This window comes from Tamandua tetradactyla, chromosome 1 (assembly GCF_023851605.1).
Source record: "Tamandua tetradactyla isolate mTamTet1 chromosome 1, mTamTet1.pri, whole genome shotgun sequence".
Taxonomy (NCBI): domain Eukaryota; kingdom Metazoa; phylum Chordata; class Mammalia; order Pilosa; family Myrmecophagidae; genus Tamandua; species Tamandua tetradactyla.
Genome location: NC_135327.1, coordinates 120,481,951 through 120,626,129, shown reverse-complemented (window position 1 = coordinate 120,626,129; position 144,179 = coordinate 120,481,951). Strand labels below are relative to the sequence as shown.

General features: G+C 39.4%; 3 protein-coding genes and 2 non-coding genes across 16 annotated transcripts in view; 1 reads left to right on the top strand and 4 right to left on the bottom strand.

The window, feature by feature from the left end:
- Positions 1-13,242, top strand: part of PPP1R9A (protein phosphatase 1 regulatory subunit 9A) — a 434,558-nt gene extending 421,316 nt beyond the window's left edge. For 4 of the 12 annotated variants that reach the window (XM_077123485.1, XM_077123518.1, XM_077123509.1 and 1 more), the window contains 6 exons: positions 176-283; positions 3,896-4,094; positions 6,083-6,202; positions 7,544-7,567; positions 8,903-9,085; positions 10,372-13,242. In XM_077123485.1, coding sequence (XP_076979600.1) covers positions 176-283; positions 3,896-4,094; positions 6,083-6,202; positions 7,544-7,567; positions 8,903-9,085; positions 10,372-10,584 — 847 coding nt within the window. In that variant the 3' untranslated portion in view covers positions 10,585-13,242. The remainder of the gene's footprint in view (positions 1-175; positions 284-3,895; positions 4,095-6,082; positions 6,203-7,543; positions 7,568-8,902; positions 9,086-10,371) is intronic. The other 8 variants (XM_077123522.1, XM_077123533.1, XM_077123572.1 and 5 more) reach the window with 5 other exon arrangements.
- Positions 13,243-18,622: 5,380 nt separating this feature from the next.
- Positions 18,623-40,991, bottom strand: PON1 (paraoxonase 1). The gene is made up of 9 exons (XM_077123472.1): positions 40,856-40,991; positions 34,650-34,720; positions 33,102-33,157; positions 31,912-32,080; positions 30,092-30,218; positions 25,984-26,184; positions 24,548-24,629; positions 21,629-21,757; positions 18,623-19,027 (listed from the first exon to the last, which is right to left on the bottom strand). The coding sequence occupies exons 1-9, from the start codon at positions 40,927-40,929 to the stop codon at positions 18,869-18,871; spliced, it is 1,068 nt and encodes a 355-aa protein (XP_076979587.1). The 5' UTR covers positions 40,930-40,991; the 3' UTR covers positions 18,623-18,868.
- A 24,460-nt stretch (positions 40,992-65,451) lies between these two features.
- On the bottom strand, positions 65,452-113,854 carry PON3 (paraoxonase 3). Its single transcript, XM_077123466.1, has 9 exons — positions 113,722-113,854; positions 111,388-111,458; positions 84,914-84,969; positions 80,950-81,115; positions 75,538-75,664; positions 72,559-72,759; positions 71,464-71,545; positions 71,084-71,212; positions 65,452-65,729 (listed from the first exon to the last, which is right to left on the bottom strand). The coding sequence occupies exons 1-9, from the start codon at positions 113,793-113,795 to the stop codon at positions 65,571-65,573; spliced, it is 1,065 nt and encodes a 354-aa protein (XP_076979581.1). The 5' UTR covers positions 113,796-113,854; the 3' UTR covers positions 65,452-65,570.
- A 2,402-nt stretch (positions 113,855-116,256) lies between these two features.
- Positions 116,257-116,324, bottom strand: LOC143653799 (small nucleolar RNA SNORA11). Its single transcript, XR_013161536.1, has one exon. It is a non-coding gene; the product is annotated as a small nucleolar RNA SNORA11 (small nucleolar RNA).
- Positions 116,325-116,340: 16 nt separating this feature from the next.
- LOC143653794 (small nucleolar RNA SNORA11) lies at positions 116,341-116,414 on the bottom strand. The gene has a single exon (XR_013161533.1). It is a non-coding gene; the product is annotated as a small nucleolar RNA SNORA11 (small nucleolar RNA).
- Between the last annotated feature and the right edge of the window lie 27,765 nt (positions 116,415-144,179).

Sequence of the window (144,179 nt, the reverse complement as noted above, 5' to 3'; positions counted from 1 at the left end):
TATAGTTATTTCATAATTGAAATAGGATTTTGGCAAGACTGAACGAATTCATGACATTGAAATAGTAGTAGAACAAGGGAAAAATAGGAACATTTTTCTAAAATCATTTTTTGAGTTATCAGAGTAATTGGTTAACACTAATCAAATCTAATGATAACTTCTTTTCTCCTATTAGACTGATAATGGGGCCAGCACATTGTAAAGCATATTCCAGTAAGAACAGATTACTGCCCAGTAGGGGCTTAATGCAGTTGAGCTGGTTTCACAGAGTCCCTGAAGGCAGGTAGGTCATAAGTACCCCATCTCCAAGGTCATGCTGCAATTGTGGAGAAGAACACAAAATAATTCCTTACCCCAGGAAGATTTCCTGGAAATAGGAAGGTTATGATTCATGTTTGAGTTCGTTATCTTACCTCTTAGGCTTTTCATCCAATTCTTACTAGGTTGTTAAAATCTGATGAGGTCATTCAGTCATTTATTGCCTGAGGCTATTCAACTTTAAAGAGCCAAGACATTTGTTAAGTTTGGTCTTGGTTTCAGTTTGTTCTTCAAAGAGTAAAGAGTTTACATTCCAATTTAGACAGGCAGGGTAGCAGTGACAAATGCAGTAAACATTTAATTTCCAAAGCTTGTTCATCCCTTAAATTACACACCAAATAATAAAATAAAAGACTATCCTAATTTCTAGAATAAGCAAGTAGCCACCTATGTCAGTAGAGCATGTATTTTGGAGCTATGTAGGAAGAGCTCCTGGTTTAGTCACCGAATGGAAAGCCCTGTAGGTAGATATGTGCTTCGAGGACACTGATGGGTGGTGTAAAGCAAAATGCTGTGAGGCGAGATGTCTCTCCTTTGTGGAAGTGAATTTTCACTTCATTATTTTCCATAAAAGTATGAGTAGTAGAAAGAATGCTGAGCTGGAATACAAGGTATTAGTCATGGCTTTGGCATAGTTTAGTCTAAGAATTCCTTGGACTTTGGTTTCCTAAAATAAGAAGGTTAGACTAAGACTGCATGGTCTCTATCTTCTCACTCGTCTGTATGTGCATAGTACAGTACCAAGGCCCCTAGTCAGATGTGGCTATTGAGCTCTTGAAGTGTTGCTTGTCTATATTGAGATGTGCTATAGGAGAAAATGAATGCTAAATTTCGAAGACTTAGAATGAAAAAGAAAAGAATCTCAATATAATTGTGTGATATTGATTACACGTTGAAATGATAATATTTCAGATATTTGGGGTTGAATAAAATATATTTTTAAAGTTATTTCACTTCTTTTTTGTAGCCTTTACTGTAACTACTAAAAAATTTAAATTTGCACATGTGGTTCACGGTATATTTCTATTGGACTGTGTTTATCTGTGTGATTATGAAAACAAAAACCCTCTTTGGATTTCTGATTTATTATTCAGTTAGTCCTTAAGTCAATGTACATTCATTTGTTCTTTTATTTATCTCCATTCCTCTTTTTTCCAAAAATAATTTGTTTATATATGAAAGTTCCTATAGTACAACTTATAATTTTTTTTTGAAAAAGTAAATTGGACAGGGAGAAAATAAATCGAAAAGTAAATAATGTTGGTACTTAAAATACACCTTCAAAAATATCTTCATAGTAAGTGTAACAGTGGCCCCCAGTGAGAGCCAGTCTGTAGAGTGGAACTGCTTGGTTCAAATCCTAGCACTGCCACTTGTTGTCTGGGACAAATTACTTAATATCTCTATGCCTCAGTTTCATCATCTGTAAAATGGAGGCATATACATACCTCATGGGGTTTTGGGAAGGATTACAAGAGTCACATTTAAGCATGTTGTAAGTTCTAAGAATATAAAATGTTATTATTATCATTATTAATATTTCAAAACAATTCTCACAGGAGGTGTTCTAGTTTGCTAGCTGCCAGAATGCAATATACCAGAAACGGAATGGCTTTTAAAAAGGGGAATTTAATGAGTTGCTAGTTTACAGTTCTAAGGCTGAGAAAATGTCCCAATTAAAACAAGTCTAAAGAAATATCCAATCAAAGGCATCTAGGGAAAGATACCTTGGTTCAAGAAGGCCGATGAAGTTCAGGGTTTCTCTCTCAAGTGAGAAGGCACATGGCGAACACAGTCAGGGCTTCTCTCTCAGCTGGAAGGGCACATGGTGAACACGGCATCATCTGCTAGCTTTCTCTCCTGGCTTCCTATTTCATGAAGTTCCCCAGGAGGTGTCTTCCTTCTTCATCTCCAAAGGTCGCTGGCTGGTGGACTCTCTGCTTTGTAGTGTTGCTCTCTCTGAATCTCTCTGAATCTCTCATTCTCCAAAATGTTTCCTCTTTTATAGGACTTCAGAAACTAATCAAAACCCACTCAAATGGGTGGAGATATGTCATCCCATAATCCAGTTTAACAACCATTCTTAACTAAATCACATCAACCAGGGAGATGATCTCATTACAGTTTCAAATATACAGTATTGAATAGGGATTATTCTACCTTTAAGAAATGGGATTTATATTAAAACATGGCTTTTCTTAGGGGGCATACTTCCTTTCAAACCAGCACAGGAGGGATGTAAAACAAAATTTTCTCCATACATATTTTGCTAACAGTCTTTTCCAAGGATGACTTTTTGTAACATCATGAAGAATGAATGAACTGTATGGATTTACAGTTCAGGCAATCCTTCATTGATGTATTATCCCATGTGAGTCTCACAATAATCTTTGGGAATGAGCAAGAATTTACTATGAGCAAGGTGTTACACCGTTATATAAATTTGAAATATATAATATTTCAAAATGCTGTATTATATTTGAAATGAGATGTGAGAAGGCTGAAATTCATTGTACATATGGGACAGAAATTGCTTAGCAATGGAGTTCTGTTCAGGCAGTTTTAGTTGAAAAGAAATCTTTGTTGTTATGACAGCAATAGCTATCAAATAATGCGCATTCCATCAAATATCATTTGGACTTTGTTCCAAAATGCACATAAAACAGTGCCCATTCCTAACTGGCTCCTGATAATTACTTTTTTCTTAACTACAAGATAAATACAAATATGAAAGTACCTGCCTTAAAGAAAAAAATCTGTTCTCAGACTGTGTTCCTCAAATGCCTCTGAATAAATACTAAACAATAAACATAAACCTTTATATTTTCACAGTTTTCAAAGTACTTCACATATATTATATTTAATTCTTAATAACAGCATATGAGATATGTGAAATCATCCGCAGTTTGCACATGAGAAAATTAATGCTGAGAGAAAGGCGAGAGCCATATACTCAGGAGGTGATAGACCCTGCACCTCCAACTAGGATATTAGGACTTGAGGTATGCATATGTAAATGCACTAAGATTAAAATGAAACCCAATAGAATAGGTATTCTATCTAAAGAATTATGAGTCCTGAAATATCCACATCATTTAAATATATCTTTCTCTAAAGTCTCAGACCCTTGGGAACATGAGTTCAAAGGCGAATGGAAAAGAAAGCTGGTTATGAGCTAATGTCACTAGATATTTGAGGCCCTGAGAAGTCACCCGGATCAATTGAATGCTGTACTGACTAACCTAATATCAATTCTTAAAATACCGAGCCCCTTCCTGATTTTAACACAGCCACATGACATTGATTAATGTTATTTACTAAATTTTTTATTTTTACTAAAAATTTGCTATATCAAATAGCACTTTGAAAATGTTGGTCATTATTTTAGAATCCACATAGATGCAAAAAAGATAGGTATTTAGGATTGATATTCTAGTTAAAATGCATACTTTTTACTCTGTTGTGTAGAACAATTTCTCAAACTGTTACTTCAGGCTATTCAGAGTCCTTTCAGAATTCATTCAGTCTTAATAGCTGCCTTTCATTGTCTAACACACCCGTTCTTTTCATAAAACAGGGTCTTCAGAGGCAAGCTGGAAAACCGGAAACCCAAACCATCCTCCACAGCTCAGACTTCCCTTCTCTTGCCTTGCATGCCTTTCTCATGGTTTAATGAAAACAGAAAAGGATCCTATTCCTTCAGGAACCTGCCTGCACCTACAAGTCCCCTTCAGCCTTCTCCTGAGACTCTAATTTCAGATAAAAAGGGGTCCAAGGTAGAAAACACATGGATTAAAAAAGCAAACAAGAAAAACCCAAACCTCTCCTCCTCTTCAGTCTTTGGAAGGCATTCTCAACCTATGTGTATACTCTGGATCTGAGAAACGTTTCAATGTGATAACACTGCAATAAACAATGCATGGTATTTGTTGTGTGAGAGAAAAGAAACCCTCATTTAATCATCACCTTCTTTAATACTGCTCCATTCTAGATTACACGTTACTCTTTGATTTGCCTGTCTTTTCACATAATGCTATTTAATCTCAGTTTGACAGTTAAGTCATGCTGGGAAAGATACATTTGAATCATGGAACAATATGATAGATTTGTTTACCACATATTCCACTTTAAAATACATTACAAAACTATTTCACTGTGCTCTTCAAGATTCACTGGAAAGCAAATAAATTTGGGACTGAATATGTGTTCAGTAGCTCTAAATGAAACTCTTTAAAACAAACCTGTGCTTGACGTAGCACCTTACTTATTTCTTCTTTTAATATCACCCAGTTAGCTGAATAACTGTTGTAGTTCTATCACCAGAGTTCTTTATCTCTAGCAGAATTAGGAATTATATGCATGGATGTTACTTGTTTTCAAACGCATGAAGATTATTTCCAGCATGACACTGCAAATCTTATCTAACCTTTTATTGAAACACGTAAGATAGCTAACTCTCACATGTTTTTCGATTTCTTTATCTGTGTTTACCTTTCTTTCTCAAACAGAAATGTGTGATAAATATCGCTTGACTTGCTTTTCTTGAGGTCAACAGTTTAAATGGTTCTGACTTGGTTTTGGGGTTGTGTCTCTGTGGACAATGTCAAATGGTAATGCTCTGTGTTAAATGCCCTTCTGCTTAAATGTACTACCTGCCCAGCTCTGTGTGCTCTGATTCAGGCTCCCTTTCTGAGGTTTAGCAAACCTTGGAGTTTGTTTGTTTGATATAGTATTCTTGACAACCAAATAAACTCAATACAAGGGAACCTAATTGAAAACTGAAGGTCCAGTTCCTAAGGAAGGAAATGGAATACGAAACAAGATGGTGTTAGTCAAGTGCTTGGAGTTCCTGGGAAGCCAACCATTCTAGAATTATTAGCAAAATTAATTTTGACAACAACAGTAGACCACTTTGCTTTGAAATATTTTCAGTATCGGATCTGAGACATCTAAATGCTATTTGAATAATTCTACCATTATCTTGCATATTGGATTTGGTTTTAAATGATTTCCCAGGTGTAGCTAACTATTCAATTGTTCATGTATTTAGTTTCAGTAGTCACTGAACATTTTTAATGACATTCTGAGGAAGTTTTATTTAGTACCCTTCCTGCTCCCTGTGATTGTTTGGAAGCATGTATCTGTTCTGCAGCCTTTTTGGTACTTGGCAGAAACTGTAGGAAAGTTATATTTTAGCATGTAACAACTGGTGTATTATCATACTGTGACCTCCCCCCCCCCCACCCCAGAATTCGTCATTTTGAAGGATACATCCAGGAGAGGATCTGCCATTTCTCACAGTATTTATCACAGCCAACAACCAGCGATCTTTCCCAGGGGGTACTATAGCTACCTTTCTAATACGGATTGCCATCTGTTCCTAATAACTCAGCCTCTCCACACCATCTTGTATTTTTACTTATACTGTTACTCATCATAATTAGGGCCAAAGGAGATAGGTGTGTTAATATTAGTCCTCTGAACAGTTGCAGAGGACAATGAATTCTGTACCCTTGGAGAGAGATTGAAGAATCATTTATCTCAAACATCTCTCCTTTTATCAGCTGGAAAGTGCCCAGAATTCCCTTTTGGCCATGAAAGAGGCATTATTCTCAACCACTGTTTGATTGAAGGTCACCACCAAACCAAACATGAATTCCTTATAATATTGCTTAAAAAGAACCTTTTTCAGAATTTGCAAGCACACTTTTGTCTGGTTTACTCATTATGCTTGCTTAACACCAAGCTTTATTTATTTTCACAGAATTTTACCTTCAATGATGACTTCAGTCCCAGCAGTACCAGTTCAGCAGACCTGAGTGGCCTAGGAGCAGAACCCAAAATACCAGGGCTTTCTCAGTCCTTAGCACTATCATCAGATGAGGTATTTCATGCATCTCTGAGAGTGCTGCTTTCTTAAATCATACATTTTACGCATGAACTATCACTTGGAAAATATTTTTAGGATAGATTTTGCATATAAATCATCAGGAACATGATTTTATATTTAGTATGAAATCATCATGATTTCCCTTCCTTTCTCTCAACATGAAAGCAAGGTGTTGTTTCCAAGTCTCTTTAAGCTCTCCAGGAAACTCCTTTACACACATACACACACAAACACACACACACACACCCCTCCTCCACAGCCTTTCTCTGATTTATATGGCATGAATCTACACCGAGATATGGCAGGGAGGAAACTGAGCACTAGAGAGCAAAGATGGGGAACAACCCAGAAACCACTTGGGTATTTAAAAATTATCCATTCCCTTTCTCTCTTCACCTACCCCACCATCACCACTACTCCAAGGTTCTAAGAGTCCCTCTTAACAGGGTGTTGCCCCCTAATTGAGAATCACTGCAGTATAAGGCACAGTTCCCATAGAAGAGGGTGTTGAACGAGTTGCTACACAGTACAGTGTGGAAATATAGGTGCAGGCAGAAACTTTCAGCAAATATCTGCTTTATTACTTATACAGCACAAAAGGTCCAAAAGAGCAGGGAAAGAGAGCCTATCTGGTTAGTCTCCCAGAGAGGCCAACTGCTCTGATCAAGGTTGGTAGATGGCAGCTCCACACACCCCACTTCCTGTTGGAGAGGAGAAACCCTCTGCTGTTTGAGTGTTGATTATTTATCCACCTCTGGGGGAGAGGGCCTTGAAACTGGGAGTTCCCACCCTGTTAAGGTCGGGCCTTCTGAATGAAAACAGATGGAAACATCTGCACTCAATAGAAAAAGGGGGGAGGGTCTATAAGGGCTGGGAGATGGCCAACTGAGTGGGTGTCTGTAACTTTCCTAACAGGGAAAACAGGTTGAGAACCACTTATTTAAAAATAGTTGGGCTCAAAAATAGCATTGCCAAGAATTATCAGCAGAAAAATGTGTACAGGAGAGGCAAAAATTTCATTTGTGGTTGACTTAGTGCCCCAAGAGATAAGTAGAAGAAAGAAACTGTATTTTTGGTGGGGCTGGGGGCGGGGGAGGGGGATGTAAAAATACTATAAACATTAAAGGTATATATTTCCACTCTAAATAATCTTATTTATTATTTATAACATGATTTTTGTTTGGGAAAACTGTTTTTTTTCCTCTTAAACATTTCTGCCCGTATTCTTCAGGCTTGGTGCAAGTTTAGTTTTATTAAAAATTTGTACTGGATATGCTATGCCTTCTATTTCTGTAACACTTTTCTTTTTGATTCTTTTGTTGCTCCCTCACTCAGAGCCTGGATATGATAGATGACGAGGTGAGCTATCAGTGGGCTGTGTGTGGTGGCTTATGGGATGCTGTTTCTCTCCATTTCTTTCTTTGTAGAGAATATAAAAAACAAACAATACAAGGAAACTTTCCTCTGTGGTAGAGAATTTTCTTGTGTTAAATAGCTTCACTCCCTGCCCTTGTCTATATCTTAGTTTAAAACACTTTATTGAGTCAAGGGGTTCTGCAGATTCCATCTCCAGAGTTCTCAACTTGGCTCCCATCACCATTACCTTGACACAGTCCATTCTGTTTCATCTCCGTTGCCTTCATCTTGGTCTACCTCATCTCCTTTTCTATATCCACTTCGTAGGTCAAGGAGATGACTCCTGTCTCTCCTCCAAGACTTGCCATTGCCTTTATCTCCTCTCAGCTTAGCAGTAGGAACCAAACTGCCCCTTTACACTATGAAAAGCAGTATTCTGCTGTGCACAGAGCCTGCGCTTTGGAATATAAATACTAAATGTCGAGCCCTACCACTTTGCATAATCTTGGACAGATCTTGTACACTTTCTGAACCTTAGTTTCCTCATCTATCAAAAGTAGTTATGAATATTTCCTGCCCTACCTTTCTCATAGGTTTGCTTTGCTGCTCAAATGAAATAATGGATGTGAAATTCCCCCTAAGAATGCTTGGGGGTGTAATGCTCTCCTTTCCAAGTGGAAGACACCTCAATATTTTATAAATGTATAAATAGCCCTAATGTCTTATTGGAGGACAAATTCAGAGTGTTGCATTGCATACAGAGAAGATTTAATAAATATTTGTTTTCTATATCTGATAATCTTTCCAAAGTATTTTAATGTGAAAGCTTGCAACATCAGAGCATATCCTCAATGTTACATTTCCTACATTAATGATGCTTTATTTGGGGGAATTTCTTACTTTCAAATACCTAAAAACAAATTTACTTATTTTAGCTATGAGTTTGTATGTATATACGTGTATACACACACACACATAAAGAACTTTTAGCTTATTATTTTGTGATTTAAAAATAAAGGTGGCTCTGGTGGTGCAACTGTGGCTCAGTGGCAGAATCCTCACCTGCCATGCTGGAGATCTGGGTTCGATTCCCAGAGCCTGCCCATGCAAAAAAAAATATATATATATTCTATGTAATTATGGGTGGTGCAGTGGTAGCTTAGTGGCAGAATTCTTGCCTGTCATGCCAGAGACCCAGGTTTGATTTCCAGTGCCTGCCCATGCCAAAAAAAGAAAGGTGGCTCTAGTAGGCAAGGAATTCCTTTTTTAGCCTAACATGCCATGCTGAGCCATAGCATTTTGGTCCTTTAACATCACTGCGTAACATTCCTATCTCAGATCCTTGATGATGGACAGTCTCCCAAACACAGTCAGTGTCAGAATCGGGCCGTTCATGAATGGAGTGTGCAGCAGGTTTCTCACTGGTTAATGAGCCTAAGTCTGGAGAAGTATGTGTCTGAATTCAGTGCCCAAAACATCACTGGAGAGCAACTCCTGCAGTTGGATGGCAATAAACTTAAGGTAAAGAACTATATGTCTGTGTGAGCACCTAAAATGTTTTCATTAAATAAGAGCATTCTGCATATCTGAGAGAGAATTCTCACCAGCAGTCAACAGAAAGTTGAATTGTTTTTGAGTAATAAATGAAGTTTTGGAAATCCCATCAGAGGTTCTAAATCAGATAGGAGGCTGCTGATTGGGTAAGCCAGGGACCCATTGCTTCCACCTAGCAACACAAGGTCCAGGATTAAGTCCACTTATTTTACATGTAGTATTAGTTTTAATAATGGCCAGTGTGAACCTTTACATCACATCAGAGTTAAGACCCAGGTCCATGAATTCTCCTTTCTTTATTCATTTCTCTTCTACCCCTATACTTCCCTGCTCACCACCCCAGAAGTCTCCCCAGAACTTTCTTCCCATCCCTTCCTTCACACTCTCATCTCCACTCATCAAGTCCATCTCTCTTGAAAGGCTGAGGTGGCACCCACCCATGTAGAAAAAGGGCAAAAGTTACTTAGAGCCAACCTCCTCCTTCCTCAACCCCTGCTGGGCTGACAGGCAAGTGAGTATCTCCTGAGAGTCGTGAAAAGGTTAGAGATCAATCAATAGCCTGAGAATATGAAGGTCCCCATTGACAAGGCTGTCCCTGTTGGGAAGATGGATGCATCCGACTTGATTCTTAAGGTCATGAAACATTTAAAGTATGTAACCAGCCTCCCTTATTTTACATTCCAAGCTCATCTAGCAACCTCCTCATTGTAATAAAGCTTCCTTTATAGGTCTGACTGCAGGGAGAGAATGGCTAGTCTTGCTGACATAAACATTCTGGCCTCAAGGACATTTTAGGTACTCCCTGTAAATGAATACATTGGCAGAAAAGAAGCCATTTCAGTTCTTCTGGCCATCTTAGTCTTCTGTGGCAGCAGGTACCCACTCATACCCCTTGGAAATATTGACAAGTGTAGCAAATCTTTTGTCTGTAAATGTCTACAGCCCAAATGTTGGAGAAGCAGTATTGTGCCCTTTTTCCATTCATTTGCTCATTAATTGCCTAATTGAAAAGAATTTATTAAATGAGGTTTAGGGTATACTATGCTAAGGATTTCAAAGAACAAAAAGACAAATAAAGCACCCACTTCCCATGTAGACTTTTAGCAAGTGTAATCAGCTCTTCCTCAGTTCTTACCCCTTCTACCTATGTTTAAATTAGTTTCTGAGTTTGAACACAGTGTGATGTCAACCTTCTTATAAGCAAAAGGGACATTGGTTTTTCACGTTCAGTTTGTATATATGTGTCTCTTTAGGCTCTTGGAATCACATCCTCCCAGGACCGAGCAGTTGTCAAAAAAAAACTCAAGGAAATGAAGCTGTCTTTAGAGAAAGCTCGGAAGGCTCAAGAGAAAATGGAGAAACAAAGAGAAAAGCTTAGGAAGAAGGAACAAGAGCAAATGCAAAGGAAATCCAAAAAGACAGAAAAGATGACCTCAGATGTTACAGAGGGTCCTGGTGAGCAGTAACACAAACACACACACACACACACACACACACACACATACACACACACATCATCCTTGCAGGGGGGGAAGGGGGGAGGTTCCGAGAGAAGTTCCCACTTTTTCCTGCCCTGCTCTGCTCCAGAGAATGAAAAAGAAACTTAGGACAAGGGCAGTGCTGCTCTAGGCCTATTGAGGAACTGTGTACCAAACAACTGCATTTTCTGCAATAATAGAGTACACCCTTAATTTTAATCTTCAGAAATAATCCCAAGCCACCTTTGGTTAATTAACAACCAGGGATCTCATTTGTGAGAGGTGCAAAGTAGCTGTGTTTCTCTCTTCTCTCATTTACCAACATTCTGTGTTGTGATGGGTGTGTTGTATCACTTGGAGAACAAATATGACCCTGCCAGACAAGACCATGATCCCCTAGGGCTGTTAAGGGAGCACCGTGAATATTCCATATGAGATTCTGAAACCTGGTAATTACACAGTTCTGTATGGTGGAAAGTATCACTCTGCCCTGAGATCTATCATCAGTACTTACTTCTAGAGCTGAAGAATCTGCTTGAATGAGTGAGAAAGGTTTCCCCTCATATCCGTGTCTGGACAGTGAGACAACCCCACCCTGGAAATGTGGTGTTTTGCCACACGAACTGTTCTGCTTTGCTGGACATCAGAAAGAGAGAAAAGAATTGTCGTTGTTTATCAATCCCAGAAGGAAGTAAAAGCCTTAAAAATATGGATGTGGGTATTACCTTGGGGTTCCAAGGGTAAAATGTATCCTCCAGTTAAAGCTGAACAAAGAGAAAATCAGACATTAATGCAGCCATTGGGTATTGAGATCTGTTGGGTATCGTGTTCCTGCTGCATGTTCAGTATGTCAGTGGTACTGACACCACGACTAGCCCCCATGCCCCACTCCCAACAAATTCTATAAAGGAAATTGGTTTTTAAAGAAATCAACATTTTTAGGTTTCCTCTCCTGGGAAACATTCTGGCTGGTCTTCAGCCTGGCAATGACAAATCAGGAGCTCATTACATGTATCCTGATCAGGATTTCCTTAATGGGCTCAGTTAGTGTTTTAGCAAATGTACCTTCAAGAAACATAAAAAAAAAAAAAAAGAAAACAGAGAAAATTTAGATTTGAGTAACATTCAACCAGAGAACCAATTTTTTGAGCACGCAGAATGTTCCTTTAAAGGAGAGCTGTCAGTTACAATTTTGTTTCGAATGGTTTTTCTAAACCATTATCTTCTGTACTTTAGAATTTCTACTTCTCAGTTCAAGTTTGTTTAAGGTAGTACATAAGATACAGTGTGGCAGTGGAGGAAGTTATATTTATTTTAAAGCCAGTATTAAGGATTTCAGTATTTTACAAAACTTAGTCAAATGCAGGAGACTGGGATAGAAGGAGGAAAAAATAAACTTGTCTTGAGAAATTTTAAAAGATGGGTTTTTGTTTTTTATTCTCATATACCTGGTTCTCTTTGATACATTGGCTCTAAAAATGAAGTCATCCATTAACCTTTCCAAGGGACAAGTTTCAAAATAAGACTTGAGGCTGTACGAATTCTTGGACACGTAACTTCTTTTTTGACTAAATAGGGGTTTCTGCTCTGTTCCCAGCACTGCAGATACCTTCCACTGCATGTAACATATTCACAGAGCTTGAAGATTTCAGATGACAGATAATTTTAGGGAGCTTTTACCTATATAGCCTCTTTACACATTTTAAAAATTGTAATTTTTTTTTTTGGCTTGCTGAATATCTGAGTTCTTGAATTGTCTCAACTAGAAATTTATAATCCTATCCTTTCTCCAAGGCCTGTTTTCTTTTCAGTGCCAGAGTAACAAAGTTAAGTTTCAATCCTTTTGTCACAAGGTACAGATTATGCATTCAGTGCTCAGAAACACTGAGGTAAAGTATTATTGAGTTTTACAATTCTCAAAGTCCCAAAGTATGTTTTCCTCTATATCTTTATTTGGGGTATACAATGAAACTGCCATCTGGATACTCTGTTAATATCTTGAGATGCCTGGTGCTTTGCTATTTATTAATACCAGAAGAAACAAGGAACCACTATTAATGAACCACAAGATGTGGCAAGGCTTTTCTAATACTTAAAGACTAACTTAGTCAGAAATCTGGTAATATTAGTGCTTGCTATTGTAAATTTTTATCATTTTTTGCTTATCTTTGGAAAAAGTGACCTGGATCACACTGGAAATTTCATTGTGCTCATTTCAAGAGTGGAAATAGAAATTGGGATTATCTTAAGTTATGTTTACTCTTTGCTAATATTTGAAAATGGATGTATATGCTAGAAATCTCTATAGGTCTCTGTCTCTGCACATAATTTATAATCTATTATATTGCATTTTCTTAAATGTTTAGAAGGGTTGTTCTGCATTATAATGTTATTTTTACATTTCTAATGTTTAAATCAGTGTCCAACTGACATTGTTGTAAATCAGTTCTTTTTTCTCAAATCACTTAGTTTATAACTATTTTTATTTTTAACATTAAATTATAGTAATTTTAGATCTTAATGAGTTATTTTAACATTGTTGCATAAAATTGCTGAATTTGTAAAGGGCATTTGATTTGATTGTCCAGCAAAGGCTAAGTTGTAAACTGCTTGATAGAAGGATATGAAAAAAAGTGAAGGACCTCAGATCTCGTGAACATTTTCTTTGCCTGTTATTGCTTTTATTGAATTTAATGCATGAGGTTCCTTTGTCTTGCACATCACCGCCTTTAATGCTAGAAGTTTTTATCCTCCATCAGTTCAACACTGAATTCATGAATCTTTTTAGTTTTTTTTTTAATTGTCAGAAAATGAATAAAAAGGGTGTATCTGGTTATCATGAACTATATTCCCTAAAGGGCAGCTCGGTATGACATTAAAAACAGCCAAAAGTCTTTCTGAGTTAGGTAATGCTTTGGTTTGGGGAGTAGGGGAGGAGATGTGTGGGGATCAAAACAGAGAACATTGTAGGAGCTAAATATCTGAGTCAGGATTTGCCATTAAGAGACTTTAGTTTAACAACAGGTTATTTGGCTTAAGACCCCTCTCCCTTAAAGTAACTTACAGTTTATGTAGTACTTTTCTTATTGCTTTTTGCCACCTGAAGTTCACTTCAGATGATAGGTTAAGTCAGAAACCTAATTTTGCCCTTTTTTTTATCGCACTGATGAAGTCCACTTTTTGTTTTATAACAATAAAGTGTTATTTAGCTGAACTTGACACTGATTCCCCATTGCCAATATTGCATAAACATTTTTAACTTACAACAGTTCCTGATAGCAGTATGATAGGTGCTAGTGCCAAATCAATTTTCATCAGAAGTGAAATGGGATCATCTGTAGTGTTACTCCCTTATTATTGTTGTTGGAAACAAAGGGGCAAAAAGACAAGTGAGGAATCAAATTAACCCTTGCCACTTCCTGTGATCCTATACTCATCTCTAGCCTGAAATCTAAGATTAGCCCAGGCCCAGGCTAGAACCTGGTCATAGGTTGTTTGATCTAGTACCTCAGCTTTTATGGTTTGTAGCTGACAACAAAGTATTCTCACCTAGGGTTCTTTGTACAATGGCATTTCACCTAAGGTTTTAAGAATGTAAAAAAGACTGTAATGAAGTTTTTCATTTATATGGAAATTCTAACTCATTTATAAGTGTTAAAGGTTCTATAGACTAAGCTTCAAGAAAGGAAACCCAATTTTTAACAATAGTGTTCAAGAAATGCCAATTTTCCCAACAATTCTAAAATGATTTTCTACTTTTGATATGTTGTAGCACTCTCCCCCCACCCCACCCTCTTTTCACTGAGATATTCAAGAAATACTAAATTCCATTTGAATATCTAAGGATATATTTCAATAGAGTTCCAGATCAGGGGCATTTCTCTTCAGTGAAAAGTGGCCTCCAAGGTTCCTATCACCTAGTTAATGCTAAGACCTTAATGCTTTTGAAAAGAAAAGGTAAAATGGAAAAGAAAGTCCAGTCTTTTTATATCTTTTCAAATATACCTTTAATCAAAGATCTAACTGTACAGTATTCTAAAGCTAAGCATTTAAGTGTGAGGGTCAGAAATAAAATGTCCATATATTCTACTAGGTTTTCATTATGATGCGAGGGGGAAAGTTAACTCTCAAAAGAAATCAGTGATGTGAGAAATCTGAATGTGCTTCAGTGCTTCACTCCTGAAAATCAGCCTGGGTATGTAGGCAGGTTTTGTTTGCATCTGTCTTGGATGTTTAAAGTCTCTGGAAATTTGTTCTTGGTCCAGAACACTGGGGACAAAATACCACCAGATAAAACACATTTGAATAACTTGAAGTAACAACTTGGAAGAGGCCCAACAGAGAAGTTAGGGGACCAAAAAAAAGCCTAAAGAATCCATTTCCCCCTGGAAAATGAAACCATCAAGTTTCGTTTACAGTAGACCTTGGGTCCCTGCATGCCTACGTGTGGGTATCTGCGTGGGTATGCTTAGGGGCTGGTTGTTACTTGAAGGCTCCATATATGTGAGCATGTGGAACAAGCTCAGCACAAGACCTGCTTCCAGATCCTCAGTGGAAAAGGAAGATAGCATGATGGCTTCCACACCTTGGCCCTACCCCAATCCCAGAGTTGCTAGAAATTCAAGGAAGAATAAGAGGTAAGGAATAAGAGAGCAACAGACAACTTCTTAATAATGTGCATGCCACTTATTAGGTGTATGGAACTGTGTGTGTGTGACTATATCTCCCACCTTGCTTACACATGCAACACCAACACACACAGCAGTCACATGGCATAAAAAAAGGAGGACTGTCTAAGGAGCTTGAAAAACAGAAATACTGTATATGGAACTTGGTAATGTCAGTTATGACCCAGAGCTGTAATCATAGCCTTATTGCCACTTTCTGTGTTGTGTGTATATTGAACGGCTCATGAGATTTTAAGAGATTTTTTAATGCAAGTATTTCTACTAAATGCACTTATCCTCCCACATGTTTATATATTTTGGTAAAATTGGTTTACTAGATACTTGGTATTTTAGAAAAATAATATTTCCTCAAATATTTGATTTAATGCTTTGATGTCAAGATTGCACATTGCTGAGTTGGAGCTCAGAAGATATTTATGCAGCTTCGGATATTTTCAACTGCAGACTGCAGTTTTCTTGGCTAGAAATTGCACTTCTTGTTATTGTGCATTTGCTCACACTTCTGAAATGCATATTTGTTAGCTGTGATGCCTAAATCACAATTACTGGCTTTTTGATGGCAGCGTTGCCATCACCTGACCATTTATTTACTTCTTATGTCCAGTGATGGCATGGTTAGATTATCAATAAAAATAATGCAAAATGGATGTGAGCATGAGTATGTTGTTGGAAGGTGTATACTCCTCTTTCTTTTAGTGATTTTATTCATATACTCAGGTTTTCTGTTAAGGATTTAATCATTAATTCATGAAAGAACAATTGGCCAAAAATAAATTGCCTTGAAATGTAAGAATTAAGAGGCACTCCAGCTAGATAACACCTCCCAACAACATCAAATTTAGTTAGTGCTTAGAGAAATACTTAAATTATATATGTCTATACTTTCCTTAATGTTATTTAATGTCATAACTACTGCTTTTGAATTTTTTATTGGTGTTGCAATTAAACCACTAGTTTACCTGCTACATATTACTAACAAAATTGGGCAGCTGGGTAAAGAAAAAAGAGGTTGAATTCCATTCCACTGTTAGAAGCTGATTTATTTTCATCTTTCTTTATGTATCACTGAAGGAAAAAGAGTTGTTTGAAAATAATTTTAAGTCCAATGAGTATGAATAGCATGTTATCTGAAACTTTTAATTTGTACATTTTGGTGTCTCATCATTTGCATGGAAGAGATAATAGTGCCATGTCCAAATTGTTTTCTTGTGCTTGGTTAATATGTACTTCTCTGGATTGTTCCATTTCAAATGACATTCCTTACTCTTTGGTTTTCAGAGGCATTCAAAGCAAAATATCACAAAGGTCTTTTGTTTTCTGATCAATTTAAAAATACCCGTGATCAAATTTAATTTGTCAGTGTAAATAAATTTTTTGCCAGTGAGTATTATTGTTGTTAGACAACGAATGCAATAATAAAAAAAGAAATACTGAGATCTATCAATGTAATTTCTTTTTCTTCTTCCATTTTCACCTTCAACTAAAACAAGCCTTCACTGGGTAAACCTGTATTAACTGTCAAAATACATCTATCAATCAAGAGCAAAGTGCACATTTTCCATGGAAATGAAACCAAAAATGAGTTTTAACTCTGATAAAGTGTAAATTGGCAGCTAGAATTACATTTGAAAGCACAATTATGGAACTGGGCATAAAGTTAAAAGAGCAAACCCTCCACCAGAAACTCCCTCAGCCATCTTTATGTCCTCTGTCACTTCATCATCAAAGTTTCCAATACCTTTCAGCCAGAAAAAGGTCTGTGACAAATCCATTAAGCAGTTGGCCTCACACAGTGTAAGGCAGTCTATGAAAGAGAGTCAGGGCCATGCAAAAGCATGGGGCTATTTTTTTAAATTTTATTTCTAAAACCTTAAAACTTTGGATATATCCAATGAGGGGTATTAGTCTCCCACATGCAGGCTATCCTTTATGCAGCTAAAACCTTTAGTAATGCAAAAATTTCTATCTGGGTATCAGTGAGTAAATTAGGCATTTTTCCTTTTCCTTAGAGTGTTTTATGAAATTCCTAACCAAGGGGAAGCATGTATCCTTTGTTGAATGCTCGAGTGTAAAGCTGTGTCAAATTGGATCACTTTCGCTTTTTGGCCAAATGTGCTTATTCTACAAAGAATGAGAGCACAGAGAGTGGTTGTTTTATTGATTATATTATAGAGACCAACTACTGAAATACGTCTTTTGAAAGAAAATATACTGTTTTTTTTTTCCTAAGCACACCACCTTCATTGAGAGTCTTAGAAAATATATATTTCAGAGAAACTAACTCCCTAGGTTATGAACAATACCTGTGAAATAATTGAGCAGTCATAGAGTACATGATTTTATGCTCCACTGAAATAGCAACTGAAAAAATAACTCTAATCCGGATATGAGGAAAGGAATTTTTGATCCAAACAAAATGTTTTCATTTCTTACTTAAAGTAAGTGGTCTCAAACTGCCAGTGGTTTTCAATTTATCACCAAAACATTTTTTCCCCAAATGCCAGATCATCATGGTAAGTGCATGAGAAAAACCTTGCTTCCAAAGTGACTACCTTAACATCCCAAAGAAGGCATGCAGCACTTAGACCACCTTCAAAACAAGCAAACAACCAAATTAATGAAGCTTTGTAACCTATATAACCAGCTTTTGCAAGAAAATGACATCATGTTTTCTTCCTACTCTCGCTCCTCAGATGATAGCCAAAGGTGCTTGACCCTTACTGTTTTCGTGTGTACCTTTCAGTTTGTTATCTCTCAGTGTCCACAAGTTAGACTGGGGAAAAAAAACACCACCATCACTTTTAGCTTTATCTGAGTCGATTATTGACTCCAATGCCTATCCAATCACTGATGTGAACAAACTTCCTCCTTAACTGGGTTGAAGAAATCAATGTGTATAATTTGTGTTCAGGAAATACTGTAATCCCCACCCTGAGGTAAAGGTTACTCCTAATTTTCAGGTTGGAAATTCTTTACAAGAATTGTAAAATTTTACTACACACCATTGCTAGAGGAGAATTGAGTAAGCAAGAGTATGAGGAGAGCTGGGGTAATTAGGTTAATATTTACAGAGAACGCCACATCTAGAAGAGGAAAAGTCTGATGCCTTAGCCAAAGAGGTAAGTATGAAGTTATTAATGATACCTAGTGAGCTGGAGTCACTGAGTGAGTGCTGGAGTTCTGAAGTCACATGAAAGCTTCCTGCTTTTCTCTATTTTCTGAACAAGACACAGTGAGGCAAAAGTTTCAAACATAAGTTCATGTGCTTTGAGGAAACTACTCTTTAGGTCACACTTAAATTATTTAAGAAACAATAATCAACATGACAGGTGTAGCCATTTTATTGAAAAGGATTTTTATTGGGAAATGGGATTTGCAGGTATTCCAAGACTGATTTGAAACTGTCCTTTCAAAGCAGCCTTACATCATATCTACTTTCTATTAAGTAACACTTCCCTCCCTCATGAGGTCTAAATTTAAGATCCACGTTACTGCTCACATGAGATTAATGCAGCCCCTTAGAAAGTGGCCAGGAGTTGAAAGCAATGGGCTCAGTGTCCATGGCACAGATGCCTGTGGAACCGTTAGAGCTCACAGTAAAGAGCTTTTTGGAACACGGTCCCAATCAGCAGTTTCCCTTTGTATACAGAGGCAACTGTACTTCCTTGCAGCATAGTGCCATTTTCTGCATAAACCACTGTTACTTTCGGTTCTTCTGTTAATATGTTCTGGATTCGGAGAACCTGTCAAAGAAATAGCATTAGGTTAATATTTTAAAAAAACAGTTAAGCCATTTCTCCATTAAAAAACAAGACCATTTTTGAGGTAAATCACACTTAGTTCCATAATTACTACAAAGTTAAGACATCTGTTTCCTCCCTTATAAAATGACAGGTTTTGATCAGATGAGCTTTAACAGGTAGCTAGCCGAAAGGCCTGCAATGGGGTAGGCAGGAAATATAATAAGTGGCATATTCCAAATGTAAGATGTCAGGGAGTAGTGGGTACTGTGGTAAACCGGGATGGGCAAGGGGTGGGGGCACCTAATACTCAGTATCAGCCAATCTTTGCATGTTGCAAAGACTGCAGTTTTCTCCCCCTCCCATCAACCCCCTCCCCCAAGAAGCTAGGAATTTGGATTTTGGCTTAAGACTCTGGTTCTTAAATGCTGGCAATCAGAGGAGAATTAAAAAGTATGGCCCCCAAAAAAGAACACATCTCTGCATTGCACCCATCCATTCCTCTAAACTTAAGTCTTAGCCCTAAATATAAGGTCAGTTTCCTTCATTAGCTTGAATCATTTGCCTGTATCATTAGTAATCTGTTAGGTTGACCATTTTGACCTATAAACCTCATAATTACAAATGATTCAAACAAATATAAAGAGCCCTATACTGTGAGGTAGAAGATTTAGATCATATTTTGGATCTTCCATCTACCATTTGTGTTCATCTTTAAAAAAAAAAAAAAAAAGAGAGTGGGACTAGATTATTTCTAAGTTCCCCCAAACTCAAATTTTTTTATTTCAGTCATAGTATAGCCATTAGTATAAATGACAGTGAAAAAAGGATATCTCTATAAGGAGAACACCAAGCATTGAGGACTGTGAAGCCCAGGATCTGGATATTAAAGGGTCAATGGGAGCATTTAAAAAGTGACTTCTTTAAAACAGCTGGGACCAAAGATAGCTGTATTAGGAAAATGCCATAGCATTACCACATAGTCATTACTGGGAAATAGTTGATGGTGCACCTTGGCTTAAGTAAGCCTCTTCTAATAAAACCAAATCACTCTTTAATGGAGCAGTACACTAGATAATGAATTGTTACATTTTCTATCCAGATCAGATCCATCATTAGAAAGGAAATATTTTTTCCAGACAGCAAACCAAGTCTGTGCTACAGCAAATGACCCCAGTTCACCGAATGAGTTAATGAGCAAAAACAAATTAGAATCTCACATCTTGCTCAGTTCTAAACAGTGAACTCTCCACAGCATACATTTCTTCAGTTCTATAAACATAGCATACAGCAACGATAATAGCTAAAACCTACCACTAGGCACAAAGGATTTCCATTCAACATTGTCATAATTAGCATGTAAACATAGAGATAAAATATATCACGGTCCATAATATAATGTGGAAATACACATTCGTTGTTTTATTTTGTTTACCCAAGAAATAGGCTTTAAAAAGAAATACATCTGTTTGGGGGTAAAACTAACCCTTAAAGCAAAGCTTTAAAAATACATAGTAGAAATCAAATACATCAATAATGATATTGTGTACTTGATATAAATAAGTACGATTTGTATATACTGAAAACTCAAAATAGAAAACAAATCATAGTAAAGATTTAAATGCCTATGGCAAAGTGGGTTTCAAATTCTTGTTTGTACTGCTTAAACAGGCTGCTAAATAAAGATTGTGGACACAAACAGAGTTTTTGGATACTATAAGGTAGAATAAAAAGGTCTTTTAAGCCAAACATTTCCAGCACATGATTTATCTTCCCACTCTGCAGGGAAGGTCTAGAGAGAATGGGTAGTTATGTCTTAGGACTGGTCCTTCGCATTAACTTGAGAGATGAGGAAGGACACACAGGAAGGGGGAGTTGAAAAGTAAGGCAAGTAAATTATTAGACCACAGTATTGTGACCCCATTATGTTTTGTAAACTATTATGAATTCCCAAATTGGAGAAACTTAATATTCAAATAAAAATGTGTAGCCCCATGCTATCTAGTGTTGGATACCTCCAGGCCCATTCTCCACTCTGCTCTGATGTCTATGGCAGCTTACTTTGGAGGGCTTCCCTGCCCTTTGGCTTCAAGTTAGTCTCCTCCAGTGAGGAACAGCATCAGTGAAGGGGAGGACTGTGAGGGAGGTGGGGTATTTACTCTCCAGGTTGCTTCCCTTTGGGTGGCCACTGGCTGGCTACATTCCTCATCCAAAGGCCGCACACCTGTCAGGCCACCCTCTCCAAATGGCGCTTTTCCTGTTCCAGCTTCTGGTGCCCATCCCCTCACCCCCTGGCCATTTTTATACTTCCTTAGCCCCTGCCGATTTCCCTCCTTTCTGCCCACACCTTTATATATATAGGCCCTTTATTAAACTCCTTCAAATTAGTAATTTGAGTGTTTATCATCTGTTTCCTGTCTGGACTCTGAAACACTTCCCAAAGTCAAGTTCCTTCTAATTTTTGATTATGTGGATTATCTATTCACTTTCCCTTTTTTTTTTTTTTGCAGAAGTAAGTGAGAGATATGTTTTTCAACTGAAAGACACTAGCTGGGAGTAAGGTGATTCATTTATTGTGATTCATTCATTCATTTTCAAACTAACCTCTGATCCAGGGGGATTCTCTGGGTCGTAGAAGAAGATTTTCATGCCATTGGGATGGCATCCAACCCAAAGGTCCCCTGTCACAGGATCCACAGATATGTTATCCACGAGTGTGTTCAAGTCGAGGGACTTCAAGATTAAAAATGAGGAGAGAACAAAATAAAGTAAAGAAAAATTGAGATGTGATGCAGCAATATGTCAGAGAAACTACCCTGTTATCCTTGGCCACTAACACTGCAGGTAACAGGGATACCAGAATCCCACCCCATTTCCACAGAGCTGAAGGAACCTCTGCCCTTTCATCTACGCTGGTGCTTTGTCAGCTTCCTCGGCAGTTGGGGTAGGGGAAGATAAGGAAAGCTGAGAGAGACTGTTAAAAGTTAGATGAGATCATTTTGGCTTTAACATCTGTGCAGAAAGAAACCTAAAACTAAAAAAAAAAAAAAAAAGTTTTAAGTGCAGCATAAAAAGTTACTTCTAAGATGGCATGTGCAAATGATATTTTTGTAAGCATTCAGAAACAGCCTAGAAAATGTAGCTTCATTTCTGATGAGAACATCAATGGAATGTAGGTTCTTCTTTAATAGCTAATCATCAGCTGTGCAGCCAGAGAAGAAATGATCACCCAGGGTCTAATTTTCACCATACAGTAGAAGGAAAGTTCAGTTTCCTGTTAGTCAACCCCCTGTTCCTCTGCTGTTTATTTTCTAAATGTAAGTTGCAAGCATGTGATGGCTGCACAGATTGCTGTCAAGGCTTTGTACCGGGATCATAAATAATGCCAACGATTCTTAATTCCACCATTCGTCATCTCAGCTGCCTTTTACCAAGAAGAAATTCCATCTATTTGTTTACCCCTAACTCCCAGTTGGAGAAACAATTTCTACCCTGTATTTTATACAGAATCCAGGATACAGCATCTAGAGACCCTGTAATAATCGGTAATGAGTCATCACAAAGACCAGAGCATGTACATGCAGCCACGGCGAGCCACACTGCCCGCCACTTCCCACATGCCCAGGGAAGGAACTAGAGGCTTCCAGCATCCTGGCAGAGCTTCATTCTCAGCTTCCTGCAGAGCCCTCTCTCCTTTTCACCCTGGTAACAGGCCTCCTCCTTTAGGGCTAAGGAGGAGGCCGAGCAGAATCTTGTCAAAATCACCCCCAGGTCCCACAACCCTCAACCCATCACCGTATGAGACACTCCACTCTGATACATTAATTTCTTTCAGTGAGCAACATATTTGTCTCAGAACTCTGCTGTTATCCTTGAAGGGGGTAATTGCACCTATTGGTGATTTCCATGGCAAATGAAAATCTGCCAACATGAGAGTTGGGGGGTGGGGACAGGAGAAGCACAAAATGACCCGGCTCCCACTCATTGAACACCCAACTAGCCTCAACTGAGCGCCCACCAGAAGAGACCCACGTGGGCTTTTGCCTAAAGTGGGAGCCAGACCTGAAATAAGCCTTGGCTTCAATCTTGCCTTATCAGGAGCAGCACTCTCAGCATTATGTGTTAAATATATATTAGATTGGGTATACTCTTATAAGATTCTTTAACTTTCAATTTACAGAAGTACCTATTGTTATAGTCACAGTTTGTTTTTTATTCCCTTCAACCAATACATGTGTGAAATTCCATTTTACTCTGGCTAAAACTCAGCTAGCCCTGCCAATGACTTTTAATGTCAAACATGATGTTACACTTGGCGTTGCTTCGAGGTAATTTTCTCTAAGTGAGGCACATCATGACAGGACCTCAGATATGCTGAGTTGGGAACAGTCATGCAATTTAGAGAAATAGCACTGGAGCCGTGGGCGTTAACAACGGGAGAGAAATGGCTGGTTGGTCTTCAGGGGGAACGGACTGCTTTCAAAAAGCTCCACTTGGCTCTGTGTCTCTTTCCTCTCCTTTGCCCCTTCCCACTCAAAGCTTCAGAGTGATCAGAATCGGTGTGTGGGGGGGGGGGGTAAGGAGGGTGGAGACAGTGAACCCCTGAAGTGTGCCCAGCCCCACCCTGTTCATTGACAAGTGTTTCTGTGTGCTTACTGGGTGTTGGGAACTATTCCAGGAACAAACAGGAAAAAAAAAACAAATAGGAAAAAAAATCTGTCCTCGGGGGTTTACGCCCTAGCAGGGAGTCAGATAATAAAGAGGAAAAATAAATATAGATTATGTTAGTAATAAATGCTAAAGAGAAAAATAACAGGGTAAAAGAGATAGGAAATGCATGTGGTGTGGTGGCGGGGCGGAGTCACAAGCTTACATAAAGTGACCAGAGAAGACCTCATTGAGGTGACATTTTAGTAAATACCAGAGATGAATGAGGTAGCCATGGGGATCTGGGGAGAAGGTCACTGGGAACAGAGTGCTGCCGCCATTGTCCTGAGGCAGAGCCCCCACTGGGCGGGCTCCAGGAGGCAGGAGAGACAGAGGATGGGAGCTCTTGGAGATGGCAGTGGTGGCAGGGAGGTGAGGGGTGGCTGGGGTGGGCCCCTGGGCTTTATAAATATTGTCGTGAGCACTCTGGTATTAAATATGAGTTGAGGCTATTTCTTGGCTTTTCTATCAACATGGAGAAAGAATGGAAAGGAAGGAGGAAGGGAGGGAGGAAAAGAGAAAGGGAGGGAAGGAGGGAAGGAAAGCCTGGAAACACAATGACCAACTTACAACTAACTAGAGCAGAAAGAATCGAAGTTCCACAGAGTAGACTTCCGATGCGCTGCTTCCCACTCTGCAGCGGAGCAAAGCCGAACAACAAATAAACGCGCAATGATGCTGCTGACTCAGCAAAGGAGTGAAAAATTGCTTCTCACCCACTCCAATTAAACAACCCTTTTTTCTTTGCTTTTAATTTCTCAAATCAATTAGAATCTAATTATCACTCTACAAACTTATAATGTTAATACATCTTACCTTCAACAGAGTTAAAGTCCAATTAGCATGCTTTTCATACACATGAATCTTATGAGCCAGGAATTCAGCTATGTAGACATACCTTCAAAGAAGAAAGAGCTACATCAAAGTGCTTGAAGTAATGCAATTCAAAAGGTTACAGCGAAGTGGTAATATCTCTTCCTAGGGAAGAACTTTGCTTAGGGATTGGAAAATGGAACCCATTTCAAAGCACACCAAATTCTGAAAGAACTCAATGAGTTTACAGCTGAGTTCAGCTTCTGAAAAGTTATTTCTAAAGGTGAGAACCTGGTTGTCCCTGATCAGTAGGAAAGCAACTTAGTCCTAACACCAGCTCTCAATATCTGGGAGCAAAATAACATTGTAGGGCTTGTCCTCATTTTTTTTTTTTTTTTTTTCAATATAGTGGCAAGCTGAGTTCTTACCTACCAGCTATAAGAAAACTTTGACAATAAGCCCCTGGTTTCAGGCCCGGGAAACAGTGAGAGAGGATTAGGTCTTTGGCTTGGATCTGAGAGAATCTCCCTACCCTGAGTCTATCCTGGCCCTGTGGATTGTGTATTATGTACAAAGTGCAACAGCACACCCATCACAAACACCTGTAGTTAGTCTAAGCACACAGTGCAGCCCGAGACAAAAAGAGAAACAACTGCTTGGTCATCTGCTGCTTTTCGAAGAACAGAAGATGATATAAATAACTGAAAGCTGTCCATATTATTTTTTCTAAGTATATGTGCCTAACCCTTAAAAGGTGTGGAAGGGTGTAGATTGACGGATATGCAGATTTTATACATATACTAATGCTACTCAGACTGTGGTCTGTGAGGGGTGCACAGGTGGTTCAGTGGTAGAATGCTCACCTTCCTTGTGGGAGATGTGGATTCGATGCCCAGACCATGCATCACCCCACAGAAAAAAATAAATTGGTCTGTGAATTGTTTGTTGCAAAACTACCGTGGGATAATAATGTGAATCAACTACATCACCAAGCAGGTTGCTTAGTTAAGCTGACTTTCTTTTCATAGTAGGACCTGAAGAAGAAAGCAATACCTTAATTTGCATTTTGGTGCAAGCTCCTTATCTTGTCACAGACCAGTACTACTGATACAAATACATACTTGCTATTAATTATACACCAAAAATCTTCCCTCAAGGCAAATCTATTTAGGAATGTAAAGTGTCTATCCCAGTTTCCCCTCATGAAACGTACCTTTTATTCAATAAGAAAATAAAGATAACTTGCCTCTACAAAATAGAAAATTATGATTTGATAAATTTTACCCCTGTTGAAGATATATGATACTTTACATTTTTACTAATTTCATCTTAACAGGACAACATGCTAAAATACATCACATTATTGAGAAAAGTAGTATGTTGCAAAGATATCTAGTGAGAATCAGGGAAATGCATTTCATTTTAAAGTGTTCACATACTTGCCATCAGGTGAAAGATTGATTCCATTAGCAAGATCAAAGCCGTCTGCCACCACTCGAACTTCATTTGGACTGTAGTAAACAACATATGACCATGCTAAACCCAAATATGTCTCCCAAGATCGTAAGTAGGGGTCAGTAACATAGTGGTCATTTGTAGCATAAAAGTGCTCAGGCCCCATAGCGACGATGTCATTCAAACTGCAATTAAAACACAGACAACACATGGCAAACAGGTAAAGTACAGAACATTGCAGGATTATGAATTGGCATCCATTAATGTCTATAACTAAAATCAAGATATGGCACAGAATTAATAGGGGATCATTTCCACCTATACACACCTCAGAGACAATAATTGCTCTAAGAAATCCCAAACAGGTTATTATAGCAATGTAACATAAGTCTCCTTAGTTGTATCCTTAAAACAGTGTTAGAGTTTGTGTGTGTGTGTGTGTGTGTGTGTGTGTGTATAGATGTACTAAATTATGTAGACATTAAATTAGGACAGGAAAATTAATTTGTGCTCATATAGAATCTACTCCAGTCATTCCAAGGCATCATAAGGCAGAGGAAAAAACAATACTGGCATCTGCAGACTTGAATTTTAGTTAAAGCTCTGCTACTATTAGCTGTGTGACTGAGGGAAAATCATATCACATGCTTGGACTCAGTTTTCTTATCTATAGTAGGGAGATGATGGACTGGTCCATCCTTCAGCCTTAAGAGATCACTTTCAGCCATGAAGTTTCAAGATTCTAAACTGAGTAAAATGTCCATGAACAAGAGTACTCAGAAATAGGATGCTATGATGCTTTTTTTTTTCTTATTTTGGTTCTCTGTTACTGAAAATACAAGATACATGAGTCTATTTTTCTGATTTAATAGGTACAGCACCAAATACATAAGTAAGTCATTCTTTGCTGATTGAGGTGATGGAAGTTCCTAGGGGGCATTATCTAGGAGAGAATTTTCTTGGCTCTATTGTGGATAGGGTAATAGCCAAAAAACATCAGCTCTTATACAGGTCTGGGCTCTTGGACAAATTACATAAACTTACAGAGCCTCCGTTTTCTCATCTGTAAAAAGAGGTCAAATGATTTTCTCAAAGTCATAAAGCTCGTTATTAGAAAATTAAGGGTTAGAATCTTTAGTTTGTGGAGTTGCAGTGGGAATTGCAATGAGACAACGCCTGTTGTGTGTTTTTCAGGGAGCCTGGCACCCACTAAATCCTTAATCAGTGGTAACCACTATTCTCCATGAACAAAAAGGTCTAGGAATTTAGGATTAGTTGCTACAAGCTCTAGACATAAACATGGAAGCTGTTTTTTCTGTCTTTTCTGAAAGTAAATTTCAGAAACTAGCATGCTTTGCTGTTATCTGCTGTTTTTCATAAAAAGAAGGCATGTGGAATGGTTTAGATGAATAGTTTTGAAATCTGATGGACTCTAATTTGAATCCTGATGCTGCTTGCTAAATTCTACAAGGCCTCAGCACATCCCTAAGTTCTGAACCACTTCTCTGCACCTCCGTGTCCTCTCTGTTCCTTGCAAAGTTGGGACAAGAATAAAATAAAATACTGAGTGTATAAGACCTTGGCATCATGCCTGGCCTATAGTAACTGATCAGTAATGACCACTGTTTTATTCTTAATAATAAAATGCTTAAATTATAATATATTTAATTAAATGAATAGGAATGATATAAACAACAATCACATTGGAGACAGAAAATTCACCTGGCTAATCCCTGGTTGAGAGAGTTGAATTCTGGTTAGTTGTGGTGCAGTCATGGTTATTTTCATTCTGGTTTTATACTGCCATAGATCAGTATTTTTGCAACTGGGCCAGAAAAAATATACACTAACCCTGGGAAACTGAACAAACCTGAGATTTACAGGGTTAAGTGATGAAATAAAAAAAAAGGGTTTTCACCATATCGTAGTGACTCCGAGCAAGCTCCAGATTTCAAGCTACCAGGGCTAAAATCCCAGCTGTCACATGATAGTCAAATGATGTGATGGCACTCTGTGTGAATGAATGTTTTGCCATTGACCAAATAAAGGGCAGTGGTGGGAAGAATTAAATCATCAGAAGGAACTTGCTAATGTAGGGACAGAGCATGCAAAAGAACACACATCAGTACGGCTCTATGTATTCAGGTATCACAGTGGCAACTGATTTTCATCAAAACAATATCAACTGTCATATAACATTATTTGAATTATATTGATTTTAGAATTTCCCTTGAAAATAATGTATTGTTTTGTAGCAATATAAGAGAACTAAGAAATTAGCTTGGTTTTGTATTTGTACATGTTTAAATAACACATTGAAAAGGGCTAAGTTCTAAAGGCAATGTGGTACCCTGGATGGAAACATGAAACAGAATAAGGACAGCAGTGAAAAAACTGGTAGAATCTGAATAAACTCTGTAGTTTAGTTAATAGTTAACTGATGTTAATTTCTTAGTTTTGATAAACATTTATAAACATAGTTACATAAAATGGCAACAAAAGGGGCAGCTGGGTGACATGTATAGGGGAACTGTCTTTTATACTATATTCACAACTTTTCTGTACATTTAAATTATTTCCAAATAAGTTAAAAATAAAAGAGAGAGAGAGAGAGAGAGAGAAAGGCAATGAATACATTATCAATTGACTGTGAATACAGAGATACAAAGTTGGGCTTCAAGTAAATGCTTTTTAAAATGCAGATGGCTAGTTCTGACATAATTTTAAATACTACAATTTTTTTACTCTAATTAAATTTATGCTTCTATCAGAAAAAGAAAAATCCCAGCTCTACCTTTTACTAGTTGTGTCACCTGGGACAAATTAGCACATTCTCTAAACCTTAATTTTTTTCTAAACCTAAAATGAGCAATAAAACCTAATTCAGAAGACGTTTATAAAATGTCAGTGAAATAATGTTTTAATTTCTTGGTGCAATACCTTACTTACCGTTAAATCTCATTCACTTATTATTATTAGTCATTATTATTATTAGCCGAGCTTCTTCATGTAACATATGTCATTGTATGCTGTAACATACTGTGCACATTTTTCAGATATCTTGTGGCCTCATTCTCTCTCCAAACCATATTTTTTGCATAAATGTTTGAAGAAACTCTCCCACCAAAATGTGTTCTCTGAACTTTTACTCAGTGTAGGGGGACAGACTAAGACCTGGGCTGTAGTTCTTACTCAACCACTAATTAGGTGATTGACCTTCATCCAGTAACTCACTTTCTCTCCATTTCAGTTTCTTCCTCACCAAAATCACCAGAAAAGGAGAGAAAAGAACATGGTAGCACTGAGCACATAGTATATGCCAGGCACTTGGCTAGGTACCTGCATGTTAATAAAAACTGTTTAAAAAAATCTGGGTTTACTAAGTTGGTCTAAAACTGTGCATCAATTCTTCAAAGAGAGGTTGGAATTCTAGAAAAACTCATAATGAGAAGGAGGCAAAATTGTTTGGAAGACGAGGTTCAGATAGTTGTCCTAAATCCATCACTCATAAACCAAGTCCTCATAGGCAAGCAAGGAAGATGACTTGGGGTGGATTGGCTGGGATTGGGGACCCTTGGGTATTTCTCATTATCAAGCTAAGTGTTACTGCAGATTTAGTATTACACAGATGATGTGCAGAGGCAGGACATGCAAATTTTGGGTGTACCAGATTTCACATCTCCTCTTGGATATGTGTTTCTAATAAACAGAAATACTTCAGACAATTATTTTCCAAAAATAAAAATAAATTAATAAATCAAAATGCTCAAGATGTGGAATTCATCTATGAAGTTGGCTTAGTCTGAAAATACTAAATCTGGTTTGGGAGAAGAGCAGAGGTAAAAGCTCATAGAAATCTTGAGGTCAGCAGCCAGCAGCCAGCCTTGCCTGGGAAATAAGCGAGGAAATAAGCGAGGACTTTGTGCTGAGTCCTCAAAGTGTTCTGCAGAAGAACATTTGGAGGTGTTTGTGATCATCAGAAAGTAGAGTTGAACAGCCATAACCCTTCTGACCAAAAAGAAAAGTTAAAGTGGATTAGCCAACCCTTGGTGTTAAAGAAAAATAGAAATATGACGCATCTCAGGACTGTACTTGTTCAGAAGTTTGTGTCTGATGGTTTTCAGGTGCAAAAGTGATTTTTCTTCTTCTTGAAATTTAAACAACTCCACCGTGGACTTAAAATCTGGATGGTTCACCACCAGCAGGTATACAGTATTATCTGAGAGGAAATTAAAAACAAAAACCGAAACATTAACTGAGCTCTCAGCTGTCAGCCCTGTCTCCAAAAAGCAATTTCAACCCACCTCCAGCTAGTACTTAAGATGTCAGGCAGATGGAATATTTTCATCTCTTTGTAGAGAGACGCATTTGTGATCACTCCAAGAAAAGTGGCTAAAGGAAGAACCAGTGACAGTCTCTGAAAACTCAAAACTCCATGGGAGGGGGTGGGGTGGTAAAGGTGGGGGGAGGGCAGGGTAAATATTCAACTTAAAAATGAGCAGCACCAAAACTAAAACTCCAAAGTTCTTATTAAGCTTTCTATTTCAAGATGGTACAGTGAGATGCAGAGTTGAAATGAAAGGGATAAAAGACGAGGGAACTTTCAGTATGAGAAGGCCTGGTCAGGCAGAACACATTTACTGCAAGAAGGAAGGCTTTAGAAGATGATCAATGCCACAGAGGAACACATGAGAGATAAAGGGAAGTGGTTTCCATGAGTCCTTCAGTCTCTGGGAATTAAGGAGAAGTCAAGGTGTGGTCGGAATTGGCCCAGGAAGTTAGATTATATAGTCTTTGCCTTAAGAAGCACTAAATCCTTGGAAACCTTTGACAGGATTGAATTGGTGTTTGTGGGAACAGGGTTGAACAGATAAGCCAACTAGGAGGTTCTTCATTAATCCATTCAGCAGACAAGTGTATTACATATTTTAATTGAAGTTAAGTGTTACAAAGAAAAAATGAAGCAGGATAAAGAGATGGAGAATAATGGAGTGATTTCTTCAGGGAAGTCCTCTCTGATGATGTAGCATTTGAGCAGAGACCTGAATGAAAAAAGAGAGCATTCCTTCCAGACTGAGTGCAGAGAGAGTGCAAAGGCCCTAAGCCAGGACCTTCCTTAGCACATTCACTTAATAATGAGAAGGCAAGGGTGACTGGAGTGGAGTGAACAAAAAGAGTGGGAGGAGATAAAGCCACAGAGTCAACCCAGGTTTCAGGGTTAGGACGTAGGGCTTACTCACTGTGGGACTTTCAGCCAAAGCATGACATGACCTGAGGCTACAGCACTAATCCAGGCATGTGGAGAGAAGGGACTCCACAAGAAAGGACAGAAAAGAAATGGGAAAAAAATGGAAAGAATCAAAAGACTGCTAACCACTGAGAGATGAGGAAGTCAGAAATCAAACATAAATGAGGATTAAAACCTGCATGAATATTTTGTGCAGCAGATTGTACCACTAGGAATTTATCCTAAGAAAATACTCACAGAAGATATACATACATACATATATATACACACAAATGTTTATTTTGACATTGTGTGCAATAAGCCAGAAGTTGGAAACAACCCAAACCAGCAGATGAACTGCATTATGGTTACTCCCAACAGCTGAATCCTGAACAGCTATTGCAAAGTAGTTCTAAATGCACTGTCATCGAAAGAGGTCCATGACGTAGTATTTAATGTTTTCACTTTAAAAATTGGGTGCCTTACAAATCTTTAATATTTTAGCACTCTCAAGCACTTAAGTGGTTATAACAATACATTTAATTAACACAGGAGGTAAGTTTAAAACCCAGAATAAGAACATTATTCATGATATGCTTTGATTGGGTAAACCGAAATAGTCATTCATTGCAATGTGATTTTTTTCAGTGTGGTTTTATTTTAAATGAACATTAAATATTGTTACCTGCATCTGTGAAAGTGCTAATTCCATGAGGGTTAAATGAAGATAAATCTAATGTACTTCCAGTCATCTTCAATTCCAACACTGTTTGGTCTTTTTTATTCAGGTCCATCAGAAGTATTTTTCCAGGCTTATCGGGTTCAAAGCTCTTTATTCCAGGATATTTTAATCCCTTATGAAAAATGGAAGAGAGTGAACAGGCACAGACAAACACTTCAAGTGCTAAGGAAGCTGCTGGACGGACTTAGGTTCATATTATTCGCTCCAAGTCTCAGAGCTGGCTGTGGCCCAAACAGGGAACTTCTTGGCTGCCTTACATGATAGGCCCACAGGGGGCTCAAGAGGCCACATGCCCCGCTGGCCGCTCCACTCTGCCCACAAGCACAGACCCCTGCATCATTTGGGGCACAGCCACGTGTATACCACTCTTCCGCTTCCCATCTGTGAGAAAGACCAAAAATGGAAGAGCAAATGGTGGCTCTGGGTATCTCGATGGGTGCTAGGTTGGAGTTCTCTGTATGGGCTGTACATTATTTTTGCAGCTGTCCTGAGTTTGAAGGTATTTCAGAGTAAAAACTTTAAGAAATAAAAGGAAGAACAGGCCAAAAGGACAATTGCTAATGGCTTTTAATAATATAAGCGAGGAATACAGAGACAATATTGAGCATGGGCTTGTTTTGTGGGTATTGGTTTTCTCTAGGATTTTTTTTTAAAAACTTTCATCTTAGTAACATATATACAAAGGTTTAAGGGAAGGTCACTGGGCCCGGGAAACTCCTTCTTGCTTAGCCTAAAACAACGAAGCTGTTATTTGCTTTTTTTGATTGAGATCCCACAGAAGACTCTGCTTGAAATATGCAAATATTTATTGAATACACCAGTTAAGTGCTTCCACAAATATAATGTTAAATGGGAAACCAGTCTTAAACTCTGTGAGCTCACAAACAACTTGCTATAATGGAACATAAAGTAATATATGAGTTCCATGCACACACAGAAATACTAATATACATGGAATTATATACACACAATCATAATGCTAATGGTAAATGCATATGGTTTGTCTGTTGAACGATGTGACTCTTCCTTTCATTTGAAAGAAGACACCTTTATATAGAAAGCCTAAATGAAAGTCTTAGGCTGCTAGACCTAGAAAATGTTCTAGAGCCCAATAAGGGAAAGTTACCACTCACAGAGCTAAAGAAAGCCAGTCCATTAGGTAGTATCTCCAAGTCTTCAGAACCAGTTTCTGCCAGAAAAGAGAATAGGTAGGACAGATTGTTTCAGACCATCTCAGAAAGCATCAGCAATCCCTTTTCCTTGTCATCACCCCTAACTCAAAAATGGAACTACATATTTAGCTCTTCTTTGGTACATTCATAATAATTCATTTTTCATTTATATATTCACACTGATAATGTGATTATATGAAAATTAAAAGCTTTGATATAATTAATAAGTGTAATTAAATTTTCACTTAATGAATTTTGTTTTAAATTGATAGATGGAACATTTTGTTCCAAATCTGAGGCCTCTCATAATCAATTAATAGAAACTCACAAAAGCTATAATTATTTTAAAAAAGCTCACTGTTTTTTAAAGGTACAGAGTAAACTACAAATATATGTTTTAACCTAATAATTTTGAATCAGTAAAACCCTTGGAAGGGTTGAAAACCATATTGGGAATATAAGCAAATTCCAAATGCTTGAGATCAAATAGGGACACATTTCACATGACCAAGAAATATGAACTTACTATTCATTAAAAATACCAGTTAACTATCAATATCTTCAAGTCAGCTATATTTTAAGTACATATTTTTAAAATTTCAATTACTCTAGAGACAAATGAAGCATTGGTTTTTTATTTATATTTTTAGGAATATTTGTTTGTCAAACACCCAATGATATCCAATATAAATATCATATCTGTTCTCTAGAAAAAAATGCACCATAAGATACCTGGCCATGTTTAACAGTGCTGAGAATCTCTTCTGGTCTAGCCTTTCCAAGTATTCTCTCAACCTTAGACAATCGAATGAACAATTATAGAAAAACAAAACAAAACAAAAAAGCCTAACAAAAACATGGAGGTCAGGCAGGTTGCCCTGAAATAACAAAACGGATTGGTTGACACTAGTTGGGGAGTTGAGCCCTGTGACAGGTGCTGTTTGTCTACCAGCTGCTGTCCCCCTGCCCTCTGTCCTTGATGACAGAGCCTACTTTCACACGGAGACAGAATAATTGTTTTCCCAGCTTCCTTTGCAGCTAGGGCACCAGCCTGTCACCCAGCTCAGACTAATGAGATCTGAGGGGAAATCTGCAGAGAGCTTCTGGGAAAAAGTTTCTCCCTGATATCGAAAGAGAGATGCATAGAAGCCTCTCATGGCAATTATACAGACTTTTAAAATTTTACCCTTTGCTCCTTGCTCTGTTTCTCTCTTCTTTCCTTCCTTTCATTCCTCTGGCATCTTCTCAGGTTATATCACCAAAAAATCAAGCATTGTTCTGACTATTGTTTTTGTTAACTTGACCAAACAAAAAGAAAACAAATGAAAGTAATAGGTTGTTGAAACCAATGTTAAATAATTTGGTATTTAGACTTAACTAATGAGTTAATAAAATGCTCATGGTTCAAAGCTTTATTTTTGAACAAAATTAGACAGATGTATTAATCAAATAAATGGTAAGATAATATGACAAGTACAAATGAGACACACCCTCCTCTCACGCACATACCTATTCCTTTAATTAAATTACAGTTAGGAAGTTCCACAGGTTCCACTTCTCGGAAAGCCATAAATCGCGCTCTGAGAGGAAAAAAAGGAGTGAGACACACATAAAACTATTCAAAAGTTGGGGTCGTTTCAGAGTGAACAGCTCATAAAGTTCTCCTTAACTCTTTTGCCTAGGTTTTAAGCCCAGGGTTCCTGGTTTCTGGCCCTTGGACAGTTTTACCAGGCAAGGCCAGAGAGAGATTTTGGAGGGCCTTCACTTAGTATTTACTTAGCAAGGATGGCTAGATATGCAGAAGAGACAGACACCATGCGTTCAAGGACTCTGAACCCTTTGGCAGGAGCAGGAATGGTTTCATCAGTTACGAAAGGCGGCCTGTGTGGAAATTTGGACTAAATAACAACATGGTTCCAAGTTAGTTCATGAAAGTCTCAGGGCTGCTGACAGATCGGCCTCCTGCCCTTCTGCTTTTGGGGGCTCCACAGCCTGACCTGGGTGGGTTGGGGTCTCCCCTCAGGTGTGGTATCTGAAAAATGGAAGTGTACTCAAAGGTTTTATAACTTCAGACAATCATACCCAAGGCCAACATATAAAAAGGTATTTCACACACACACATGTACAGTTTATTAAATATGAGCATATAAACATCATGAGGAACATGTGAGTGAAAGACGAAGGAAAAAAAGAAAAGATGTGAAAAGTAAGTACCCAGCAGGCCCCCTGATCACAGCAAAGATACTGATGAATCATTTAAAAGAGATGGATCATAAACCTAGCACAGCCAAGAGATTTAAGCAGTAGACATTTATTGAGAACTAATGATTCAATATAATCACAGTGAGTAGCAAAAATTACCCAAGAATCCCTGGAAACCTTGTTTGGCTAAAGATAAGACCGGATGATAAATTCTTAACTTGCCTTACTGATAATTTAAACTCACAGGAGGGAGATGGGTTAGAGGTGAACTGACATTCTGGATAAAATTCTTACCAACATGGTACAAAGTAATAGGAATTTGAAGGCAATTTGTTCTTCATTCATTCAGAAGAAACTTGTAGTGTGTTCCTACTGTATACCATGCCATTGACCACCAACTCCACCTTTAAGAGGGTCTGATCTGAGAGGCCCAGATTGGAGTCCAGTTATATGCTTTGTAAAAGCACACAGCTCAGCCTGACATACAACCAGGAAACATCTTATCGAGGGTTTTATTAGCTCCAGATGTTTCAGTTCTGAGTGATGAGACTCCAGGTCTGAGATATGTCCCTACCTCTAAACTCTGTCCAGAAAGCTTACAATGTCTACTGTGAACTGATCTTTCCAAATACATGCTAGCTCTTGAGAAAAAAAAGTGAAGGTCTTTGTCCATTCAGAGATCCATTCACGGGCAGGCCACAGTAACTCAGCAGGCAAGAATGCTTGCCTGCCATGCCAGAGGACCCGGGTTCGACTCCTGGTGCCTGCCCATGTAAAAGAAAAAAAAAAAGAAATCCATTCTGGAAGTTTCTTTGGGCCATCCTCACCTTCTTAAGACTATTTTCTGACAATATACACTCCTTACTCATTCAATATTCCCTTATCAGGGCTTACTCTGTGCTAAGCCCTGTGCAATGGCTGTCACATGTACTTTCTCATTTAATCTCCTTAGTAACCTCTGAAGCAAGGATTAATACTTTTCCTATTTAGGGAAACAGGGAAATAGATAAGAACGCTGAAGCACACAGAAGTTAAGTGCCAAGTGCCTATGGTCACTTAATTAAAACTTTTGAAATTAGGTGTCATGATTTCAACACATCAAGTTGGTGTTTGAAATTAGGTGTCATGATTTCAAGGACTCTTTTCTCTATACCCCGTCATGCCTCTTTTCATCTGCTCATGCTTCGCCCTCTACCTAGAATACCCTTTACCTCCTTATCCACAGGGAAAACTTCTACCTATGCTGTTCTGTGGCTCCTCCAGATCATCTGTGGGTAGGATTATAACTCCTTCATCTATGCTCATGGGCCTTCACATATCTATCTGCCAAGTCTCTTAACCATGTTGTTTTATAGTTACCAGTTCTTTTCTTGTGGAGAAGATAGTTTTGATTGCATTGATAGGAGAGATTGAAGGGTCAATAGTTATCAGCCTAGGGTTTCATTGAAGATTATCATAATACATATTCACATATCACTCCTTCAATTTCATAGGTGGATTTTTTTTCTTTTTTCTTTTTTTTTTTTTTGCATGGGCAGGCACCGGGAACCAAACCCAGGTCTCTGGCATGGGAGGTGAGAATTCTGCCTGCTGAGCCACTGTGGCCCACCCCATGGGTGGATTTCTGAGATTGCATGTAGCAAAAGAAAAATATATATATAGCTACCTGTCATGGTCAACTTCATGTGTCAACTTGGCCAAGTGGTGATACCTGTTTGTCTGGTTGGGCAAGTGCTGGCCTGTCTGTTGTGATGAGGACATTCCACAGAATTAAATCATGATCACGTCAGCTGCATCCACAGCTGATTCCATTTGTAATCAGCCAAGGGGAGTGTCTTCTGCAATGAGTGATGCTTAATCTAATCACTAGAAACCTTTTAAGGAGGATTCAGAAGAGACAGGCTCTTCTTCCTGCTTCAGCTGGTGAGCCTCTCCTGTGGAGTTTGTCCAGACCCTCCATTGGAATCGTCGGTTCACAGTCTGCCCTGTGGATTTGGACTCTGCATTTCCATGGTCACATGAGACACTTTTATAAGTTTTATATTTGCGAGTGTTTCCTGTTGATTCTGTTTCTCTAGAGAACCCTAATTAATATACTACCATTCACTGACCACTTATTAAATGCCAAATTACATACAGATTTAAAATGCAATTCAATATATCATAATATATATATAGAATACTGTGATTTGCATTATTATCCCATAATTTTTAGGTGGAGAAATGGGCTTAGATTGGTAAAGGGCCTTGAAAGTTGCAGCAGTGGACTCCAACCCAGATGTGCAAGGCTCCATAACCTGCCCTCTTCCCATTGCCCAGAATTAGCTTGGAGGTGGCAGAAATGCATTGAAAGGTCCTACACTGAATTTGCTTTATTCTCTCCTAATAAGAGAAACACAGTGGCTGGTTACATTACCATTGGCAAGGTAGGAATTTAGAAAGTTGCTACAGAAATGCTGAGCCACAATATCCCACTAATCCCAGGATGTTCTCTATCAGTAGTCCAAAAGCAGTCCGTGGACTTGTGCAGCGTCCACCCTGCAGAGGTACGCAGGCAAGCTGTTGGTCCAGGGTGCTACCTCAGGTTGCCTGCTCTGTGCTGCTACCCCCTAACCCATCAAAGGATCCTCGGAGGCACAAGTTCCCTCCAGCCTGGGCTACATAACTTCCAGTCAACCACTACCCTTGCATACCCCATCTCTGAAGGAAAAAAGATGTCTTTTCTGGGGGTTCGGAAGACCTCAGGACATTCTCTTCCCTTCTCTTCCTTGGGCACATCCCTGATCTTCCTGGAACTCAGGAGCCTTAGGTCTAAAATGTGGAGAAAGGTAACTTACTGATCTTCCAGGATCTCTTGGTCTTGATCCAGTTCTAATGTAAGTGATAGCAGGATTTGATTGTCCTTTAGAGAATTAGACAGAAATCCTTAGGGGATCTTATTAAGTAATGCAGATAATTTGGGGTGTGGCCTGAAACTCTGAATGCCCAGTTACTTTCCTCATGATGCGGATGAGCTAATCGCTAGATCTCTTTGCTTTAGGGCATTCCAGACAATGCATGCAACTTTCCTTCTTTCCCCTGTCTGGGCTGGTCTAGGAGGCTCTGCACCCATCCCTCAATTCAACCATCCTCTCACCCTGCATCACTCCTATTCCAGCTGCAGCTTTTCTAGCTGTTTTTTTCTATTCTGAAATTCCACTCCCACTTTTCTTTCCCTTTCCTGTCATGTGATTTTAGCCAGATGTTAGACGAATGAGGTTTCCACCCCCCAATCATTGGATCTAGGTGTTTCCAAGCACTGAAAGTGAAACAGGAAGTTCTTAATTACAAACCAGACCCCAGTCTTCCCACTGCAGCAGCACTGGTGTCAAAACATCTCCTGAGGACATCCTGCCTGTGACAGTGAGCTGCAGGATTTATGCAGCAAAGGGAGAAAGGTCACCACTTAGGGAACTCTGAGACCAGATTGGTCCTTTTGACCTTGCATTACAATATTGAGTTCAGCTATGGCCACAGTGTGCTTCAGTCTTCCCCAAGATAAAATGCATCAGAATCAATCCTGGGGGCCCAAGTGCCACTGACAACTTTCCTTGTTGCTGTATATGAGATGTCTACATTGACAGAGACCAGGACATAACCTCTTCATGTTGCTTTCTATCCTTGGTACAGGTCAATGATATAGAATGGCCTTTCTCAAATGGTGTCCTATAGAGCTCTGTATCAGGATGTTCATAGATTGTACCAAAATAGGGAGTGGAAATTGTGATGACTGAGACAATGCAAAACTGTTTCCTTTAATGAAGGGCTTTTCAAGGCCTTTGATATGCCACAATGCATTACCAATCACTAAGAGACGGCTATAACTGACAAGAGTTCGAAAGCAACATTTCCCAAGGAACTCCTTTTTCACAGAGCACCTCTTATGATTCAAATTCCAAGGAAAAAACTTGGGGTAATACTGATCTTGAATAAAATAAGCTCTTAAGACCTCATGTTGAGAGATAGGGGTTGTAAAGGTATATTTTTATACTAAACGTATGTAAGATGCCAACAGTCTCCATTCTTATAGAAAATTAAGGCATGGGAAGCTAGAAAGACCCTCACTCTTTCTCGGCAGATCTGTGTGGGGCAACTGAGAGAGAGTGAGAAGAACAAAACTTGGTGCAGATGGAGAATTGGAACACAGAAAGCCTTAGATCAGGTGTTGGATGATTATAATATCTCATTTCTTTTCATCCCAGGGTTATACCACAAACCACACATACATGGGATAAAAGAAGAAAAAAAATCCCTGGGCAGCCAATGGCTTCATGGTTAATGTAAATTCACAAAGTGTGTTGTTTAGATGATTTAAAGCCAAAATCACTACTTGTTTTCTGGTTCATATTTTTCTAACAACCTGTGATTTAAAAAATAACAATTTAAAGAAAGAGAAATAATAATTTATAAAAAGCTATTCTGAATGTAAGCTTTTAATCAGTCTACAGGATTACATATATATATATATATATATATATATATATATATATATTTAAGTGCATGGTCCGGGATTCAAGCCTGGGTCTCCCGCATGGAAGGTGAGCATTCTACCACTGAACCACCCATGCACTCATTTTTAAACCCATTTTTATTTAATTTTTTATTAATGTTTTACTTCAGCATAAATACCAAGATATATTGACTAAGCCAAGAAGGATGACCTCTAGACTTTGATCTCTGTAAAAAGTTACCACAAAAATTACAGATCCACTCTTAAAACTCTTTTTTAAAAAAATGTCTATAGCACGAAAAGGTTTATAAAGCACTTTCAGGGGAGCAAGCAGCTAACATTTATTCATTATTTACTATGTCCCAGGCACTGTATTAGTTGCTTCATACAGGACTGCACGGACACTTTCCAGTTTACTGAAGCTGTTAAGGTTTAGAGATGTAAAGTAATTTGCCCCAAATCCCATAAATGAAGAAACAGAGCCTGAACCCAGGACGTCAAATGCCAGGCCCAGGGCTCTTTCCACCCACCCGGCCCTCAGGGCATAGCGGCTGCTCTCCCCCTGCGCGGGTCCACACCCGGGTTTTCTGCTTCTCTCAGCGGGGCCTAAAATAGGGAATCTCCAGGCAGCCAAGGCTGAGGCTCCTTTCTTTAATTCACACAGTGTTAGGGGACCCCCCCCCCCAAGTCCGGTTATCATTTTTGAAGAATGTTTGCAAATTGAATCTGCAGCCAAGGCACGTCACTACGTGAAAAATTACTTTTAAATTGAGACAATTCAGCCTTTCACCCCACTGATTACAGCAATCTCCTTAGCTCCTCGCTCAGATGGTGGGCGAGGATATGCTACAAGTGACACACAAACGTTGGACAAACGTTTACGAAACCCCTGCAAGATAGACGGACATCACCTGGCCGCAGGTTTTCTGTTCAAAGCCTATGGGCCCTCCTTTGTGGGAGGCTCCCGGGACTGAACGGTGGGGAAGGCGGACGGGGCTGCGGCTCTCACTGAAACCCAACTTACTGGTAAGAAGCCTGGTGATCCTTGTAGACAGACAGCACCAGCCCCAGGAAGGTGAGCACCATCAGCTTCGCCATGGCTTTGGACAGAGGGACTGACTGATGGGTGGAAGCACAGCCCCGAGTCCGGGCACCGCGACTCGGCCACGCCCCGCACCCTCTCTCTGGGCCGGGTTCAAAGCTCGCAGAGCCCGCGGGCGCCCGGACAGTGCAGGATCGGGTTCGCGGCTGCAGCCCGGAGCTGCGCGCTCGGGACCGGGCGCCTCATTTGCTTCACTGAACTTTCAAGAGAGGAGCCCTAGAACAGCCGCCTTGACCAGGCAAGGAGGAGGGAGCAAGGATGTTGAGGGAAATGGAGAGCCGTGGGAAAGGGAAGCCAAGGTTTGGTGACCGCTTACTCTTTGCCAACAAAGTCCTAATCCTTGTGACTTAGAAGGCTGCAATAATTTAATCAGGATGACAGCCAGAAAAATCACAGAAGGGAAGACTATCGCTGGAGCCCCTAAAGCCAAATTCCATTCCTAGCAGGCTACCACCCTTGGTCACCTTCAAAAATCTGGATTTCAAGCATCTCATTCTCTCCTCACTACCTTTGCTCACTCAAGTACCTCACTTCCGTATTAATTCATCTCCTCACTTGGTGGACATTGCGGAGTACCTAATATGCATGTGCTGGGCACTTTTCTAGCTACTAAATTCATCAAATTTAGAGAGCCAACAAAAATTCATCATTGAGTTTACATTCCAGTGAGGGGACACAATATAGAAATAAGTAAAATACATTACTGTTGCATATCTAATGGAAAATGCTATGGGGAAAATAGAGCAGGGAGGGATGATAGGGAGTGCTAGGTTAGGAGAACTGAAGATAGATAGGAAGATTTAAGAAGGGGAGTCAGAGAAGGCCTTATTGATAAGGGGACTTTTGAGCAAAGACCCAAAGGAAGTGCCTCTGTACAGCCATTTTCCCATAACCATGAAGGAAGTGTTTCCTGCTTGGCCAAAGGTCAGTCCTCCCCACTTTGTTCTGGGTCCCTTTCCTTTTTTCCTTAACAAGGATGGTAGTCCTACACTTAGAACTCTCTCTCTTAAAACATCCATCTCTTCCTCTCTTCTGTAATATCACTCTCAGGAACCAATATGCTTTAGTATCACTAAAGTTTGGGGGAAAACACTCTTTGACCCTAGATCTAACTACTGCCCTCTTACTCTATTCCTTCTGTTTTAAAAAAAGTAAAACAAAAAACAACTCTTCAAAAGATTTGTCCACAGTTGCAACACTTTCTGCTTCAGTTTATCAACTTGTGTATCTCAACTATTGCTATCTTTAATCTCAACTTCCATTGAGATTAAAGACAGCTATAAATTCTATGACACTCTTTCCATTGAGAAGTGGCCCATGACCCCTTCTCTGGAATCTGTGCAGGTTCTGTGAATGCTTTAATTAATAGAATATAGTGATGCTATGCAAGTTTGCAGGTGCAACCCTACGAGATCAGCAGCTTCTACTTTCTGTTACTTAGAACACTTGCTCTTGAACCTTGAGCCTTTGTGTTACAGATATGCCTACCCCAACAAGAAAGTGCTTGTGAAAGGCCCTAAGACACTGGAGAGAAAGAGTGGTCAACTAAGGTGAGCTTTCCTGCCATCTCTACCAAGTAAGCAACTATTTGAGTAAAACCATTGATTTAGTTTCCTAAGCTGCTTAAGCAAATACCATGAAATGGGTTGGGTTAAAAATGAAAATTTATTCTTTTTACACTGGCTCTACTCACTTCTATATTAGTTATTTATTGTTGCATAATAATAAGTTATGCCAAAACTTAGCAGCTAAAAACAACAAGCATTCAGTTTTTGTGAGTCAGGAATCTGGGCACAGCTTAGCTGGGTAGCTCTGGCTGAAGTTCTCTCATGATTTCACAGCTCAGCTGTTGGTCAGAGCTGTGGTCTCATTTGAAGGTTCAACTTGGATGGATGTGGTATGGGAGATGAGATCAGCTTCCAAGCTCACTCACATGGTTGTTGGAGCTTCAAACCCTCCTTCACCACATGGCCCTCTCCACAGAGCTGTAGAATCACAAGGTAGCTTACTTCCTCCAGGGTGAGTAATCTGAGAGAACAAGAGTACACTTCCAAATGGAAGACACAGACTTTTAATAAACAAATATCAAAAATGACATACCATATAGGCATATGGGAATCCTGTATTTTATGAATAATTATTCTGTAAATACACAACTTTTCTGATAAAAATATATCCTCATAACTTCTGCCATATTCTGTTTGTTAGAAAAAAACTAAATCCAGCCCATACTCAAGAGGAAAGGAATTTAACTTGACCTCTTGAGGGAAGGAATAACAAAGAATGTGTGGTCATTTCCTTATAACCACCACAACTTCCAGAGAAATCTTGAGTCAGCCTACCTCTCTCCATTTTCACTGCCACCACTCTGACCCAAGCTACCACTCTCTCCAGGTTGTAAAAACTACTTCTGTTTCTCTTCCCCACCCCTCAATCCATTCTCCTCAACACAGCCAGAGTGATCTTTTTAGAATAGAAATCATATCATATCATTTCCATGCTTAAAAATCTGCCTTTCGTGGCTTCTCATTTTGCTTTCCAATCATGGTCTAAAAGGATTCACAAAATCTGGCCCAAGTCTACTACTTGACCTAGATTTTTATCATTCACTCAGCATAATGTTCCAGAAACATTAGCTTTCTTATCTTTCTGTAAACATCCAAGCTTATTCCATCTTACAGACTTGGCCTTTGCTGCTTTTGTTCAAGAATGCTCATCCCATCCCTTCACTTGCTCCTCTTAGCTGAAATGTCACTTCGGAGAGGCTTTCTCTGATACTCCGGTCTATGGTTGCCTCCCTTTGCACTCACTCCATCCACTAGTCACTGAGACCTCAGAGCTGATGGTTAAATGATTAGAACTTGCACAGAGTTACCGGTTGTTTAAAAGTGGCATACCTCTATACTGGTTGGTAAGTAGCCACTTCCTCAATCCCTCCAAGAGGTTTCCCACCACACTGGCCATCCTTTCTTCCGGAACTCTCCCCCTTCACCATGACACAGTGGGATCCTGCTCCTTCATGGTGCCCTGTTCACTTGTGACTGGGGCTATGCTATAATGGTTGTTAAAGACTCTATTATCCCTAACTTCACAGCACTCTTTACCATACGAAATCTTCTTGCTTCTCTACTAGTTCATTTGTATTCAGTCTGCCATCCCCCACTAGTATGTAAGTCTCAGGAAGGCACAGACCTTGACTAATTTGTTTATTATCTTTTTGCAACTTCCAGAAAAGTTTCTGGAGCATAGTAGATGCTCAAATATTGGTAGGAAGAATGTAAGACTAAATGAATGGCAGGGAACAGAGGATAAAATAGAGTGTGAAGAATGGGTCAGGGGAAAGACAAGAGACTGCAGTCATCCTACACACATCAAAGAGCCCACGTGGTTTTGCTCACAAAGGTTTAATAGTGCTTGTTTGAGACCATCAGACATTTGTTCTTTTTGTGCCCCTTTACCTTCTTTCTTAATAAGATTATTCTCCTTCCGTTCCCCAACCTACATGTCTTTCAAAGCAAAGAGCCAAGTTTTCCCAAGCTAATACACGGGAGAGCGCAATATGGAATGAGATACAAAGATAAATACCACATCTTGTATTGGCTCCTGTTGCAACTCAAATGCTTAATCTAACTAACTGTTCTCCCACGCCAACTCCCAACAATATTCAGAGGTTAAATTACTAGGTAAGGAGAAAAGAAAAGGATGAGGAGAGAGACAGATTACCCCTGCCTCCAAAACAAATGGAAGATGCTTTCTGGGTCATAAGCCCCGTCTCTTATAGGGGAGAACTGTACTTTTACTAAGTCAGAATCTAAATGACCTCAGGATTTGCTCCTCCCTGTTGAGACCTTGGCCATAACTATTCCCCAATCATTCAGAGAGATTAACTATAGGGAGGGCCATGGAGGGCCTTATTTTCCATCCTGTCTTACTACCAACATGTTACCTTTTTCTCACTAAGGTTCCCAAGCTACCAAAAGCCACAGAATGAGAGGTAACATCCACTTAGTTCCAGAGTCTTCAGAGGGCATGACAAGTGCCATTTTGAAGGAGCTGAAGTTTCAAAAATCAAGGACAGAAGATGTGGGAGTGGAGATAGGATTTGGGGAGCTAGTTAAAGTGATTTTTAAATATCAGCTGCAGGGTGCATGGTGGTTTAGTGGTAGAATGCTCACCTTTCATGTGGGAGACCCGGGTTTGATTCCTGGACCATACACCCCCCCCCCCCACAAAAAAATATCAGCTGCAACATCTGAGGGTGTATGGGGTACAGGAGACAGAGGGTGGCCAGGTCATTTCAGACTGTGACACATTTTCTGAAGAAGAGTCATGCTTGGTTCTTGTTGTAATAAAGGAGAAATGTAATTTCTAGTATTTCCAATAATAAAATCTATAAAGCATATTTTCATCATTTAGAGACCAATGTTAAGAGTCTATCTCTTCACAAAGAAACCTGAATGGACTTAGGTTCTGCTCATATACATCTTATCATTTTATGCACAAGTGTGTAGTACAAGTTATCCATAAATTCTACAATATGAATTGTCCGCGACTTCTCGCTCAGCGTCAAGCCCCCGGCCGGCGGGTGAGACAATGAGGAGAGACAGAGAGACGCAGACAAATCCGCGCTGGTGAGAAACACAGATCCAAGACACGTAGCAGTTGTAAGCACAGACCTTTACTGGAGTTAAGCTTGCATTCTCTGTTACAGGTTCCACGCGGGACAAGATGCCCCGCGGGGGAACAACCTCTATGCGGCCGTCAGGCACGGCTCCCTGTGGGTCGTCTCCGCCCACCCCGTCCGGGTAACCTCTTATATACTGTGCCCAAACCCAATAGGTTAGTGCCACGTATACAGAGGTGATTGGAAGATAGGGTTGGTGGGCGTGTGCGTCATTTGCGGAAGCAGGATGTGAGCGCCATCTTAGCTCACTCGATGGGCGGGGGGAACTCTAGAGCAGGCTGCAGCGTGTCCACTAGGCCAAACCCGGAAAGCGGCTCTCTACATCTCCCCCTTTTTGTTTTTATAAGAGGCATGGTCCGTAGACCGTATTCTTGTACCCAGTGTCTCTATTGATGATGGTGCTCCCGTGGGCCTGAGTGGCTCACAACATAGTTTGGTGCTTTGGGGAGTCTGGACTAGGCTCGCGTCATCACACGACGGAGCCTCTGGCACCGACCAGAATGCTCACCTCATATAGAGACCGGAGAGTCCGTGAACTGGATACCACGTGACTCCTCCCTGCAGTGCTTCGCCTCGCAACTGGGTCAAGCGGGGATTATGAGAGCGACAGCCAGGGCATAGGAAACGCTGCGGAGGCCTCGGTGCAATGGCTAGAGCCAAGCCCAGTCTGGCCAGGACTGCGGCCGCAGCTCCACCGTCGAGGCGGCTAGGCGCGCAAAATTAACAGCCTCTGGTGCCTAGCTAAACACGGGTAGTGGCCAGGGAGCCTGCAACAAACCTTGCTGACAAGAGCTTTGCCCCAGGTGATTCAGACGGGCTATCTATCGAGGAGGGACGCACACCCACATTTGACTGGGAAGACATAGCTAACATGGTAGAAACACGTAGTTGCTGCTGTGTCTGGAACAAGCGTTCTAACAAACATTTAACAGTGACTAAGCCCACTAATAGTCCCACTGCCACGAGAATCCAAGTAGTCAAATTGGGCCAAGAGAACCATGAGGTGACTCGGTTCCACAGACTTTGTACAGTCTCGCCCAGTTTGGAAAGGTCGAAGGCAACGGGGGTTATTAAAACTGGTCCCCCTTCTAAACAATCGAAGGGTGACCGGCGCTTTCGTTGCTATCTCGTCAGTCGCCGCCGTCATCAGCAGAGTTGGAGGCCTGATCTGATGGTTCAGGTTGAAGGCTTGTTGGTTTTTTAGGCAACAGCTCCGTGGCCTCCTCGGGCGATGTCACGGTTCTCACCAGTCTTTCCGGAACCCACACTGGTTGACGTCCTGGTTCCTAGGGAAAAACACAAACAGAGCCTCTGGCCCAGCTGAGCACTGGGTCAGGGCCTTGCCATTGTCCTGACAGGACATCCTTCCAACGGACTAGACCTCTATGTGGAGGACTCGGAGTAGTGTGCTGAAGAGCAGGTGTCATTCCTAGTGAATTTTCATTTAAAAAATTGTACGTAAACAAGGCTATAGACAGTTGAGCCTTTGGGGACAGGCCGTGACCTATTCCCCCTTTCTGTTTCTTTAGTAAGTCTTTGATGTCTAAGATGAAAATAGACCAATGCTCTGGCAGAGCTGAGAGAAGGGGCAACCCCATCTGAACAGGTCCTAAGGACTCCATGCAATTATTAACGGCTCTTAAATCATGTAACAATCTCCATCTGCCTGATTTTTTCTTTATGACGAATACGGGTGTGTTCCAAGGTGATGTAGAGGGAATGATGTGGCCCTTTTTTAACTGATCTGACACTAGAGTGTGTAATGCTGAGAGTTTTTCCTGTGCTAATGGCCACTGAGGCACCCACACCGGGGTACTGGTCTTCCATTTTAGTTTTATTGGTGTGGGTGGGAATCTCCCCTCAGTGGCCCCTAGGAAAAACCCAGGCCTCGTTTATCAGAATTGGAGACAGCCTGTATAGGTGTTGTGCGCCCCTGCAATGAGGCTCCTAAGCCTTTGCCAGGGACATATCCCATTCTTTTTAACAAGCGCTTAGAAGTTGGAGAACAGCCACTGTAATTACCTGATTCGGCCACCAGAGGGAGCCCGTGGTGAGGGTTTTTGGCGAGATCACCAAAACCATTCACCGGAAGCCGCCGCGTCCCTGCAGCAGGCGCTGGCAGGGCGGAAGGCTGCGTGGGTGAGACAGGGGGCCTCCCCCAATCGATCAGCGGAGGCGCGTCTGCACCCTTGGTCTCATTACTATCTGACTCCGAGTCAGAGTCGTCCGAACTAACGTCTGACTCTGGCGGCTTGCAAGTTGGCGGCTCACTCTTACAGGAGCCGTCCGCAGACGAAACTGACTGAGTTTCTTGGAGCGCGTGCCGTGCCTGCAGCAGGGCGGAAGACGGACTTAGGCCTGCAGCATTCTCCGCCTCAGGGCAAGCACGGACGGTTTCCCAGATAGGGACCAGGATCGGGTCCATACAAAGGCCCGTCCGGCGCGCCCGTTCTATGTCATTACCAAGTTTTAACCAAGAAGGCAGACTGAGGCTACCGGAATGGGCGAACCAAAGGGCAAAGGTAACAACATCGTCAAGGAACCGCAGGAGGGAACTCTTCTTAACTGAGATGCCCCGCTGCTTCAAAAGGGTTTTTAAAGGGGGTAATAAAGGTGAACTTCCTGACTGCCCCATGTTTGCAGTCGGCACTGTACTTTAATCAATCGGGGAGCTCTCCCGATTCACTGGGGCTACCTGAACGCCCACAGCCCTTAACTCTCACGTAATAAGAAGCACTCACCTTCTCGCGGTGATCAAGCGCGGGAAGTCCGCTGCGAGCTCAGGATGCGCGTCCTCACCAGCTCGGGGAAAGGCAGCAGAAGAAGGTTCCCCGTACGGGCCACCACTTGTCCGCGACTTCTCGCTCAGCGTCAAGCCCCCGGCCGGCGGGTGAGACAATGAGGAGAGACAGAGAGACGCAGACAAATCCGCGCTGGTGAGAAACACAGATCCAAGACACGTAGCAGTTGTAAGCACAGACCTTTACTGGAGTTAAGCTTGCATTCTCTGTTACAGGTTCCACGCGGGACAAGATGCCCCGCGGGGGAACAACCTCTATGCGGCCGTCAGGCACGGCTCCCTGTGGGTCGTCTCCGCCCACCCCGTCCGGGTAACCTCTTATATACTGTGCCCAAACCCAATAGGTTAGTGCCACGTATACAGAGGTGATTGGAAGATAGGGTTGGTGGGCGTGTGCGTCATTTGCGGAAGCAGGATGTGAGCGCCATCTTAGCTCACTCGATGGGCGGGGGGAACTCTAGAGCAGGCTGCAGCGTGTCCACTAGGCCAAACCCGGAAAGCGGCTCTCTACAATGAATCTCCTTTCCAAGTAATTTGTTCTGCTCTGTGAAAACTTAGAGCAGTGATTCTTAACTTTTTTGAAAGAGACTGAACCTCCTTTGAGACTCTGATGAATGCTATAAACTCTCCTTGGATTCATACATACAAGTAACAGTCACATTTGATTTTAGGGGTTTCACACATTGCCCCTGAGACCCACCATGAACTGAGCCAGACATTAGGGATCCCTTTCTTGAAAGAAAAATAAAGAATCTTGAATAATTAATGATATCCAATGGATGAACAACTATTTTAAAATGGTCTACCCTTTGCACGCATCTTGGGCCTTTGCATCTGCTTGTATGTGTGTGTGAATGTGTGTGTGTGTGTGTGTGTGTGTGTGTGTGTGTGCCTGAAACACTTTTCTCCATAACTTCTCGATTCTCCATTTTTTGCATGACCATATCCTACTTGTTCTTTCAGGAATCAATTTGAATTTCACTTCTCACACGTTTGATTGCACCATGTCTCTTTTTATTATCTTTAACTTTCTGTATTTTAAATACCTTATGACTTTTCTGGTTTTCTCACTAGATTATAAGTCTATCTAACAATGCCTTGTTTATTGTCTTGGCCCTGGTACCTTGTACAACACCTAACACAGATGAGGTGCTGAGTAACTACTATTGAATGAATGAATGGTTGAAAAATAAGAACAGCTTAGGAACCTCTGGAATACTTAACATTCCATATTTTATTGCCTTTTAGGTGCCACTGATGTTAAGATGAATAATTATTTTATGTCCCTGTAGGAAAGAAAAAACTATCAATTAATCTAAGATGCAATGCTAAGGAACCATCAAATACACAATAGTTTCAGATTACAGCAGTGTTAAAATGTGCAAAAAAGTGAAATATGAAATTTTTTACTTATGGATTTCTGAAGGTTTTTTTAACCTAGAATTTATTTTTGTCACCCACTGATTCTTTTTTTTTCATTTGTTTATTCATTAATTTTTAAAATTTTTTTAGAGAAATTATGGGTTTACAGAAAAATCATGCCTAAAATACAGGATTCTCAACACTGTACATTGGTGTGGTACATTTGTTATAGCTGGTAAAAGCACATTTTTATAATTGTACTATTAACTATAGTCCATGGTTTAAATTAGGATTCACTGTTGTATAATGTAGGTTCATGGATTTTTAGAAAAGTTTTATCCTACTACCATATATGCAATATGACATTTCCCCTTTTAACCACATTCAGATATACATTTCAGTGTTGTTAATTATGTTCACAATGTCATGCTAGCATCACCACCATCCATTACAGAAACATTTCCATTGTTCTAAATAGAGTTCTATACATTTTTTTAAAAAAAGAAAATAAAAGCAAAAGTAAAAAGAGCAGCCAAAATATCCCATTCCCTTCATCCCCCTATTATTTATTTATTTTTTCTTTTTTTTTCCCTTACTCATCTCTCCTTATGCTGGATAAAGGGAGTGTCAGTCACAACGTTTTCACAGTCACACAGACAGACCTTAAAACTCTATAGTTATACTCAATCACCTTCAAGAATCAAAGCTATTGGATTGGCATTCAATTTCATGTGTTCCCCTCTAGCTACTCCAATACATCAAAAACTGAAAAGAGATATCCATATACTGCATAAGAACAATCTCCAGAATGACCTTACAATTTTATTTGAAATCTTTCAGCCACTGAAACTTTATTTTGTTTTATTCCTCTTCTTCCTTATGGTGAAGAAAGTTTTCTCACTTCCATGTTGCCAGGGCCAGGCGCATCTCAGGAGTCATGTCCCATGTTTACACACCTGGGAGTCACGTCCCATATAGTGGGGGAGGGCAGTGGATTCATCTGCAGGGTTGGCTTAGAGAAAGTGGCCACATCTGAGCAACAAAAGAGGTTCTCTATGGGTGACTCTTCTGCATAATCATAAGTAGACTTAGCTTCTCCTCTGCAGAGATATGTTTCATAAGGGTAAGTCCCAAGATTGTTGGGCCTTGCCCATCAAACCGTCAAATCCCAATGCTTGCACAAATATTAGGTCTCCCTCAGGTGGGGAGCTTTGATATTTTCACCTTTTCCCCCAGTCCCTCAAGGTGATTTTGTAAATACTTTTTAATCTTCGGCCCAGATTACTCTGGGATGTATCAGGGCATCACACCATCCTGTATAAACTAACAAACGCTCACTCCTTATTCAAGGTTCCATGTAATTATGGTGTTCAAAAAAGCTGACCATACAAGTTAAATTGTATAGTGTGCTACCAAAAATATAAATTTAGTACCAAATAAAGATCTCTTCCTTTGGTCTCACATAGAAGTTGAAGTTTTAAAATACAGTCAGTATCATCCTTTATCCTTTAGTCTGATTTACCTTAGTCCTACTCAGATTAGCTTAATTCATATCTCTAATTGAAGTATGATCACTTTTTCAGTGTTGGTAACAGTTGCTTCCTTTCATAGCTGCAAAACTCTAGTTCTGAGTCTCAGGTGTCACACAAATACCTGAAATTCCAGCGAATGATCAGTTTAAACACAAAGAGCTCAGCATCTCAGAATTCAGTAATCACAGTTACAACTCTGCAATAGATGTGACTGCTGTAAGAACTTACAATCTAGGAACCTTTACAATAGGGCTTCACCTGATAATCTATGCACTCGAACACAATTCTCACAGTTTGTATATTATATTTAGTCCATATTAGTGAGGTATTATAATATTTGTCTTTTCATTTCTGGCTTGTGTCACTCGACATATTGTCCTTAAGCTTCATTCACCTAGTTGCATGGCTCATACCTTGATTTCTTTTTGTAGCGGCTCAATATTCCATTATATGTATACATCACAGTTCTCCCTTCTACTCTTCAGTTGATATACACCACCTCTATCAATATAGGCCACCCCTATCCATCGCGAACAGTGCAGCCATAAACACCAGTGTGCAACTGTCCATTCATGTCCCCAGCTCTCAGTTCCACCAAGTATACACCTAACTGCGGGGTGGAGATCATACAGCAGCCCCACATCTAGCCTCCTGTAGAGTGACCACACTGTCCTCCAGAGGGGCTGTGCCCCTCTACTACCCTACCAACAGTAACTTGAAACATCTCTCCCACCATATTTTCTCCAGCACTTGTATCTCTCTGTTCATTTTTAAACAGTTTTATTCACACATCATAAATCCAAATGAAGCAAAAAATCAATGGTTCCTGGTATAATGATACAGTCAGACCTGCACCACCACAATGGTGACCATTATATTTCTTTCACAAAAGATTCCTATACCCCTCTCCCATATCCCCCACTCACTGACATTTAGCTTTGGCATACTGACTTTGTTACATTCAGTGGAAGCATATTACATTGTTAATGTTAACTACAGACACTAGTTTGCATTGATTGTATTCCCCCCATCACCACCCCTGGGTATATACCATCCCATTTTCAACACTTGCAATATTGACATTCATTTGTTCTCCCTTATGCAAAAAAAATTCTTAAATTTCTACATTTAATCACTATTATTGTTCATTCTAGGCATTGCTAAGATACACAGTCCCAGTCTTTCTCCTCTATCTTTCCTTCTGGTGTCATACATGTCCCCCAGTCTCCCTTCCTCATCCATATTCACAATCAGCTTCATTCATTGTACTTAGAATATTGTGCTACCATCTGATAGTATTGTGCTATCCATTTCCAGATCTTTACAATTAGTCCTGTTGAACATTCTGTACTCCTTCAGCACCAAATGCCCAATCACTATCCTCTTTCTATCTCCTGTTAACCTGTGTTCTCAACTTAAACTCTCAAAGTTTACTCATTAATGTTAGTTCGTATTAGTGAGACCATACAGTATTTGTCCTTTTGTTTCTGGCTAATGTCACTTAGCATAATGTCTTCAAGGTTCATCCACGTCATAACATGCTACATGACTTTATTTTCTGGTACAGCTGTGTAAAATTCCACCATAGGTATATATCACAGGTTGTTTAGCCACTCATCCATTGATGGACATTTGGGCTGTTTCCATCTCTTGGCAATCATGAATAATGCTGCTATAAACATCGGTGTGCAAATGTCCATTTGTGTCCTTGCCTTCAATTCCTCTGAATATGTATCTAATAATGGGATTGTGAATCATATGGCAATTCTATATTTAGTTTCTGAGGAACTGCCAAACTGCCTTTCAGAACAGTTGCACCGTCCTACATTCACACCAGCTGGGCATCTAGTCTCTAGCTCCACATCCTCTCCAGCACTTTTGTTTCATATGTTCTTCACACCCTTAGGTCACAAAGATATTTTCCCACATTTTCTTCTATTAACTTTAGAGTTTATCTTTCATTCTAGCTGTTCATTCCATCCAGAGTCAACCCTTGTTAGGTAGTTATCTAGAAGTGTTAGGTAGGGTATAGATTTATATGGCATCGCCTAAAATGAATCCTTTCCTTTGATTTGTGCTGCTAATTTTATGTTATATCAAGTTCCCAAACATAAATAAACCTGCTTCTGTGATCTCTAATCTGTTCTATTGGTCTTTATGTCTTTTCTTGTCCCAGTAAACTTACCCCTGTTCTTTATTCTTATTTTTTGAAGTTGATTTATTCTTCCATGAGATATAAAAAAATTGTGTATAAAATAATATGTATAGTTATAATTATAAGGGAAACATCAATCCAAGCCACATTCAAGATGAGGAAATATAATATTGCCACAAAAACCTCAATGCACCTTTCCCTGACCACAATTCCCACCCTCGCTAGAGGCAAATACTATCCTAATTTTTGTGGTAGTCATGACCTCCCAGTCTCTCTACTTTAACCACCTACATGCACATTCTCAAACAGTATTATTTAATTTGGTCTCTTTCGGAATCCCCTCCACCACCACTTCCCAATTAAATCATGCTGCATATATCCTATTGTGTTTTATGTAGCTTAATATTATTTTTGAAATCCATCCATTTTGTTGCACATAGTTCTAGTTGTGGTATACATTGCTTTATACTATTTCATTGTATGAAGATAGTACAATTTATAAATTTCACATTTGTGCACCTTTGTTTCTAGTTTTTAGTTCATTTCAACGTGAACATATTTTAAATACTAATTAAATTTCCTTAGTGGTTATAGTATTATTATTTCTAAACTCCTCTTGAGTCAGTTTATGGAACTAATACAGGGTATTAACTTTTCATCAAAATCCATTCCCCTTACTAGTTTATAGAAATACTACTGATTTTTGTGTGTTGATTTTGTATCCTGCCACATTCCTGAACTTGTTTATTAGCTTTGTTACCTTTGTCATAGTTTTGAGAGGGCTTTCTAAATATATGATCATGTCATCTGCAAATAGTGAAAGTTTTCTTTCTTCCTTTCCAGTTTAGATGCCTTTTATTTCTTTTTCTTGCCTAACTGCTCTAGCTAGAACTTTTAGCACAATATTGACTAATAGTGTGACAATGGATCCGCCCGCCTTGTCTTGTTCCTGGTCTTAGAGGAAAAGCTTTCAGTTGTTCATGATTGAGAACAATGTTAGTTGTGGGTTTTTCATATATGCCTTTTATTGTGTTGATGAAGTTTCCTAAAATTTTTACCTTTTGAAGTGTTTTAGTCAAGAAAGGATCCTGGATTTTATCAAATACATTTTCTGTATCAATTGATTTGGATTTGATTATGTGATAGTGCATTAATTGATTTTCTTTTGTTGAACCACCTGTGCATACCTGTAATAAAACCCACTTGGTCTTGCTGTATAATTCATTTAATGTGCTGGTGGATTCAATTTGCAAATATTTTGTTGAAGACTTCTGCCTCTATGTACATTGAGAGATTGGTCTGTAATTTTCTTTTCTTGTAGTATCTTTATTAGGCTTTGGTATTAGGGTGATAACTTATAGAATGAGTTGGGTAGTGTTTCCTTTTCATTTTTTTTTTGAAAGAGTTTGAGAAGAATTGGTAATAATTCTCGGAATTCTTCATAAAATTCACCAGTGAAGATGACTGGTCCTGGGTTTTTCTTTGTTGGGAAGTTTTTCGAGATATTTTTAGCTATTCAGAGTACCCTCCCCTTCCAAATAAATTTGGTTATTTGTTTTTCTATTTCTGCAAAGAAAGTTGTTGGGATTTTAATTGGTCTTCCTTTGAATCTATAAATCAATTTTGGTAGAATTGACATCTTACCTATATTTAGTCTTCCAATCCTTGAACACAGTATGTCCTTCCATTTATTTAGGTCTTCCATGATTTCTTTTAGCAATTTCTTATAATTTTCTGTGTATAGGTCTATTTTTATCCTTAGTTAAATTTATTCCTAAATATTTGCTTCTTTTGGTTGTTATTGCAAATGGAATGTTATTCTTGATTTCCTCCTCAGATGCTCGTTACTAGTATACAGAAACACTACCGGTTTTGGGTGTTGATGTTGTATCCTGCCACTTTGTTGTACTCATTTATTAGTTCTAGTAGCTTTGCTGTAGATTTTTCAGGATTTTCAATATATAGTATCATGTCATATGCAAACAGTGAGAGTTTTAATTCTTCCTTTACAATTTGGATGCCTTTTATTTCTTTTTCTTGTTTAATTGCTCTGGCTAGAACTTCTAGTACAATGTTGAATAACAGTGATGTTAATGGGCATCTTTGTCTTGTTCCTAATCTTAGAGGGAAAGCTTTCTGTATTTCCCCATTGAGGAAGATGTTAGCTGTGGGGTTTTCATATATTCCCTTTATCATATTTAGGAAGTTCCCTTCTGTTCCTATGTTTCTAATTGTTTCCATCAAGAAAGGATGGGTCAAATGCCTTTTCAGCATCAATCAAGATGATCATGTGGTTTTTCCACTTTGAATTATTGATATGGTGTCTTATATCAATTGATTTTCATGTGTTGAACCAGCCTTGCATACCTGGAATAAATCCCACTTGGTCATGGTGTATAATTCTTTTAATGTGCTGATGGATTTGATTTGCAAGTATTTTGTTGAGGATTTCTGCATCCATGTTCATTAAAGAGATTTGGTCTGTAATTTTCTTTTCTTGTAGTATCTCTGTCTGGATTTGGTATTAGGATCAGGGCTTCATAGAATGAGTTAGGTAGCTTTCCTTTCTCTTCAATTATTTTGAAGAGTTTACCAGGATTGGTACTAGTTCTTGAACGTTTGGTAGAATTCACATGTGAAGCCATGTGGTCCTGAACTTTTCTTTTTTGGGAGCTTCTTGATGACTGATTCAATTTCTTTACTTGTGATTGCTCTGTTGAAATTCTCCATTTCTTCTCAAGTCAATGTTGGTTGTTCATGCCCTTCTAGAAAGTTGCCCATTTCATCTATGTTATCTATTTATTAGCAAATAATTGCTCGTAGTATCCACTCATTACCTCCTTTGTTTCTGCAGGTCAGCAGTCATGTCACTCTTCCATTTCTGATTTTGTTTATTTTTATCCTGTTTTTTTTGTTGTTTTTTTTTCTTGTCAGCCTAGCTAAGGGTCCATTGATTTTGCTGATTTTCTCAAAGAATTCTTCTGGTTTTGTTGATTTTCTCTTTATTTTCACATTCTCAATATCATTTATTTCTGCTCTAATCTTCTTTATCTCTTTACTTTTTTTTCCCCACTTTGGGCTTAGTTTGCTGTGCTTTCTCTAGTTCTTCCAAAGGAACAGTTAATTCCTGAATTTTGTCTTTCTTCTTTTGGATATGCATTTAAGGCAATAAATTTCCCTCTCAGCCCTGCCTTTGCTGCAGCCCATGGATTTTGATATGTTGTGTTTTCATTTTCATTAGCTTCAAGGTATTTACTGACTTCTTTTGTAATTTCTTCCTTGACCTACTGGTTGTTTAAGAGTGTATTCTTTAGCCTCCATGTATTTGTGAACTTTCCAGCCCTCTGCCTGATATTGACTTCCAACTTCATTCCACTATGATCTGTGAAAGTGTTTTGTATAATTTCAATCTTTTAAAATTTATTGAGACTTGCTTTGTGTCCCAGCATATGGTCTATCATTGAAAATGATCCATAAGCACTTGAGAAAAATACGCATCTCCTATTGTGGAGTGTAATGTCCGTAAATGTTTGTTAAGTCTAGTTCATTTATTGTGTTACTCAAAATCTCTGTTTCTTTATTGCTCTCCTGTCTATCAATGAGAGTGGGGAATTGAAGTCTCCAACTATTATGGTAGAGATGTCTACTTCTCCTTTCAGTGTTCTCCGTATTTGCTTCATGTATTTTGGAGGACTCTGGCACAGGGCACAAATGTTTATGATTGTTATGTCTTCATGTTAGATCATTCCTTTTATTAATATAGTGTCCTTCCTTGTCTCTTTTAATTGTTTTACATTTGAAGTCTAATTTGTCAGATATTAATATACCTACCCCTGCTGTTGTTGTTTGCATGAAATATCTTTTCCTTACCTTCCACTTTCAACCTATTTTTGTCCTTGGGTCTAAAGTGAATCTCCTGTAGACAGCATATGAATGGGACCTGTTTTTTAATCCATTATGTCAGTCTGTGTCTTTTGATTGAGGAGTTTAATCCATTAACATTTAATGTTATTACTGTAAAGACAGTACTTTCTTCTACCATTTTGTCTTTTGGATTTTATATGTTACATCTAACTTTTTTCTCTTTTTACTTTTACTGATAATTTTCATTTCTACACTTCTCCAGACCTCTCTCTCTCTCTCTCTCCTGCCTTTTCCTATCTGCCTGTAGTGTACCTTTTAGTATTTCTTGTAAAGGGAGTCTTATGCACAAGTTCTCTCAGTGACTGTATGAAAATATTTTAATCGCCCCCCCCCAACTTTTTTTTTGTATGCTGTATGGTGGGGGCATATTTCATTATTTTTCCATGTTGAGTATCCCATTACTGCAGCACCATTTTGTTGAATTTTTGTTTGTTTGTTTTTTTGGGGGGGAAGTGGATGGACTGGGATTTGAACCCACATCTCCTTCATGGCAGGTGAGAATTCTACCACTGAATTACCCTTGTGCCCCATCCCCCACATGTTGGAAGGACAGTTTTGCTGGGTATAGAATTCTTGGTTAGCAATTTCCCTCTTTCAGAATCTTAAATATACCACCGCCTTCTCACCTGCATGGTTTCTGCTGAAAAATCCACACATAGTCTTGTTGAGTGTCCCTTGAATGTGATAGATTGCTTTTCTCTTGCTCTTTCAAAATTATCTTTTTGTCTTTGACATTTGACAATCTGATTAGTAAGTGTGTTGGAGTATATTTGTTTGGATCTATTCTTTTTGGGGTATGCTGCACTTCTTGGATCTATAATTTATGTTTTTCATTAAAGATGGGAAAGTGTCAGTGATTATTTCCTCCATTAGTATTTCTCCTCCCTTTTCCTTTTCTTCTCCTTCTGGGACACCCACAACATGTATATTCATGAGCTTCAATTTGTCATTCAATTCCCTGAATGAATGACATATTTTTTCCATTCTTTTCCTTATATTTTCTCTTGTGTGTTATATTTCATATGTATAGACCTGCAGTTCACTAATCCTGTATGCTGCTTCTTCAAGTCTATCATCATAGGTTTCCATTGTTTTTTTCATTTTCTATTGTGCCTTTCATTCTCATAAGGTCTGAAATTTGTTTTTTTCAAATTTTTTAGTTCTTCTTTATATTTATCCAATGTCTTCATGTCCTCCCTCAACTCATTGATTTGATTTGTATATTTTTTTAATGTGGGCATGCACAGGGAAACAAATCTGGGTCTCCAGCATGGCATACAAGAACTCTGCCACTGAGCCACTGTTGCCCTGATTTGATTTTTGATGAGAATTTGCATGTCTGTTTGAACATCCTGAATTAGTTGTTTCAACTCCTGTATCTCATTTGAAGTGTTGGTTTGTTCCTTTAACTGGGCTAATCTTCAGTTTTCCTAGTATGACTCATTATTTTCTGCTGGCATGTAGGCATTTGATTTTCTTAATTAGTTTATTCTGGAGGCTGTTTTTATTCTTTTACCTAGGGTTTTCTTGTTGGACGGTTTTTTCTCTATCTATTCTTTGACATTTAATTCAACTTATTCTAGACGTCTAGCTTAGGTTCTGTCTAACTGATCAGAATTTTTCAGTTCTTGTTTTCCTATTTCTTGCCCTGCCTAAATGGAGCCTTTTTTTCTTTTCTTTTGAGGAGGAGCCCCTCCTCCTCAATAACTCCTCAGTTATTATAGACCCCAGTCAGATTTTCCCAGACCAGACAGGTCCATATCTCAGCAAGTCAGAGTATCCAACATCACTTTTCCCTCATGGTGAGACCCAGCAGGTTGTCAGACTTTTCCATGAAGACTCTAGACTCTGTGTCTTTCCTATCCTGCCCAGCATGTGGAGCTTGTCTACCCATGGCTTCTCACCAGCATAAAGTGATGCAGTGCCTTTAATTTTTACAGACTCTCCCTGCAAGGGGTGTGGTTGAGACAGAGGTTGAAGTAGTAGGTGGGCTTAGATTGTGTTTGTTTTTCAGCCCCTGCAGCCTGAATTCCCTGAAGGAGGGCCCCCCCTTGAGCTGGGCCCCACCCCCCTTTTCTTGAGGGAAGATAAGGCTTTTATGGAATTGAGTCCTTTCACCTGACTATTTACTTTGTGCCTTAGACATGCCTTAGTTCTGCCCTTGCCTAGGGTAGTGCTGGAGCCTGAGAGTGCTTGCAGTTCTAGCTAATGAGTTGTTAAAAGGTAAAAAAAGAAAAAAGCTTTTTCAGAGCTGGACTCCCACTCTCCAGTTTTGCCAATCAAAAGCTTGGGTTAGTATGTGACTCTGTGTATCCCTGAGCTCTTTGTGCCCCCTCTTCCTGGGGTCCAGCCCATTTCCAGTATTTTGTGCTGTCCAACTCAAAAAGCCTCTGGTTTTGTTTTGTTTGTTTGTTTGTTTTTCCTATCAGTCCCACCCCCTCTCTGCCAGGGCAAAAACTCCTGGTTCCTTTAGTGCTTATTCCAGGTTTATCGGTGCTTGGGGCCTGCCTTCAGTAGTCCAATTTTGTTAATTAATTCTGCAATTGGAGTTTGGTTGCACTAACACCATGCTACTAGTAAAGACTTTCCTTCCCCCTCAGGGAACCAGCCTGCCATGCCCATGGGGGAGGGGCGTTGGCCCCCTGGCTTGGGAAACTTACAGTTCTGTGTGGGATCTCAGCCATCCTGCCCACTCCATACTGGTGTACACTGTATGTCCAGTTACCGATATTCCCCCAACAGTTGCTCTGTACAGTTCCTGGCTATTTACTAACTTCTCTGGAGGAAAAACTAAATTCCACACCTCACTATGCCACCATCTTGCCACACCTCTCTTGTTGGGAAGGTTTTGATGACAGGTTCAATCACTGTATTGTGATTTGTTTCTTGAGGACTTCTGTTTCTTCTAGTGTCAGTGTAGGTTGTTCATATGTTTCTAAGGAACTGCCTGTTTCATCTAAGTTGTCTCATTTGTTGGTGTACAGTTGTTTAAAGTACCCTTTTATTATCTATATTTGTTTGGGTCCCTTAGTAATGACCTCCATCTCATTTATGATTTTATTTATTTACATCTTCTCTCTTTTTATATTTTTCAGTATAGCTAAGGGTTGTTCAATTGTATTGATCTTAAAGAACCAACTTTTGGTTTTATTTATTCTATTGTTTTATTTTTGTTGTTCTCTGTTTCATTTATTCCTGTTTAATGTTTGTATTTCTTTCCTTCTGCTTGTTTTGGGATTATTTTGATGCTCTTTCTCTATTCTCTCCAGTTAAGTCTTTGATTTTTATCTCATTCATCCTTTTTGATGTAGGTATGTAGAGCTATAAATTTCCCTCTCAACACTACCTTTTGCATCCCATAAGTTTTGATATGTTGTGTTCTTGTTTTTATTCATGACCTGATATTAACTGATTTTTCTTGAACTTTCTTCTTTGACCCACTAGTTGTTTAAGAGCCTGTTGTTTAACCTCTATGTACTTGTGAATTTTCCAGTTGTTCAGCTGTTATTGATTTCCAACTTAATTTCATTATGATAAGAGAAAGTGCTTTATATAATTCCAGTCTTTCAAAATGTACTAAGACCTGCTTTGTGTCCCAGCATGTAGTCTACCTTGGAGAATGTTCAATGAGCACTTTAAGAGAATATATATCCTGCTGTTTTGGGTGCAGTGTTCTATATATATGTTTATTAGGACTAGTTCATTTATCATATTACTAGTATTTAAGTTTTCTGTTTCCTTTTTGAGCTTCTGTTTAGATGTCTTATCTATTCAACAGAGTGGTGTGCTGAAATTTCCCACTATTATTGTAGTGAACCTTCAGTTTTGCCAGTATTTGCTTCATGGACTTTGGGGCATCTTGATTAGCTGCATATATATGTAAGATTGTTCTTCCTTCTTAGTGAATTGCTCCTTCTATTAACATATGGTGTCCTTGTTTGTCTCTTACAACATTTTTGTATTTAAAGTCTATTTTGTCTGATATTACTATAGCTACACCAGCATTTTGTTGTTATTGTTTTTGTTTTTGTTACTGCTTGTATGGAAAATCATTTTCCAGTCTTTCACTTTTAACTTATTTGTATCTTTAGGTCTAAAATGAATCTCTTATATATTTTATCCACCCTACCATCTTTGTTTTTTCACTGGGGAGGTTAGCCCATTAACATTCAATGTTATTGCTATTAAAAAACAGCAATTTAACCATTTTATCCATTGGCTTTTATTTGTCAGATCCACTTTTTCTCCTTTTTTAATCCTTTTAGTTACTCTTACTGATAGTCTTCATTTCTATACTCTCCTGTTAGCCTCTCTCTCCTGTCTTCTTTTTTTTTTTTTTAGTTGAAGAACTTTTTTTTTTCAGTTGAAGAACTCTTGTAGGGCATGTCTCCTGCTAATGAACTCTCTCAGCTTCTGTTTACCTGGAATATTTTAATCTCTCCCTTATTTTTGAAGGACAGTTTTGCTGGATAAATAATTCTTTTTTCTCTTTCAGTATTATGAATATATGATTTCATTGCCTTCTCACCTCCATGGGATCTGATGAGAAATCAGCAGTTAGTCTTATTTGGCTTCCCTTGTGTTGGGTGAATTGCTTTTCTCTTGTAGCTTACAGACTTTTCTCCTTCTTTTTGGCATTTGACAATCTGATTAGTATGTGAGTCTGTTTGGATTTATTCTGTGTGGCGTATTTTGGGCTTCTTGGATTTTCATATTTATGTCTTTTCTAAGGGTTGGGAAATTTTTAGCTATTATTTCCTCAAATATTCTTCCTGGCTCTTTTCACTTTTCTTCTCCTTCTGGGACACCTATTATACATATGTTTGCATGTTTCATGTTGTCAATCATTTCCCAAAGACCCTGCTCCTAATTTTCCATTTTTTCCTCTATTTGTTCTTCTGTCTGTTTGAATTCAGTTACTCTATCTTCTAACTTGCTGATCCTTTCTTCTGTCTCTTCAAATCTGCTGTTGTGTCTATGGTGTATTTTTAAGTTCATATACAGTGTCTTTCATTTCCATAAGATTATTTTTCTATATATTTTTTCAAATTCTTTTTTATGCTCACCTAGTGTCTTCTTAATATCCTTTATCTTTTTAGCCATCTCATTGAATTTGTTTAGGAGATTTGTTTGAACTTCTTTTATTTGCTCCAAATTCTGTGTCTCCTTCAACTTTTTAATTCATTCCTTTGACTGGGCCATATCTTCCTGCATTTTAGTATGCCTTGTGATTTTTTTTTTTTTTTTTTTTTGCTGATATTTGGTCATCAGATTATTGTGGTGGGTTTGTTCTGAGGGTCAGTTTCTCTTGTCTAGGATTTTTTTGTTGCTTGATTTTGTATTTAGGCATTTCTTTGACAGCTGGATCATCGCTATATCACAGTCAAAACAGGGACAGGTATCCATGCAGAGAGTATAGAACAGCTCCAGTGGACCCTGGGATATGGTTTGGAAAGACACAAAAAAGCCCTTATTTTTCCTGCACTTTCTAGCCTTCCTAGAAGATGGGGCTTTGTGGCTACCTATTTCATCAGTGAAGCTACTGAAACATTAGGGTCCCTCAGCATCTGACCAGGAGGGGCTGAAATTGCAGGAATCCTGTGTTCTCACTTTGCTGGCCAATATCTTGATTAGTGTTGGGCTGTGTGAGGGATACAGAGTGTCCCTCTCTGCATCTTGGGCATTGAACTTCTGCAGTCATCCCAGTGTTCCGCTGCCCACCAGAGAAGAACTGAGCTATCCCTGCTGCTTCTCTCAAGGTGGGGAGGATGGTTCCAGGAACCATGGAGGGAAATATAGCCTCTGCCTATTATTTGTCACTCTCTTCATCCTGCACTTCCCTGGGCATTGTACTGTCCTCCATTGTACTATTCCCTGGATCCACAAACAGTTGATTCAGACAGCGTTTGTCTGGCTATGTACTGCTTTTGGGAAAGAAGTAGGTTCTGCCATTCTTTCCCCAGTCCTCTATTTTGGAAGCTCCTCCTTGGAGCTCCTTTGTATTCAGCACTCCTCAGTAACTTGCATTCTGTTCTGGGTCTCTGGACTTGGGTCCTTGTGTCTTGAAATGTGTGGGGATCTAATTCACTGCTCTATATGTGCATTTCTGTTTTTATTTTTCACTCTGTGTCCCTGGTGGGAAGTGGAAGGGATCCAAGCTGAGGCCTCTGAGTGCTTCCCAAACTGTGTGGGACAAGTGAAGAGGAGGGATGAGGACTGGTTGGTCCAAGACAGGAGTTTCCTACCTTATATTTTTCTCTTTCTTTGATTCAGCATTTGCAGAATACTTCTCCCGTGTCTACCTTCCTCCAGTGTTCTAAGCAAGGGAGGTGTGTCTCTTTTCACTGATTGTCTGGAGAGGGTTTTCCAGGAGACGTTTTATGCTGCCATGTTGATGACATCACCTCACTCTGTGGTCAGTGATATTTGATGTCATTCTTCCCTGAAGCAAAACAAACTACAAATCTTACTGTCTAAATCAGGAAGGGTTACATGGGCTAAAAAGGAGATTTATCCTGCTACAAAACTTTTTGGCAAAACTTACATCTAAATGAGCCAAGTTCCTTAGAATAGGAGGAAGTTTCAAATCCTCATCTCCATAAGAGAAAGAAAAATCAACGAATCTCCACCCTCAAAAAGTCATGAAAAGGCGGCAGGCCATGGTGGCTCAGTAGGCGGAGTTCTCGCCTGCCGTGCTGGACATCTGGGTTCAATTCCCCATTCCTGCCCATGAAAAAAAAAAAAGTCACGAAAAGGAAAAGGGGGTGCTTGGCTGTGCTCATTCCCATTAATGATTTGTTAAAAGTTGTCCTTTTTTTTTTTTACCTAGAAAAGGGCATCTATTTATTCTCTTCAAACTAAGGTTGGTCCTTAGACAGAACTTCAAGTCAGAACAGTGTTATTAATTATGATTCTTTAGGGCAAAGTCCACTGCACACTGCTTAATAAGTATTTGTGGAATTATCCAGAAAAGCAAGCTGAAATCATTTGATAGAATTGCTCTGAGATCCCTTCTCAAGGTTGAGAACCAAGCAGATTAACAATGCTTCAGACACAGGTTTAAGTAAAAATAAGGACCTGTTACAAATGAGTACATCAGCCTTGCCATGCCCTGAGATGGCCTGTGAGGCCTGTCTCTTGACAGATTTCCCCAAATCTGATTTCCTGTGTGTGAGCACTCCTCATGGAGAAAATGCAAGTTAGAGAAGGGCTTGGGAAGTCTCAAGATGTCAAGTCTTGCTTTGATCTGCAGGCTGCAGCACTTGATTAGCAATCTGTACCCAGCCCAATTGGGGGAAGAGGGATTTATAAATATTTGAACATTAGTTTTTCTCCTGGTGTAGAATGTAGGATCTTGGAACACCACAGTTGTATGAGGTCCATTTTCTGACATAATTTAGTAATGGTCTTAGGTGAGATGTAGACCCCACTTACCACAACCACAGCGTCTTATTGCAGAAAGAACATTGGGGATGGGAGACAAAAAGCTGAGAGGTCTGGCTTTTGGTTGTTGATAGTTAGATTCAGTTGTCAACTTGGCCAGGTGAAGGCACTTAGTTCTGCTGCTGTGGACTTGAGCCAATGGTACGTGAACCTCATCTGTTGCTAATTACATCTGCAGTCAGCTAGGAGGCATGCCTGCTGCAATGAATAACGTTTGACTTAATTGGCTGGTGCTTAAATGAGAGCGCACAATGTAGCACAGCCTAAGCAGCTCGGCATTCCTCATCTCATCACTCGCAGCTTAGCCCACACCTCTGGAGATGCAGAAAGAAGTCACCCTGGGGAAAGTTGTTGGAACCTAGGGGCCTGGAGAGAAGGCCAGCAGAGATCGCCCTGAGCCTTCCCACGTAAGAAAGAACCTCAGTGGAAAGTTAGCTGTCTTTCCTCTGAAGAGCTAACAAAATGAACCCCCTTTTATTAAAAGCCAACCTGTCTCTGGTGTGTTGCATTCTGGCAGCTAGCAGAATGTACACAACTAGAACAGCTGTATTCTACTAACTTGGGGATATCATGTAACCTCTCTCTACTCCTTTACTTCCATCCATAAGAAAACCTAGACACGGGTTTGTTGGTGTTTATTATTTACTCACAGTTCCAATTCCTTTAAAATTAAGGAAATTAATTTTAAATTAATTTTAAATTTACTGAACATGCAGATTTTTTGGAACATCTGGAGTCTAGAGTTCACAGTAGAGTGCCTTGTGAAATACGGTGCCTATGAGAAGTTTTCCCTGATACACAGAAGCCACGGTGCTGCCCTGAAGCATGGAGCCATTATTGGCATACACAGTGTTCACTTGGGGCTTCTCGGACAAAACGCTCTGTAGGCGAAGGACCTGTCAAGAGAAAATCGTTATTCAATAGACAATATGAGCACATAGCCACCCAGTGACATTTTCCTTCCCACATATTCCAAGACTGGGATGGACTAACACAGATTCAAGTCCCAACCCCTCCAAAAAGACAGATTCAAGTCCCAACCCCTTATCTCATGAATGTGCTCTTATTTGGAAAGAAGATGTCTGAAAATGTTATTAATTAAAGAGGCCAAACTGGATTAGGGTCACTCCCAATCCGACTCGTGTCCTCAATAAGAAAGGAAATTTGGACACAGACAGAGAGTAAAGAGCCGTGTGACAGACGCAAAGATAGAGTCATGACTTTCTGGCAACTCTCAGTCCCTGCAGACTTCAGAGGAAGTGGCCTTGATTCATAGTTCTAGCCTCCAAAACTGTGGAGCAATAAAGTACTGTTGTTTTAAGCCACTCGGTTTGTGTTACTATGTTAGGTGGTCTAGGAAACTAAGGCAAGGACTAACATATTTTTCAGAAATCAGAATATCCTCACTAGTTTTTTTTTTTCTGATTAAAGTACTTGCGTTGGTTTGGATCTATTATCTACCCTAGAAAAGTTATGTTCTAATCATGATCCATTCTTGTGGGGCAGCCATTTCTTTTAATCCTGATTCAATAATGTAGGGTGGAAAATTTTTATTAGATTATCTCCACGGAGATGTGACATGCCCAATTTTGGGTGTGACTTTTTAATTAGATGAGCTATGACTCTGTTCATTCAGGATGGGTCTTGATTAGTTTACTGGAATTCTTTAAATGGGGGGGAACATTTTGAAGAAACCTCAGACGCAGATGTTTGGAAAACAGTTGCTTCAGAGTTGACATAGAGCCTATGTAGATGTTAGGAGATTGAGACAGAAATTGCCCAGGTGCTAAATAAGGAGTCACAGAAAAAGCCAGAACCGGAAGAGAGAAATTTCCATCCCAGGCAGATGCTAAGCTAAGAGATGAAACCTAGAGTTTTGTCCTAGAGCAGCTAAGTGAAGGCCTACAGATGCGTAGAGAGGAAATCACTGGCATTAGACGCTGGAAACAAAATGGGAACAAGAACCAGCAGACACTAGCCATCTAATTTCCCAGATCACCCTTCCTTGAGCCAGTGTATCTTTTTCTAGATATGTCTTAGAACTGTGAACTTGCAACCTAACAAATTCCCTTTTCAAAAGTTGTTCCATTTCTGGTATATTGCATTCTGCCATCTTAAACCAATACAGTACTTATGATCTATTGCTATCTATCCACTGAAGTGGATTGGATTTGACATTAGTCAATTTCCTAAACAGATGACATGCAATTTTGATTGTTTAGACATCTCCATTAGAGGGAGGTGAGAGTGCATGGATGTTCTTACCTGATTCTTGAACTAGGGTGGTCCTCTCACTGTGGGAACGATCTTGCATTTAACTGAGCCCACAGCATGAGGAGGGGAAAACAGAACAAAATGACAAAAGGACACTGAGTGAGCCAGCTAACCCTAACTGGCAATCAATGGGGTGGCAGTTGTTATAGCTGGAGCCCCCTTCCATCTGCAAAGTGATTAGAAAGTATAAAGAATACATACTTTGGGATTCAATCTGATACTTCACTGCCTAGCACTGTTATTGATCCCAAGGATTAATACACTTTACTTTGCTAATCAGTAAATATAAAAAAGGTCAAGTTTCCCAATAGCCTGGATAAAGTCCACTCAAACAAAACATGATAGAAATTTTTAAAATAAATAGAAGTGCACAAGTCTATTCAGTCATATCTCATTAGATTAGTTTTTGTTAAAGTTTTTCATAAGCAGTCTTACACCTTGATATTGGATTCTTATACAAAAATACTTAAGCTTGGATCTCTGTGTGGAAGACACGAAATTCAGTTGGAAGTAAAGCGTGCCAGTGAGGTTGAGGAATGAAATCTTATTTAAAATAAACAAATTATTAACCTTGAAAATAGAGATATGAAAAGGATCCTCAATAATTAATTTTCAAATCATCCTAGGAGGATTATATTTTCATTTCCTTAAAGCAGGCATTGCTAGGTTTTTGTAGGAGAAGTTATATGGTTTCCATGGGTTTATTTTTAAGACAAAGAAAGTTTGCCAGATGAGGGTCACAGTTCTTTAGGCTCTAGATCAGGCCACATTTTTGTTTCTTTTTCTATTTTTTTGGTGTTATTTTCAAGAAGTTTTGACCTCTGTGTCAATAAGAGAGAAAACGGCTTATTTTTTAGAGAAAACTAAAGAGCAGCAGTATTGGAAAAAGCAGTAAGTACATGTTTTAATTTACCCCCTGTGCCAATTCCTGGGCTAGGAACGGAATCTCAGTTTCCCAACTGCCCAAACCTGGATTTGAACACCGTAACTTTGCTCAAAGTTTATCTTCTCAATAAGGTTATCCTGATTAATAATCAGACCTGCCAATCCCCTCTGCTCACAGTAATAATGACTGCTTTTACTCTGCTGTGTTTTTTTCCTTAGAACTTATCACCTTCAAGCATGCTATATAATTTACTTACTTCTTATGTTTATTGTTCATTTTCTGCTCCTTCCCTTTCTCCTAAGAATAGAGATCTTTTTCAGTTTTGTTTTCTGATATATCCTAAGCTTAGAATAATGCCTGGAACATTTGAGGGGCTCAATAAACTTTTTTCTCACAGTGTATGTGCCAAGAATTTATATCTATATTTACATTCAGTAGAGATTTTTTTTCTTAAACTTAATGCCATAGAAAATGCAATGGTGTGTGCTACTGTTTCTTAAAAATATATATTTTTATTGAGAAATCTTTACACACACACAGTCCATCCAAAGTATATAATTAATGACTCATACTATCATCACATAGTTGCATATTCATCACCAAGATCATATTTAGGACATTTGCATCACTCCAGAAAAAGAAATAAAAAGAAAAATCTCATATATCCCATACCCCTTGCTCCTCCCCCTCATTGACCACTAGTATTTCAATCTACCCAGTATTTTACCTTTTATCCCCCCCATTATTTATTTATTTTTCATCATTATTTTTTTACTCATCCGTCTATACCCTGGATAAAAGGAGCATCAGACACAAGGTTTTCACAATCACACAGTCACATTGTAAAAGCTGTATAGTTATACAATTGTTTTCAAGCATCAAGTTTACTGGAATACAGTTCAACAGTTTCAGAAACTTCCCTCTAGCCACTCGTGCAGGTTTGAAAGGATTTATGTACCCTAGAAAGGGCATGTTTGAATCCTAATCTATCTTGTGGAAGCAGCTGTTTCTTTTAATAGGGTATTAAAAGGGTATTAAATAGGGTATTCAGTACTATAGGTTGGAAACTCGATTAGCTTATCCCCATGGAGATGTGATGTGCCTACTTGGGGATATTAACCTTGGATTAGAGGGAGATGTGTCTCCACCCATTCCAGGTGGGTCTTGATTATTATACTGGAATCCTTTAAAAGAGGATTTTTACTGGAATCCTTTAAAAGAGGATTTTCCAAAATAAAAATCCTTTTTATTTTGGAAAAAGTTTGAGAATGAAGAGACAGCCACAAGAACAACCAGAGCCATGCAGCCAGAGACATTTGGAGATGAAGAAGGAAAATACCCCCAGAGGAGATTCATGAAAGAAGAAGCCTGGAGAAAAAACTAGCAGATATTATGATGCTCACCATGTGTCTTTCCAGTTGAGACAGAAACCCTGAACTTCATTGGCTTTTCTTGAGTGAGGGTAATCTTTTGTTGGTGCCTTTAATTTGGACATTTTTATAGACTTGCTTTAATTGGGACATTTTCATGGCCTTAGAAGTATAAACTAGCAACTTAATAAATTCCCCCTTTTAAAAGCTGTTCTGTTTCTGGTATATCGCATTCCAGCAGCTATCAAACCTGAATTCCACTCCAATAAACTAAAAAGGGATATGTAAATAATGCATAAGTATAACCTCCAGAATAACCTCTCGACTCTTCTTGAAATCTCTCAAACACTGAAACTTATTTTGTCTCACTTCTCTCTTTCTTCTTTTGGTCAAGAAGGTTTTCTCAATCCCATGATGCTGGGTCCCAGCCCATTTTAGTAGTCCTGTCCACTTTGCCAGGGAGATTTACACCCCTGGGCGTCATGCCCCATGTAGTGGGGAGGTTAGCCAGTTCACCTGCTGAATTGGCTCAGAGAGAGAGAGGTCACTTCTGGGCAACAAAAGGTTCTCTAGGGGTGACTCTTGGGCATAATTATAAGTAGGCTTAGTTTTTCCTTTGAAGGAATAGATTTCATAGGGACAAATTCCAAGATCAAGGACTCAGCCTATTGAAATGGTTGTCCACATTGTTTGAAGAATATCAGGAATTCCCCATATGGGGAAATTTAATATTTCCTCCTTTCTCCCCAGTTCCCCAAGGGTACTTTGCAAGTACTTTTTTATTCTCTGCCCAAATTACCCTGGGATATATTGGGGCATCACACTAACCTGTACAAACCAACAAGATCTCAAGATTCCATGTAATTATGGTGTTCAAATAAACTGACCACACAAGCTAAAGTAGGTAATGTGCTACCCAAAATATAAATTTCACATCAATAAACATCTCTCCCTTTGGTCTTACGAGAAGCTGAAATTCTAAAACATGGACCGTAAAAATACCTTAGTCCTATCCAGATCAGCTTCATTCGTATCTCTAGTCAAAGTCTGATCCTTTTTCAACTTTGTAAACAGTTGCTCTATGGGATAGTGCTGACTTTCATAGCTTCGGTGCTCTAAATCTGAGTCTCAGGTGTCACATAAATACCTGAAGTCTCAGGGACTGTGCAGGTAGACACAGAAAAGTCAATGACTTATGCTTCTGTGTTAGAAATCATATTTTGAAATAACACAAATTATACTTTTAAAATGAGATATTCTCCAGTACGATCATATACAATAGAATCTGTAGGATAAAGTGAATTTTGCCTTGAGACTAGAGTCAATTAATCCCCATTATTTGAGCATGATGTTGGGTATTGTGGAAGAAGACAGCTCCGTATGTGACACCCACTGTGACTAACTGCTTGGCCTGCTCAGAGCCTCCATCCTGATCACAACTATGATAATCAGGTTCATATTTCCCTATTATCCCCCAAAGCAAGGTAAGCTTTAGCAAGGAAGATAGTCCTGGCAACCCGCAGCCATTAAACTGTTACCCAGTGGCCTGAAAGGATTAATGAGACATATCTCCACATTGGACCCAAATCTCTACTTTTTCCATACGTAGAATTTGTTTGATTCTGGAACATCAAACATTACCCACTTAAATTCTCCCAACAACCTCAACAAATTGTTCTTGTAGCTTTGCCTATGAACTCAGAAAAGCACAGAAACTTACTTCTGACCCTGGAGGATCCTTGGGGTCATAGTTTAGCAGCTTCTCGGCGTTAGGGTGGCACCCTGCCAGAATGTCTCCCGTGGCAGGATCAACAGTTAAGTTATCAACTAAAGTGTCCAACTGTATCACCTTTCAACAAAGAGGAAGAGAGAAGACATGGTTTCAATTTCCTTCATCATGTCGCCCTCCTTCCCTCCACTCCTTTCCAGCTCCTGGAATTGGTATTTTTAGGGGTCTTGCTGGCTTGAGAATTATAAATGCAGTCTTACCACATTCCTCTAAAATGCTCATGTTTCCTTCATTCAAGAAGGAGTACATTCCTAGGTCAAGTATGGGACAAATGTCAGATGCTCTGTTGTGTGGGCAAGAAAGAATCTTACCTTCATTTGAGTCAAATCCCAGTTTTTGTGTTTTTTCATTACATGAATGTTCTTAGCAACCACATCAGCTACATAGATATACCTTGGAAGTAAACAACATTCATATTTTAAAAAGTAGTAATAAGAGATGACACTAACTTTAATTTTGGAGGAGAGGTATAAAAATTCACAGTAGCTCAAAGTAATACGGCAATCCCTCTCCAAACCACAGTTAAAGAAGATAATGCAGTGGTATTTTTAGTATTATTGAATTGCTTAAAATAGGCTTTGAATATAAGTTGGGAGTATACAGTAATGAAAATGATGTTTCTAGGTGACATCGGTTTCATCTAGGTCAGTTTCATTACTTATGGATCACAATTTATTTTTTAAAATGAGAGTAGGTAAGCAAGCCTCGTATAAGGTCAGAAGGTACTATACTCCAAAAACAAATGCTGAAAAGTAGTATCAGCTGACCACAAAGCTCAGTTATAAACATTTCTAAAAAGAGGAAGAGCACTTAAGGCTGTTTTCTACAGGGACTTTATCTTATCTGTTCATTGTCTCTAATTTGCTTGTGAATAATCATGGTACTTTTCTTTTAAAAAAATCTACTTAAAACACTTCTAAAGAGTGTTTTCGCATAGAATATTCTGTTGCAGCATTTCAGTAAGTCTAAAACTTATACAATGGCAATTCCCAAACTAAGTTGGGCCTTCCTCTCTAATAACTGGCTTTTGGGTAACTGAACTTAGTACATGTGGTTAAACATAGTTGAGCTTTTTAAGTTGCCAAGGTACTGCATGTTTGCTCTCCTTTTTACTGTGCAAGGTAAGTAAGTGCCTTTCCAGAGTCATGAAAGAACTTGGAAAAGAACCCGAGATCCTCACATCCAAATTCCTTTATTTTAATGGGGGAAGGTGAGGTTCAAAAAGACAGATTGTTTACGTAAGATCACACATTTAGTGTGAACGCTGGCTGAGCATGACACCTCTGCCACATAAACTGACTGTTTAAGTCTAAGAAGTAGCTACCTCTTTAGGGAAGAAAGTCCATCAAAATGTCAAGGGCAACATTCTAAAAAAACAACTTTGGAAACATTCTAAAAGAGCTTACTTCTTGTCTAGTGAGACTGTGATCCCATTGGCAGAACTAAATCCTTTTGCCACCACTTTGACTTCCCTTGGACTGTAGAAAAGAACATAACTCCAGCGAAGATCCAAGAACAGTTCTAACATTGACAAGAAAAAGGTAGTAAAATAACGGTCTCTGGTAGCATAGAACTGCTCTGGTCCAAGAACCACAATGTCATTCACACTAAAGTCAAAAAGAAAAAAGAAAAATACGTGGGATATTTAAATATCCTGATCATTTATTTAAAAACACTAAATTTCTGTTTGACCAATCTAATTATCAATTTTAAAAAGTGCACATGAACTAGTAAGGGTTAAAGAATTCCACAGAAAGGGCAAAATTTTGCATTACCCTGCTGATTTTCATTTAACCATTTCCTATTTGCTCAGACTCCTCTGCTATGCCAGTTAGCAAAACATAAATAAAAATATAAATAAACCTCAAAACTCCACAATCTTTATTGACTTGGAAATATTAATAGCAGTTATCTGTGGCTTTCACAGTGCAGTTCACTAATACTTCTGGTTCTTTTCCCTCTGGAATTATATATCTCCATCCTCTTGACATTTGCCAGTCATGTGACTTGCTTTGGCCAATGAAATGAAGTGATGTGTGGCTTCTGATTGAAGACTTTAAGAGTGATCCACCACGTTTCCCTTACTCAGCAACTGAGTAGAGGGTGCTGTTCACCTAGGTCTCTAGGTTAGGACAATATGAAGCTGGGTCCTTGAGAAACCCACATTCAATGCATAGCATGAACAAAAAGTAAAACAAAATAAAGCTTTGTGATTTTGTGCCACTAAGATGTTAAAGTTTTTTTTTTTTTTTCTGTTATTGTGGTATGACCTAGTTCATCTGACCACTAAATTTTCTCTGAGTAGTGTGGGTTATGGGTAATATCTTTTCTTGTTTGTGTTCTTCAGTACCATTAAAATTTTTAAATGGAGCAAGTCTCACTATAATACCCAGTAGAAAAAAACATTGGAGTTGTTTCTGTTTTGGAATTTTAAAAAACTGGTGACATAAAAACAATGTCAAAAGGATTAAACATTTTTAGATTACATTTAGGAAAGGAAAATTTGGAAGAATTAGGAGATACTTTGAGGTCTTGAGAAACAAGGCCTTTCCCAGGATCACTGGTCTACTTATCTTTCAGGTCTCAGTTTGTGTTCCTTCCACTGAAAAGTATTCCCTGATACTCTGGGTTAGACTAAATTCCCTCATTTTGTGTTCCAATAACATCCTCTTCTGGCCTTGTAATTGTCTGGTCAATGTGTGCATTGGGGAACCCACTGAATACCTCCCCAGATCCTCGAAGCAGCTGCCACTGCTGCACCCAGCTTTGCATGGGACTTGAATTCCTGTGAATACAACCTGACATTACCTTACCTCAGGCTTGCTGTAGGCCTCCTGCCTCCCATTTGGAGGTTTACCTAATGATATCAAAGCATAGGCTGCCACAAAACTTGGCTTGCACATGTACAACCAAGAATACAGGGGCATTATCACCCCTTGAGGCAAACCTTTGACTAGTGGGGCCAGTAGATAAATTCTTCTTTTTTTTATCTTGGCCAGATGGTCATGAAATGAGGCTTACAATGCCTCTTAGAAGATAATTCATGATTTCAAGCAATGAGCATTGCATTTAGCATGGCTGGCTTGATAATGTATTTGCTATAGGCTCTTCTTCTTTCCCTGCTTCACTTCTCCTTCCTGGGATTGTCCTCTCTAATAATGTAGTATCACACCAGGTTGTCCTGGCTGTGCTTTCTGGGGAACTCTTATTGTGAGGTCACACATTATTACAGTTGATCCTCACAATCCACGAATTAGGTAAATCAGGCTAATGAGGGAATCCCCATTTGGCTGAGGAAATTGAGACACTGATTAGATTATTTGTCCACATTTTCCCAAACACCTTGTGGTGGTCCTGTTCCCAACTGTGGTCTAAAAACCCAGCACAACGTATCATGAGAAAAGTCCAACAACTACACCTTCTCTTATTTCTTCTGCTTTCAGCTCCAGTTGCCCCCCAATTTTATGGGGGAGAAATTCTTAAGTTACATTTAGAAAGAGAGTAAAGGAGAGGGAAAGAGCTTCCTTTTCTTTTCCTGTTATCCTACACCATGGAAAGATCAATCTCTTCTGCTTTGGAACCAGTCTTTTTAGTATTAAGTCCATTCTACAAAAGATAAATCCTTTATTGTTTGTTCCAACCTTAAAATGGGCAACCCATCCACTAAGAAAAACCTATTTTTTTCTGAACACATAAAAAATATACTCAACTTTGAGATAGAGGCCAAGTTTAGAATTCAGATGACTCCTGCCTTATACCCTGTTCTGCCACTTAGAAATTGTATAACATAGGCAAGTTACTTAACCTCAAACTTCTCTAAGTCTCATTTTACTCATGGTTACTACTAATAGCTGTTGTGTCAATTAAATTAAATGAATTATGTTTGGTGTGGTGCCTGGCACACGATCAATACTTAATAAATGTAAATTTTATAAATACCCATGGACTTTTTTCAAGTTCTACTTCAAAACTTTAACTGAACAAAGAAATGGCCCATATGGAGGTTGGTTATAACACCTAGTGGGTGAAGCTCTTAGCATTTGACTTACCAAGACAACTTGAAAAGGAAGTGGGAGTTTAAAGACAACTAAACAGTAGGTATTGAGCTGTTGTGGTTCAGAGGATGGAATTAGAGCTGGAAACCTGATTGAACACCTTTTTAGGATTAAAATGCTTTCAACATGTTGGTGAATATAAGGATGTTCAGTACTGAATACAGCAATTTCTAGTAAGGTGCTGGGCAGTGTTACCATGGGAACCTTTAGATACCATTAGGAAAAATGCTACTAAACAAAAGTTTAAGAAAGCCTGCCTGCTGAACCAAAGACAACAAAGCTCACAGCAGAGGTGCAAAATAATAGAAGTGTAATGCTTTAATTCCATACCTTTTGAGAAGTTCATGCTTTATGGTTTTCAGGTGCATGAGAGAACGATGTTGTTCCTCAAATCTAAATATCTCCACAGTGGACTTCATGTGGGGATGATTCACAACATAAAGGTACACAGTATGGTCTAAAATGTAAAGAAAGGCATAATTTCTGAGTAGTTTACTTCTATCACAACACTATTATTAGACTTGGTGTAAAATTTTATTTCTTCAAAGGTTTTTACATCTTGTATTTGATCCTCATGGTCCACCTGTTAGGTAAGATGAACAAATGCCAGAATCTCCTTTCTTTTTTTTTTTTTTAATTTTGAGCATTTATTGACAAATTGAGCTTCAAGAGATTAATGAATCATCAGCAATTTTACCACTACCAAGTGGCAGGGCCAAGCACAGAATGTTTGTGCAATGGTCAACCTCCACTACACAAAATCCCTAAATGGGAACTACAGTAGTACATAAACATGGAGGTAATTTCCCCATGTGGCCCTTCGAGAAAAAAAAGTACAAGCAGACACAAAGCTGCTGAGAAGGCTTTTTGTGTACGTGAGAACTGTCTACATTGCAACACAAATTTGAAGTATGTCAGGGCTATGTAAATATCTTAAAACACACAACATATCCCAGCTAGAGAATGAACCTCTGACACAAGTCCACAACCTGAGGTTACATAACAACATTCAGTGGACACAATGAACATGGAATTAAATATCAATGTGAAAGAAAGTAAAGCCAATTCCAGGTATGTCTTCTCAAGAATGTTTATTTATCCATTTTCATATTGGAATGTAAACTGCTGTGAACAGGGTTGAAGGTGTGATCTGGTTTCTCAAACTGTTCTTTCTGGGTTAGCAGGAGTTTTAGGTAGACGTAGCTCTAGAGTTTTGAAAGACATTGCCCATTCCTCCACTAGGACTTGGTCTGTGTTTGTTGTCTTTCTTGCAGTCCCCAAGCCTGCAATGGAGCTAAGTCAAGCCCTGAGATGCAGAGCTTATAACCCGAGATTCTCAAACACATATGACGTCTTTATGAAAATTAGCAAAAGGTGCTCCCTCAAAGATGACTTTTTCTTCTGGCTAACCCAGCTCTGTGTGAGGGCCAAGAGCTTGGCAAGCAGAGCATGGGTTGGATTTCAGCCCACATGCGGCTCTTCAGCCAGGCACCCTTTTGCCGAACACAGCAAGAATGATCGCATGTACTAGCCTGGTTTTATCCCTTCAATTCCAGGGCCTCTGCTGGACATGTCTTTTCATATTAGATATGCTTGGTGGAAATACCTTTGCTCTCTATCTCCTCATCCCTCCCAATTTCTATGAGTGATGTTTTGGCCTTATGAATTAAGACAGGTGACTAACAAATAAAATAAGCTGTCAATCACACAATATTCAACTTCTGAAAAACCTGATTATATACATGAGGGTCGATCTGTAAATTGATCCCATTTCAAAGTAACAAAACCAAAACCAAAACTACCCCAAACAAATAACAGAAACACTTCTAACATTATCCCATGCAATGAAATAGCCCTTAATCTAATCAATCATTATACCTTCTCCAATATTTGTCTAATATGGTGTCAGGCAAAAAAATAAGTGATGGTTTTCAAATTATTCGAAAAGATACTAGAGCCCCATTCTCATGGAAGGAAGAGATAAGGGATTAGAAATGAGATTACTTGGGTTCTAGTTCTGGATTTGCCATTTACTAAGTACATAAGTGAAGATACACTTTACAACATTTCTCTTAACTCCATTTTTCCATCTATAAAATGGTGTGTTAATATCTGCTCTGCCAGTCTAATAGGGTTTTTTTCATGTACTCATTTAACACGTGCTTACAGAGTACCTACTATGCATCAGATATTATTCTAGCCTCTGGGAATCCAGTAATGAAATGAACAAGTCAAATAAGCTTTTATGGTAATCATTTTCTACAGAATAAAACAGAGAGGGAATAATTAGTAAATAAATAAAGAATATTGCAGTAGGGAGATTCCTCCTTTGGCAAGTGGTGCCCTCTTAAAGATCAACAGTTAAGGTTGGATCTTGTGCTGGCTTGAAAGTATTATGTATTCCAGAAAAGCCAAGTTTTAACCCTGATCCAATTTTATGGGAGCAGCCATTTCTGTTAATCCTGATTCAATACTGAAGGGCAGAAGCTTTAGATTAGATTATCTCCATGGAGATGTGGCATGCCCAACTGTAGGTGTGACCTTTTGATTAGATGGAGATGTGATTCTGCCCATTCCAGGCAGGTCTTGATTAGTTTACTGGAATCCCAAAAGAAGAAACATTTTGGAGAAAGTTCAGACTGATAGAGCAGAGACACAGATGTTTGGAGATGCTTGGAGCTCAGCAAACATTGCCATGTGCATTCCCATGAGATGTTAAGCAAGCCAGAACCTGGAGAGAGCCAAAAAGGGAAGCCAAGAGATGAAAGTCAGCCCTGGAAAGCAAACCGAGGAACCCCCACAGGCCAGAGGCTGAAAGCAATGGAGACCAAGAGCAAGGGATCAGCAGATGCCAGCCACATGCCTTCCCAGCTGATAGAGGTGTTCAGGATGGTATCAGCATTTCTTGAGTGAAGGTAACCTCTTATTGGTGCTTTAGTTTGGATATTTTCTGGCAACTAAAACTATAAACTTGTAACTTATTAAATTCCCTTTTTAAAAGCCATTCCATTTCTGTTATATTGCATACTGGCAGCTTAACAGACTAATACAGATCTGAAGATGAGAAGGAGCCCACTGTGTGTGAGGCAGAGAGTCTTGGTATTTTTAGCAATATAAAAAAATATTGATTACCATTTTGATGAATGCTAGAAGGAGAACTACATCGAGAGGAAATATAACAAGGTTCATAGACAGAAACAAGATAGTGGAAAGTCTTACCTGACAAGGCAATATATAAGCTGGGGCCTGACTGATAAGGAATAAGCTAGAGATGAAGGAAAGACATTTGAGGCAGAGGAAGCAGCAGATGCAAACACGCCAAGTCATGAAGCATTTTCAAAGAACTAAAAGAAACCCAGTGTGGCTGGTCCAGAGAGTCAGGAGAAAAGTGAGTCCAGTGAGAGCAAACAAATGACAGAATATGTAGGGGTAGCACCCATGAACCCAAGCCACCCTAGAGAGTTGAAATTTATCCTCAGAATAATGTGAAGCAATATGCATAATTTTAAGGAGCAAGTGACATGATCAGATTAGCATGAAAAATAACTCTGGCTATTAAAATGGATTGAGGTGATTTAAGAGGGAAGGTGGGGAGAGTGGTTAAGAGGCCAGTGCAAAATCCAGGGGAAACATGCTGGGGTCTTGAACTGGGATGGTAGTGGCGAAGATGTGGAGAGGTGGACAGTTTGGTGAGGTATTTAAGAGGTAGACTGAACAGGATGTCATAGCCAGTTGACTGAATGAGGCCAAGGAAAGGAAAGTGTCAAAGCCGGTCCTCAAGGTTTTATTTTGAGGAATACATAAGCTATTATATATGAAAAAGCTTTGTAAACTGTAAAGCCATACATAATTGTTAGGTACAGCTATGTTTTAAAGTGGAACTTGATAAGCAAATAAATGTGATTTCAGGTGAATATTTAATCTACTAAATAGAATAATATTCTAACATTTTAAAAGGAACATACTTATTTACAAATGAACAAGTCTTTTGTTGGTACAGACCAAAGAAATGGACAAAGTTCTATTGGAAAAGTGGATAGAAATAATTATTAATCATTCCCTTCTATTCATTCAAATTTCTCTCAATACTTTGAAACTCTAGCATGTATTTGAAAGAATTAAAACATCGCTTCTGGGCGGACCACGGTCACTGAATATCAGCACTTCAATGTGGCTTTCCCTTCATGTGTTGTAATGAGTGAGGTTTCACTGTTCTCATTTTTCTACATGTTCTTTGGACCCAAATATATTTTTAAAATAGTCTGGAATTAAGAACAAGTAAAAATCATATCGTAAATTGAAGTTTTAAAGCATATAAAATGTACAAAAACCCACATTTTTATAACAGCTCTTTTAGATAAGATTCACAGACCATAAAATTCACCCTTTCAAAATATATTCAGTGGTTTTTAATATATTCACAGAGTTGTGCAACTATAACCACTGTTTGGTTTCAGAACAATGTCATCACCCCAAAAAGAAAGCCCAAACCCATTAGTTGTCACTCTCATTCCCTATTCCCCTCTAATCTACTTCAGAGATTAGGATTTACCTATTCTGGACAATTCATATGGATGGAAATAATATGTGGACTTTTCTGACTGAATCCTTTCACACAGTGTGATGTTTTCAAGGTTTATCCATGGTGTAGAACTTCAGATGAAGTTTCACTACATCATTCTTTTTTATTGCTAAATAATATTCCATTGTATCCATATAATGCATTTTGATTATGCATTCATTAGTTGATGAGCATTTATGTTGTTTCTACTTTTGGGCATCATGAATAATACTAAGAACATTGATAAGTATGTTTTCTGTGTGGACAAGTGTTTTTAATTCTCCTGGGTACATATCTAGGAGTTGAATTTCTGGGTTATATGTTACTAGCTTTAACATTTTGGGGAACTGCTAAACTTCTTTCTAACGTGGTGACACTATTTTACAATTGCATCAGCAACTTATGAAGATTCCAGTTTCTCTCCATCCTCAACAACACTTCTTGTTGTCTGTCTTTTTAAATTTTAGCCCCATCTTGGTGAGTATGATGTGTTATCTCATTGTGATTTGATTTGTATTCCACTAATGACTTTTGATGTTGAGCATCTTTTCATGTGCTTTTTTTTTTTTGCCATTTGTATAGCTTTGGAGAAATGTCTATTAAGATCATCCACCCATTTTTAAATTGGGGTCTTTGTGTTTTTGTTGTTGAGTTGTAATAGTTCTTTATATATTATAAATGGGAGATATATAATTCTCCCATTCTATGGAATATCTTTTCATTTTCTTGATGGTGTCTTTGAGGCTCAAAAGTTTTAATTTTGATGCAGTCTAATTTATCTAGTTTTCCTTTGGTTGACCTATATTTTGAACGTCACACAATTATTTTCTTTTTTTGTTGCATGGGAAGGTACCAGGAATTGAACCTGGGTCTCCGGGAAGCATAATTATTTTCAAAGGGCCCTTAGTTTATGTTAGATTTCTGAGAATAGTATTCAGGCTGGTTGAAAGAGTCAACTAAGAAGGAAGAAGAACAGGAGATCATTGAGGGTTTTAAATCCCAATCTGCCTTCTTTAATGCAATATTTAAAATGTTTAAAAAGTTCACATCTTTTTACAAATAAACATCTTTAAGGTAAAATAGCTTCTCTCCAATGCTTTTAACATAAATGTTGAATAATTTGGGATGGGAGGTTGGTATCCCATCATTTTCTCCCTATTTTTTAAGTATTTGTGCCTTACCCTTGTCGACGAAAGTACTGATCCCATGTGGATTAAATGATGCTCTGTCAAATCCATCACTGATTTTTAGTGCCTGTGCCATTGGGTTTTGCTCATTCAGATCCATCAAGAAGATCTTCCCTGGTTCATCTGGTGCAAAACTTGGCATGCCTGGATACTTTAATCCCTTTAAAAATAGAGAATAAATAAACATGTATGTGCATATTAAAATTTCATTTTCAAACTGAACCTTAAATCTCAAAGCCAAGCAGAAATGCTCAAAGCTCTAAATTTCTTTAAGATTACTGAGATTTTCATTCTGTCAGCTGTTGTCATTATTGGAACTTGGAGTTCCCAATGTCATAGAAGCCTTGGCCATGAGTATGGAAAGAACCAAGATAAGGAAGTTTTCATATAACAAGGAAGGGGTTAAGCGAAAAAGTATAATGCAAGAGACGAGGCTATACCACAGTGTGCAAATTCCTTGACCTGTCTGTACTTCAGCATCTATCAAATAAAGAAGTTACACTAAATGATTGCTAAGATACTTTCTCTAGTCCTGATATTCTAAAATTAACCTTCCTCAAAGCAGAGAGAAGAGTGTATTATTTCATCTGATTTCTCTCATCCCTAAATCAATTATTTTATGTAGCAGCAAGTTGTAGAATCAGACCAAGAATTAACACAGAGTTACCAGTCTCATAGAGTTGACTTTTCCTAAAGTACTTTATTCCTACAGGCATGTTTAAAAATTCTGGCATGAATTTTTTTCTCCAAATATTGCAAAAAGTTTATTCCAGTAACGTGGGAAAGCGGCCCTTTCTACTAAAGGAATAGGGATTTATCAACCAAATCAGGCATCCTGAATGTATTGGGCTTTTGCTACTTCCAGGGCCATTGTGTCAAACCTAGGGGTTGTTTTATTCTATACCAGTTACAGAACTCAGCTCACTTCCTCCTTATGACCTTCCCCTCTCACTCTGACAGATAACGATTCTCAACAACCTTGTATCTTCTCCTGTATCCTTGTTCCCATTTGTGCTTAATTTAAACTCTTTCCTTCCTCTACCTTCTCTCATTCTCTGACTCTCTATCTCTCTCTCTCACACACACACATACACACCCACACCACACATACACACGCACACATACATTTAAAAATGCTGTCCATGGTCCTTCCACGGGGCCTGCTGAGATAGACATTCGAATCAAACCTGGGTCCTCGGCACAGCAGGCGAGAACTCTGCCTGTTGAGCCACCATGGTCCGCCCCCTCCCTCCCTACTCTGTCCTTGTGGATCTTATTCGTAAGGTTTCACTCTGCACCAAGACTTTCAAAATCTGCATATTTAACTGCAACATCTCTTTTGAGCTCTAGTGTGCAGTCTCAGCTTCCTTCTAAGGGCAGCTCAAAATCAACTTATCAAAACCAACATTTTCCTTAGGAATCCTTCCTCTCTTTGGAGATATCACTATTCTCCCAAAATTCAGTGTCCCAGTCTACCCTTTCTCCTAGAGTCAATTTGTTCGCCAAGCCTAGTGACTTAGAGAATGATAGTACTGGAAAAAAAATGCCAGGGCCATCTAATCACACACCTTCTCTTTTCACGTGAGGAAACCGAAGCTCAAAGAAAGCAATTTGCCAAGCCACCCAGGGTTTTACCTGTACAGACTCTGCCACACTATAATAAAAGGGCTGGAAGTAAAGAATATTGTCCAGGAAACCAGCTCAACAAAGAACACTATGGCAAGTACTTTGGTAGCTTGAGAACATGTGAGTACATGTTAGCTAGTAGAAAGACTGGATCCTTTGGAAATGGAAGTGATCTAATGGAGAGATGACTGTAGGACACTGCTAACACTTGGCCTAGATTAAGTATGATGATGAATGAAACATCTCTGATAAATAGCTGCACCCTCATTTAGTTTTCTGTGCAAGGCAGTTGGGGAGGAAGTTGTAGCAGCAGTCCATCTGTGTGCTAGTGATTGCAAATAATACTTTTGATCCCATTTTCTACTGAAAATAGTGAAATCACTTGGATGTGCAGGCATCTTATTTTCCCCAGCAGACTGTGTAAACAGGGATTGCAGTCCTCCACTATCCTCATTCACCAGGCATGCATTCAGCAAATATCCAAGCAGCTGGACCTGGCAGGAAGTGTGTTAGGTGCTGGGCATGGCAATGAACTCTCCAAAGTGCTGGTTTCAGAATGCATGAAGTCCAGTGGCACAGCAACGATCAAAAACATCAGTACATCAGTACAGTATAATATATAACAATCTGAGCACAGGGGCTGTGGCAGACTGTAGAGGAGGCAGTTAATCCAGAAGAAGAGAGTCAGAGAAGGCTTTCTGGAGGAAGTAAAGTGCCACCACGGTGAGGCTTCACAAAGAAATAGGAGCTAGCCAGCCACAGGTGATGAAAAGAGCAATCTTGCAGGCAGAGAGCAGGAGGCCAAATCCCAAGGCAGGGAAGAACACAGCCTGTTTGGATCCTCCAAATATACTAAAAATATCTACTGTGCGGTATTACTTTCCAGTTCTGCAGTCTCCAAACATGTTCGAGGATGGCAAGAAAGGCTAAGAGGAGAAGTCAAGGAGGGGAAGGGCTTAAATTTATTATAGTGCAAAGAGACATAAAATAAACAAAGAACATGTTTCTTTGTCTATAAATACAACTTGTTCATTAGTTTTACAAAAAGAACACTGTGATTTAGATGTGAAAATTAACATTTCTCATTGAATTATCTGTGTTGAAATTCTCTACTTTCTGGGTAGCAATCGTTTAGTACTTTCAGTTTCGATGAAAAGAGAAAAGAAGCATATAGTAGGAATGGCAAATATTTCCTAACAGGAAAGAAATCTGCTAACTACAGAATAATCATTTTTAAAGATCTATTTGGTAGAATACTGAAAATCTAAATTGACAATAGAAAATGTAAGAAAACAAAGAAAAGTTTCTATACAGTTTTGTTTTATCTTTGGCTTTGAAGAAAAGGTAAAGAAACAAAATCACTCCCACCCACAGCACACATCACCAGCACCACTAACACCACCAGCAGCTTAGAGCCCGGATGAGACCCTCACCTCCCCGTACCGTGTGCAGTCAAGAATTTTTAACTTCAGGCCATTAAGGGCTATTATAGTGTCCTTATTTGTTGTTTTTGTCTTTGTTTTGTTTTGTTTGCCCAAAACTATTTGGATTTTAAAATACATGTTCCTTGGTGGTGTTTTATTGGCCTAAAGGAATAGTCAACATGCCATGCCAGCAATTAGAATCCACACTGAAAATGTGATCAATTCACTTTTACAAAATCTTAGTCTCCGTTCCAAATTGCAACTGGTTTAACAAGTACAAGATACTTTTGAACATCTTCACAACATACACATTTTTAATTGATTGAAATTCAGTCCCTCACATAGCTTTCTGATCATCACAAAACCTGCAATGGGGGTATTGGAAATAAAATGCACTCTTTTCGCTTTAAGAGACCTGGAAGGTAGGGGAGGGAACACAAGGCGAAAAATGCTCAGGTTTTTAATCGTGTAACATGATAACACTTAATCCACAAACATTTACAGAGCTCCAAACACAGGCAGGCATGGGGTGAAGCAGAAGTGTCAGGGAGCACGTGACCACCAGAAGCTGCGGCCTGGCCCGGTAGGGAGAAAACAGGGTAGACAGCAGCGTGGCAGATCTAGAGAAGAGCCTAGGAATGGAATGGAAATCAATATACATTTATTGAGACCCTACTGAGTATGTAACTGCCCGCAGGGAGCTGCCCGCTATGGGGCATGAAAAGCTGGGTTCTCCTGTGGTGTCCTGATTAGCCCCAGGGAATCCTGTTTTGGCTTTTTTAGTGGACTGATTTACCCAAAGGCAGGATGAGCAAGCAGGGATCCATCGGGCAGTGCTAGCAGGCAGCATTAATGCACTGTCTATAAGGTATTGACATGAGCATCTGAAACACATAGAAAATACTCACACTGGAGATAAAAGCCAGCCCACTAGGAAGTATATCAATATCTTCAGAGCCAGTTTCTGCAAAAAAGATGGAGAATCAGAAAGATGAATAATATGAAGGCTTAAACAATAAACCTCAGAGTCCAAACTTTGAACTTCTTTTGGAAACTATATTGACTTTTTCAAACATATACTTGGGAAACTATATTAACGTTCACAAATCTGACAAGCTTACTATTTCACAATAAAACCTGAATCATGATGCCTGTCCCGATTAAGATGGCAGAATGAGATGCTTCAGGGATCCATCCTCCCACAGATCTGAACAACCAGTGAGCTCTGTTAGCAACTTTCTCAAAGCCCCAGAGAATGGTTAGAGGACTGAGGTAACAGGGCAAGCTTTGAATCAAGAAAAAGGCTACTTAAAGAGGTAAAATCTCAAAGAGTCCTGGCTGGCTGTCCCCCATCCACTACTGGCTTGGTGTAGAGCTGACCTGCATTCCCAGGGAACATTCTGGAGGGAACAGAGTAACTTTGGTGCACATACTGGTGATGTGTATATCTGGCCCAATCCGTCTGGCTGTGGCCTGAGGGACTTGCCATTTCAGAACTTGCCCTATATGTAGATGGCAACTCAGCAGACTCTTCCACAGAAAGCTGTGGAAGGACAGTCAAGTCGTGCTGCCTGAGACAAGAGATTGCTGCCCCAACCATGAGGAAACTATTTCCTAGGGAAGAGCAACCACAAAAAAGGTGAATTCTTAGGGCCACATGCATAAGCCCAGCACAGAAACACATGCTCCTCCACTTTGGCCTGGAGCTATTTTCCAAATTGATATGGATAAACCCTGAGGAAGGGCCCTCTCACTGGTCAATCTTCAAAGACTGGAAAAGGTCTTTTGTTTTTTTCCTTCCTTTCTTTCTTTATTTCTCCCTCCCTCCCTCCCTTCCCTCTCTCTCCCTTTCTCTGTCTGTCTCTCGCTCTCTCTCCCACCCTCCCTTCCTTCCTTGCTTTTTGTTAGCTGCTGGCATTCAAGGAAAGCAATGTCTTAACCCAATCTGGATTCAAACTTAAGAAACTGAGGTGCCAGAATCTAAATTCCCATGGTAATACATTAAATACCAAAATGTCCAGGTTTCAACAAAAAGGTTACAAAACACACAAAGAAAAAGTGAGAGACCAGGCAAAGGAGAAAATTATATCATTAAAAGCCATTAATGAAGAGGACCAGACCTGGGACATACCAGACAAAGACTTTTAAAAATGCTCGTAAACATGCTCAAAGAGCTAAAGTAAAACATGGACAAATAACTAAAGGAAATCAGGGAAATGACAGATGAATATGAAGAGAATGTCAATAGTGAGGTGGAAATTATGAAAAGGAAACAAACACAGCTGAAACCACAGTAAACAGACATTAAAAATTCCCTAAAGTGGTTCAATAGCAGATTGGAGCTGGCAGAAGAAAGAATTAAGGGACCTGAAGATAAGACAATTGAATCATTCAGTTTAAAGAGCAAAAAGGAGAAAGAATGAAGGGAAGTCTGAAGAAAAGCCTGATGAACCTGTGGAACACCATCAAGCATACCCATCTACACATATTGTGGAAGTCCCAGAAAGAGAAAAAAAGAGAGAACAGGGCAGAGAGAATATTCAAAGAAATAATGGCTCAAAACATCTGATATTGGACTTCCGGAGAAGATGGCGGCTTAGTAAGACGCGCGGGTCTTAGTTCCTCCTCCAGAAAAGCAACTAAAGAAACAGAAACAATACGAAACAGCTCCCGGAGCCAAGACAGAGACCAAAAAGACAGCGTACCCCATTCTGGAATGGCTGAATGGGCAGGGAGAATCCGCTGCGTTGAGATACCCGAGGGGCGCGCGCTTTCCCGGGCTGGGGCGGCTGGCGACTGGGGTCCCTTCCACACACATGGCTCCCCAGTCTGACTGGGAACGTTGGATAGCGGGGCCGTCCTGCCATGCTTGGCGTCTCGGGCCAGCTGGGCAATTTGGACCGGCACTCCCCCAAGCCATGGTGGCTGGCAACCCCCACTCCACGCGTGGTTTCCCGGGCCAACTGTGAGATTCGGATTGGCAAGTTAAAGGAGCCACAGCATCTTTTACTGGTGGGACCCACAGACAGACGAGCGCCACAAGTGCCACCTACTGGGCAGGAAAAGAAAAACAGAGCCCAGAGATTTCACAGAAAAACCTTTCAACCAGCCGGGTCCCACACCCAGGGAAATCTGATCAAATGCCCAGACACCAGCAGAAAATAATGGATGACGCTCGGAAAATTGAAGATATGGCCCAGTCAAAGGAACAAACCAATAGTTCAAATGAGATATAGGAGCTGAGACAACTAATGCTGAATATACGAACAGAAATGGAAAACCTCTTCAAAAACCAAATCAATAAATTGAGGGAGGACATGAAGAAGACATGGGCTGAACAAAAAGAAGAAATAGAAAATCTGAAAAAAAACAAATCACAGAACTTATGGGAGTGAATGACAAAGTAGAAAAGATGGAAAAAACAATGGATACCTACAATGGTAGATTTAAAGAGACAGAAGCTACAATTAGTGAACTGGAGGATGGAACATCTGAATTCCAAAAAGACACAGAAACTATAGGGAAAAGAATGGAAAAACTTGAGCAGGGGATCAGGGAACTGAAGGACAATATGAAGCGCACAAATATACGTGTTGTGGGTGTCCCAGAAGGAGAAGAGAAGGGAAAAGGAGGAGAAAAACTAATGGAAGAAACTATCACTGAAAATTTCCCAACTCTTATGAAAGACCTAAAATTACAGATCCAAGAAGTGCAGTGCACCCCAAAGAGAATAGACCCAAATAGGCGTTGTCCAAGACACTTACTAGTTAGAATGTCAGAGGTCAAAGAGAAAGAGAGGATCTTGAAAGCAGCAAGAGAAAAATAATCCGTCACATACAAGGGAAACCCAATAAGACTATGTGTAGATTTCTCAGCAGAAACCATGGAAGCTAGAAGACAGTGGGATGATATATTTAAATTACTAAAAGAGAAAAACTGCCAACCAAGACTTCTATATCCAGCAAAATTGTCCTTCAAAAACGAAGGAGAAATTAAAACATTTATAGACAAAAAGTCACTGAGAGAATTTGTGACCAAGAGACCAGCTCTGCAAGAAATACTAAAGGGAGCACTAGAGTCAGATACGAAAAGACAGAAGAGAGAGGTATGGAGGAGAGTGTAGAAAGAAGGAAAGTCAGATATGATATATATAATACAAAAGGCAAAATGTTAGAGGAAAATATTATCCAAACAGTAATAACACTAAAAGTTAATGGACTGAATTCCCCAATCAAAAGACATAGACTGGCAGAATGGATTATGACCCAGCAATACCACTGCTAGGTATCTACTCAAAGGACTTAAGGGCAAAGACACAAATGGACATTTGCACACCAATGTTTATAGCAGCGTTATTTACAATTGCAAAGAGATGGAAACAGCCAAAATGTCCATCAAAAGACGAGTGGCTAAACAAACTGTGGTGTATACCTACGATAGAATATTATGCAGCTTTAAGACAGACTAAACTTATGAAGCATGTAATAACATGGATGGACCTAGAGAACATTATGCTGAGTGAGTCTAGCCAAAAACTAAAGGACAAATACTGTATGGTCCCACTGATGTGAACCGACATTCGAGAATCAACTTGGAATATATCATTGGTAACAGAGACCAGCAGGAGTTAGAAACAGGGTAAGATAATGGGTAATTGGAGCTGAAGGGATACAGACTGTGCAACAGGACTAGATACAAAAACTCAAAAATGGACTGCACAATAATACCTAACTGTAATGTAACTATGTCAAAACACTGAATGAAGCTGCACCTGAACTGTAGTTTTTTTGTTTGTTTGTTTGTTTGTATCTTTTGTTTTACTTTTTTTTCTTTTTCCTTTATATACATATATATTTTTTATTATTATTATTATTATTTTAATTTTCTTCTCTATATTAACATTCTATATCTTTTTCTGCTGTTTTCCTAGTTCTTTTCCTAAATCGATGCAAACGTACTAAGAAATGATGATCATACATCTATGTGATGATACTAAGAATTACTGAGTGCATATGTAGAATGGAATGATTTCTAAATGTTGTGTTAATTTCTTTTCTTTTTTTTATTAATAAAAAAAAGACATCTGATATTAACTGCAAGACATGAATATACACATCTAAGATGTTCAACAAACTCCAAACAGGATAAACCCAAATAGACCCACACCATGGCATATTTTATCAAACCATCGATCGTCAAAGATAAAAGAATTTTGAAAGTCACAAGAGATAGAAAAATGTCATGTGCAAGGGATCCTCAATAAGATTAAGTGCCAATGTCTCACTGGAAACCCTGGAGGCAATAAAGCAGTGGGATGATATATTTAAAGTGCAGAAAGCAAAAAAGCTGCTGCCCAAAGTATTCTTTATCTGGCAAAACTATCTTTCAAAAATGAGGGAGACATTAAGACATACCAAGACAAACAAAACTTGAGGGAGTTCATTTCTAGCAGACTGGTCCTACAACAGATGCTAAAAAGAGTTCTGCTGGTTGAAAGGATAGGGCAATAGATTAAAGCCACATGAACAAACACAGATCTTCAGTGACGCTAACAACAGGGTAAATACAAATACCAGTAATATTGTCTTTTAGGTTTGTAACTCCACTTTTTATTTCCTACAGGGTTTAAAAGACAATGCATAAAATGTAATGATCAATCAGTGGTTTGGGACTCATAACGAATAAAAATATAATTTGTGACAAAAATCACATAAAGGTTTGGGGACAGAGGGGCATAAGAACATAGTTTGCCTATACCATTAATGTTAAGTTGGTATCAAAGCAAATGAGATGGTGATAGATTTAAGATATTAAATTTAAGTTCTATGGTAATTACAAAGAAAACATAAAAAAATATGCAAGTTCATAGAGGCAGAAATTGGAGTACAGATCGTGAGATGCAGGGGTTGGGGAATGGGATGTTAATGCGTAAGGATAGGTCTTCTGTTTGGGACAATGGGAAAGCTTTAGCACTTGAAGATGGTGAGGGTACCACAATACTATGAATGTGGTTGATTCCATTGAAGGCTATGCTTGGGAGGGGTTGAACTGGGAATGTTTATGCTGTACATATGTTCCTACAATTAGAAAAGAGAGAGCGTGAAGAGGAAGGAAGAAAGGAAAGAAAGAAGGGAGGGAGGGAGGGAGGACAGAAAGAGAAAGAGAAAGAAAGAACAAGGGAGCTACTAAAAAAACAATGACAAGTAAGTGCAACACATGATCCTGGATGGGATCTAGTAAGAGAAGACAAAAAGCCCAAAGGGATATTATTGGGATATATAAAGAAAATTGGGATATAGACTGTAAGCTTTATATTGACATTGTATTTCTTGAACTTGATAGCTGCACTTAAGATAGTTACACATGTGAATGTCCTCCTTCTTGGGAAATGTACATGGCAATATCAAGTGTTCAGGGGGCGTGATGTATACAACCTACACTCAAGTGTCCAGAAAATGGACTGATGGATATATGGACAGACACATGGACATACAGACAGATGGGTGGATAGAGACAGAGAGATAGAGCTAGAGACAGTAGATGGATAGAATGATGTGGTAAATTGTTAAAATTTGGAGGAGGAGGCGGTAGGACTGTGCTGGAGTTCTCTGTTTGGGGCTTGTATTATTTTTGTAACTGTCCTGTAAGTTTGAAAGTATTTCAAAGTAAAAAGTTAAAGCAAATAAACACAATTTTGTTTCAGGCTCTTCAAATACTAAATTCTTTATTTAAAACTCCATTTTCAGAAGAACCAGGCAAATGTCTGGAAAATAAATTCAGATCTTAGATATATTCTTTAAATAAAAACTTCTAGAATATGTCCAGAGGGATTTGGCCTTATTCCAATTCAAGGCTGATCTAACAGACTGAATGATATAATTTGGGAAGTCATCATTGTCAAGCCCTGTTCAAGGCCTCTTTGCCCCAAATTTCTCCTCTTCTATCTTGTTGTTGAGGCCTAAAAATCCATTGTTATACAATCATATTGGGGAATTACTGAAGAGTAATCCTCTGTAATAAAAGCAATAAGTTTTAGGACAGACTATCAAGAATAAATGAATTTGTGAGCCAGTCAGCTCTTTTCTCACTGAAAGCCAGTCTTCAGCATTTTTCTATGGAAGGAGGCATATAATCGATGGTTGTAATTGGTTAAAAAGGGAGGCTGCATGGCTCCCAGTAAAGAGATACACCTGTGTGCGATGTGGTCCCAAGCACACAGGACAGAGGGTGAAGGCAATTGCTATCTAGTGTGGCAGACTGCATTCTACAAAAAGGACAGCACCAACAAATACAGCCACAACCTACATTCTTCAACTGTGACACTGATGTTCTTTATCAAGGGATAGGATTTATGTTCTCCTCTCTTAAACAGGGTTGGACCTTCGTGACTGCCTCAACCAATAGAATAAGGTGAGAGTGATGTTACATGACATCCAAGGTAGAGTCATAAAAGGTGATATGATATCACTGTTTCCTCTCTCTGTCAGCATGCACTTTGGAAGGCCTGACCCAAAATGTAAGTCTGACTACTCTAAAGCTACAGATAGGATAGAAGACTGAGAGACCTTACAACAGAGACAGAGAGGGATGCCTGAGGAACCCCTGATGACTCCAGTTCCAAGTCTTTGAGTCACCCTAGCTGAGGCAAAATTGCAGATTCCTAATTAAAATAAATGTCGTTTAAGCCACTAAACTTCAGGGTGGTTTGTTACACAGGCTTAGTAACTTGAGCACATGGGAAAATGGGTTACGAGAGTGTTAAAAGACAAACTAGTGTCTTTTTTGCAGAAAAGTTGGACAGTCAAAAAAAAAAAGTAAATTTGAATAAACAGAATGGTGAACCATAGGCATGGAAAACCAGTATCAGAGAAAGATGTAATTTTATTCACTGTACCAAAGGATGAAATGATCCTCAATTAATAACATGAAAATTAAATTAGGCAGAATGTACCCATTTCCTAAGAATTCTGATTAATCAAAATTGAACTACATGTGGTATCTTGATGGCCTGAAAGATTTCGTGCTATTTCCAAACAAGTATCATAGACATTGGAAGAATCCAGTGAATTGAATAAAATAATCTGTGATAGTTTGAAACTATTATGTACCTCAGGAAAGATTATGTTCTTCCAATCCATTCCTGTGGGAGTAGATCTACTGAGGGTGGGGCCCCTTGATTAGGTTATTTTATTGAGGGGTGCCTTTTACTTTTTATCCTCTGATAAAGAGGATAAAAGAAAGAAGAGAACCGTCACAGGAAAAAAAGTCCAGAGAAGCTGAGAGAGAATCAGTCAGAAGCTGAAAGAAACAGAACCCAGGAAGGAAGGACCAGCAGATGCCAGCCATGTGCCTTGTCATGTGACACAGGAACTCCAAATTGCCCACAGTTTTTCTTCGGGGAGATTGTCCTGTTGATGCCTTAATTTGGACATTTTCACAGCCTTAAAACTATAAGCCTATAAACTAACAAATCCCCATTGTTAAGAGCCGGTCCATTTCTGGTATATAACATTTTGTCAGCTATAGGAAACTAAAACACGCATTTTAAAATCACGTTGAATACCAGTTGGCGACTTTCTGTGTTTCTCCTGCCTCTGTAAACACTCCTGGTTTCCTTTTACCCTTTTCCCCCCTTTTCTGGTTCCCCTTCCTATCCTTTTCCTTAGCTCCAAAGCCCAGATGATTACCAGTTATTCTAGTGCTAGATCTCCTTCCTGGAGTTTGACAATATTTTCCTAATGGGTCAGCATTGCTACCCTACAATCATTCTCTGCACTGCAGACAGGCATTTTACATATTGCACAGTTGACTGTCACTCCCTTGCTTAAACCCTCCAGAGGCTCACCGTGGTCTGCAGTTTAAAGCCCAAATTCCTTGGCCTGTAAGCCAACGCCCTCTATGTCTTAGCGCCAGTCTGTTTTTTTGTCAATGCCACACATCCACTCCACAGTTAAGCCATGAAGTATTTGTATTAGTTTGTGAAATGTGTGAAATCCGCTCACCTTCGCACTTGTGCACATGCTGCTCTGTCCTCTTTTGCTCACCCACACCTCCTCCACCCACCCCACCTCCACTTAGCTGAGTATCACAAGACTCTCTGTGATGAGCCTAATGGTTACCTCCTAAGCCTTTCTAGCCTTTCCTGGTTGCAGCATCCCTTTTTTTTACATTATCAACTGTGACTACCTTCACCATGCCATTTTCCACACTGTGCTGAAAATCATCTCTTCACCTGTTAATTTCTAACTAGACTGTGAGCTTCTTGGGGACAAGATCTGGCTTTTATTGAGTACAAGATCCTTGCACCTAACATAGTGCCTACATTTTCACTGCGGGTGATCTCAGAAGTGCTGACTGACTTAATAAATAAGATAAATGGTTTTAGTTTCTTGCACTTTGTCTGGTTTTGTGTTAAACTATCGATAAGTGAATGTTAATTTCTGAATACAAAATATCCCGAGTCCTATGCTTTCTGGCTTGGCTCCTTTTCTCTTCCAACACCATTTCACATAATTTGTTATGGCAGCATAAACCTACCTCTATAATTCACCTCCCATAGGAGAGGGCAGGTTTTCAAAGGTGTTGTGCCTGTCTTTAATTACTCATTCCATTCAGAGCACAGGGAAGCTAGATTTTTGCATTCAGGAGAAGAAAAGAATTACTTGCTGATTGCACACTATTCCCCTCCCTCTTTACCAGTTGCCAACATTATGCTTGCCTGATGGGGCCAGTGCACTCAACAGCAGTGGCACCTGTGGAATAAGAGCCCAGGACACCTTCCCCTGAGTCTCCCCAGTACTCATTAGTCAGGGTACAAATATCATTAAAACCCCACTGCTAGCTCTACAACTGGCCATATGAATAGGTGTCTGCTGCTTTTAACCTGTCAGCCCTACTACTTGGTGTAACTTCATCTCTTTAGCCTTTGATCAGCCATAGAAGGGCCTTACAGGTACCCTGAAAAACAGCCACACCCTATCAGTCGATTTTATCTTTTCACATCTTAGAGACAAGGTTCTCACAGACAGTTAAGAAAATAAATAGGAACTACAAATGGACAGAAGCATGTCTTATAGAGGGGAAAAGCTACAGGAAGAGAAAAATAGTACGTTAAAGGAAGACAAGTAGATGTCTAATACAAGTGTTGCCAAATTGATATTCCTGCACAGGGCAAACCCTAATAAGGCTCTCCATCCTTCAAGTGCAACTTTGATTAAAAGCCAAGGGCAGCCAGGTGGGCAAGGGTGGCTCAGTGGCAGAGTTCTCGCCTGCCATGCTGGAGACCCAGGTTTGGATCCCGGTGCCTGCCCATGCAAAAAAATAAAAAATTTTTAAAAAGCCAAGGGCAGCCAAATAACTTCTTGGTTAAAACTATCCCTGACCCTAAAAGCCTTGAAAAAAAACATGGCAATACAGAAAGATCTATAAAATATCATTTCCAGAGGGAGAAATATTTCGTCTTTCCAATTTTCTCCCCAAAATGAATACTGAGGAAGGAAAATAAAGGAAGTGTTAACAGTAAAGTTAACCCCAAAACACTGGGTCTCCACGAAGACACAAATCAAAATTTTGCGCCAGCTCAGTTACTGCCTACTACACCCCTGCATACAGCTACCATAGTTCTCCATTGCTTCACAAAGCCTTTCATTCAGGCAGTACTTGGGTCTTATGATTACTGCCTTAATAGTGATCTTTCCTGAAATGTTTGGTTTGCCTTGTTCAGGGTTTGGGCAGCCTGTTTTTATCAGTATTTCTTCTTTTTGTGGCTCATATTTTCTGTGGCTGTAGTACTTCTTTCCTGAAGCTTCCATACTGAAAATGTATTGTCAGTGGATAAGAGAGCCAGTATTATACAACAGAAAGTACAAGGGCATGGAACAAAACCATCCTGAGTTCATAATCAAGGCCCATCACCCATTAATTCAGGACCACTGGGCAGGTGACTTAATTCTTCTGATTATCTGTTTCCTGATCTGTGATGCACAGATATGAGTACCCACTTTACCTGGTTAGTTTTGAAGATTATGTTAGTAAAGGACTTAAGACAGTCCTTCATAGTAAGGTTGTAATAAGGAGGCAGGTATTGTTTTTAGATTTATATCAGTATTGTCCTACAAATGACCCACAATCATACTAACTTCTTAGTTCTGCAACAATAAAATGTAAATATGCCAATGGATATGATAGGTAACTGGACATTTCGTCCTTCTGCTCCGGCCAGCCTCCAAAATGATTTACGTAACTATTCAAAATGATCTGAATAATCAGAACTTTGACCTGTGACTTACAATATCAGCTCTAGTTTTAGCTTTTCAAGTCTAGTTGAATTGCACAGTTTGAGAGCTGTACTATATACCTTAGCAAAGACTAGATGAGTAAATCTAATTACCCTTTTAATTTACTTGCCAGGCTCATATCTTTTAAGAGATATACATGCTGCAATTATGGATATCAGCCCACAAAATAGTAAACAGATGAAGTAGTGTCACATATACTTATTTAAAAAATCAAATTAAATTTTGCCCCCATCCGACTAGGCTGGTAGGAAATTCTGTATGAATTATTACTGTGTCTCTTTGCTAGGTTTGTGCTAAAATTCTAGGTGGTGAGTCTTAAAACCAAGCAAAATATTCAGGGAAGACCATCTGATCTTCATTCTACACTAGTCACCAATGAGTTGCACACTGCCCCATCCCTTTGATTTTAGGCAGTTCTGCCACTTTCATGCCAAACATTGTACAAGGTCTTTGTTTAGACCAGGACATACAGGGCAAAGAGGTCAGCCTCCTTAAAGATATCTTGAAGCCTTTCCTCCTGAGGACTTGCTCCTTTCACAGAGTGCCCATTAGCAGTGGGGCAAGAGTCCCTGCTAGTCAAATGCCCACATATTCCTAGCCTAGCTCTTGAATGAGGTCAGACTTTTGAAAACAAAAGTCAGGAAGGGGCTTGTCTTCAGTGATTTCTGCTGTTCAACCTACAGCACAAACCTTCCCTAAGACCCTAGAGAGCACTAGGTTCAGGCTAATTTTTTTTAGAAATTGAGAAAACTGAGAGAAAAAAAGACAACCAAATTTAAAAGGGTTCTTACTCTTTCTGTTCCTTTCATAGCAAGAAAAGTAAAATACAAATTCATATGAACTAACCTGTCACACACAGTTTAAAAAAGTCACAGTCTTTGACCCTAGGAAATTTACAGTCTTATAGGGAGAGAAAGAGAATATAGATAGCTGCAACATAAAGCAGGGTGCTAGGTAATATAAGTGAATCATAGTTTCAGAACGTTCAGTGAGGTCAGAAGGCGGAGAGTCTGCAGCTGAGTTCAGCAAAGATGGAAGGCTGTGCAGAGAATTTCATGAACAAATGTGAAAAAGTGAAAGAACACATTCCCAGAAGAGAAGAGTGAACAGAATCTAACTTGCTTTTCTACAAGCAGTGTTAGGAAGAAGTAGAGGCTTGGAGCCCAAATAAGCAGCTACGGTAGTAACTAGCTGGTGATATGGGTCATGCATGAAGACACAGAGAAGGAAACTGATGCCCATGGCAGCAGGAGGGACAAGGGGAAAACAAATGGTGCCTGAGCTTTGAACAGAATCTCTTGAGACTAATGGTGCCATACATAGAAGAAGTTCGAAGAAGAGCTGATTCTAAGTGGGGGAATGTGACAGAAAATGACAGAAATGTGAAGCTGATTTCAAATTTGGTTGCATGTGAGCTGGAGCTACCTGTTAGGTGACTGGAAAAGAAGGCATATAGCTTGAGAGGTTAGGAATCAGGCTATGGATTTTAGATTATTATTATTATTTTGCATGGGCAGGCACCAAGAATCGAACCTGGGTCTCTGGCATGGCAGGCAAGAACTCTGCCTGCTGAGCCACCGTGGCCTGCACTAAATTAATTTTTAAAGGCATTTCAGGAGACTGCAAGGTTTTTGAGGATAAGGTTTAAATTGTATTACTATTGGTACTTGCAGACAAATTTTGAAGAAAGTGAAACTTAGAATCAGAAACATTATCAAGGAGAGGGAGAGAGAAGGGTAGAGGAAGGAGAGAAAAGAAATAAGACAGACAACAGAAGAATACAAGGAGGAGAGCGAATTATCAAAAAAGGAGAAAGAGGAGCGTTTGGGGAAGGAATGGCCAAGGGGTAGTTGATGACATTCTTCAAAAGATGGACGGATGTCAGTAAGGAAAAAGACCAAGAAAAAAGCCATAGATTTAGTAATATAGGAAATTCTTGGAGATCTTGGAAGGAATAGCTGGAGTAAAGTGCATAAGGCAGAGGGTTCACTCAGAGGGTGTAGGAAGTAAGGGGGAATTAAATTACTTGGCAGGGACTGTGGGAAGAGGGTGGAATAGGAAGCTCCAGGAATCAGTCCCTCAACCAGAACAACTATTCAACAGGCAGAAACTGTCTGAATCAACTATTTCAAAACTCCAATGACTAACAGAACACTGTAGAGCATCCAGGGAAAAGCAGGAAGAAGAGATTGGTAACTTAGAGTACATACTAACAAATTGCTCTCCCCACATGGTGGGTACTGGCACTCATGCCCCACATGCGCTGCAGACTGCAGAGAGGTATGGCTCTTGGCATGGTTTGCTGGTGTCAGAAAGGGACATAAAAACCTAGTTCCCCAAAATCTGGGCATGAGCCAACCACAGCTTTTGATTAGTGACTTTGGATCACTGGAGGCCTGACTCTGATGGCAGTCACTGTTTCAACTCACCCTGGACAAAGGCAGCAGAGGAGACATAAAGGGTCATCAAAGCTGAGGAGGACGGCTGAAGTGCTGCATTAGCTGGGCAGAACAAGAAAGCGCAGCTTTGGGAAGCCATGGAATAAGCTCCTGGGGCCCTTCCAGGCCTCATCCTTGTCCCTTCTCCAGGTCAGTTTGGAGCTGGCCACCAACCCCTTTGTGGGCCCGTGGACTTCTTCCGGCTGGGAAATCTTACTTAAGAAACTTTTTCAGGTGTGCCCCACCCCCACCCCCAGAATTGCACTCCAGACAAAAGCAGCTTGAGAAAAGAAGAGCAGTGAAAGAAAGTGAAGAGGCAGATGGCCTTGGGCAAAGGCTTATTTGTTTTACGAACAGCAATGGAACATTTGGAAGAGGGAGAAGGTCTGTTTCTCTGGAGGTACAGGGAGTTCAAACTTCTGTAAACAGAGGAACACCTAAGCAATGAGCAAACACAAGGTCTGGACCAGACAAAAGCCAAGAAAAGACAGGGAAGTCCCTGCATTTTGCATTCACTATGGGCAGACTTTCCTTACAGGAGATCTGACACTCAAGAAAATCTCTGTCATATCAACAGGTGCACACATACTGAACAAACATATATCTCATGAAATAAATTACTTGGAAGAGTTTGTGGGAAGATGGTGGAGTAGGAAGCTAAAATGTACAGTGTGTGACAAAAGCTTACAAGATAAAGAAATGATAGCCCATCTGAAGGAAAAGGATAAAAATCCAGAAAACATCAATGAAGAAGAGTGAACTATAGACATATTAAGGACCTTAAAAATATATATTCTTTAATATGTCCAAGGAAATGAAGGAAAATACAGAGAAAGAGCTAAAGAATAGCAAGGAAAACAATAGACAAGCTCTTGGAGATGATGAAAACTACGGAGAAAAAAGTAAAGGATATCATGAAAATAATTAACGAACCATATGAGAATCTCAATAAAGAGCCAGAAATTTTAAAAAGCCATCAAACAGAACTGTTGGAGCTGAAGACCACAATAACTGAAATGCAATACTCCCAGAAGGATTTCAACAGCCTATTGGGCTAGCTGAAGAACAAATCAGGGAACTCAAAGACAAGACTATTAAAATGAGTAAGGCTGTGAGGAGCATAAAGAAAAAATCATGTATAAAAAGTGAAAACAGCCTAAGACACTTGTGGGATACTGTTTAGTTTGCAAGCTGCCGGAATGTGATATACCAGAATTGGAATGGCTTTCAAAACGGGAACTTATTAAGTCGCAAGTTTACAGTTCTAAGGCCGTGAAAATGTCCAAATTAGAGCAAAATGTCCAATCTAAGGCATCAGGGAAAGATATCTTGGTTCAAGAAGGCCGATGACATTCAGGGTTTCTCTCTCAGCTGGAAAGGCACATGGTGAGATCTGTTAGCTTTCTCTTCAACGGCTTCCCCAGAGCTCTGTCCATTCTGTTGGCTCTTGTGGCTCTAAAGCTTTTTCCAAAATGGTTCCCTCTTAATAGGCTCCAGTAAGGAATCCCACTTTGAATGGGTGGAGACACATCCATGGATACCATCTAAACAAAAGCTACCACCTACAATTGGGTGGGTCACATCTCCATGGAAACAATTAAAAAAGATATTTCCCACCATATTGAATGAGAATTAAAGGACATGGCTTCTCTGGGGTACACAATAGATTCAAACTGGCAGAGACACCATTAGGTATACCAATATATGCATAATAGGAGTTCTAGAAGGAAAAAAAAGAGAGAAAGGGACAGATAGAATATTCAAAGAAATAATAACAGAAAACTTCCCCAATTTAGCAAAATATAATATGCATATCCAATAATCCCATAAGACACCAAACAGGGTAAACTTGAATTAAAAACACTCCATCACATATCAATCAATCTGTTGAATGAAAAGGACAAGAAGAGAGTTCTGAACGCTGTAAGAGAAAGGCAACATGTTATATATAAAAGAGTCCTAATTACATTAACTTCTGTTTTCTAATAGAAACCACAGAGACAAGAAAGAAGTACGCTGAAACATTTTAAGTGCTATAAAATCAAACAATTTTCAATCAATAATCTTTTTTTTTTTTTTTTTTTTTTGCACGGGCAGGCACCGGGAATCAAACCTGGGTCTCTGACACAGCAGGCAAGAACTCTGCCACTGAATCACCATTGCCCAACCTCAACCAAGAATTTTATATCTGTGCAACCTTCTTTCAAGAACAAGGTAGAGATTAAGGTATTCCCAGATAAACAAAAGCTACAGTTCATCACCACTAGACCTTCCCTACAAAAGCAATGCAATTCCTTTCAGACTGAAAGGAAAGGACGTTAGACAGTGGTTCAAGGTATAATAAAGAAATAAAGATCTCCAATAAAAGTGAATATTTGGGTAATTATAAATGCCAGTACTATTGTACTCTATTTTTCTGGTGTGTAACTCTAGTTCTTCCTACAAGCGTTAAAATGCAAATGCATAAAATAATGATTAATCTATGGTTTAGGACATACACTGTACAAAAGTATAATTTGTAGCACATATAAAAAAGGTGGGAGGACAGAGGGTATAAGAATAGTGTAGGTACATGCTATTGAAGTCCAACTGGCATAAAATCTAATACGATTGTTATATTTTTAAGATGTTAACTTTTAACCCCATGGTGACCACAAGAAACACTATACAAATAGAAACGAGAAGGGACTCGATATGTTACAATACAAAAAAACCTAATAAGTAAGAAAATAGCAATAATGGAAGAACTGAGGGACAAAAAAGGTAGGTTTACAAAGACTAAAAACCAAAATGGCTGAAGAAAGTACCATGTTACCAGTAGTGACTTTAAATGCAAATAGATTAAACTTGCCAAAGGGCAGAGACTGGCAGTATGGATACAAAAAAAAAAAACCGAAAGAAAAAAAAAAAAAGACACAAGTACATGCTGTCTACAAGAGACCCATTTTTAATTCAGAGAAAAAAATGGAAAAAATATAATATGTGAGTAGCAACAAAGAGACCTGAGGTAGTTATATAAGCATCACATAAAATAGACCTTAAGTCAAAAACAGTTAGTGGGAAAATGATGGTCATTATATACTGATAAAGGGGTTCATTCGGTAAGAAGACACAGCAATTATAAATATATAAGCACCTAATAGCAGAGTCCCTAAATATATGAAACAAATACTGACTGATTTGAAGGGAGAAACTGATGGTTCTATATTAATAGTCAGACACTTTAAAATACCACTTTAATAACGAATAGGCCATCTAGACAGAAGGTCAACAAGGATATTGTCATGGTTAGGGACAGGTGTCAACTTGGCCAAGTTGTGGTACCTGTTTATCTGATTGGGCAAGCGCTGGCCTGTCTGTTGCAATGAGGACATTTCATAAGATTAGGTCATGATCACGTCAGCTACATCCACAGCTGATTCCATTTGTAATCAGCCAATGGGGAGTGTCTTCTGCAATTAGTGATGCTAAATGCAATCATGGGAAGCCTTTTAAGGAGGACTCAGAGGAGACAGGTTCCATTCCTGCTTTGGCTGGTGAGCCTCTCCTGTGGAGTTCATCCAGGCCATCCGTCGGAGTCATCGGCTTCGCAGCCTGCTCTGTGGATTTTGGACTCTGCATTCCTACGGTCACGTGAGACACTTTCATAAATTTTATATTTGCAAGTGTTCCCTGTTGATTCTGTTTCTCTAGAGAACCCTAAATAATACAGATATACAAAACTTGAATGAGACTCTAAACCAACTAGACCAAGAGACATATATTGAACACTTCACCCCACAACAACAGAATACGCATTCTTCTAGAGTGCACATGGATCATTCTCCGGGATAGACTATATCTTGTCACAAACAAGTCTTGATAAATTAAAAAATATTGAAATCATACAATGTTACATCTCTGATCACAATAAAATGAAACTAGAAATCAATAGGGGAGAGAGAAAAGGAAAATTCACAAATATGTGTAACTTAAGCATTATACAATTAAGCAATCAATGAGGTACAGAGGAAATCATAGGGGAAACTAGGATATGTCTTGAGGCAAAGGAAAATGAAGAAACAATACTCCAAAACTTGTGGGATGCAATAAATACAGTGCTGAGATATATATTTATAGTGCCAAATGCTTACATTAAAAAAGAAGAAAGATTTCATACCAGAGGTCTAATCTGAAAATGGGAAGAACTAGGAGAAGAAGAACAAACTAAAGCCAAAACAAGAAGGAAGGAAATAACAAACATTAAATCAACAAAACTAAAGTTGATCTTTGAAAGATCAATAAAGTTGACAAGCTTATCTAGACTGAAGAAAAAAAGATCATAAACAGCTAAAATCTGAAAGTAAAGGGAGACATCACTACTGACCCACCGAAATAAAAAGAACTATAAGAGAATAATATGATCAAATGTACATGAACAAATTGATAATCTAGACTTAACAGATAATGTCGTAGAAGCAAAATGCTCATGCTGACTCAAGAAGAAATAAAAGATCTCAACAAACCAATAACTAGTAAAGAATTTGAATCAGTGATGAAAAGCCTCCCAAAAAATAACAGCACAGGACCAGATATTCACAGGGGAATATTATCAAATATTCCAAGAAGAATTAATACAAATCCATCTTAAACTCTTCTAAAAAGTAGAAGAAGATGGAACACACCCTAATTCATTCTATGAGGCCAAAACCAGATGATGATACTACAAACAGATAATGAAACCACAAGAAAAAAATTACAGTATTTCTTCTGAATATAGTTGTAAAAATCCTTAACAACATACCAAGAAACCAAATCCAACAACACATTGAAAGGATTATAATTCATGATTAAGTGAGATTTATCTAAACTATGCAAAGGTGATTCAAAAAAATGAAACCAATGAACATAATACAGCACAGTAACAGAATGAAGATCTGTTTAAAAATGCATGATCATCTCAACTGATGAAGGAACAGTATTTGAAAGAATCCAGTACCCTTTCTTGATAGAAACACGAAGAAAACAAGAAATAGAAGGAAACTTCCTCAAGATGATAATGAGCATATATTAAGAACTCACAGCTAACATAATACTTAATGGTGAAAGACTGGAAGCTTTCCCTCTAAGATGAGGAACAAACAATGATGCCCACTGTTACCACCATTTTCCAAAATTGTACTGTAAGTTTTCAGCAGAACAATTAAGCAAGAAAAAGAAATAAAAGCATTCAAATTGGAAAAGAAGAAATAAAACTTTCATTAATGCAGATGACATAATTTTAAAAACAGAAAATCCTGAATAAACTACAAACAAAGCTCCTGGAACTATTAAATGGATTTGTAAAGTGGTAGGGAACAAGATCAACTCTCAAGAAAAAACAGTGTTTCTATACACTAGTAGTGAACAGTGTAAGAAGAAATCAAGAAAAAAAATCCATTTACAATAGAAACTAAAAGAAATAAAATATCTAGTAATAAATCTAACCTAGATTGTAAAGAACTTGTATACAGAAAAGTACAAAACATTGCTAAAGAAATAAAAGAAGACTTAAATAAGTGGAAGGACATTCTGTGTTCATGGATTGGAAGATTAAATATTGTTAAGAGCAATTCTGAGATCCAATACAACTTAAATCAAAATTTCAAGAACCTTCTTTGCAGATATGTAAAGCCAATTATCAAACATATATGGTAAAGTAAGTCAAAGTCACCTTGAAAAAGAAGAAAGAAGTTGGAGGACTCATGTGTCTCAATCTCAAATATTATTAAAAAACAGCAGTAATCAAAACAGTATGGCATTGGCACAAGGAGAGTCAGATATACTGATGAAATTGAATTGAGACCTCTCACATTTGTGGCTAGCTTACTTTTTGGCAAGGGGGCAAAACCTACTCAATTAGGAAAGAATAGTGTATTAGTTTGAGTTCTCTAGAGAAACAGAATCCACAGGGAACACTCACAAATACAAAATTTATAAAAGTGTCTCATGTGACAGCGGGAACACAGAGTCCAAAATCCGCAGGGCAGGCTGTGAAGCCGAAGACTCCGACGGAGGGTCAGGATGAACTCCACAGGAGAGGCTCGGCCAGCCTAAGCAAAAATAGAAACTGTCTCTTCTGAATCCTCCTTAAAAGGCTTCCCATGATTAGATTAAGCATCACTCATTGCAGAAGACACTCCCTTTTGGCTGTTTACAAATGGAATCAGCTGTGGATGTGGCTAACGTGACCATGATCTAATTCTATGCATTGTCCTCATTGCAACAGACAGGCCAGCGCTTGCCCAACCAGACAAACAGGTATCACAACTTGGCCAAGTTGACACATGAACCTGACCATGACAGTCCACCCCTTGTCAACTTGGCAGCTATATATATCACCTTAAACCATACCCAATTTCCAAATAAAAACAATAAAACACTCATTTTTTTTCTTTTACTTAACAATACTCAACTGTCCTGCATATAACTGGAAACACATTAAATCTCTCCAGAATAGGGTGCAAATCCTTGGGCAACATTCATTCTTAAACTTGATATCTTACAACTTAAATAGTATAATATGAACAAAACAGCATTACAGTCCTTGTCTCTGTAACCGATCACATGGTCAAAGTTCATATTTATCACTACCTTCTTCCACTACCCATTCCATGTTCCCTTTCCCCTCAGCAAGCACTTCAGCTGGCCGTGGTTCTTTGCCTGGCGGGGTGACCCAAGCCTTCATTCTTGAAGTTTCAGAGCCATTGGCAGACCTGCCTGGATTGGGTTGTTGCAGTTTTCCATTGATTTTAATCACAGGGCATGGTAGTACTAAAAGATACCCTAGGGGATCTCCTATATTCCAAGAAAACTCTTCTTTACCTCCATTATGTAGTTGCAGTCCTACTTCCTCCTGATACTCAGGGTCAATCACCCCAGACAATAATGTAATCCCCTTCTTGGCTTGTTGATCCAGTGGCATAAGTAGCCCAAAGTGACCAGGTGGCAGTCTTAACTTCCAGTTCCATGGAATCATTGTTGTTTCTCCTGGAGGAACCACTCCCCATTTTGGAACTAAAACCTGTAGACCAGCAGAGCTCAGGGTCACAGGGACAGGAAGCAAAAATTTCCTAGTGGATCACTAGGGGTAATAGTAAGTGGTACCACTCCCATTTCCACCCCTTGGTTTGTGGACCCATGGATCGTGGCTATGGGAGAAACAGCACCACACAGTGGATGCTGATTCAGAGCATATACAGCCTTCTGGAGAACATTACCCCAGCCTTTCAAGGTATTGTCACCTAGTTGGCACCATAATTGAGTTTTCAAAAGGCCATTCCACCGTTCTATCAATCCAGTTGCTTCTGGATGATGGGGAACATGGTAAGACCAGAGAATTCCATGAGCATGTGCCCATTCCCGCACTTCATTTGCTGTGAAGTGTGTTCCTTGATCCGAAGCAATGCTATGTGGAATAACATGACGATGGATAAGGCACTCTGTAAGCCCACGATGGTAGCTTTGGCAGAAGCATTGCAGGCAGGGAGAGTAAACCCATATCCAGAGTATGTGTCTATTCCACTTAGAACAAATTGCTGCCCTTTCCATGAAGGGAGTGGTCCAATGCAATCAACCTGGCACCATGTAGCTGGCTGGTCACCTTGGGGAATGGTGCCATATCAGGGGCTGAGTGTGGGTCTCTGCTGCTGGCAGATTGGGCATTCAGCAGTGGCTGTAGCCAAGCTTGGTGAGAGGAAGTCCATGTTGCTGAGCCCATGCATAACCTCCATCTCTATCACTATGACCACTTTGTTCATGAGCCCATTGGGCAATAACAGGAGTTGCTGGGGAAAGAGGCTGACTGGAATCCACAGAACGGGTCATCTTATCCACTTGATTATTAAAATCTTCCTCTGCTGTAGTCACCCTCTGGTGCACATTCACATGGGACACAAATATGTTCATGTTTTTAGCCCACTCAGAAAGATCTATCCACAAACTTCTTCCCCAAACCTCTTTGTCATCAATTTTCCAATTATGGTCTTTCCAAGTCCCTGACCATCCAGCCAAACCGTTAGCAACAGTCCATGAGTCAGTATACAAATGTACCTCTGGCCAGTTTTCCTTCCAAGCAAAATGAACAACAAGGTGCACGGCTCAAAGTTCTGCCCACTGGGAGGATTTCCCCTTACCGCTGTCCTTCAAGGACACCCCAGAAAAGGGTTGTAATGCTGCAGCTGTCCACTTTCAGGTGGTAGCTGCATACTGTGCTGAACCATCTGTAAATCAGGCCTGAGTTTTCTCTTCCTCAGTCAATTCACTGTAAGGAACTCCCCAAGAGGCCATAGCTCTGGTCTGGGAAAGAGAAGGTAGTGTGGCATGAGCTGAGACCATGGGCATTTGGGTCACTTCTTCATGTAACTTGCACCTTCAGGACCTGGTCTGGCTCTATCTCGTATATACCATCTCCATTTTACAATAGAGTGCTGCTGCGCATGCCCAACTTTATGGCTTGGTGGGTCAGATAACACCCAGCTCATGATAGGCAACTCAGGTCTCATAGTAACTTGGTGGCCCGTGGTTAAGCGTTCAGTCTCTACTAAGGCCCAGTAGCAGGCCAAAAGCTGTTTCTCAAAAGGAGAGTGGTTATCTGCAGCAGATGGTAAGGCTTTGCTCCAAAATCCTAAGGGTCTGCGTTGTGATTCTTCTATAGGAACCTGCCAAAGGCTCCAGACAGCATCTCTATTTGCCACTGACACTTCCAGCACCATTGGATCTGCTGGATCATACAGCCCAAGTGGCAGAGCAGCTTGTACAGCAGCCTGGACCTGTCGCAGAGCCTCCTCTTGTTCAGGTCCCCACTCAAAATTAGCAGCTTTTCTGGTCACTTGATAAATGGGCCAGAGTAGCAACCCAAATGAGGAATATGTTGTCGCCAAAATCCAAAAAGACCAACTAGGCATTGTGCCTCTTTTTTGGTTGTGGGAGGGGCCAGCTGCAGCAATTTTTCCTTCACCTTAGAAGGGATATCTCAACATGCCCCACACAACTGGACACCTAGAAATTTCACTGAGGTGGAAGACTCCTGTATTTTTGTTGGATTTATCTTCCATCCTCTGACACATAAATGCCTTACCAGTAAATCTACAGTAGTTGCTACTTCTTGCTCACTAGGTCAGTCAACATGATATCAGTATAATGGACCAATGTGATGTCTTGTGGGAGGAAGAAACGATCACGGTCTCTGTGGACAAGATTATGACATAGGGTTGGAGAGAGTTGATATACCCCTTAGTTAGGACAGTGAAAGTATATTGCTGACCTTGCCAGCTGAAAGCAAACTGTTTCTGGTGGTCCTTACTAATAGCTATTGAGAAAAAAGCATTTGCCAGATCAATAGCTGCATACCAGGTACTAGGGGATGTACTGATTTGCTCAAGCAATGATACCACATCTGGAACAGCAGCTGTAATTGGAGTTACCACCTGGTTGAGCTTATGATAATCCACTTTCATCCTCCAAGACCCATCTGTTTTCTGCACAGGCCAAATAGGAGAGTTAAATGAGGATGTGGTGGGAATCACCACCCCTGCATCCTTCAAGTCCTTAAGAGTGGCAGTAATCTCTGCCATCCCTCCAGGAATCTGGTATTGCTTCTGATTTAATGATTTGCTCGATAGGGGTAGTTCTACTGGCTTCCACTTGGCCTTTCCCACCATAATAGCCCTCACTGCATGAGTTAGAGAGCCAATGTGGGGATTCTGCCCATTGCTCAGTATATCTATACCAATTACACATTCTGGAACTGGGGAAATAACTACAAGATGGGTCCGGGGGCCCACTGGACCCACTGTGAGATGGACCTGAGCTAAAACTCCATTGATTACCTGGCCTCCATAAACCCCCACTCTGACTGGTGGACCAGAGTGATGTGTTGGGTCCCTTGGAATTAATGTCACTTCTGAACCAGTGTCTAATAATCCCTGAAATATCTGATCATTTCTTTTTTCCCAATGCACAGTTACCCTGGTAAAAGGCCGTTGGTCTCCTTGGGGAAGGCTTGGAGGAAGATTAACAGTATCAATTTGTGGCAGTGTAACAGGATTCTCCCCCAAAGGGACCTGGCCTCCCCTTCATTCAAGGGGCTCTGGGTCTGTAAAGTGTTTCAAGTCTGGAAATTGATTAAGGGGCCGTGACTCTGTGTTTTGCAATTCAGGTTAGAATTCTGTTCCCTTGACCTAGAACTCTTTTGTTTATACAGCTCGAACAAGAATTTAGTAGACTGCCCTTCTATTGTATTTCTAGGTACCCCATGATTTGCTAGCCAATGCTACAAATCTCTGCATGTCATATAATTTTGACTCCTACTTTGAGTTTGCTGTCTATTATAATAGCCATGTCTACCCTGTCTTTGGCGATTAAGTGCTACCAGCTGGCTTCTGCCAACTCAGGATCCTGTCATCCCCATTGTGTTTAAGGATTCCAGCTCTGTGACAGCAGTTCCTACAGTAATATCTGACCTGTAGAGAGTGCAACCACAGAGCTCTTTACGGATGATAGTGCTAGTCTCACAAATTTATTTCTCACTGTTCTGGGAAAAGGTGCATCCTCCAGATATTCCTGGGGTATAAGAGCAGGCTTTGCATGATAAATCCACTCTGACATTCCAATCTCTATAAGCCTCTGGATCCTCTCATCTACATTATACCAGGGCAGTTCTGGCATTTCAACCTCAGGTAATGTTGGCCACCTTTTGATCCATGTTTCAACCAACCATACAAACAAACTGTTAACACCTTTTCTAACCGCTTGAGCTATAACATTGAATGCAGAATCTCTGCATAGTGGGCCCATATCAGTAAATTCAGCCTAATCCAGCCTCATTATATTCCTCACACCATTATCCCACACCCTTAAAATCTATTGCCACACATTGTCCCCTGATTTCTGGCTATATAAATGGGAAAACTCACACAGTTCTTTTGGAGTATAACATACCTCCTCATGTGTGATGCTTTGTACCTCACCTTTAGGGGGCTGTTAGGATTTTAGTCTAGCTATAAGTCTGGAAGAAATGAGGGGTGATGGGGGTGGGTCATGAAAAGAATTAGAAATATCTTCCAAGCTATTTGCTTCAGGGCCTTCATTTGCAATTTCATCTGGTGAAACAGGATTAATCTCTCTAGGGCTAATTCCTTCAGGATGAGGTTGGATGGCCAACTCCTCAAGGCAGAGTGGAGGTGGAGCAGTTATGTCCTCAGGGCAAACTATTAGAGGGTCATCGAGAGAAGACTCAGCACGATCATGGGTTTCAACCTCACCCCCAACATCATTATCAATCCATATGTCACCATCCCATTTTTCAGGGTCCCACTCCTTTCCAATCAATGCCCTCACTGTAATGGCTGACACCACACAACATTGAGATTTCAGTTTATGTTGTAAAGTTGCTACTCTAATAATAAGATTCTGAGTCTGATTTTCAGAGATCTCAAGTCTACGGCTACAGGAAATAAGATTTTCCTTCAGGATACTCATAGAAACGTCTACATCTTTCAGACAGTGCTTAAGCTTCTCATTTGAAGCCTTAAGCCCATCCCTTTCACCCCTTAATGTAGCCAGTGTAAAGGTGTCAAAAAACATTATCCCCCAGAGTCTGGCTTCGTACAACCGAAGCATTAGGAGAATCAAATGGTGATATTTTGACTATCTCTTTTGCCAACTCACTCCATGGATTGGAAATGTCATTCTGATTACAGGAATCAGAGTTCTTAGTGTCTTTGAGTCCAGTCAGAGTAGAAAACCATTCTTAAAAACCCATTTTTAAGACTCTGTTTCTTAAGAACCACTCCTGGTACCAAGATGTATTAGAGTTCTCTAGAGAAACAGAATCAACAGGGAACACTCGCAAATATAAATTAAGTGTCTCATGTGACCGTGGGAATGCAGAGTCCAAAATCCGCAGGGCAGGCTGTAAAGCCGACAACTCCGATGGAAGGTCTGGATGAACTCCACAGGAGAGGCTCACCAGCCGAAGCAGAAATAGAATCTGTCTCTTCTGAATCCTCCTTTAAAGGCTTCCCATGATTAGATTAAGCATCACTCATTGCAGAAGACACTCCCCTTTGGCTGACTACAAATGGAATCAGCTGTGGATGCAGCTGATGTGATCATGATCTAATTCTGTGAAATGTTCTCATTGCAACAGACAGGCCAGCACTTGCCCAACCAGACAAACAGGTACGACCACTTGGCCAAGTTGACACATGAGCCTGACCATGACAAATAGCCTCTTCAAAAAATATTGTTAGGAAAAGTGGATTTCCATTTGTTTAAAAATGAAGGTGAACCCTTACCTCACATCATATACAAAAACCAAGTCAAAATATATCAAATACTTGAATAACAGAATGAAATCAATAAAACCCCTAGAAGAGAATATAAGGGAGCAGCTTTAGGATATTGTGTTAGGCAGTGGTTTCTTACACTTTCACCCAAGCACAAGTCAAAAATAGATAAATAGGACCTCATAAAGGGAAGGAAAATAGATAAATGGGGCCTGATAAAAATTAAAAATTTTTATTCATCAAATGACTTAAAGACAACCTACTCAATGGGAGAAAATATTTGGAAACCACCCATCTGTTTGTGAAGGGCCAGAAGCAATCAATCAGGCCAAAGCAGGGAAAATCCCCACAACATTGGGGTGGAATGTTCTCAAGAGTTAAACAATAACCAGTGTTAGGAAACTGAGGGAGCGGGATGTGTTTTGGCAACAGCTAACCGCATTTTTCTGCTTCTATGACATGCTTGCTGGCAACTGCAAAACCACAACATGATTTTAGCCTTTATAAGCACACCTTGAAAACCTCTGGGGTCTGCTCTCTGTATCTTCCTTCTTGGAAGTTTCTGAGGCAGTTTCCGGCAGGCTAATAAAGACTCCAAATTGGCTTGCAGTTTTGAATTATGCGGCCTCTCTTTCGGTGTGCCCCACAACACTGTTAAGTGTTTAATATATGGAATATACAAAGGAATCCTACAACTCAACAACAAAAAGAAAATTCAATTTAAAAATGGGCGAAAGACTTGAGTAATCATCTCTCCAAAGAAGATACAAATGGCCAATAAGCACGTGAAAAGATGCTCAGGATCTTTAGCCATTAGGGAAATGCAAATCGAAACCATAATGGGATTTCATTTCATACCACTAGAACAGCAACTAATAAAGAAGCAAAAATTTACAAGTGTTGGAGAGGATGAGGAGAAATAGGAATACTCATTCATTTCTGGTAGGAATATAAAATGGTGCAACCACTGTCGAAGATAGTTTGGTAATTTTTCAGAAAGTTAGTTATAGAATTACCATATGACCTGGTGATCCCATTTCTGGGTATGTACCCCAGAGAACTGAAAGCAGAGATTCAAACAGATATTTGCACACCTATGTTCAAGTAGTGTTATTCAAAATTGCCAAAAGATGAAAGCAACCCAAGGGTTCATCAATAGATGAATAGAAAAACAAAATGTGGTTATACACTCAATGGAATATTATTTAGCCTATTAAAAGGAATGAAGTTGTTCTGTAAATCCACACCTTTTCTAAATAAAAAAAAAAATGACTTGGCAGTCAGGTGGATGGTGATCAAAAAATTGTGCCAGTCCCTCTTGAGGCAGCCACATACATACCGATTGTCTCAATAAAGTGGCAGTTTTGAAGTTCTACTGGCTCTATGTATCTTGAGGCATTAATTCTTTGTCTGTAAAAGATAAAAACCAGCACTGGAGGTCACTGCCTAGTGTTGAAAATCAATGCCTACATATGGCCTTTAATCACTTTCAGATTGTTTAACTCTATTATGATTTATGCAAGACATGAATAAGTAAATTTTAGAGCATCCTTTTATTTACTGGTAAATGTGGACATTACGTGATTAATTGTCTTGATGAACCAACCTTGCCCAGTTAATGGTGAAAAACAAATATGAAACAGGAAAACATTTTGCTGCCTAAAATTAAAGATATTATTTAATAGCATGAGTGACTGAACAATGCTATTGATTTTAATAAACCAAATAACATTCTTTTTTTGCCAAAGTATTGTCAAATATAAATCTGCACAATTCCTCCTTAAGCCCCTATATTTTACCTTTGGCACCCCTCCCCAAACTGCTTTCCCCCAAATCAAAAGGGCCGCCTAACTAAATCTTATAGCTTCTGCTCTCCTTCTTTCTTTTTAATTTTATACTCTGCATACCTGAAAATTCATTACTGAGCACAATTTAAGCAATTAGCCAAATTATTTTCCAAGGTAGTGTTCTTGCTTCCACAGTGAAACAATCTTCTAAAAACTAAGGACAATTTTAACTTGTTATAAAACTGTACTCAGGAAGACTCCACACTTAGACTTACTTTACTGTCACTTTTTAAAACAATGCTTTTAAATCTACCTTATGATTTTTTTATGATTCTCTTACTTGGGTGCATTGGAAGTAAATATCACAATAAACACTCACAAGTTGGACTAGAAAGTTTTACCAGACCACAAGAAATTTGAGATGTAACCAGACTACCAGGGGTGTGGACCAATGTGGGACAGAAATCCTAGAATAAACTGGGACTCAACATCAAGGGATTGAGAAAACCTTCTCAACCAAAAGGTGGAAGAGCAAAATGAGACAAAATAAAGTGTCAGTTGCTGAGAGATTACAAACCCAGTGGAGAGGTTATCCTGGAGGTTATTCTTACGCATTATATAGATTCACCTGTTTAGTTAAGGTGAATGGAGAGGCTGGAGGGAACTGCCTGAAAATACAGAGCTGTGTTCCAGTAGCCATGCTTCTTGAAGATGATTGTATAATGATATAGCTTTCTCAATGTGACTGTGTGGTTGTGAAAACCTTGTGTCTGATGCTCCTTTTATCTACCTTATCAACAGACGAGTAGAACATATGGATTAAAAATAAATAAATAATGGGGGAACAAATGTTAAAATAATAAATAGATTGAAATGCTAATGATCAATGAAAGGGAGGAGTAAAGGGTATGGGTATGTATGAGGTTTTTTCTGTTTTGTTTTTATTTCTTTTTCTGAACTGATGCAATTGTTCTGGGAAATGATCATGATGATGAATATACAATTATGTGATAATTTTGTGAGTTATTGATTATATAACAAGAAAGGAATGATCATATGGTAAGAATGTTTGTGTTTGTATGTGGTTATATTTCATTAAAACAATTATTATCGTGAAGAATACACAACTATGTCATGATATTGTGAGCCACTGATTGTATACCATGTATGGACTGTATGTTTGTGAAGATTTGTCAATAAAAATATTTTAAAAAAAAAAAAGAGATTTGAGATGTGCATGTCGCAAGAAACCAGTACACACTTAGGGAAATAAACACAGCACAACAGAAAGACGACTGAATGCAAGAAGACTCTAGATCCACTCAGGGCTGCATGTCATACCTAACATTTCTTCTTTCTAGTTCAGTATTGGCTTTTCTTGAGATATTTCTGAGATGGTTCTCACCACCAGATCTTCCACTTAAAAACATTAGATCCTGAGAAAACGCCAGTTACCACCTGCAGGTTTCAGCTAATTTTCCTGCTATCTGACCAGCTCTTTCAATCTCAGCACTTAACTGAATTTGGGTAGTGTCAGAGTCAGCCATGAACATCTAGCTGGTAACCTGGCTCCCTCTTTCACTTGTAGCGCTTCCAAGGGAGGTAGTTTCCGTATAAGCAGAATGCTGGAGGGCAGCCTGAGAAAGGGGACATGACTTTGAGAAATTAAACGGGGACATTACCGTGCTACCCTCTTAGGAAAGGAAGCAGTTAGCCTACTTTTCACATAAGGTTGATACACAAGGGATAGTTTGCTGGTTGGAGAGAGAAGTGACTCACCAAAAGTTTCACTCGTACGCTTTCCGAAGGGGGCATTGGGCAGCCTTTGGCCTAACTTGGAAGAGGAGAGAGAGAGAGAGGACGCCCCCACCAAGATGCCAACTCACCTAAACGACAGTAGTCTCTCCCCGATTAGGGCCAAGGCTGCCCCTAGCAGAGTCAGCGCCACCAGCTTCCCCATGGTGCTGGAGTGCCTAGTGACGGCGAGCGCGCCGCTAGAGCTGGGAGACAGCGCCCCGCCCCGTCCCGCCCAGTCCCGCGGCGCCTCCCGTCACCAAGGCGCGGCCCGAGCGCTGAGGTTGTGCTCGGGTTTCCCGGCCCGGCCCCGCAACCAGGGGGTCAAGACTACCTTTAGGCGCGACATCCAAAGCCACTTTCGCGCGGAGCTCAAAGCCACCTTTACTCTCGGGGTTCTTTGTTTTTTTTTTTTTTTTTTTTTTTGTCAAGGTTGAACTTGCAGAGAGGAACCCCCCCCGCCGCGGGTTGGGAGCAGGCGCTGATCTAGCGACTTTGGCCCGAGCTTCGGAAGGCAGAGGAATTGTACCACAGCTCCTGATACTGGGGGTGGGGGGAATCTGAGCGGGCACGGAGCAGGGAGACTAGAATTCAGAGCCGGAAACTTAGGGCTTTCTGGAAGGCAGGTCGTGGGCCAAGATAGATAATTGCTCCTGAGACACTGGAGGGAGAGAATAATCTCATTGTTCTCCAAGATGTGGGGCGCAGAGAACGTTGTCTCCTGACCTCCGTGCCCTCCCGCAGAGTGCTGAGACGGTGGGTGCTCAGTTTAATGTGCTGACTGAATGAATTTGTGAATATCAGTATCTGCCGCCATGGTTGATGAGATAAGAAAAATTCATTGAAGGAAGTGAAAGACGAGGAAACGGTAAGATGATCAGAGTAGGGAAACGGGATAAAACGTTTCCTTGGGAGGATAGGCTTTGAAAAGACTTCCTGATCCTTCTTTCTTCTAGGTCTTCAGCTCCTGCCAGGCAAGGAAGCCACTTTCCCCTTTCATCATGAAGTCCAAGGTTAGAAGAGGGGCTGTGCTGGTGGCAGCGGTGGGGGAAGATTCCAGGAGTTTGGGCAGAACTAAAGGGCATCTTCATACATGTTCTGTCTTGATTTATCAACAGAAAGAAATGGTAGTCTTTGAGTTCAGCTTAGTAACTAAATATGTGTTGAGAAATCAGGATTTACTTGGCCTAGAAATTAAGGAAAGAACAGTAGTCTCTGACCTATGGGGTACATAATTATTGTATGCATAGTAAATGCACATAATTATGATATGCATATGAAGACCACTTATGGAACTTATTGCCTGCTCAGCATTGTGCTTAGATCTTTACATATGTTCACTGTTTTCATTCTCAGAGCAACTCTGAGATCAGTAACAGTACTCACATTTTGCAGATGAGAAAACTAAAGCACAGAGTGATTGGGTAGCTTGCCCTAGGCCACACAGCTGTTGAGTGGCAGATCCAGACATCCTGGCTCCAGAGTCTGTGCCCTTGACTGTCCTGCCTCTCTACCAGGCTGCCTCTCTTAAAGCTATGGAAGACAGGCTGTACTAAAAGAACACCTTAAAAATCTAGAGTTTCACGTATACCTTATTTTTAAGATAATTAATTGTAAAAGAGTGGAAACAGAGGAGGAATATGAGGCCTATTTCATGAAGATTTAAGAGTGCCATATGGAGAAGCTAAGGTGCCAGGGTACAGGGCGGGCCAGGCTGCCCTGGTTTGGATCCAGCTTGGACAAGGCACTCAACTTTCTTAAATCACAGATTCCTTTTCTGTAAAATTGCACCCACCACATAGGTTGCTTAAAATTAAATGTGATAATGAGTGTCAAGTGCCCAGCACTTTTCTTGGGGCAGGTCAGTAACAGTTAACAGGCCAATAAATATTAACTATTAATTAAGTCTGAACCTCCTTGTATAACTATAGGCTCCTTTTGGGGAGAGACTCCCATCCCATTGATCACTGGGTCTTCCAGTGCCAGCCACAGAACTTAAACTTAATAGTTGCTCAATGAGTATTGATTAGATGAATGTATGCAAGGTATGAATACAGGAGAAGGAAAAATGGGAGAATAAAAAGAAACAGAGTGGATGAGGAAACAGTAATCAGTGTACTTTGTGCTAAGCATTTTACATGCTTTATCACAGTACTTTTAATTATCCTCACTTTATAGATAAGGAATGTGAAGATTACAGAAGTTAAGTAATAACTTGCTTAGGGTTACTAAAAAGTATCAGATACTAAAAATTATCAGAACCTCCATTTTGGACACAGGTCACAAGTGACTTTAAAGTTCAACTTTCTCATTATCCTCTCAGCATAGCATGAAGCAGGGGTTAAGGGAAGAGGCATATTCATGGGCAAGTGATTGAAGATACTATATTATCTGTCATTTATTTTTAAATTCTTCACTTTAGGTTCATAAGCTTTAATCTAAACTTTAGAGGTTGTTAGTTATCATTCAGATACTATAATCTGTAATTCATAGTCCCAACATGTTAGTTAGCAGTGGAGAATTCCAAACTCTGGAGGCATCTGTATCAAGTGTTATCATCTAAATCTTCACCTGGACAGTGACTCGTTAGCAACACCTGATGCATTCCCAATACTGACCTTGTTCAGGGGCATATGTTCATGGGAAGTCCACACAAGTTTTGTGCTTCTTGTCACAATGAACCCAGCCTCCTGTTGTATGTTGTAACAGGAACATATAGATGTTCCAACAGGTATGTTGTAAACAGAAAAGCCATTCTTCTGGCTCCCTGCTCTGAGCACACCGCATCGCCACTGCTTTTGCACATCTCTCTTTCCCATACACACACGTGCACCATTTTTATTTTGGGGGTCATTACCCCACATCCCTTACTGCTGTCAAAACCACATGGGGCAGGGGCTGGGGCTGGATATACAGACACTTCTCCCTACCCATACCCCTCCAGTGTGTGGTTAGAAAACTTTTGTTTTATTTTTGCACTCAAAAAGATTCTACTAAAAAAAAAAAGCCATATTAATTATTCATACTGAAACAAGTTTTGACCAAACCATGTGCACTGGCAAGAAATGTTGTACTAGAAGCTTCAGCCTTGCATAGAGTAAGAACAAGGAAACCAGCATCCTAACACTTGTGGAGCGTGGCCTTGGTCTAGTACTCTGGTGGGTGCTATGCGCATACAATTTACCAAAGATTCTGCTTTCTGACTGGAGGAGAACTGAAGCTTCCTATTAAACCTTTGTTGGATTTGCCTCAGACTGAACCTTTTTTGTCAGGTGCTTGTTGAAATATCTAAAAGGATGAAGCTAAGACTTGACTGAGTTTACAGAACAACAGGCCATAGGAAAATTTTTCTGCCTCCTTATTAATAATTATTTGCATGTAACAGATTTACATTTGATACATGTGTTTATCAGACCATGCCATATGGCAGGGAAATTGTGGGACATGGAACCTACTATAGCCCTCATCCAGATCTAACCTTTGAAGGTCAGTCAGCAAAAGGACCCTGACAATAGGCTAAATTGGCATAATCCAGAGACTACCGTCATAAAAAGGGGCTACTTGTCACTGAAAGACCTGGACAATGAATTAAATTAAAAAGTTCTGAGTTCGGGTTCCGGTTTCATGTGTAACTGGCACTTTAATCTTTACAAACCACCTATCTTCTCTGGGTCTTTCTTTTCTTAAGTATGCAATGAAGCCCTTCTCTTTAAGAGCTATCATGTGGACCAAGTGAAATAGTATATGTATAAACAGTAAGTAGTGGGATATGCACATCTAGTTAGTCCACAACCAGTTAATCAAAACACCACTCTTAGGGATGCAGAATGTACATTTTGTATAATCCTATTGTGAAAAACGTAGGGGGGGTATATATTATGCACATATATGTCTATACATAAAAACAATCTAGACAAACTGAAGAGCAGTCACTCCAAGAGTGGGAGATTGGGGCCATGGAAAGGGTGGAGTTCTGTGTGTGTGGTCAAATATGACTTTTGTAATATTTGAATTTTTTTAACCATCTATTTTTATCATGTTTATAATAATATAATTTTTAAAACTATTTATTGTATAATATAACATATATACAAAACAAAGAAAGAAAAAAGCAATAGTTTTCAAAGCACTCTTCAACAAGTAGTTACAGGACAGATCTTAAAGTTTGTCATGGGCTACCATACCATCCTCTCAGATTTTTTCCTTCTAGCTGCTCCAGAATATAGAAGGAATAAAGATTTTTCCTCACCACAACTGACCTTTTTTCTTTTTTGTGAAAAATACCATATGTTAAAAAAAGCAATAAATTTCAAAGCACATCACCACAATTAGTTGTAGAACAGATTTCAGAGTTTGGTATGGGATACAATTCCCCAATCTTAGGTTTTTACTTCTAGCTGTTCTAAGATACTGGAGACTAAAAGAAATAACAGTTTAATGATTCAGCAGTCATATTCATTTGTTAAACCTTACCTTCTCAGTATAACTCCACCATCACCTTTAGTCTTTCCATCCCACACTTCAGGGTTATTTGGGCCATGTCCATTCTAACTTTTTCATGTTGAAAGGGGCTGTCAATAAATACAGGGTAGGGAGATGGAGCTAGCTGATATTCTGTGGAGGCTGGGCCTTCTAGGTTTCAGGACTTATGTGGTCCAGGGACCCGTCTGGAGGTTGTAGGTTTTTGGAAAATTATCCTAGTACATGGAACCTTTGTAAAATCTTATATATTGCCCTAGGTGTTCTTTAGGATTGGCTGGAATAGTTTTGGTTGGGGGTTGGCAAGTTATGATAGGTAGCAATGTCTAACTGAAGCTTGTGTAAGAGTGACCTCCAGAGTAGCCTCTTGACCCTATTTGAACTCTCTCAGCCACTGATAACTTTATTAGTTACACTTCTTTTCCCTCCTTTTGGTCAGGATGGAATTGTTGATACCATGGTGCCAGGTCTGAACTCATCCCTGGGAGTCATCTCCTATGCCACCAGGGAGACTTTTCACCCCTGGATGTCATGTCCCATGTAGGGTAGTGGGCAATGATTTCACTTACAGAGTTGGATTTAGAGAGAGTGAGGCCATACCTGAGCAACAAGACGTCCTCCAGAAGTAACTCTTTGCAAACTTATAGGTAGGCTACGCTTCTTTGCTACCTACATAAATTTCACAAGAATAAATCTGAGGATCAAGGGCTTGATCTCATACGTGCAAAACTTGGACAACCTGGCACCCTGCTGGGGATGCTCAAATCTACAATGTTATTGTTACCGCACACGCATTTGTCATAATTTTCTTCTTAGTTATGCCTATTATGATTGGAGGCTTGGTCTATTGATTTGGGTGTCCCTAATGTTTGACACAGTATCAGGGAATTCCCTGATGGTAAAGTTTAATAGTTCCATATTTTTTCTCCCATCCCTCAAGGGACTTTGCCAATACTTTTTGATTATCTGCTTAATATATTCTAGGATGTATCCTGGCAATACATTAAGTTATACAGGATCGACAGCCCTCATTTTTATTCTGGGCTCCCTGCGTTTCAGTTGTTCAAATGAGCTATGCAGACAGGTTGAGTTAGATTATGTGCTACAGAATATTTAGGTTCTAGACAAAATAAATCTTTCTTCCTTTGGTCTCAAAGAGTAGGTGCAGTTCTAAAATATAGACAATGTCTTCCTTACCCCTGTGTTCTGAACTACTTTAATCCCGACCTGATCACCTTTGTTCTTCTCTCTACATAACAGGTTATAAATATATAAAATAGCCTCTCAAAATCCAGAAATAAAGGTGTCTGCTATAAGAGCTTACAATCTACGCCCATTTCATTATAAGCATTTTCTAAAGGAGACCATACAATAATTGCTCTTTTGTTTCTGGCTTATTTTGCCTCACCAAATGTCCCACAGGTTCATTCACATCATTGCATGCCTCATGACTTCATTCCTTTTTGTAGCAGCACAATATTTGATCATATGTATACACCATCGTTTGCCAGTCTACTTCTCCATCAGTGCATCTTCAGCCACCTGCATTCATTGGGCATCATGTATAGTGCCCAAAGTCCACAGTCCATCAACGCTCTCAATTTTAGATAATTTCATCGTTCCCAAGAGAAAGATAACCAATAAACATACCCTCATCAAATAGGAAATCTAAACTTTCCCTTAACTCTTGTCCCTCCCTCCATTATTTACCCCTGCTGTTGCTGTGATACAGCTGATGTTTTCCTGTTAAACATAGCCCATAGCATGCAATAGCAGTTTTCCCCCTTTACCCTGGACTTCAACACTCTTTGTACATAAATCCATACCTTTGAAGTAGTTCTTGCAAGAACTAAGTTATATTTCTAGTGTTAATCAGTGGGACACGTAGGTCTATACAACCTCTTTCAATCTTGTTCACCTTCAATATGGTAATATTACTTATAGACCCTTTAGAGAACTGCTTCACTTCTATCTATTCCCGTACACTGGAATTCAACCTCAGTTAACCATTAACCCATCTCTAGCTTCTATGTATCACAAAATCCCCTATATTCTGTATTATAAGCCTCAGATTTTACCTTTACCATGGTCATAAAATGGAGTCATATAGTACCTATCCTTTTAGGTCTGGCTTATTTTACTCAGCATTATGTCCTCAAGGCTCATCCATCTTGTCATATGCTTTAGGACATCGTTTTTCTTACTGCTGCATAATATTCCATTGTATGCATATACCACATTTTGTTAATCTACTTGTCTGTTGATGGGCATTTGGACTGTTTCCATCTTTTCCAGATTGTGAATAGTGCTGCTATGAACGTTGCTGTGCAGATGTCTGTTTGTGTCACTGCTTTCAGCACTTCTGGGTGTATACCAAGTAGTGCTATTCCTGGGTCATAGGGCAATTTGATATTTAGTTTCCTAAGGAACCGCCAAACAGCCTTCCATAGTGGCTGTACCATTATACATTCCTACCAGCAGTGTGTAAGTATCCCAATTTCTTCACATCCTCTCCACCATTTGTGGTTTCCTGCTTGAATAATAGCAGGCATTCTTAGAGGTGTGAGGTTGTCTCTCATTGTAGTCTTGATCTGCATTTTCGTTATAGCTAATGAAAATGAGCCTCTCTTCATGTGCTTTTGAGCCATCTGTATTTGCTTTTCAGAAAAATGCCTATTCATATCTTTAGCCCATTTTATAATTAGATTGTTTATTCTTTTGTTTTTGAGTTTTATGACTTCTTTATGTATACAGAATATCAAACCTTTGATGTGTGATTTCCAAATATTTTCTCCCATTGAGTTGGCTGCCTCTTCACTGTTTTGAAAAAGTCTTTTGAGGTGCAGAAGCATTTGATTTTGAGGAGATACCATATATCTGTTTTTTCTTTTGTTGCTTGTGCTTTGGGTGTAAAGTTTAGGAAGCTACTTCCTATTACTAGGTCTTGAAGATGCTTCCCTACATTTTATTCTAGAAGCTTTATGGTGCTTATTCTGATATTTAGATGTTTGATCCATTTTGAGTTAATTTTTGTATACAGTGTAAGGTAAGGTCCTGTTTCATTCTTTGGTTATTAATATCAAGTTCTCCCATGCCCAATTATTGAAAAGACTATCTTGTCCCAGTCCAGTGGATCTGGGGGTCTTGTCAAAAATCAGTTAACCATAGAATTGGTGGTCTATTTCTGCACTCTTGGTTCAATTCCATTGGCCAATAGTTCTAGCCTTGTGCCAGTACCATGCTATTTTGACCACTGTGGCCTTATCATACATTTTAAAGTCAGGAAATGTTAATTCTCCCACTTTGTTCTTCTTTTTTAGGATGTTTTTAGCTATTCAGAGTCTCTTTCTCTTCCAGATGAATTGGTAACTAGCTTTTCTAAGTCTTTAAGTAGGTTGTTGGAATTTTGGTTGGTACTTCATTGTATGTGTAGATCAATTTGCATAAAATTGACATCATAACTATATTTAACCTTCCTATCCATGAGTAGGGAATGTCTCTCTACTTATTTAGATCTTCTTTGATTTCTTTTAGCAATGTTATGTAGTTTTCTGTGTACAAGTTCTTTATGTCCCTAGCTAAGTTCATTCCTAAGTACTTGATTCTTTTAGTTGTTATTTTGAATGGAATCCTCCTTAACTGACTCCTCAATTAGTCATTGCTTGTGTATAGAAATGTTACTGATTTTTGCACATTAATTTTATATCCTGCCACCTTGCTGAATTTATTAGTTCAAGTAACTTTGTTATAGATTCCTCAGGATTTTCCAAGTATAGTATCATGTCATCTGCAAATAGTGAAAGTTTTACCTCTTCCTTTCCAATTTGGATGCCTTTTATTTCTTTTTCCTTCCCGATTGCTCTAGCTAGAACTTCTAGTACAATTTGGATAATAGTGCTGAAAGAGGGCATCTTTGTCTCATTCCCAATTTTACGGGGAAAACTTTCAGTCTCTCTCTATTGAATATAATGTTGGCTATCAGTTTTTCATATGTGCCCTTTATCATACGGAGGATGCTACCTTTGATTCTTATCTTTTGAAGTGTTTTTATCAGAAAAGGATGTTGAATTATGTGGAATGCCTTTTCAGCATCAATCGAGATGATTTTTCCCTTTTGATTTGTTAATATGCTGTATTACATTAATTGATTTTCTTGTGTTGAACCATCCTTGCATTCCTGGTATAAACCCCACTTGGTTGTGGTGTATAATTATTTTAATGTGTTGTTAGATTCCGTTTGCTAGTATTTTGTCGAGATTTTTTGCATCTATACTCATTAAGGAGATGGGTGTGTAGTTTTCCTTTCTTATAGCATCTTTACCCAGGTTTGGTATTAAAATGTATTAACTTCATAAAATGAGTTAGGTAGTGTTCCTTTGTCCTCAATTTTTTTGGAAAAGTTTGAGCAGGAAAGGTGTTAGTCCTTTTTAGAATGTTTGATAATTCCCTTGTGAAGCTAACCAGTCCTGGACTTTTCTTTGTAGTAAGATTTTTCATGATTGATTGAATCTCTTTACTTGTGATTGGTTTGTTGAGATCTTCTATTTCTTCCTGAGTCATTCTAGCTTGTTTGTGTGTTTCCAGAAATTTGCTCATTTCATCAAAGTTGTTTAGTTTGTTGGCATATAGTTGTTCATAGTATCCTCTTATGATTTCTTTTATTTCTTCAGGGTCTGTGGTAACACACCTCTTCTCATTTCTGATTTTGTTTATTTGCATCCTCCCTCTTTTTTTTCTTCATCAGTCTTGCTAGTGGCTTGTGGTAGTTAAGTTCAGGTGTCAACTTGGCTATGTGAAGGTGCCTAGTTCTATTGCTGTGGACATGAGCCAATGGTATGTGAACCTCATCTGTTGCTGATTACATCTGCAGTCAGCTAAGAGGCATGCCTGATGCAATGGTGATGTTTGATTTAATTGACTGGTGCTTAAATGAGAGAGCTCAATGTAGCACAGCCCAAACAACTCACCATACCTCATCTTGGCACTCGCAGCTCAGCCCAGGCCTTTGGAGAGGCAAAAAGGAACCACCCTGGGGAAAGTTGTTGGAACCCAGAGGCCTGGAGAGAAGGCCAGCAGAGATTGCCCTGTGCCTTTCCATGGAAGAAAGAATCTCAGTTGAAAGTTAGCTGCCTTTCCTCTGAAGAACTATACATTAACTAAATAAATTCCCTTTTACTGAAAGCCAATCTGTCTCTGGTGTGTTGCATTCTGGCAGCTAGCAAACTAGAACACGGCCCATCAATTTTACTGATTTTTTCAAAGAAACTTTTGGTTTTATTGATTCTATTGTTCTTTTGTTTTCCTGATCATTTAACTCCAATTGTTCTATCTATAGGGGAGAGTGGTGTATTGAAGTCTCCTACTATTATTGTTGAAACATCTATTGCTCCCTTCAGTTTTGCCAATGTCTGCATCATGTACTTTGGAGCTCCTTGATTGGGAGCATAAACATTTATGATTGCTATTTCTTCTTGGTGAATTGTCCCTTTTATTAATATATAGTGTCCTTCTTTGTCTCTTATGATGCTTTTACATTTAAAGTCTATTTTATCTGATATTAGTATAGCTACTCCTGCTTTATTTTGGTTATAGCCTGTGTGGAATATCTTTTTCCATCCTTTCACTTTCAATCTATTTGTATCCTTGTGTCTAAGATGAGTCTCTGGCAAGCAGCATATAGCTGGATTATGTTTCTTAACACATTCTGCCAATCTGCATCTTTTAATTTGTAAATTTAGACTGTTAACTTTCAAAGTTATTACTGAAAATGCATTTCTTGAATCTACCATCTTATCTTTTGCATTTTATTTATCAGATCTCTATATTCTATTCCTTCTCTTTTTATCCTTTAAGTTACCCTTTCTTGTACTCTTCAATTCTGTGACCCCTCCAGATCTCCCTCTCCTACCTTTTTTTTTCAACTGGCAGAAAAAAAAGTATTTCTTATAGGGCCAGTCTCTTTTTGACAGATTTTTTTCAGGATTTGTTTGTCTGTGAAAATTTTAATCTCTTCCTCAGTTTTGAAGGACAATTTGGCTGGATACAGAATTCCTGACTGAAAATCTTTCTCTTTCAGGATCTTAAATATATCATACCACTGCCTTCTTGCCTCCATAGCACCAGTTGAGTAAGTAGTCTGAATTCAGTCTTATGTGGTAACCCTTGTATGTAGTAGATTCTTTTTCTCTTGCTGCTTTCAGGATTTCCTGCTTCTCTTTGACATTTGACAGACTGATTAGTATGCATCTTAGGGAAGGCATATTTGGATTTATTCTATTTGGAGTTCATTGAGCTTCTTTGACTTCCATATTTATGTCCTTTGTAAGGGTTGGAAAGTTCTCTCCCCTCTCCCATTATATCCTCAACTAATCTTCCTAGCCCTTTTCTCCTTCTGGGGCACCTATGATTCTTATATTTGTGCACTTTGTTTTATCCATCATTTCCCTAACAGTCTATTCAAATTTTTCCATCTTTTTTGCCATTTGCTTTGAGTGTTCAAAATCAATTGTCCTGTCCTCTAGTTCTAGTATTCTTTCTTCTGCCTCTTCAAATCTGCTGGTGTGTGTCTGTTTTTTATTTCATCCACAGCATCTTTAATCTCTGTGATATCTGCTATTTTTCTATTTATTCTTTCAAATTCCTCTTTTTGCTCTTCTAGCATCTTCTTGATCTCCTTTATGTCATTAGCCATCCCATTTACTTTATTTAGTAGAGTTATATGAACATCTTTGAATAGTTGTTCCAATGTCTGTGTCTGCTGAGGTGTTAATTTGGTCATTAGGCTGGGCTATATATGTCTGTATCATGATATGTTTAGTGATCTTTTGCTGTCTTCATGGCATGTAAATATCTTGATGGGTTTATGTTGGAAGTTGATTTCCTTCAGTAGTGTAAAGCCTTGTAAAGCCTTGTGTTGCAGGATAAATGTGGAGCAGGATGCAGGGTGTGGGGTGAGGCATAACAATGCAGTGATGTGTTGCAGCACAGGTTTAGGCACAGATTGGGGATGTAACACTGGTCCCTGTGAGCATGGGTACCCAGCAGCAGGGAGGAAGTGGCTGTGCGGGTGCATGGATCTGGGGGATGGGGCACTGGTGTGCGCTGGTCTAGGGTACAGAGCCATTTCTGCATGTACACAGAGAGGGCAGTGTTGCACCTGTGTGAGCTGGGGGCTGATGTGGCCTGGCTGCACAGGTATGCCCTTGCCCAGAGTTCGGGAGCGTAACTGGGGGCTGTGCACATGCACAGATCTGGGAGGGCCCTAAACTGATGTACACATGCACAGAGCTCAGGGGGGACGTGGTGGAGTTGCAGGGGTGGCTGGCGGCAGGTGTAGCCTGGTTATGGAGGTCAGTGCCTGTAGCCTTTAGGCAACCATCTGCAAGGGGCAGGGAGGGGGAGATAGGGCTCGAGAGTGGTGGGGCATTACTGTGCTTGCCCAGGAGAGGTGTGTTGGGTTGGGGCAACCTGGGGTGGGCGTTGAAGGGTGGGTAAGTTTGCGTGGGGTTTGTGGGGTGGGGGCACTCGGAGTGCAGGGAGTGGGGATGGGTGACAGGGTTCAGGTGCATGGGGTGTGGGGTGAATTGCGGATCACGGGGCTGCGCTGGTGAGTTGCTTGTTCAAGGAATGCAGATTGGGTTACTTCCTATCCCCATTTCCCCTTCTGCGCACTCCTGAGGGCTCCAGCCTTCCGCATTAGGCTGTTTACACCAACCCGACGGTCTCCAGTTCTCTGCTTCTCAGTTCCTCAGCTTTTCCAACCAGGGCTGCCCTCTATGGTGCAGAAGACTCTCCCAGGTCACCTACGCCCTGGAATCACCATCTCAGTCACCCGCCCGTCCCTTCTCTACCTGTTCCTTGGAGCAGGGTTGAACTTGATGTATCCTATTCTGTCATCTTCCTTGAACTCCTTTAATAATATAATTTTTATTAAGATCTTTCATATCAATAAATCTAGTCCAGAAAAAAGAGGTGGTTATAGGAGAAGGTAGATAAATCAAAAGGGATGTGATTGAGTCCCTCTGCGGAGAGGGTCTCAGCGCAGTGACAGAAACAAAGGCGTCTTTCACCCGGGAAATCAAGCGTTCCTCTGTCTCCCGGATAGGTAAAGGAAAATTTGGCGGCTCCAGCATGCCCCTCAAAATCAGGAAATGAAATTCATATAATAAATACTCCATCAAGACTTCCGGAGAAGATGGCGGCTTAGTAAGATGTGCGGATCTTAGTTCCTCCTCCAGAACAGCTACTAGGGGAGTAGTAACGATACAGAACAGCTCCCGGAGCCATGACAGAGAGCAAAAAGACAGCGTACCCCATTCTGGAATGGCTGACTGGCTGAGAGAACCCGCTCCGGTGAGATCGCCGAGGGGCGTGGGCTTCCCCGGGCGGGGCAGCAAGTGGCCAGACTCCCTCCCTTCCTCCTTCCCGGGGCAGCTGGGAGAATTGGGCAGGCGGTCCCCTCAAGCCGCGGTGGCTGGAGCCCACACCAGGCGCGGCCCCCCGGACCAACTGAGAGAATTGAATCGGAAATCCCCAGGCTGCGAAGAACGGTGACCGGGGGGGTCCCATTCAAACATGTGACTCCCCGGTCCGGCTGGGAACGGTGCACACTACCGGGCCGCGGTGGCTGGCGCCCTCCCGCCACATTGGCGCCGCGGGCCGACTAGGAAATTCGGACGGGCGCTCTCCTGGGCTGTGGCGGCTGGCAACCCTCCCCGTGTTTGGATCCGCGGGCCGGCTGGGAGATTCGGATTGGCACTCCTCCAAGCTGCTTCGGCTTGCGAACCTCCCCCACAGCGAGAGTTTTCCAAAGTTAAAGGACCCACAGCACCTTTTACTGGTGGGACCCGCAGACAAACGTGTGCCACGAGCGCCACCTACTGGGCACGATAAGAAAAACAGAACCCAGAGATTTCACAGAAAAATCTTTTAACTGGTTGGGTCCAACACCCAGGGAAATCTGACTTAATGCCCAGACGCCAGCAGAAGATAACGGATCACGCTCAGAAAATTGAAAATATGGCCCAGTCAAAGGAACAAACCAACAGTTCAAATGAGATACAGGAGCTGAGACAACTAATGCTGAATATACGAACAGAAATGGAAAACCTCTTCAAAAACGAAATCGATAAATTGAGGGAGGACATGAAGAAGACATGGGCTGAACAAAAAGAAGAAACAGAAAAACTGAAAAAACAAATCACAGAACTTATGGAAGTGAAGGACAAAGTAGAAAAGACGGAAAAAACAATGGATACCTACAATGATGATTTAAAGAGACAGAAGATAGAATTAGTGATTTGGAGGAAGGAACATCTGAATTCCAAAAAGAAACAGAAACTATCGGGAAAAGAATGGAAAAATTTGAACAGGGTATCAGGGAACGCAAGGACAATATGAAGCGCACAAATATACGTGTTGTGGGTGTCCCAGAAGGAGAAGAGAAGGGAAAAGGAGGAGAAAAACTAATGGAAGAAATTATCACTGAAAATTTCCCAACTCTTATGAAAGACCTAAAATTACAGATCCAAGAAGTGCAGCGCACCCCAAAGAGATTAGACCCAAATAGGCGTTCTCCAAGACACTTACTAGTTAGAATGTCAGAGGTCAAAGAGAAAGAGAGGATCTTGAAAGCAGCAAGAGAAAAACAATCCATCACATACAAGGGAAACCCAATAAGACTATGTGTAGATTTCTCAGCAGAAACCATGGGGGCTAGAAGACAGTGGGATGATATATTTAAATTACTAAAAGAGAAAAACTGCCAACAAAGACTCCTATATCCAGCAAAATTGTCCTTCAAAAATGAGGGAGAAATTAAAACATTCTCAGACAAAAAGTCACTGAGAGAATTTGTGACCGAGAGACCAGCTCTGCAAGAAATACTAAAGGGAGCACTAGAGTCAGATACGAAAAGACAGAAGAGAGAGGTATGGAGGAGAGTGTAGAAAGAAGGAAAGTCAGATATGATATATATAATACAAAAGGCAAAATGGTAGAGGAAAATATTATCCAAACAGTAATAACACTAAAAGTTAATGGACTGAATTCCCCAATCAAAAGACATAGATTGGCAGAATGGATTAAAAAACAGGATCCTTCTATACGCTGTCTACAGGAAACACATCTTAGACCCAAAGATAAACACAGGTTGAAAGTGAAAGGTTGGGAAAAGATATGTCATGCAAATAACAACCAGAAAAGAGCAGGAGTGGCTATACTAATATCCAACAAATTAGACTTCAAATGTAAAACAGTTAAAAGAGACAAAGAAGGACACTATATACTAATAAAAGGAACAATTAAACAAGAAGACATAACAATCATAAATATTTACGCACCGAACCAGAATGCCCCAAAATATGTGAGGAATACACTGCAAACACTGAAAAGGGAAATAGACACATCTACCATAATAGTTGGACACTTCAATTCGCCACTCTCATCAATGGACAGAACATCTAGACAGAGGATCAATAAAGAAATAGAGAATCTGAATATTACTATAAATGAGCTAGACTTAACAGACATTTACAGGACATTACATCCCACAACAGCAGGATACACCTTTTTCTCAAGTGCTCATGGATCATTCTCAAAGATAGACCAAATGCTGGGTCACAAAGCATGTCTTAACAAATTTAAAAAGATTGAAATCATACACAACACTTTCTCGGATCATAAAGGAATGAAGTTGGAAATCAATAATAGGCGGAGTGCCAGAAAATTCACAAATACGTGGAGGCTCAACAACACACTCTTAAACAACGAGTGGGTCAAAGAAGGGATTGCAAGAGAAATTAGTAAATACCTTGAGGCAAATGAAAATGAAAACACAACATATCAAAACTTATGGGACGCAGCAAAGGCAGTGCTAAGAGGGAAATTTATTGCCCTAAATGCCTATATCAGAAAAGAAGGAAAGGCAAAAATGCAGGAATTAACTGTCCACTTGGAAGAACTGGAGAAAGAACAGCAAACTAATCCCAAAGCAAGCAAAAGGAAAGAAATAACAAAGATCAGAGCAGAAATAAATGAAATTGAAAACATGAAAACAATAGAGAAAATCAATAAGACCAGAAGTTGGTTCTATGAGAAAATCAATAAGATTGATGGGCCCTTAGCAAGATTGACAAAAAGAAGAAGAGAGAGGATGCAAATAAATGAGATCAGAAATGGAAGAGGGGACATAACTACTGACCTCACAGAAATAAAGGAGGTAATAACAGGATACTATGAACAACTTTATGCTAATAAATACAACAATTTAGATGAAATGGATGGGTTCCTGGAAAGACATGAACAACCAACTTTGACTCAAGAAGAAATAGATGACCTCAACAAATCAATCACAAGTAAAGAAATTGAATCAGTCATTCAAAAGCTTCCTAAAAAGAAAAGTCCAGGACCAGACGGCTTCACATGTGAATTCTATCAGACATTCCAGAAAGAATTAGTACCAACTCTCCTCAAACTCTTCAAAAAAATCGAAGTGGAGGGAAAACTACCTAATTCATTCTATGAAGCCAACATCACCCTCATACCAAAACCAGGCAAAGATATTACAAAAAAAGAAAACTACAGACCAATCTCTCTAATGAGTATAGATGCAAAAATCCTCAATAAAATTCTAGCAAATCATATCCAACAACACATTAAAAGAATTATACATCATGACCAAGTAGGATTCATCCCAGGTATGCAAGAATGGTTCAACATAAGAAAATCAATTAATGTAATACACCATATCAACAAATCAAAGCAGAAAAATCACATGATCATCTCAATTGATGCAGAGAAGGCATTTGACAAGATTCAACATCCTTTCCTGTTGAAAACACTTCAAAAGATAGGAATACAAGGGAACTTCCTTAAAATGATAGAGGGAATATATGAAAAACCCACAGCTAATATCATCCTCAATGGGGAAAAATTGAAAACTTTCCCCCTAAGATCAGGAACAAGACAAGGATGTCCACTATCACCACTATTATTCAACATCATGTTGGAGGTTCTAGCCAGAGCAATTAGACAAGAAAAAGAAATACAAGGCATCAAAATTGGAAAGGAAGAAGTAAAACTATCACTGTTTGCAGATGATATGATACTATACATCAAAAACCCTGAAAAATCCACAACAAAACTACTAGAGCTAATAAATGAGTACAGCAAAGTAGCAGGTTACAAGATCAACATTCAAAAATCTGTAGCATTTCTATACACTAGTAATGAACAAGCTGAGGGGGAAATCAAGAAACGAATCCCATTTACAATTGCAACTAAAAGAATAAAATACCTAGGAATAAATTTAACTAAAGAGACAAAAAACCTATATAAAGAAAACTACAAGAAACTGTTAAAAGAAATCACAGAAGACCTAAATAGATGGAAGGGCATACCGTGTTCATGGATTGGAAGACTAAATATAGTTAAGATGTCAATCCTACCTAAATTGATTTACAGATTCAATGCAATACCAATCAAAATCCCAACAACTTATTTTTCAGAAATAGAAAAACCAATAAACAAATTTATCTGGAAGGGCAGCGTGCCCCGAATTGCTAAAAACATCTTGAGGAAAAAAAACGAAGGTGGAGGTCTTGCGCTGCCTGACTTTAAGGCATATTATGAAGCCACAGTGGTCAAAACAGCATGGTATTGGCATAAAGATAGATATATCGACCAATGGAATCGAATAGAGTGCTCAGATATAGACCCTCTCATCTATGGACATTTGATCTTTGATAAGGCAGTCAAGCCAGCTCACCTGGGACAGAACAGTCTCTTCAATAAATGGTGCCTAGAGAACTGGATATCCATATGCAAAAGAATGAAAGAAGACCCATATCTCACACCCTATACAAAAGTTAACTCAAAATGGATCAAAGACCTAAACATTAGGTCTAAGACCATAAAACAGTTAGAGGAAAATGTAGGGGGATATCTTATGAAACTTACAACTGGAGGCGGTTTCATGGACCTTAAACCTAAAGCAAGAGCACTGAAGAAGGAAATAAATAAATGGGAGCTCCTCAGAATTAAACACTTTTGTGCATCAAAGAACTTCATCAAGAAAGCAGAAAGACAGCCTACACAATGGGAGACAATATTTGGAAATGACATATCAGATAAAGGTCTAGTATCCAGAATTTATAAAGAGATTGTTCAACTCAACAACAAAAAGACAGCCAACCCAGTTACAAAATGGGAAAAAGACTTGAACAGACACCTACCAGAAGAGGAAATACAAATGGCCAAAAGGCACATGAAGAGATGCTCAATGTCCCTGGCCATTAGAGAAATGCAAATCAAAACCACAATGAGATATCATCTCACACCCACCCGAATGGCCATTATCAACAAAACAGAAAATGACAAGTGCTGGAGAGGATGCGGAGAAAGAGGCACACTTATCCACTGTTGGTGGGAATGTCAAATGGTGCAACCACTGTGGAAGGCAGTTTGGCAGTTCCTCAAAAAGCTGAATATAGAATTGCCATACGACCCAGCAATACCATTGCTGGGTATCTACTCAAAGGACTTAAGGGCAAAGACACAAACGGACATTTGCACACCAATGTTTATAGCAGCGTTATTTGCAATTGCAAAGAGATGGAAACAGCCAAAATGTCCATCAACAGAAGAGTGGCTAAACAAACTGTGGTATATACATATGATGGAATATTATGCAGCTTTAAGACAGGATAAACTTATGAAGCATGTAATAACATGGATGGACCTAGAGAACATTATGCTGAGTGAGTCTAGCCAAAAACTAAAGGACAAATACTGTATGGTCCCACTGATGTGAACTGACATTCGAGAATAAACTTGAAATATGTCATTGGTAACAGAATCCTGCAGGAGTTAGAAACAGGGTAAGATAATGGGTAATTGGAGCTGAAGGGATACAAACTGTGCAACGGGACTAGATACAAAAACTCAAAAATGGACAGCACAATATACCTAATTATAAAGTAATCATGTTAAAACACTGAATGAAGCTGCAACTGAGCTATAGGTTTTTTTTTTTTACTATTATTATTACTTTTATTTTTTTCTCTATATTAACATTCTATATCTTTTTCTGTTGTGTTGCTAGTTCTTCTAAACCGATGCAAATGTACTAAGAAACGATGATCATGCATCTATGTGATGATGTTAAGAATTACTGATTGCATATGTAGAATGGTATGATTTCTAAATGTTGGGTTAATTTCTTTTTTTCTGTTAATTAATAAAAAAAAAAAGAAAAAAAAAAAGAAGTATTTCTTCCCTGACCCGTCATTCTCCCATGTCCCCACACCCACACTATTTCAGAGAACAATTTAATTGCAATGTATTTTAATTTCATTGGACATGTAACACATCTGGTGACTCATCACATGTGGTGGTACATGTGATCCGTCATTCTTTGAAACAAATGTGGCCTATGTTGGAATGTTCCCTGAGTGAAGACATGAACCATTATCAGCCACAGAACCTCCATACACTGTACCTGTGTGTGTGTGTGTGTGTGTGTATTTGAATTTAGGCATCCTCTTCTAAAATATGGGTCAAACTGTTTGCGTAGACCTTTCTCTTTTAGTCACGTTTCAAAAATCAAAATGATAAAAAAAAGAGATACCTTATGAAGCATTTTTGCCATTCCACTTCTTTACAGGAAGTGTATCCTTCAAGTATTTTTATACAAATAAAAACAAATGAAATGTATCTTCCTATTTTTCCCTTTACTTCACAATAGGTAGCAGACTACACACAGTTCTGCATCTTCCTTTGTTTACTTAAAAACATTTTGGAGACATTTTCATATCATTATGAAATGAATTAACTTCATTCTTTTGTATAGCCACATAGTATACCCTACCTTATTACCTAGTATAAAAATTTGCCATTATAAACAGCACTACAATAAGAAGTCTCGTGCATTTATACACGTGCAGGTATATCTATGGGATACATTGCCAGAAATAGGCTTGCTGGCCAAAGGGTAAACGCACTTGGAAATTTGACAGATATTTCCTTTTGCCATAGGAATTGTAACATTTTCTGCTCACGCATTATGCAGTGTATAAGAACTGGCAAAAGTCTTACTAGCAGGGTTTGTCATCAAACTTTCAGAATTTTGCAAATTGTGTGAAGACAGTGACATCTTGGTGTGTTTTCATACTCATTCCCTCATAACAAGTGAATTTAAGCATGCTTTCAGTTATTTAAGAAGATTTGTATTTATTTTTCTGGGAACTGGTCATTCTTGTTTTTGGTCTTTTTTTCTTTGAGAATGTTGATCTTTTCCTCACTGATTTCTAAGAGTCCTTTATGTGTGAAGGAGGAAATCATTCCCCAGTTTACTGTAAATTATCAGTTATGCAATTCTTGAGAGGGTTTGAAAGAACACGGAAATGATGTTCCACTTTATAGCAGAAAGCAACAAGGAAGTATCGAACTTTTAAAATCATGAAACCCAGTTGTCTCATCACCTACAGTATTGAATTGCTGAGATACATTCCTCAGACCTTTCTTAAGAAAGAGAGAAAGTAACAATAAACAAATAAATCTGCATGGACTCAATCCAGAGCTTGAAAGTAATGATCACAATAGACGTGACTTTTGTCACTCCACTTTGAAGAAAATTCTTAGATTTCTACTGTAATATTAAATAAAAAACACAGTTTTTTATGAACCCCCTATTTGTTTATCCATTTAATCCTTTGTGGTCCCCATATCCATGAATGCAAGCCTCTCTATTAGGTTCTCCAAACCTAGATACCTTCCTTAAATTCTTCTCCCTCACAGCCCCTCCACCCACAACCAACCATTCGTCATTATTGCCAGCACTGACCCGGATATCTCTCAAACACATACGATTCTAAAAGCACTGGGAAATGATCCATGCCCACTGCACCTCCCTGGTCCAACCACCCTCATGTAGCTCACCTAGACTACTGTAATTAGGGTCTCCAACTGCTCTTCTTGCCTCAAGGATAGCCACTCCCCTAACCCCATTGTAATCCATTCTCGTCATTGCCAAGTGATGATTCTAAAACATCTGTTAGGTCATGCCACTTCCAGCGGTTCCCCAGTCCCCCATAAGATTCAGTTAAATTTCTTCACCTAGTTTGCAAGGCCCGGCTTACCACTCTTGATGACAGTCTCATCATCTTCCTCTTAATCCTTGAGGCTTTGGGCACTGGTTCTCAAAATGTAATCTCTGGACCAAAAGCATCAGCATCGCCTGCAAACTTGGTAAAGAAGTACATTATCAGGTCTCACCCTAATCTAACAAATCAGATGCTCTGAGGGTGTAGCCTGGCAAGCTTTGCTTTTACAGCCCTCCAGGTGATTCTGATGACAGCTAATATTTGAGACCCACTGTTCTGTCTGAACTGACCAGATACACCCAGTACAACACTAGCTGCACCTGAGTGGGGAGATCTTTCCCATGATGGGCTGCAAGAAGTATCTGTACAAGGTGGCTTCATCTTTTACTTAGGTGCATCCACAGAGAGAAATTGAGGATTGTATTTAAATTCAAGTATATCATATTACTAAAACGATATAAATTAGTGGTCCTCTAACATCCCCAATCCCATGTCACACAAGACACAATCATCCTATGCAGTTGTCTGTACCCAGATTGCAAACACTGGTCACTGAGGCTTACGACAATATTTCTTAATGCTCTAAAAGTCACATCTTTTTTATTTAATCAGTTTTATTAAGATATAATCACATCCCTTTCATTTTTTTTTGATGGAGTATTTTTTTGTTTTATTTTTTTATTAATTAACGGAAAAAAAGAAATTAACCCAACATTTAGAAATCATACCATTCTATATATGCAATCAGTGATTCTTAACATCATCACATAGATGCATGATCATCGTTTCTTAGTACATTTGCATCGGTTTAGAAGAACTAGCAACACAACAGAAAAAGATATAGAATGTTAATATAGAGAAAAAAATAAAAGTAATAATAATAGTAAAAAAAAAAAACCTATAGCTCAGTTGCAGCTTCATTCAGTGTTTTAACATGATTACTTTATAATTAGGTATATTGTGCTGTCCATTTTTGAGTTTTTGTATCTAGTCCCGTTGCACAGTTTGTATCCCTTCAGCTCCAATTACCCATTATCTTACCCTGTTTCTAACTCCTGCAGGATTCTGTTACCAATGACATATTTCAAGTTTATTCTCGAATGTCAGTTCACATCAGTGGGACCATACAGTATTTGTCCTTTAGTTTTTGGCTAGACTCACTCAGCATAATGTTCTCTAGGTCCATCCATGTTATTACATGCTTCATAAGTTTATCCTGTCTTAAAGCTGCATAATATTCCATCATATGTATATACCACAGTTTGTTTAGCCACTCTTCTGTTGATGGACATTTTGGCTGTTTCCATCTCTTTGCAATTGCAAATAACGCTGCTATAAACATTGGTGTGCAAATGTCCGTTTGTGTCTTTGCCCTTAAGTCCTTTGAGTAGATACCCAGCAATGGTATTGCTGGGTCGTATGGCAATTCTATATTCAGCTTTTTGAGGAACTGCCAAACTGCCTTCCACAGTGGTTGCACCATTTGACATTCCCACCAACAGTGGATAAGTGTGCCTCTTTCTCCGCATCCTCTCCAGCACTTGTCATTTTCTGTTTTGTTGATAATGGCCATTCGGGTGGGTGTGAGATGATATCTCATTGTGGTTTTGATTTGCATTTCTCTAATGGCCAGGGACATTGAGCATCTCTTCATGTGCCTTTTGGCCATTTGTATTTCCTCTTCTGGTAGGTGTCTGTTCAAGTCTTTTTCCCATTTTGTAACTGGGTTGGCTGTCTTTTTGTTGTTGAGTTGAACAATCTCTTTATAAATTCTGGATACTAGACCTTTATCTGATATGTCATTTCCAAATATTGTCTCCCATTGTGTAGGCTGTCTTTCTGCTTTCTTGATGAAGTTCTTTGATGCACAAAAGTGTTTAATTCTGAGGAGCTCCCATTTATTTATTTCCTTCTTCAGTGCTCTTGCTTTAGGTTTAAGGTCCATGAAACCGCCTCCAGTTGTAAGTTTCATAAGATATCCCCCTACATTTTCCTCTAACTGTTTTATGGTCTTAGACCTAATGTTTAGGTCTTTGATCCATTTTGAGTTAACTTTTGTATAGGGTGTGAGATATGGGTCTTCTTTCATTCTTTTGCATATGGATATCCAGTTCTCTAGGCACCATTTATTGAAGAGACTGTTCTGTCCCAGGTGAGCTGGCTTGACTGCCTTATCAAAGATCAAATGTCCATAGATGAGAGGGTCTATATCTGAGCACTCTATTCGATTCCATTGGTCGATATATCTATCTTTATGCCAATACCATGCTGTTTTGACCACTGTGGCTTCATAATATGCCTTAAAGTCAGGCAGCGCAAGACCTCCACCTTCGTTTTTTTTCCTCAAGATGTTTTTAGCAATTCGGGGCACGCTGCCCTTCCAGATAAATTTGTTTATTGGTTTTTCTATTTCTGAAAAATAAGTTGTTGGGATTTTGATTGGTATTGCATTGAATCTGTAAATCAATTTAGGTAGGATTGACATCTTAACTATATTTAGTCTTCCAATCCATGAACACGGTATGCCCTTCCATCTATTTAGGTCTTCTGTGATTTCTTTTAACAGTTTCTTGTAGTTTTCTTTATATAGGTTTTTTGTCTCTTTAGTTAAATTTATTCCTAGGTATTTTATTCTTTTAGTTGCAATTGTAAATGGGATTCGTTTCTTGATTTCCCCCTCAGCTTGTTCATTACTAGTGTATAGAAATGCTACAGATTTTTGAATGTTGATCTTGTAACCTGCTACTTTGCTGTACTCATTTATTAGCTCTAGTAGTTTTGTTGTGGATTTTTCAGGGTTTTTGATGTATAGTATCATATCATCTGCAAACAGTGATAGTTTTACTTCTTCCTTTCCAATTTTGATGCCTTGTATTTCTTTTTCTTGTCTAATTGCTCTGGCTAGAACCTCCAACATGATGTTGAATAATAGTGGTGATAGTGGACATCCTTGTCTTGTTCCTGATCTTAGGGGGAAAGTTTTCAATTTTTCCCCATTGAGGATGATATTAGCTGTGGGTTTTTCATATATTCCCTCTATCATTTTAAGGAAGTTCCCTTGTATTCCTATCTTTTGAAGTGTTTTCAACAGGAAAGGATGTTGAATCTTGTCAAATGCCTTCTCTGCATCAATTGAGATGATCATGTGATTTTTCTGCTTTGATTTGTTGATATGGTGTATTACATTAATTGATTTTCTTATGTTGAACCATTCTTGCATACCTGGGATGAATCCTACTTGGTCATGATGTATAATTCTTTTAATGTGTTGTTGGATATGATTTGCTAGAATTTTATTGAGGATTTTTGCATCTATACTCATTAGAGAGATTGGTCTGTAGTTTTCTTTTTTTGTAATATCTTTGCCTGGTTTTGGTATGAGGGTGATGTTGGCTTCATAGAATGAATTAGGTAGTTTTCCCTCCACTTCGATTTTTTTGAAGAGTTTGAGGAGAGTTGGTACTAATTCTTTCTGGAATGTCTGATAGAATTCACATGTGAAGCCGTCTGGTCCTGGACTTTTCTTTTTAGGAAGCTTTTGAATGACTGATTCAATTTCTTTACTTGTGATTGATTTGTTGAGGTCATCTATTTCTTCTTGAGTCAAAGTTGGTTGTTCATGTCTTTCCAGGAACCCATCCATTTCATCTAAATTGTTGTATTTATTAGCATAAAGTTGTTCATAGTATCCTGTTATTACCTCCTTTATTTCTGTGAGGTCAGTAGTTATGTCCCCTCTTCCATTTCTGATCTCATTTATTTGCATCCTCTCTCTTCTTCTTTTTGTCAATCTTGCTAAGGGCCCATCAATCTTATTGATTTTCTCATAGAACCAACTTCTGGTCTTATTGATTTTCTCTATTGTTTTCATGTTTTCAATTTCATTTATTTCTGCTCTGATCTTTGTTATTTCTTTCCTTTTGCTTGCTTTGGGATTAGTTTGCTGTTCTTTCTCCAGTTCTTCCAAGTGGACAGTTAATTCCTGCATTTTTGCCTTTCCTTCTTTTCTGATATAGGCATTTAGGGCAATAAATTTCCCTCTTAGCACTGCCTTTGCTGCGTCCCATAAGTTTTGATATGTTGTGTTTTCATTTTCATTTGCCTCAAGGTATTTACTAATTTCTCTTGCAATCCCTTCTTTGACCCACTCGTTGTTTAAGAGTGTGTTGTTGAGCCTCCACGTATTTGTGAATTTTCTGGCACTCCGCCTATTATTGATTTCCAACTTCATTCCTTTATGATCCGAGAAAGTGTTGTGTATGATTTCAATCTTTTTAAATTTGTTAAGACATGCTTTGTGACCCAGCATTTGGTCTATCTTTGAGAATGATCCATGAGCACTTGAGAAAAAGGTGTATCCTGCTGTTGTGGGATGTAATGTCCTGTAAATGTCTGTTAAGTCTAGCTCATTTATAGTAATATTCAGATTCTCTATTTCTTTATTGATCCTCTGTCTAGATGTTCTGTCCATTGATGAGAGTGGCGAATTGAAGTGTCCAACTATTATGGTAGATGTGTCTATTTCCCTTTTCAGTGTTTGCAGTGTATTCCTCACATATTTTGGGGCATTCTGGTTCGGTGCGTAAATATTTATGATTGTTATGTCTTCTTGTTTAATTGTTCCTTTTATTAGTATATAGTGTCCTTCTTTGTCTCTTTTAACTGTTTTACATTTGAAGTCTAATTTGTTGGATATTAGTATAGCCACTCCTGCTCTTTTCTGGTTGTTATTTGCATGACATATCTTTTCCCAACCTTTCACTTTCAACCTGTGTTTATCTTTGGGTCTAAGATGTGTTTCCTGTAGACAGCGTATAGAAGGATCCTGTTTTTTAATCCATTCTGCCAATCTATGTCTTTTGATTGGGGAATTCAGTCCATTAACTTTTAGTGTTATTACTGTTTGGATAATATTTTCCTCTACCATTTTGCCTTTTGTATTATATATATCATATCTGACTTTCCTTCTTTCTACACTCTCCTCCATACCTCTCTCTTCTGTCTTTTCGTATCTGACTCTAGTGCTCCCTTTAGTATTTCTTGCAGAGCTGGTCTCTCGGTCACAAATTCTCTCAGTGACTTTTTGTCTGAGAATGTTTTAATTTCTCCCTCATTTTTGAAGGACAATTTTGCTGGATATAGGAGTCTTTGTTGGCAGTTTTTCTCTTTTAGTAATTTAAATATATCATCCCACTGTCTTCTAGCCCCCATGGTTTCTGCTGAGAAATCTACACATAGTCTTATTGGGTTTCCCTTGTATGTGATGGATTGTTTTTCTCTTGCTGCTTTCAAGATCCTCTCTTTCTCTTTGACCTCTGACATTCTAACTAGTAAGTGTCTTGGAGAACGCCTATTTGGGTCTAATCTCTTTGGGGTGCGCTGCACTTCTTGGATCTGTAATTTTAGGTCTTTCATAAGAGTTGGGAAATTTTCAGTGATAATTTCTTCCATTAGTTTTTCTCCTCCTTTTCCCTTCTCTTCTCCTTCTGGGACACCCACAACACGTATATTTGTGCGCTTCATATTGTCCTTGCGTTCCCTGATACCCTGTTCAAATTTTTCCATTCTTTTCCCGATAGTTTCTGTTTCTTTTTGGAATTCAGATGTTCCTTCCTCCAAATCACTAATTCTATCTTCTGTCTCTTTAAATCATCATTGTAGGTATCCATTGTTTTTTCCGTCTTTTCTACTTTGTCCTTCACTTCCATAAGTTCTGTGATTTGTTTTTTCAGTTTTTCTGTTTCTTCTTTTTGTTCAGCCCATGTCTTCTTCATGTCCTCCCTCAATTTATCGATTTCGTTTTTGAAGAGGTTTTCCATTTCTGTTCGTATATTCAGCATTAGTTGTCTCAGCTCCTGTATCTCATTTGAACTGTTGGTTTGTTCCTTTGACCGGGCCATATTTTCAATTTTCTGAGCATGATCCGTTATCTTCTGCTGGCGTCTGGGCATTAAGTCAGATTTCCCTGGGTTTTGGACCCAACAGCTTGAAAGATTTTTCTGTGAAATCTCTGGGTTCTGTTTTTCTTATCCTGCCCAGTGGGTGGCGCTCGTGGCACACGTTTGTCTGCGGGTCCCACCAGTAAAACGTGCTGTGGGTCCTTTAAGTTTGGAAAACTCTCACCGAGGGGGAGGTTCACCAGCCGAAGTGGCTTGGAAGAGTGCCAGCCGGCCTGTGGTTCTGAACGCGGGGAGGGTCGCCGGCCACCGCAGCCTGGGAGAGCTCCCGTCCGAATTTCCTAGTCGGCCCGGGGCGCCAAGCTTGGTGGGAGGGCGCCAGCCACCGCGGCCCGGGAGAGTGCACTGTTCCCAGCCAGACCGGGGAGTCACGTGTTTGGAAGGGACCCCCCCGGTCACCGTTCTCCGCGGCCTGGGGATTTCCGATCCAATTCTCTCAGTTGGTCCGAGGGGCCGCACGTGGTGGGGGCGCCAGCCGCCGCAGCTTGAGGGAACCGCCTGTCCACTTCTCCCAGCTGGTCGGGAAGGAGGAAAGGAGGGACTCCGGCCACTTTCCGCCCCGCCCGGGGAAGCCCGCGCCCCTCGGGGATCTCACCGGAACGGGTTCTCCCAGCCAGTCAGCCATTCCAGGATGGGGTACGCTGTCTCCCTGATCTCCGTAGTGGCTCCGGGAGCTGCTCTGCACCGTCTCCACTCCCCTAGTAGCTGTCCTTTTTCTTCTGAGGAAATTGAGGCTCAAAAGGTTGTGGCTCGAGGAAGTGGTGGAATTCAGATCCCCTGGGCATTACATTATGCTGTTAATCCAAGGAAGATGGTAACAGCTAATAACCCGAAACACGCCTTCTCTCGCTCTCCACTTTTCCACAGGAGTTATGAACATCAAGAAATACTTCTTGACTGTATACGATTCATTCATTCTAGTAGGGACATTTATATAGGAAAAAAGGGAGGGAAGGAGGAAAGGAAGGAAAGAGAAAAGAAGGAAGAGAAGGATGGAGGGAGAGAAAAAAAAGACAAAGTAAAAGTAAGTCAATAAAGTAATTTTCAATGGTAATAAAAAGTCAGACAGGAAGAATTACAGGGGAGATATTCTTAAAGTCAGATGGTCAGAAAAGGTGACATTAAAGCTGAGACCTAAAGTAAGAGAAGAAACTATGTTTGTAGAGAGTATGAGGAGGGGAATCCCAGGCACATGAAATAGTTTGGTGTCAGCCAGAAATTTTAACAGAATGGGTGAAGCCCAATTTCAGGGAAGAGAGTTGTACAAGATGATATTGGAGAGGGAAGCAGAGATCACACAGATCCTTGCAGTTCTTGGTGAGGAGACTGGATGGCACTGAAGGGTTTTAACCAGTAAATGGTGTGATCTGAGTACTCTTGCTACTGAGTAGAAAATGGATTGGAGGGGGAAATACTGTTAGAGAGGAGCCCACTTGAAAACCTGTTTTAGGTAATAATGGGCTCAACCAAACATTCAGCAATGAAAACAGTATAGGAGTAAATTTGAGACATAACTTGGAGATGGAATCAAATGGAGTTGCAGGACAGAAGAAATTAAGGGTGACTGTAAAGTATGATTTTAAATTTTGGAGTGATCAGCTGAGATGCTGTGTAAGTCTGCTGGAATGCATGAGAAAGATAAGAGAGGAAAAAAGGTCCAAATCTGGCTTCTAAGGAACCATGACATTTCTTTGGATGATGTGGAGGACCCTGAAAAGAAGGAGGAAAGGAGCAACCCATAAAGTAAGAAGAGAATGACGTTATAAAAGCCAAGAGAGGTGTTTCAAGGGAAGGACAGTAGAGCTGCTAAGAAGTGAGAAGAGAATAGAGAAAGGAAGTTGTGTATTAGATTTGGCAACTTGGAGATCTGTGGTGAAAAGAGAAGCCAGACTACAGTGGGCTGAGGAATGGGATGTGAATAAGTGGAAACGATGTGTATCTCAAATAATAGGTGTATTAGTTATCTATTACTGCATAACAAATTATCCCAAAACATAGCAGCTTAAAGCACGTATTGTCTCAGAATTGTTGTAGGTCTAAAATTGGAAGCAGCTTAGTGAGTGGTTGTGGGTCAGTGTCTTTCATGAGGTTGTAGTGTGTATGTTGTGTATATGTAGTGTGTAGCTGGGTGCAGTCATCTGAAAGTGCTTCCAGTATGGTTCAGTCCCATGGCTGTTGGTGGTGGGTCTCAGTTCTTTGCCATGTGGACACATGTGAACTCAGTTCCTTGCTGTGATATGGCAGCTGGCTTCCCTCAGAGTGAGTGATCTGATTTTGCTATGAGTCTCTGAAGTCACCCAGTGACACTTCTGCCTTGTTCTATTCATTAGATGTCAGTCACTAAGTCCAGCCCATACTAAATGAGAGGTGAATATGGCTCAGGTTTTGATGAAAAGTGGCCGACTCCCGTCTGGAGCACAGAAAGACTGAGACGTGTTGCTGTACCACAGATCAAAAAGAGGCTGTTAGAACAGAGGCCCATGTCACAAGGACACAGGGATCAGCTTGAAGGGCTTCTCCTGGCCAAATATGAATGAAGTTGAATGCCCCAAATTACCAATATGCTAACACATGTATTATAAAAATTATATATATTTTTAATTTAATTGTTGAATTGTGATTATAATACAATGTATTATAAAAATCCACTACCCATGGCTGATACTTAACGGGAAAGAGAGGGAGAGAGAGGGGAAGGGAGGGAAGGAGAAAGGTGAGCGAGCATGGGAACTCAAGGAGAGCAAATGCAGAGAAAGCCTTTTTGTTGTTTTAATAGAGCCTGCCAATATATATACAAGAAATGATGGAAGAAAAATCACCACTTTGTGACCCCCAATACAATAACTGATTCAGGCAACTATCATTAATGGGTATAAAATCCACTAGATGGAAGAAAGTTTTAGAGAACAGGATATTCACACAGACCTATAAATGGAAAAGAAAACAATTACCTTTACCTCATAGATCTGACAGTCACCACCTTCATCAATTGCTCAGATTTAGTTCCAGTAGTAGAACAACCTTACATGACATTCTGGTGCCATGAATTCTGGCCAAAATGATTTGCCCTGAACCCAATCAAGCCTTTAAAAACTTCCAGTTTATAGGAAATATGAGTGATACTGGATTAAGGACCCCGGGAAGAAATAATCAAAGAAATCCAGAACCTAAGACATTGCACAAGGCATCCTGTCTGCGTTCAAAGAGAGTGAGTGCCATGGAAAAAAAAGATAGAGCAAATGTTTTAGATTAAAAGGAACTAAAGAGTCAAAATAAGCAAATTCAAATTGTGAACCCTGACTGGATCCTAGATGAAGGGTAGAGGGTAGGGGTGGGGGGGGGGGGAAAGCATTTGGAAAAAAACGAGGAAATTTGAATTTGGATAATTTTCTTACTTGTTATGACAGCGTTATGATTATGTAGGAGAATGTCCTTATCTTAGGAGATGCAGAGGAGAAATTTCATGAGCTCTCCAATTTGCTTTCAAATGACTCAGAAAAATAAAAACGCTCTATATTTAGAAAGATAAAGCAAATCTGGAAAATAATAACTGGTGACTGGTAAATACAGGTGACAGTTATACAGGCAGTCATTCTTTCAACTTTTCTGAAAGTTTAAAATTTTTCAGAATGAAAAGTTGTGGGGAAAAAGGACTCTTCAAATTGTTCTCTAATCACATTTCTCTGCTCAGTTCCTTTTAATCACTCCATTAACTTTTTTTTGACTCATTTGTTATATCTCCCATTAGAATATAAGCATTGGTTTACTGCTTAGCTCAGGGTTGGCTACATAAAAGACATTCAATATATTGCAGTAACATTTAAAAGGTAAACTGAAAAGCTATTTATTCTATTTGCAATTAAAAAGAAAAAGATTAGGTGCTTTTTAAAAATTTTCTTCCCTGCCTTCTGTCTGATGGAATAAAAACTTTGAAAATCAAGAAAAAAAAAGCTAAGAGCCACAGGGATTCTCTGACTCTCTTTCCCTCACCCTCAGAAGTCCTTTAGTGGAAGC

Coding starts and splice junctions, on each gene's coding strand:
- PON3 (XM_077123466.1), bottom strand. CDS start 113,795: ATGGGGAAGCTGGTGGCGCTGACTCTGCTAGGGGCAGCCTTGGCCCTA. Junction 84,970..111,387: donor CCACTTTATTGAGACAATCG/GTATGTATGTGG, acceptor TCTTTTTTGCAG/AAACTGGCTCTGAAGATATT. Junction 71,546..72,558: donor ACAGTCTCACTAGACAAGAA/GTAAGCTCTTTT, acceptor TTTACTTCCAAG/GTATATCTATGTAGCTGATG.
- PON1 (XM_077123472.1), bottom strand. CDS start 40,929: ATGGCGAAGCTGATGGTGCTCACCTTCCTGGGGCTGGTGCTGTCTGTC. Junction 32,081..33,101: donor GACTGGCTTTCTTTAGCTCT/GTGAGTGGTAAC, acceptor ATTTTTCATAAG/GGATTAAAATATCCTGGAAT. Junction 19,028..21,628: donor AGAATCCCCCTGGATCAGAG/GTTAGTTTGAAA, acceptor TTTCTTTGACAG/GTTCTCCGAATCCAGAACAT.